This window comes from Phascolarctos cinereus, unplaced genomic scaffold, assembly GCF_003287225.1.
Source record: "Phascolarctos cinereus isolate Bilbo 61053 unplaced genomic scaffold, phaCin_HiC Scaffold_726;HRSCAF=1367, whole genome shotgun sequence".
Taxonomy (NCBI): Eukaryota; Metazoa; Chordata; class Mammalia; order Diprotodontia; family Phascolarctidae; genus Phascolarctos; species Phascolarctos cinereus.
This window is the reverse complement of record NW_027556098.1, coordinates 212,027,079-212,171,257: the sequence shown is the minus strand read 5'-3', so window position 1 is coordinate 212,171,257 and position 144,179 is coordinate 212,027,079. Positions and strand designations below refer to the sequence as shown.

Sequence of the window (144,179 nt, the reverse complement as noted above, 5' to 3'; positions counted from 1 at the left end):
TCTCACAGTGTGGCTGATAAATACTCCCAACATTTTTCTTGCATTCTGTGTTTGAAACACATGAACTCATCTTTCACAGAATAGCTCCTCTCTTCTATATATCGCTCTAAATTTCTCTGCTCACCCTCCTTTATCCGGGGACTATTCATTACCTCTAGACCTATGGGATAATCATTTATGAGACTTGTTGATACATTTCAAGGCAAAATGTTTCTTGGTCAAATTATTTTGAGAAACTTTGGTCTAATAGGGCTTTAACTGGGAAGGAAGTTGAGAAGAAAGGAAGACTACTTAACACACAGGATAGAAGGATGAGACAGAATGTCATACTACTCTTCCCAGGAAGGTTTGAAAACACTGTACCGTTATAATCATCCACTTCCTTATTTCTCTAAAGAAATAATAAACAAACCATTCCATTTCCTTTTCAGTCTCACTTCAAGCAGTGAATGTCATTGACCTGAAAATGAAGCTAGAAACAAGCACTCTTAAATAATTCGAAACCTGGGAATCATAGCACATCTTTCACATAGCATAATGTAATTGCTAGCCTTGATGCTTTATAAGACACAAGGAGAACTGTCAGGCCTCCACTGGTCCCTGGGTCTGGCTTTGCATTCTTGGCACAGATCCTGAACTAAATATAGCAAGTCTTGCTCCTTGAACCAGAGTAATTTCTAATCCCTAGGTTGAATGAACAAGCCATTCCAGACAAGATTTAACTCACAAATGCATTTAGGTAGACATTAGGTATATCTAACAGTGAACTATCAAGTGAAAACATGCCATTAGCATTAGCTCAGCTAACTGAGAAGAAGACTGCATTAGGCCAGCAATCTCACCACTGGATGGCTACTGCTGGGGATTGAGTAAACATAATTGTTAATCGAAAATTTTAAAAATAGAGTATTAGAAGTATATTCTCCCACTGATACTTGCATATAATTCCCCTAAGTGTTAATGGAAGCTCAGTGAGTGCATCAGAAGGAGAACATACATTTTAGCTTTTTTCAAATGTCAGTCTTTTATTTCATAGAAAAGGGAACAAAAAAAAACAGAAAAAAGGAAAACCCCACAAATATTTCAATACTTTTTACTTCTGGGGAGACAGCCTACATACTTATATATCCCAATTCACTAGACCACAGCCTCAGTTTTGAGATAAATGTATTCTCTGGAAACACAGGGCTAATTCCACTCTTTATCTTTCTAAAGTAGATTAATGGGGCTTCATGCAGTTTACTACCTGAAGGACAAGCTTTAAAAACTAGGAGCCTCTGCTTTCCATGAATCTTAAAAGAGTTTGCTATGCATTTGTTGTGGCCAAAATATCTTGGGATCTTCGGCTAGGGGGAAAACTGAGAGCTGACTTTATTCTTATAAAGGCATTCACATATTAATTAGTCACCTGGAAAATGTCAGTGTCTTGGTTTTAATTTATTTTTTATTTACCTAAATTTCAACAAAGAAACTTGCATTTTCCAATTTCTTGATTCAGCATGTCAGCTTATAGAGTGGCTGAAAGCTACTACCAGCGCAATAGGAAAAGCCAATGGGAAATTTAACATAACTGTTTCTACAACCACTTTTACTACTAATGGTTGGACGAGGCCGCTTTAGCAGGAGACCCCTAAGAGAGACCCAGAAATTCATACATTTCTTTCAACTCTCCGACTTTAACCATTTAATGCAGCTGAGACTAAATAAACTACAGTTAAACAATTTATTTGGTTTGTGGCTGAATAAGACCTTTCCATGTTTCCATTATTATTTAAAAAAGAAAGAAAGAAAAAGACAACCAAGGCAGACAAATGGCTCTTTTTCAAGAGTTCTGGTTTTAAAAAAAAGATCTCAGCTGGAGAGGGGATGTGTCCTTTGGCTTAGAGAGTTAGAGCAGGCTTTTTGAACTGCAGACTGCCAAAAGAGCCAGCTGCAAAATCAGCCACATTGAGACAGAGTTAGGCTTTCCAGATACCGGGCAATTACACAAACCATCTGGGCAGAGCTCTGAGACTCCAGGGGCACACTCATCTTACAAGGTTTAAACCACCTCATGTTTCAAGCAGTAAATAGGACTTAGTAGTAAGTAATGCCTCCCTAATAGGTGGGGGTAGAGGCAGTTCAAATAAGTAGCTCTATTCAAACACATACATACAGAGAGAGAGAGAGAGAGAGAGAGAGAAACTACTTGACCTGAAATGAAATGAATGGAGCTAAGTGGGTCACTTATTTTCTCCAGGGATAAATTTCAGTTCTTTGAGCTAGATGTAGAGACACTAAATGCTTCTAGATTCCGAGTAGGAAATTTATGGCAGTGAGTGACCCTGAATGGCACCTGAGGCAGTTAGTTATAGGATCAAAGGATATAATACAGAGCTAGTCCTAAGAGATCATTTAGTCCATTCCTCCCTTCCCCCGCCTCCCATTTTATAGATGAGTCCCTGAGAAGGTAGGAGACTTGCCCAAGGTCACCTAGGTAGGAGGTAGCAGTGTAGTTGGTGACAAATTGCTAGTCCTCCCTAATCATCTTTTTCACTTCTCCTTTCTTTTCTTTTTTTCTCCTCCAATTCTCACTTCTCACTTTCTTATTCCCTCTCTTTTCCACTCTCCCTCTCTCCCCTCCCCCCGCCCCATGCCTTAGGCCTTTCAAAAATATCCAATCCATTTGGCACCGTCAAATGGTTCAACATCAGCAAGTGATATGATTTTACCAGTGGAAATGACATTAAAGAAACATTACCATCTGCTTTGCTGCTGCATCCTAACGACCATGGGACCTTGCCATCTGACTTGAACTTGACACTTTCCAAATGTGTTGTCTCCCCCATTAGAATGTTAGAATAAGGACTGTCTTTATTTGTAACCCCAGTGCTTAGCATTCATTCATTCATTCATTCTTCATTTAGTCAGTCAGTCTGGCACACAAAGATATTACACCCAGAAGGTGAAAAGTCATATTGAGACAAAGGGCCTCCCAGATCTGGAACAATTACAGTTTTTACAGCAAAATCCTATGTGTAGGTGACGAGAACTAACTTAATAGTTACAAAATGTTCTTTATTTCCTCTTCCTATCTACTGTTCTTTATCTCCCCTTCCTTCGGTGGCTCTACCCCCCCCCCCACCCCATTGATATAAAGGGTTTTCCAAAGCTCAAAGATTCAAAGACATTTTGATCAAGGACTAAAGTCACAATAGTGTATTTGATTATTCATGCAGAGCAAGGATCTATTTTGGGAATGGGAAATTCTTCAATTCCTGAATTACCACAAAAAAGGGTCTATAGGAAACCAGAGGCCCAAGGTGCCCTATCCCTGTCAAGGTGGGGTAAAGAAGAATTTAGAGAGTCAAAGCTATACCTAACAGAGAGTACAGGAGCCCCGTGGGCCACCACCGTGCTAGCTATCAGAAATATTTCCCAAGAACCCAAGTAGTGCTTCATCTGCATTATCCTTGCCTCAACACATAGCTTAGCCTTTCTGTCGATAATTGGTACCAGGACATTGATAATTCCTATGGGGAAGAATTGATTCCATGATCTGACCTCTTGCTGGAGGTCAGGTGAAGATAAGCAACTTGCTGGAGAAAAAAAAGATCTTTTAGATTATGTGTCTTTTAAACCTTTTAAATGAAAGTGTTGCAATGGATCATTCCATAACCAACACTACCAGCAACTTAGTGGTTGTCCCTCATATGTGAGATTTCCCTACAAAAGCTTCTGTTGCCTATAATGAGACGTTGGGCTAACAGAAATGTGTGGTCTGGAGTTTAGTGATGTAGCATAGCAATGGTTTGAAAAGTATTTAATTAGAAACCAAGCTAGAATTGAGAAATCTTGAACTTAGCAGAAATATACCTGAATTTTCTGCTGCAACAATCATTAATAATATGATGGTGACTTGTGTGCAGGTATTCTCTTATAGGAAGGCATGGACAAGTGTTACACAAGATGGGCAGGAATAGATGGGTTTGTTGAAGGAGGTGTCCGCATGGATATGATCATAGATCCATTGCCTGGGATTTGCTGCCTGCTAAGTTTGTACCTCTGAAGTCCTGGAGCATACTTTAAAACTAGAGGGAAATTAATTGTTGTATCTCACTTAAACCTATGAATTCAAATATGAAGGATATGGCTATAATGATAACAATAAAAGTAGAATGACTTTCCCTGATTTCTCTCCTCCCCTAGGTAGTGCTCTCTCTATGTCTGTCTTTTTCTCTCTCTCTGTTTCTGTCTCTTTCTTTGTCTGTCTTTCTCCTCTTTTTATTTACTATTGATGCACATGTTGTATTCTTTATTCCCTCTTTCATCTGATAGAATTTAAGCTCATTCAGGATTGGAGATATTTCCTTCTATCACAAGAACAACTCATATTTGTATAGTGTTTTCCTCACATCAACTCTGCAAGGTATGTAGTACAGATATTACTGTTCCCATTTTATAGAAACTGAGGTTCAAAGTTAAGTGACTTTCCCATGTTCACACAGCTAGTAAGTTTCTGAGGTGGGATTTGAACCTAGATACTCCGCTAGATGGTGCACTGTTTAGAGTGCTAGTCCTGGAGTTAGGAAGACCTGAGCTTAAATCTGGTCTCAGATACTTACTAGCTGTGTGATCCTGGGCAAGTCACTTAACCCTGTCTGCCACAGTTTCCTCATCTGTAAAATAAGCTGGAGAAGGAAATGGCAAACTATTCCAGTATATCTTTGTCAAGATAACCCCAAAAAAGGTCATGAAGTCAGACACCACTGAAAAATGCCTGTACAACCACAAAAGGAAGAACCTAGCTCTTCCAACCTCCAAGTCTAGCCCTCTGTCTACTGTGCTGCACTGCTTTCTAACTAAATTGGCGTCTAACCAAGTTACAGACATAAAAGAATGTTTGCTGAATTCTCCAACAGAGCATCTGCATCCTGCTTCTTAGAAAGAAGGGATTCATTTCTACACCAGGGGAGGTTGGTCAGAGTTGAACAGGAGTTGGCAAACCTCACACATATCCCACTCCAAGAGAGTTAGCTTGGCTGCTTGCCCAGAAAATGTTTATAATTTTTGATGATCATTGGTGAAATGTGTTTCATTCAAACCCTTTTTTAAAAAAATGACTTCAGTATCTCTAGGTATACGTGTTTTTACAAAGCTGGCCCAGCTTGTTCCAATGAGCCAGAATCAATTAGTACAAATGGGAGCCCTCAACCTATCAAGAGAAGAGATTCACAAAAAGAATCAAACTACGTGAGGCCTTCTTTATTTTTGAACTAAAGTACCTTTGAAAACAGTATTCTCCAGTCAATTTATCTCACAATCAGGCTTTAAAGAAATCAAGGAGTGTTTAAAGGGAAAAGTTTTATCTTGTACTTCAGTTTCCTTGTTTTTTATGATAAATTGTGTTTATAAGTAAATTTTGAGTTTGGTTGAAGATTGTGTTCTCTCAACTTGTTATGGTAAAGGATATATGCAACTAAGGAGGACAGCATTAGTAAGTGGCCACAATGACAGTAGATTTAGGGAATATTATCTGCAAGGTTTTCTTTGCTTTTACTTTCTGCCTATGCTGTTGAAACAGGCATTTTCCCTGGCTGTCTCTCACGCTTGGAATGCTCCTTCTCCTCATCTCCACCTCCTGGCTTCCTTCAAGTCCCAATTAAAAATCCACCTTCTACAGGAAGCTTTCCACAATCCCTCTTAAGTCTAGTTCCTTCCCTCTGTTGATTATTTTGTATTTCTCCAGTATATAGCTTGTTGCTACATAGTTTTTTGCAAATTGTCTTCCCCATTAGATCACGAACTTCTTTAGGTCAGGAACTATATTTTCTTTCTTTGTATTCCCAGAGTGACTGGCACATAGTAGGTGCTTAATAAATCTTTATTGATTGACTGAAAAGCCACTTTCTGCCTCAATTTCCTTATCTTTTAAATGAGGATACTAACAGGATCTACCTCCCAGCATTGTTGGGAAGATAAAAATGAGATAATATTTGTAAAGTGCTTTGCAAACCTTAAAGCAACATATAAATGCAAGCTATTTTTATTTTTATGACAATAGTGATCATTTGATCAATCTGCTCCCTTATAACCTTGATTTTCTACTTACCATTTCATCTAGCATGCGGCAAACAATCCTTAGCCCCATGGCAAAAACATTGGTTGGGTTGGGGACTTTGAACCCTGGGAGATCATGTTTCCACACTTCCTCTGTCAAGGAGATCATCTTGTTCAAGAAACTGAAAGGAGGTGATATGCCCTGAGTCAAGAGCTAGTTAAGTGTCTGAAGCTGGGTTTGAACCCGGGTCTTCCTGACTCCAGGCTCAAAGATTTATCTAGAGCTAATTAGACAGTCTTCTTGACTGTCAACAAACTTTTTTCTCTCTTCCTGCCTCCTTTACAGCTTCTTCTGAGGAGATGATCTCCTAATGAGAAAATTGAAATTGTCTGCCGTAAGCTACCTCATATCCACTCCTACAAACCTCCACATCTTCATCAAAGTCTTAACTAGGAATTGTGGTTCATACATTTCATGTATAGTTGAGGTAGGCTGGTGACAGACATCATGAGTACTGAGGAGATTGAGAAGTTAGGAGGACAAGATACTTATAATGAGCAGAGTTGAGGGAGAAAAATTGAGAGTCTATCTGGATATTTGTAGCCACTTAGGTGGTAGCATAGCAGTGGTAACAGTTACTTATTGGTGAGGCGGAAGAGGGCTCCAAATGTCCGTGGATGACAGATATAAGGACATGGACAGGATGGAGTGAACTTTAAAATTCCTTAGTAGTGATGACAGGACCAGGGAATGAAAGTTGCAGTGGAAAAAAAAGGGATATGTTAATTCCTCCTCCTGGCCTCATGTGTCAAGGAATGAGAGAGGGAACATCTAGGTTTGGAAAGAGTGCCAAAAGATGTGGTGTCTCTAGGAGGAGTTTGATAAAAACTAATTGATGGTGACAGGAAGAAATCTAGAGTAAAGGTAGCAACAAAACGTTAGATTGTAATGGGGGGAGGGAGGAATGAATTAATAATGCTGGTACTTGGGTCAGAACTCTCTGTTATTCCATGACAGTTCTAGTGCTGATCTTAATCCATTTTTTTCTCCTTTGTGCCAGGATCAGACAGTGAGGTGACCATCCATTCCTGTCTCCCTCAAGAGTTTGCTCCATTGATCATTGCTCCCTCCATCCCTCCCTGCCTCTCTTTCTCCATCCCTCCCACCCTCTCCTTCCTCTCTCTTTCTCTTTCCCTCCCTCCATTCCCCCTTCTCATATGCATTTTTAATCTCTCTCTACTGGCCTGGCTCCTTTCCTGCTACATGCTCAGCTCTCTAGCATTAAAGCCTTTCCCCTTCAGCCTGCCAACCTCTTAAGCTATCACACTATATTCCTCCTCCTTTTTCATTGCTCAGCTCCTGGAAAGAGTAGTCTACACTCACTACATATACTTCTATCTATTCATATCTCAACCCTTTGCAATTTGGTTTGTATGACCACCAACTGTACTGAAACTGCTCTCTCAAAGATCACCAGTGATCTATTGTCAAATCTGATGACCTTTTCCCAGTTCTCATTCTCCTTGGCTTCTTTATAGCATTTGACACTATTAATTAGTCATTCTTTCTTGATACATTCTCCACCCTTGGCTTCTATGACACCAATGTCCCTCCTACTTATTCTCTCACCTATCTGGCCACCTTTTTCTTTCTCTCCTGATTTTTCTCCGGGATGTTTTGTTTTGTTTTGTTTTTGCTGTTTAAGTGGGAGTGTCCCTCAAATTTGCTTATCCTTCTCTACTGTCAAAACACTTTCTATCTTGGCCAGATTATTCCGTAATCACTTCTGTGCAGATGAATGAATGAATGCATGCATGAATGAATGAATCTACAAGCAATTATTCCATACCTACTTGAATATGCCAGGCAGTATCCTATGTTGGACGTAAAAAGACGAAAATAAAACAGTTTCTGCTCTCAAAAAGCTCACATGTACACTCTTAAATCTATGTATCCAACCTCATCTCTCTTCTAACCTCCAATTCCATATTACAACCTCTTATCAAACACCTGCATCTGCTTGTCCTGTGGGATCTTAAGTTTAATATATCCTAAACTGAACCCATCATTTTCTTCCTAAAACCTGCAAATACCCTTCCCACTGTCCTTGAATCTTCTCCCAGGTAATTCTACCTGTATAGTATCTCTAGTACGTGCCCTTTCCTTTCCATTCACACCTCAACCACACTATTTCTCACCTTTGTCACCTCTTTCTAGACTATTGTCATTGCCTCCTAACTGGTCTTCCTGTTCTCAGTTTGTTTTCTTTCCAATCCATCATTCTCACAGTTGCCAAATTAATCTTTGTGATATACAAGTCTGACCACATCACTGCCCTGCTCACAGACCATCAGTGACTCTTCCTTTGCTGGTATGTTAGTTAGATAGCTATGTGCCACAGTGCTTAGAAGACTAGACCTGGGGTCAGGATAGACCTCAGTTCAAATCCTGCTGCAGGCACTTATTAGCAGTAGCATGACACTAGGAAAGTCACTTAACCTTTGTCTGTCTCATCTGTGAAATGAAAATAATAATAGTACTTACCTCTCAGAGTTGTTACAAGGATAAAATGTAATGATGTTTGTAAAGTGCTTTGCAAACCTTAAAGGTCTATATAAATGTTAGCTGTTTTTGTTATTATATCTTGAAAGTGTGCATTAGGAAACACTGGTATAAACCACTGTGGGGAAGAAAGCAGTTTGAAGATCCAGACTGGAAGTACTAGAACTTGCTTAGCTCTTTCTGGGTCTCTCAAGAGACCTAAAGCACTAGAAACATTTGTGAGCATTGCCTTCATGATGCCTAATCATCCCAGCACTTTTTGGTGCGGCTTTCATTCATTCTCAAGATATACTTGTCTTAGATTTGTGGTAAATTGTGAGCATGACCTTATCATCCAGCTCCTTTAAAAACATTATAGTGCTACTTAGAAGTTGAATTGTGGGAACTGGCAGGAGAGCTAGAAATGAAAGCCAAACTACCATAGCACTTAGCGGGAGATGCTTTAGATAAATCAAGAGCTTTGGCCAAAAAAAAAGTACAAAGAAAGAAGGAAAAAGCAGAAACATTAATATCTGCAGCTGTTATAATGTTTAAAGCCTATTATTACAAGGGAAGAATTCACTGGAGCAGTGTACTTTTACTCCTTGAAGGAATCTGTTACACCAGAGCTAGCTGTTACGGAAAGGCTAGAGGAAAGAGATTGTGTGTGTGTGTGTGTGTGTGTGTGTGTGTGTGTGTGTGTCTGTGTATATATATGCATATATACATATACATGTAATCAGATTTTTGTTCTGTGAGCATTCCTCTGTCCCTCTTTTAGAAGGCTTCTTAGGAGACCATACCTCTTTTGGAAGTAGAAACAATTCAGAGAGTTGCATGTCATGAGCTGCTATATTATTAAAAACCATATTCACCCTTAAAAAAGGAATTATGAAGCATCACAAATAATTACTAAATAAGTTGCTCATTCTTCTCCCCCTATACCTCTTTCCTTCTACCACCTCTGGTAATCATCTAGACTGGAACTGTTTTGGAAATTCAGCAGCCTAGGACCTATTCACCGAGAGAGGACCCCATTTATCTATGCATGTGTATATACATCTATGTATTTTTGATACATAGATTATATATATATATATGTTTATGTATAAGTATATACACATGTATACAAGTATAGTACTCTATAAGTATATGTATGTCTGTGTACATACATATAATATACAGATACATAATTTGATATTTATATTACAATATAATATAATATATAACATAATACATTATATATAGAGATATATTATCCCTTCCATACCACAGGGGTTAGGGGTGTGGAGCTCCCATGATCTGGAAAATCCGTGTAAATTTTTGTGACCCTCTCTTTGTACCAGAGAAGGATTTTCTTTTTCTTTTGTAGGGTGTTTATAGTACCTTATTGTAAAATTGGTTTAAGTGTTTGGTCAGAGGCTCTGTGCTGTCTGCTGGCCTCCGAGTGTCATCTGTGGCTTCTGCAAAACTCCCAAAAAATCTCCTTTAATTTCTTATGCTGACCTCTCTATATATTGAAACTGCAATGGAGAAAGGCTTGATGTAGAAGTGATAATTGTATAGATATAACATATATTCCCTCAGGAGGAACAAAATGGTTAGTCTTTGTGAGCCTTTTCACATTCTCAATCCTTCAAGTTGTTCAGTTAGTAGAGCAGAGGATTGAGTCTTCCGAGGAATTGTCACCTTGGCAGAGGCTGTTGTGTAGGGTTGGGCTTCAAGTCAGTAAACTTTAGATTCAAATCCTGCCTTTGCCATTTACTGAAAGCTATGTGACTCTGGGCAAGTTAACTAAGCTCTTTCTGCTTCAGGCAACTCGGATCAAAAAAGGGGGCTTACAGGTCATCTAATCCAATCTTCCTATTTTACAGATGGAGACACTCCTACTCACAGGTTAAGGGAGTAGGACTTCAGTGATCTAAGTGAGAGGAGCCTGGGATTTCCATCTGTGGATGGAGGGAGTTCCCTACCTACAATGTAGTGAACTCCCAACTCTTAAAGTGGTTTTCCACAAAGTAATCCACTTCAGTGTACTTCACCTGATTTCAGAGGTAAGGGTAAACTGTGTGGCATAGTCATAAGGGGACTGATGCACTAAATAAAAATGCACACAACAAATTAGCAGTATAGCAGAACCAAAATAAAGCAAATCAGTTTTATAATTTTAATTTATTGTACTTTACATTCTCAGTCTTCAAAACAGCAGTTCTAAATCTTTTTGATTGTCATGGTCCCCTCCGGCAGTCTGGTGAAGCCCATGGACTCCCTATCCTAATTATGTTTCTAAAGGCGTAAAATAAACTAGAAAGGATTACAAAGGAAATCAAAGGTTAGAAAAAATAAAGATGTTCTTTTTCCCCAATCCAAGTTCATAGACCCCTCCCCCCCAACTACAGACTCTTTGGGTTAAGAACCCTTGCTTTGGAGGAAAATCCACTACCCTATTGGTTTGGATATCTCTCTGTGGAAGACAATCCTGAGATTTCAAATGAATCGCCATGGTTACTGCATGATTCTGGGCAAGTGTGATGGATCTGTACATGAATTAAGCAATTAAAAGATGATGCTCCTAAAGCAGACACACCTTTAACAGGTGCTGGTGGTAACTTTACATGCAAAACTGACAGCACAGGAAATTGTTAGTCAAAAAGAATAGTGCTAAATGAAGTTAACAGTCCCTCCCCATTCCACCCCTCTGAAAACCATATGTATTCACAGTGTAACTGATTACCATGTCCACTTACAGTGGTACTTCCTACTAGGCAGGCAATGGTGTTCAAAGCACTTTATGTGTGTGGGGCTGCCTGCCTTTTTAATGGAATCCAGCACTGTATGTGTATCTGTGGCTTGGAAGGACTGGTATAGAGCCTGTTAAGGAAGGTTTTGGAGAAAAGTTTTGGTTTGAAGAGCTCCATGAAAATAGCAAGGTTAACTATATCCGCCACAAGGTGATGTCAGGCTTTTATTCAAATATTAAAGCTTTATTCCATAGTACATGTGTGCAGGAACTAAGTGTAAAAATCTTTGATGTAGGGATACATTTAATTAAATGTCAACAGGATAATGATGGTGATAAGATGATGTGACTGTAGAAATGAAAATTTAAGTTACTTTTGCTTACTTTGTACTCATTGTTGTTCAGTTGTTTTAGTCATATCCAATTCTTTTCTTTTCTTTTTGGCTGGGCAATGGGGTTAAGTGACTTGCCCAGGGTCACACAGCTAGTAAGTGTTATGTGTCTGAGTCCACATTTGAACTCAGGTCCTCCTGAATCCAGGGCTGGTGCTCTGTCCACTGTACCACCCAGCTCCCCCAGTTGTGTCTAATTCTTAGTGACTCCATTTGGGGTTTTCTTGGCGAAGATACTAGAATGGTTTGTCATTTCCTTCTCCAGCTCATTTTACAGATGAGGAAACTGAGGTAATAAACAGGGTTAAGTGACTTGCCCAGGGTCACACAGCTAGTAAGTGTCAGAGGCCGGATTTAAACTCAGGAAGATGAATCTTCCTGATTCCAGGCCTGGTGCTCTATGTACCATGTGTTGTGGTAGAAACTACACTGGATTTGGTGTCAGAGGACCTGAGTTCAAATTCTGATTCTCTCACTTATCTGTGTCACCTTGGGCAAGTCACTTTATTTCTTTAGGCACCAGTATCTTCATCTATAACATGAAATGGTTGGACTAGATGATCTAGTAACACCTTTTACTGCTAAATCCTGTGATCTTAAAGTAATAATGCTGATAACTCGACAGGAAAAGAGGGCCTGAAGAACCTCTAGCTTTAACAAAAATAAATTATATTTAAACACAGGGAAATTAAAACCGATAATTTTTTTAGTCATCCATTAATCAACAAGCATGCTAATGCCTATTATGATCCAAGTACCACGCTATTGCTTGGAAGAAAATGGAAGAAAATAATCAATCAATAGGCATTGATTACATGTTGACTGTGTGCAAGTCACTACGCTATAGTTTAGGTGCTTTTTGTAATGGAGCCATAGGCACTGTTTTAAAGAGCTTGGTATTACAAATATCACATCTTGTTACTTTTAATACAAACATAATACAAATGTAACATCTTGTTACTTTTAATACAAGTACTGCGGCCTTCAGAAGCTATCTAGTCCTGCCTCGCCTTGTCACAGCTAAGGAAACAGGCGCTGAAAAGTTAAATGACTTTCCCAAGGTCACAGGTAGTCAGTGGCAAAAGTAGATTTCAACCTGAAGTCTTCTGACTCCACATCTAGCTTTCTTTCCATTGTGCCATGGTGCTTTCTCATGAACAAGAATGAATGAATTTTGAAAGAGCTCAGGCACCAGTCGAAATTCTTCCCTTCCTCTCTCTCTCCCTTCCTCTCTCCCTTTCCCTCCTCTTCTCTCTCTTTCTCTCTCTCCTCTCTCCCTTTTTCTCTCTCCTTTCTTCCTTTCCCTCTCTCTCTCCTTTCTTCCTTTCCCTCTCCCCCCTCTTTCTCTCTCTCCTTTCTTCCTTTCCCTCTCTTTCTTTCTCCTTTCTTCCTTTCCCTCTGTCCCCCCCTCTTTCTCTCTCTCTTTTCTTCCTCTCTCTCTTATATATATGTGTGTATTATATATACGTACACACACACACACACACACACATACACATATAAATATATATGTAAAACAGTTGTTACAGCTAAAACAATTATTTGATTCTTTGTCAATGGAGTTCTTATGAGCAGCAGAGACAGGACTGAATTTGAGCCAGCTGCTACTAAATAATATTTCTACATCTGGCTGCTTGGGTCAGAGGAATTGAAATTCCAACTCTAAAAGACAGCATTTTTTTTTCAAGAGTTTTTTTTGTTGTTGTTGCAAATCTGAACCGGTTCTTCTCCCAGTGCGTCTCACTCCCTGCAGTAATAATGCATTCACTAAAACAATGCCCTCCTTTCCTAAAAGAGTTACATGCCTAACAAAATGTGCTTCAGCTGCTTCCTGGTGGTGACTTAGGTGCCTGGGGAAAATAGAGTTCTCTGAGTGCATGAAAAACCTGGGGAACTTCTACGCATTGCTAAGGTTTCTTTCCTACCACTTTTAGGCTCCGTTGGTTTTCGTCCATAGCATCAAGGTGGTTATTATCAGTAGCAGCTAAAGGCAAGCATATGATAATGATTCATAACACAGCAGGTGTTAGTATTTAGTCCCCTGCACATCTGCAATAGCTCTAGGCCGAGAGAAATGTACAGCCAAATCCAGAACTGGGAATCCCCAAGCATTTGTAAAGAAGTGATCAAGGGCAACACATTCGCTAGACAACCGTCCCTCAGTTTGAATAACCAGAAGCTGCAAATGGTAATGAAACAAAGAAAATCTAATCTAGACAATCCTAAACAGCCTGTTGATCAGCGAATATGTCGTCATTATTCTTTTTGCTTCTTTTGTTTGCCAACTTTGCCCATTGCTAAAGTAAAGATTCCTTTTCTTTAGTCCAACTTCAGCTGCAAGGGTAAACTAAATGGCTTCAGAATGAAAGACATATCCCGTCTGCTGGAGGGTTTACTTTGTAGATAATGAACATGTAATTTGAGTAATGGTCATCTCATATACTTGCCTCATATTTAGAAATAACATTACTAATTGAAGGAAATAAAATAAAATGGCTATTTATGGACTAGCCAATTTCTGTTATAGAAATGTGGCATTTAAAGAACAGGACCAAGAGGAGTCTTGAAATTCTATGGCTAGTTGAAAAAGTAAATGAAAGAAAATAATAGGATTATTTTATATATACATATATATGGAAAGCTTCTTAAAGTTCATCTAGTCCAACCTCCTAACTTTACAGATGAGGAAACTGAAGTCCCAAGAAGAGTCAATTATCTTCCAATCCAATCCAATATAATTCAATTCAGTGGAAAAAGCATTCAAATCTGGCCTCAGAGATTTACTAGCCATGTGACCCTGGGCGAATTACTTAATCCTCATTGCCTAAAAAAAAAAAGGCACTGTATTTGGAATCAGAAGACTTGGGTTTGAATCTGCTTCTGCTACTTATAACCTGTGTGACCTCAAGCAAGTCACCGCAGCCCTCAGGGATTCAGTTTTCTCTAGTACAGTGGATAGAATGTTGGCTCTGAAATCAAAAGACAAATCTAACTTTAGAAGATACTTACAAATTGATCACTGTAGACCTCAGCTGGAAGCTATGTGTCACAGAGGAGAAAGTGCTAAATTGGGAATTAGAGAACCTGGGTTGGAATAACAGGTCTGACGCTTAGTCACTGTGTGATCTGGGGCAAGTCACTTTATTTGAGAGTGGGGGGCTTAGTTTCTTTCTCTGTGAAATGAGGAAGTTGGACTAAATCTGTGATTTTGTGAAATCTATGATCTCTTGAATTAAATATTTGTTTTTGATATACTTCGAGAAGGATACAAAGACAAATAAAACACATACATAGAGCCAAAGGATCATAGTTGTCAGGACTAGAAGGGAACTTGGAGACCATCTAGTCTAATCTAACCCATAGAGATCTTCTCAACAGCATCCACATTAATAGTCATCATTCTTTGCTTGAAGACCTTGAGTGTGAGGGAACCTCTCTGCCTTTGGAGGCAGCCCATTCCTTGTTTGAATAGGCTACTGTTTTCAACTGGGAAACAAAAGGCACTTGCCCACACTTGGGGGTGGGGCTGCAGTGAAAAGAGTAGCTCTGAATGTGGATTTCTCCAGAACCAGAGTTAATAAGGAGTGTAAGTAAATATTTTTCTGTATAGAAAATAATCTATAAAACAGGTCTTGACCTCAAGGGGTTGGGAAGCAAGGGGGAGAGAAGACAATGCATAAATAACCAGAGCAAGGTAGGATATGATCGGGGTCATCAAAGCAGTACAACGTGCTATGGGAGTTTGAAGGAAGGATCGCTCATATTTGGTTGGTGGGATCAGCATAGGATCTATGGAAGACGCAGCCTTGAACAGGGCTTTGCATGGTTGTATAGTCAAGGGATGAGTAAGAACTTATTAAAATGAGTTTTATAGATAACAAGCTTTACTTTAAATTGCTGAAAACTACAATTTTCATCAAAACAAAAATGGATGGCAGAGAAAAATAATAATCAACCCCTACTTTCAAAAGTTTAATCTGTTATGGAAAATTGTTGCACATTTCTCTGTGTCATAGCCTTTTAACCATAATTCAGCCATATGATAGAGAAATAGGTGATCATACTAACCTTGTTTTTTCCTTCATTACACTAAAACTTTGCATTATTAGTAGTACCTCAGGAAAATCTATCCAATCAATGTCAATTTGAAGGGGCTAAAGAAACAATGATAAATAAGCCATCAATTCATTTTCATTTTAACATATCTAGCCACACTTTCAAAGGATCAATAAAAACATATATAAATAACTATTTTAGTAATTATATGGGAAGTTGTGTATGACAAAAAGGCTGTGATTAAATACGCGCAATGAATATAAGATTGTGGTTTCAAAATAGAGTAGCATTAGTTACATTCACTAATACTTAAACTATCATAACAATAAGATGCCAAGTCAGACCACCTAGTTTTCCAATAGTAGTTCCCTCCAAAGTAATTGCAAAAAGCACACCTGAATATTCTCATGTTTACCATGAAACACACATTTCCCCCTATCACAGAGGCTCTCCCCCTCCCCCCATGTGCAAATTGCTTTAACCTATCTCAGTCTCAGTTTACTAATCTGTAAAGTGGGGTGATGATATACTACTAACCACACAAGCTTTCTGTGCAAAGTTCTTTGTAAAATGTAAAGCATGATAGAAAAGTGAGCTACAGGCTTACAGGCCAATGGTGTATGTATATATCTGTTTACTCTCATCTTTGGAAAGCATTCTTTCATTTTCTGAGCTGGCCCAGACTACTGCCTGAGAAATCTATGGGTTGTTAATGGTGTCGATGGTCTCCAGAGGAAAACTCTCTCCTCAAAGGAAAGAATTATTACAAGGCAAGACAGGACTTGCAGGTATCCATGATCTATTCATACACTGTTTAGAAATGGTATATTTTCACATTTTTATATTATCTATTTCTTCGAGATCATGAATACCAAGTTTTCTTAAAAATCACTTTTTTATTTGACATTCAATTATCTTCCAAGATAAACATTCACTATAGACCCAGTCTATGATAGAAGAAATCTGGTTTTCCTAGAAATCTGACCATTCATTCTTTTTTTTTTAAGGCAATTGGGGTTAAGTGACTCGCCCAGGGTCACACAGCTATTACTAGTGTGTCAAGTGTTTGGTCTGAGGCCAGATTTGAACTCAGGTACTCCGGACTTCAGGGCCGGTGCTCTATCGACTGCGCCACCTAGCTGCCCCCATGACCATTCATTCTTACTCTTTCTTTGCTTAAGTAATGGGGTTAGGCTCATCACCCCCATTCTTCAGCACCTTCACACTTTTACTGACTTTATGATGTGATTAAAGGATTGTACCACCTCAGCAGGAGTTCGAGTCATACCAGAATTCTTTATTTTCTTTAATTTGTCTCCATTGACTATTTTCTTCTTACATTATCTTTCTTTGCTGCATTCTGCTCATGACGGCTGAGCAGATTTACAGCTATTTCTCTTTTTTCAATGGCTCATGGCATACTGTGACAAGTAAGGACTAGGGTATTCTTTGGAGAATTTTTGAAAACTTCAGCTACAATTGGTGTTTGCTATTTTTCATGACATTTACTCATAGATGTACTGCTCAAAAGATTAAGCAAGATATCTTACTTGCCCAGTGGCTTTATAATGGAAGAAAAATTGACAGATGACATACCAAAATATAGGAAGAGGATGGACAATTCAAGGTGTAGAGCCACAGACAGTCAGAATAGTATTCTCTTCACACATAAAGACGTGTTGCTCAAATCTTATGTATCCAGGCTCTTTTATTTTAGTGTTTTTCTAGTTTTGTTTTTTCTAATCTGAAATTGTATTTGAAAGTAAAATAGTGCCCTCCATTTTTAACACTTTATATTTTTTCAAATACATTCACTTGGGGCAGCTAGATTGCGCAGTTGATAGAGTACTGGCCTCGAGTCAGGAAGACCTGAGTTCAAATGCGGCCTCAGACACATAACACTTACTAGCTGTGTGACCCTGGGCAAGTCACTTAACCCCATTGCCTAGCCCCACCAAAAAAAATAAATACATTCACTCACTTGATCTTCACAACAAACCTGTGAGATAGGTATGGCAGGTATTTTTTTTTAATCCCCATTTAACGGATGAGAAAATTGAGATGCATGAAGACAACTTTAAAGATTGCACAGTTTATCAGTGGCAGAGCAAGAACAATCCTGTGTTCAAAGATTGGGCTCATTCACTAGCCTGTACCAAAGAAGACATTAAAGGACAAAGACATCTGTTGACACTGCAGAGCTGGAAGCTCTCCTTGAATTCTGTTAGACATCCCACTATGCGATGCTATGTCAAGTGACCAATAATAGATAGCTTTTCCTTGAGGGGAGAGCAGATTAGCAATGTTATGTCAATATAACATCAAATTCTAGCACAAACTGAAAAGTGTTAAACTGTAATGTTTCCAATTTTCAATACTATTTAAGACCTGGACCCACAACAAACATCCTATGTTGCATATTGAACATCAATATCACCAAGTTCTAATGAATATTGGTCAATCATTGAAATGAATATTTATTTACTGAAGGCCTATTACATGCTCAACTCTGTGTTAGAATCCATAAAAATGTACAAGATGTATTAGATATAGTCCCTGCCTTTTATGCCTTTACAACTGAGTTAGTAAAATAATACTGAGATATATGGAACAATAAGAGGACAATAGAAGACTATATGTGATTAAGTGCTAAATTGTGTGATGCATATGCAATAAAGAGTTTAGAGGATCAAGTAAGGCTGTAATAGTTAGGAAACTTGGTCATTGGACTAAGGTCACACATTAAAAATATCTAATTAATTTTTGTAGACAAAGAAAAATGGTGTTCTTATTATTATTTTCCCCTTATTTTTTACCCTCTAACACTGTAAGTGCAGACATGGAAGTGGGGCACACAGGAATGATGGCCATTTTAAAATTTGTTGTTAATTTTGTATATTTTTTCTATGGCCACAGTTTTTTTTTTAAATCTATTTACCAATGCTCTGGTTATGAGACTTGTGTGCATAGACTGGCCTTTGGACAACAAATACCTTTCCAGTTTGGTGAAACCTGCCAGAATTCATTCTGTCATTATAATCTTGGAGAACCCAGGATAGAGATATAAAAGAAACTGGCTCAAATATATAAGAATAAGACATTCCTTGATAGATAATAGTCAAAAGACATAAACAAGAAGTTCTCAAAAGAAGAAATCCAAGTGGTCAATAGCCATATGAAAAAAAGTTCTAAATAACTAATAATTACAGAAATGCAAATTAATGCAACTTGAAGCTCTACCTCACCCTTATCAAGTTGGCAAAGATAACAAAAAGAAAAGGAAAGAAAAGAAAAATGACAACTGTTGAAGGGGCTGGAGGAAGACAAATATATTGGTGTACTGTTGATAGAGCTGTGAAATGGTCCAACCATTCTGGAAAGGCCTTGGAACTTTGCCTACAGTCACTGAATTGTATATCTCCAGCAAAACCGCTACCAAGTTTATTCACTCAAAGGGATAAAAGAAAGAGAGAAAAGACCCATACGTACGAACGTGTTTGTTTTTAGCAAAGAATTGGAAACAAAGGACTGGCCATCAATTGGGGAATGGTCAATCAAATGATGGTATATGAATGTAATGGAATGCTATTGTGCCCATAAGACATGCTAAAAAGGACAATTTCAGAAGAACCATGGGAAGGAAAGAAAGTAAAATGTAGGAAAAAAGAGAAGATGCAGTTCCATTGTCATAAATAAAGTGCAGAGATGGATAGTTCCAAAGTCAATGCAGTTGGGCTAACAGGAATCCCCTTGTTCTAAGTGGACAAAGACAACTGAGAATCAAGTGCAGAAATTAATCTCAGGGGTAGCCGAGCTACAGTGTGAACTGTATCAGCAACCTCAAAAAGTACACAAGGGAGAGTTATCTCTTCTGGAAAGCTTGAGCCAAATTCAGAGATAATATCCTTCCCCATTTCCTATCTCCTAGGAGGATTAAGGGAAAAGGGGAGAAAGTTTTAAGACCTGATTTGAATCCATAAAAGTTAGCAAATGAATACATTTCCAAGCTTAAATCTGTCTGTATCTATGAGTGTGAGTAGGTGCTGAACATATGTAAAGTTTTTCATTGGTTCATTAATCTGTTTATACATCCTCTATCTTTGTCTCTCTATTCCTAGCTGTCTCTCTGTGTCTTTCTCTGTCTCTGTCTCTGTCACACACACACACACACACACACACACACACACACACACACACACACAGAGTCAGGATAAAAAGCCCTGTTAGAGATCATTTATCCTCTGACTTTCTGTGAGTGTGTGGCAATAAGAGTCCAGAGGGAAAAGGGGAGTTTCCATGATAGAATGCTCCCAAACCAGTATGATTAGCTTTGGAGTTAGAACTTCTTTTGAATTCAACATGAAATTTATGAAATCTCTTATCAGAAACCCTTCTCAGACATCACTTCAAAGCTGACCTGCTTGAGAAGAGCAGCTTCAGTATAAGCTTACTTGGCAGGAAATCTCCCTCCAGGGAACCAAGATGCTTAAAAGTGATACTTCAGAAAGAATTTCCTCTACAACACACTGACAAGTGGTCATTCAGCCACTTCTGCTTTAGTCTTCCAGTGAGGAGGGCTCATCACCTTTAAAGGCAACCCATTCCACTTTGGACTAGCTCTAATGGTTGGGATATGTGTTCTTACAGCAAGTCTAAATTTTCCCCTTTTCAATTTCTACTCATTGCTTCTGTAATCTCCGTGGATAAGCAGAACCAATCTTACCTTTCCCACATGGTAGTCCTTGAAATACTTGGAAATAGCTGTTCCATTTCCCCCAAATCTCTACTTTTTTGCTAAACATTCCAAGTTCCTACAACTGATCTTTTTACATGGTTCTAAGATGGTCTCCAACATACTGTAGAACATCAATGTACTTTTTTCAATCAAGCCAAGCACTTATTAGATGCCTACTATGTGCTAGGTACCACACTAAGTTGATCATACATTGAAAGGAAAAAAAAACAGTTCGGGCACTTCTCTAATCAAGAGCCTTTTTATTAAGTGTCTATTTCATTCCAAGGCACTGAATGAGGCATTCAGTTACAAAGACACAGACAAAAGGGGATACAAAACCAAAGATAAAACAGTGCTTGCCTTCAAGGAGTTATATTCTATTGGGGGAGATTAACATGTATGTATAATTATATACAAAATTTTGACAGCACAAATACAAGAAATTTTTGCTGTTGTTGTTGTTGTAGGAAGGCACTCTCAGCTGGAGGGACCAGAAAAAACTTTGTGTAGAGGGTGGCATTTGAGCTGAATTTCAAAAGAAATAAAGGATTCTGAGAAGCAGAAGTAAAGATGGAATGAATTCTAGGCATAGAGGACAGACAGTACAAAGATATGGGGGGAGCGGCTAGGTGGTGCAGTGGCTAGAGCACTGGCCCTGCAGTCAGAAGGACCTGAGTTCAAGTGGACTTCAGACACTTACTAGTTAGCTGTGTGACTCTGGGTACTTTATTTAACCCCAACAGCAATTGCTTCAGCAAAAAAAAAAAAAAGATATAGGACAAGAGGTGTTGTGTGGTATGTGAGAACAAAAGAAAGTTAGGCTATAGTGTAGGGAACAAGAAGGGGAGGACTGTATAATAAGGTTGAGAAGATAGGTTAGGGTCAAGTTATGAAAGACTTTAAGAACAAAACACAAGAGTTTACATTTGTTCCTAAACACAATGGGGAACCATTGAAATTTATTAGGTGTGTGTAGGGGTAATTAGGGGTTCGAGGTAAATCACATGGTCAGATATGCATTTTAAGAAAATTACTTTCTCAGCTGTGTGGAGAATGGAAAGGAATGGGGAGAGACTTGAGGCAAGGAGACCGATTAGGAGGCAATTGTAATAGTTCAAGTGAGTGGTGATGAGGTTCTGAACTAGAATGCTGGTAGTAAGACTAGAGAGAAGGAGACAGACATAAGAGATGTTGTGAAAGGAGAAACAATGAGATTTGTCAACTGACTGGCTATGCGGAGTGAAGGAGAGGCTTTAGAATGCATCACACAAAATAGAACAACACACTCCAGATTGTGGTTGACCAAGGCAGTGTACAGAAGGACTATCACCTTCCCTATTCTAGGTGTATCCTTCAGTTTAATACAGCCTAAAATTGCATTAGGCTTTTTGGTGTCCCTGTCACACTGTTGACTCATATTGAACTTATAGTTCCCTAACACCAAATTTTTTGCCCATAGTTGTCTAACCATGACTTTCTCATCTGAAAAGCTATTTTTTTAAGCAAAAAAAAAATTTTTAGCACATTTTAATTCACACAAGGGAAGGTTAAAGGAAACACCCCAAGGTGAAAGCAAGAGTCACAAGGTAAAGACACAACCAGAGCCATAATGGCTCTTGAGTTCAATGTCTTTGAACCATAGCAGCAGGAGAAAAGGGATTCAGTGCTGTTCCATCATGAAGCTTCTCTTCAACTATGAGCCTCTGAACTTTAGCTCTCTGATTATTCCTTTTAATCAGTGTAGCACCCCAGCCTCCCACCCTGGACCTGGTAGCTGCCACCTCTAAAACTGGATTAATGGACTAATACCATACTTGTTGCAGGATAGCATATCAGCATGGGATCTCAATCACCAGAGCAGCTTCATCTTGTTCTTGTGAAATTAATTTTTTGCATCCAAGTTTGGGACTTTACATTTACACCTATCAAATTTCATCTGAATCTTTAGTGATTGACTCTTCTTAGGTATTTGTTGGTTGTAAATGTATTTTTCAATAAATCTTGTTAGGAGAATAAGGTCAATTGGTTTTAGGACATGGGGAAAATAATACTTATGGCTATAGTCTGAGAGGGAGAGAGCGGAGGCTGAGTAGTGGCTTGTGATAACAAGATAATGCTATTGTTTGGCCAGCGTGGAGTTCAAATGGCAAACAAAACAGTTGAGGACATTGAGCAACAATAAGGTCAAGGGGTTCAATGTGTTTAAATCTGAAAATAATGTTTGGAGATGGGATGAAGAGTAAGCCAAAATAATCTTTGAAAGAGGAAATGAGTTCTAGAAGGTGGTAGGCAATAAGGAGATGATCTAGAAATTATGGTACTGACAGATGGCAAAGACATCAAATGGAGTAAACAGGGATTCAACAATCCAAACTATCGTTGGGGAAGAGAGGGCAAACACCTCTTTCTCTTTCATTGAACCAGGAAGAGTGGCAAAAGGTGAAGTCTCTGTGGAAGAGAACATCAAGGGACAAAACTATTCTTTTAGTATAGAGGAAAATGTCTTTAACAAAGGACTTAGCTTTCCCCCATTGTTTAAACTAATACATAAATGAAATTTTATTTTTCATATAATTGATTCAGTTCTGCTATTTTTATGTCTACAAGGAGCAGATCAACATTCTGAAAAATTTCATAATGTTAATGTGTGTATATACGTGTAAAGTCATGAGCTAATTAATCAATAAGCCTTTAATTGTGTGCATACCATGTGCCAAATACTGAGGAAATGAAGACAACAATGAGACATTTCTTTCCCTCAAGGAGCTTACATTCTATTCAAGAGAGTAACTTATAATATGCATATACACATATATAGTTTAAAAATGGGGGAGGGAAGTATTTGCAACTGAAGAGTTTAGGAAATCATGCAGAAGGTGGTGTATAAGCTGAGTTTTGAAGGAAATTAGGGATAATAAATGGTGGAGGCTAGAAGGTAATAGTCTGTACAAAGACTTGGAGATGAGAGATAAGTACTGTGTAAAAGAAAAAGCATGAAGACCACTTTGGTTGGACTTGACTTAGTGAAGGGGAATGATGTGTGATAAGGCTGGAAAACATAGGTTTGGGTCAGTTTGTGAAATCCATTAAATGTCTTATACAGGAATTAGTATTTGGGCCTATAGATAATAGTTTATTGAGTAAGGAAGTGAGTGGCATGATTAGACTTGCACTCTAAGAAGGCTACTTTGGCTATTATGTGGACGATGGATTAGAGAAGGGGAAAACTTGAGGCGGGGGGCCAATGAAGAGGCCACCATAACAATCTAGATGAGACATAATGGCGGTGGTTTTAAACGACTATTTGGAAATGGACAGTTTGAGAGATACTGTGGATGTAGAATCAACAAAGCTCAGCAAATGTTCGGATATTTGGGGTGAAAATTATCCATCAGTTGTGAATTTGTATGACTGGAAGGATGGTAGTGCCCTTGAGAGAAAAGATGAGTTCCCTTCTCTGAGCACCCTTTTTATGATTTTCAATCCCAGGCACAGGCATGGACAGAAAAGTAGGTATGGCAGAATAGCATCATAAAAGTCACTGCTCACAGAAACAATACATAGTACAATAGGAATTAGGTACAGATTCTTAGTGACAATTTATAAAATGCCAAGGATCAGCTTGAACTTAGCCTTGTTCCCTCCAAAACATGTTTTGGAAACTGGATATATGCCTCCTATTGTATAGAAAACTTCAAAAGAGTAAACTGGACCACTGCAGAAACCTCAGAGTAATGTCTTGAGAATACTTCAAATATTTCCAAAACACATCCGTATATATAAAACATCTGCACTAGAAATTAAGGATGCCAATTGTGTTGCCAGTAAAGGCAAAGTTTAATACTCCCAGATGTTATTGTATAATATCTATGATACATCATCTAAGTAGTGTATGCACACTTTAACATCATGGTATTTTTCAAAATGTGAATTTACTCCCTGTAGATATAAAAACAGCAGAACTGAATCAATAATCTGAAAAGTAAAATTCATTTCCCATTACATTTTAGCTTAAACAATGAGAGAAAAAAGCTAATTCTTTTATTAAAGACATTTTCACTTATTAAGTAATCTTTTTTTAAATGTACCTAACGTTCTTATAATAAACTTTGGACTTGGTATTCCACCATAACTAAACCTATGTTAGTGTGTACCCTAATTTAAATACCCTTAAGCACTATATGTTTTGAAATATTCTGTTGTTTCATAACAGCATCCTACTTGTTTTTGTCACTAATTTAATTCCATATAATAAATATACATTTTTATCCAGAATGTTTGAAAAAATGGATGAGAGTCATCACTGATTTCCCAGCATCAGAGATGCTATGTTTACATGACAGAAATGCTTTGGAGGGCCCAGGAACTCTGCAGAGAATTTAATTTCATTTTAATTGCTTTTGAAACAGTTCAAAGCAAGCCATGGAAATCAGTTTCAGTCTTGATGATTTCTCTCACTTTGCTGCATTTAGAGGTAGGGTACTTCAGAAATAATAACAAGGGGAACTTTTACACAAATAATTGTAGCTAAACCTAAAAATAGTTGTAATTGGTTCAGTTACTGAGTCAATTCTGAACTTTATCATTATGAACATAAATGGATAGATGTCCAGTAAGGATTTCATAGGATCATAGATCTAGAAGGGACTTCAGAGACCAAAGAAGAATCTATTAAGCACCTACTATTTTTTTTTAATGAGGCAATTTGGGTTAAGTGACTTGCCCAGAGTCAGACAGCTAGGAAGTAATATGTGTATAAGGTCAAATTTAAACTCAGGTCCTCCTGACTCCAGGGTCACTGCACCACCTAGCTGCCCCAGCACCTACTATTTTCCACACACTCTGCTAAGCTCTGGGAATGCAAAGAAAGGCAAAAGAGACATCCTACCCCAGAGAAACTCACAAACGAATGGGAAAGACAACAAGCAAACAAATATATACAAACCAGCTATATACAGAAAAAATTGGAAAAACAATTAACAGGGAAAAGGGAAAGCACTAGAATGAGGAGGGATTGGGAAAGGCTTCCTATAGAAGGTGGGATTTTAGCTGGGACTTGCAAGAAGTTGACTAGTCTAACTTCATTCTACCTGTGAGGAAACTGAGGCTCAGGGAGATTATTTAACTTGGTCAAGGTCACATAGGTAGTGTCAGAGGTGGGAATTAAACCCAGGTCCTTTTATTTCAGAACCAGGGATCTTCCATTATTATATTTTCCATTTGTTGTTGTTGTTGAGTTATTTTAATCACGTCCAACTCTAGTGATCCTATTTGGGGTTTTCTTGACAAAGATACTGGAGTAGTTTGACATTTCCTTCTCCAGCTCATTTTACCGATGAAGAAGTGAGGCAAACAGGGTGAAGTGACTTGCCCAGGGTCACATAGCTGGGAAGTGTCTGAGTCAGATTTGAACTCATGAAGTTGAGTCTTCCTGACTCTGGGCCAGGCACTTTATCTACTTTGCCACCTAGCTGTCTGTATTTCCTATACAGCCTTTACAAATAATATAACTGAAGTATCAATAAATCAATAATGATTTATTGAGTATCTATTATGTCATCCTCATCTTTTTCTCTTCTTCCTCTTTATTATTTGTTCTAGGTCATGGGGGAAACCAAAAGTTATAAGACACAGTCCCTACTCTCAAAGGGCTTATAGTTAAGTTGTAGAAACAAGGGGTGTGTGTGTGTGTGTGTGTGTGTGTGTGTGTGTGTGTGTATGTATATATAATGTGCATATATGTATATATATGCACACACACTATATATATGTGTGTGTGTGCATATATTATATATATATATATGTTGTAAAACAAGGTAGCATATACTAACTGCCAAATGAATGTTGTTAAAGGAACATGTGATTGCTATAGGAGTTCAGAAGTTCACTGAGGGCTAGGGTAGATGAAGAAGATTTGATAGAGGAAGCAGGACTTACTACAGCTAATTTTTTTAAGAGATGAGGAAGGTATTTATGACTTAGTTAATGATGGAAATGGTATGATCAAAGGTGAGAAGGCAAAAATATTCAAGATGTGTTTGAGATAGAGTCAGTTTGGTTGAAGCAAATCAATAAGAAGGTATTAATTAGTATTAAACAAGCATTATTGCCAAAATGTATTTAGCAGAGTTATTTTTGTGTAATAGGGGCCTGTCTGGTACATGTCCAGACCATCTGAGATGGCAACTTTCCATGTGGAGGATAGTAGGGAGCTACTTCTGGAAGAATCTTGATGACATGTGAAGGAAGTATCCTTGGAGAGACTGGAGCATGCACAATAGCTGGTTCTGGTTGGCTGACCCACATGGTGAAAGGGAAATTCTTTGATCAGCTTTGGAGAAACTCAAAGGCCTTTCAGCTTTGGTGACTTCCTTTCTGCCTCTTCTTTGCCTTATTGCCTTCAGCTTTGCTCTAATTTTGTGATGGTTTGAAGAAAACAGTCATGGGAATGTCCTCCTCTGAGGTCACATGGCCTCCCAAGAAATGAAGGACTTTCTTGGTTTTTTTTCATTCTTTTCTTTTTTCTTTTCTAGGTGCAGGAGTAGAGTCTATGGCCTTCAGAATTTCAAAGGCCGGGAGGGTGAGCCTCAGGAACTCAGGCTGGGTTTTCAGCAAGTTTTCATCAATCCCTCAAGGATTAAGGAATGATCTTTGGAAGTAACCTTTGGAATTCCAACCCACAAGAAAGATGATTTGTTGCTCTATCTTTGAAGTAAATATCCCTTTGTAAAAGCCATCAGTGTTAAATGGTTAAGTGGAACTGGGGTGCTAGTTACTATTCCCTCTAAAAATGATGAGAATAAAGCTTGTGGGGCTCAAGTTGATTAGAATAATGAAAGATATCCATAAATCCTTAAGACAACCTAGAACTCTGAGTGGTGATTTAGTGGCTAGACCCTGAGAGAATGGGGCCAGAGCATTCATGTTACATTAGTTAATACACTGTGCGGTTTTATTTCTTAGTCTATCTGTGGCACATCACTCCAGTCAACAGTTAACAATTTTTTTAATTCATTCTAGGTACAAGCTTAATAGCTAGTATATATCATAATCCAACTTTGACAGTGTTATCGATCAATCTTTGAATATTTATAGTGCCTACCATGTGCAAGGTGCTGGGCTAAGTACTGTAGGTGATATAAAGAAGTATAAGATGTGTTATGTTCCCTCAAGATAGGTATTTTAATATGATGGAAAATATTGCACATGGAATCAGGAGACTTGAGTTGGAATATTGGCTCTGCCATTTTCTGAGTGATCTTAGGTAAAACATTTAATCTCTGGGAATTTCAGTTTTTTTTCATACATACAAGGAGGGACTGCAACTACCCAGGTTACTACTCCACTATGTTATAATATAGCTACACTATTTTTATGGGCTAATTTAGGAATCTAAGTACTATTTACAAAATTGTTTCTATGGAAAAATTTGTTCTGAGTTATATCTTATAAATATTCTTTAGTATAGGGTGGCTTGAAGCCTGGCAGGTTTATAACTAGTCACATATACATAATGCAGGCAGGAATATTTTGGGGAAAGGGTGACAATGCCTTACCCTGGACTCAGCTGACATTTTTCATTCTTTTTTCCTCCTCTTTAATTATGGGAGACCTGTGGTGCTGTGGAAAATTGTGGGGTCTTAGATACAGATAGCACTTGGCAAGTTGTTAAAAAGACAACCCTGAAATGACTTTTAAGAGTTGCCAGTAGGCAATCAGGAAACAACAGAAGCTAAAGGGGAATTCTTACCCTAAGTTACAAAGAGGCTTGGGACAGAGACATGATACTTGTGGTGAACAGGAGGAAATGCCTTCTGAGCATACAGACTGCAGTGATATGCATATTATCTGAAACAAAGTAAAATAATTAAATATATTAACTTATACAATTAACCGTATAACTTTTTACACATTTAAAGAACATTTTATAAGCAATATGTCCTCCTTTTCCTACAACCACTTTTTTACATGATTTAGCATTGAGTTTATAAGATTTTAACACATATTTCATTTTCTTCAAAAAGCCATCCTTATCATATTGCAAGTGTATATTTGATGAAGAGTTTATTTTTCCAAGTATAGCCTTGATTCTGGTCCATAAGTATTCAATGGAACTTAAATCAAGTGAGTTTACAAGCTATAGAAGTAGGTTTATTTTCATCTCCTAGATAAATTTCTTAACCTTTCATTATGTGTGGCATGATGCATGGTTTTGTTGTAGCAGTCCACCTCCATTTGGGAATTTCTGTTCTTCTCTCAGTCTTCTCAGTATGTCAATATATTTATCAAAGTTCATTATTCTTTCAATAGGGATAAGACTTCCAGGCCCACTAGAAATAAAAATATTTGAGGGGTAGAGATGGGTAAGGAGGGTGTTTAATAGTCTGCCAAGATTTTACAGGTTCACCTGGTCTTTTTCTGACAATGATTTTGGTATATAGCCTTGAATGAAAATGTGAATTTCAGAAGTGAAATTGACCTTTTATCAATATTGCTATGCCAGTGTTTGTATTTTCTTGCCTGTGACAGTTTTTCCTTCATAGCAATCGTTAGAAGTTGCTTTTCTATTGGTCTCCTCTCCATTCTTCCAATGTCAAGAAGCCAAGTATCATTAGAAACCCACACATAGCTACTGCTTTCCTTAAATGAAACTTTATCAAAATGGTTTGTTGCCTAAATAATTCACATTCTTCTTTAAATGCCCATGGACTCTACATAGGTGGCCAGTTCTGCTTCCAAAAACTATTCTCACTGATGGTGTACCCAGATCTATGAAAGAAATAGTCTAGTGCTAATTTTCTTAGTCTGCTGTTTCATTGAATAACTTTGTTTTGAATTAATTATGTTTTCTGAGTGACTAGCAAAAGTAAATATATTAGTGAGACTTCCTGAAATATGGTTTAGAGTAGGCACAGGATACCTTGAATATAAGGCAAATTTTGGGAGGAAGTTTCACTGGTCAGTCAAAGTGTCTCAAGGTAATGCATTAGGAATATAACTTGTTTGTAAATTAGGTCCTAACTACCCATAATATATAGATAGTAAGTATCAAATGAATGTGATGGTAATACAGTATTATGGGAGTTCAGAGGAGGGAGAGATAACTTCTTGCTAAAGTTATAAGGGAATGCTGTAGGAGATAGAATTTGAGCTGGGTTTTAAATGATTAGTATGATTGGAATAGATAAAAGACAGTATGGTTAGAAGGAGGACATTTGACACGGGAGGAATGGTGTGAGCAGTGATAGGACCAGATGCATTTGGAGGATAATTTAACAAGATTTGTACTGAGGAATGCTCAAAATATCGGGGGGGGGGAGCTGGAGAATCCTGGGAAATGAGGATATTGTATATGATGGAAACAGTAATATGAAATATAGTAAGGACTTAATTAGTACTGTTGACTGACTGACTGATGTCCTACTGTGATGTCTCATAAAGGTACAGAGGTGACCTTGGTATTTTAGTATCTTAAAGGCTTTGCTCAGGAATGGTAAGTTCTGGCAGGCCCTACCAAGTTGGAGAAATTTTGAGTATGGGCTTTATAATGCTCTGTATGTTTCTTGTACGGTCCTAGCTAAGTCCACCACCATCATCAGATGGTTGGCTGCCAAATGATGACTGTTTTGTCCATGGCAATTCATGAAGACTATCTAGTAAGGCTTAGAGAGGGGCTGTGGACTGTATCAGTGTCGGGAGTGACAGTCTTTTGTTTTCTTTTCCTTTCCTTTCTCTGGATGGGGGTATTGCAGCTAGGGAGTGGGGGCAACAGCAGGGCAAATGGCAAGATATTTGGAGTGGATGAATTTTTAAAAAATAAAGTGGTAATAAAGGAAGCACCTTTCAAGCAGTGATTTTTTTCTCTTTAAGTATTTGTCTTTTAAAATTTTCAGATGGTGACTTGTTGTAACAAATTTTTTATCTAAGTGGAAATAAATCTTATGGCACAATTGTATCTACCAGCATCAGTTCATCTCATCACTTGTGAGATCTCAGTTTAATTTATAAATTTAATTTACGATTTGGAGTAGGGCTAGGATGCTAAGGAAATGTTATTGGCTGTGATTTCCTCTTGTTAAGCGTTAAGCCCTTAGTGAATCAGCTGAGTAAACCCACTCCTTACATTTCCTCACTATCCAAATACTCCTGTATAACCTTTGGCAATCTGGCTTCCATCTTTATCATTCTGTGACAACTGTCCTCTTGAGTGACTTCCTTCCTAAATCACCCAGTCCAAAAGCTTCTTCTTAGTTCTCCTCCTCTGCAACATTTGACAAAGTTAACTATGGGGTTTTTGAAAATTTCTCTGACCTTCTCTGACATTCTCATGTCATGGCTGACTGACTTTTCTGACTATTATAACTATGCCTTTGTCTCTTAAGTGTGAATGTTCCTGAAAGACTGTACCCTTGGCCATCTCCTCTTCTTTTCCTGCACTTTCTTTTTGAAATCTTATCTACTCTCACGGCTTCAATACTTGTCTCTGTGCGAAAGATTCCCAAATCTATAGTTCTATTCCTGACAGCTTTACTGAGTTCAAGTTTTAAATTCCCCATTCCTACTAGGCATTTCCTCTTGTCTACATCCTCCTATACTATCCAATTCAATGTGTCAACCTCCTCAACGCTTGCCTACTTCCAAAACCATAACTGCCTCCTAACGTCTCATTTTATATTGGTAGGCCTTTACCATCCCAGACTTGAAACAAAGTTGTACTTGACTCTTGTCTTTTATATTCAGTCAATCACTAAACTCTATGATTCTTTTTTCATAATATCTCTTGTTGCCATCCTTTCCATTTCCACTGCTCTCACTTATTTAGATTCCTCACATCTGGCCTATTCCGAGACTGGTTAATTCAATAAGCATTCATGAAGCATCTACTCTATGTAAAGTATTGTGCTAGGTGCTAAAGACAGAAAAAACCCCATATAGTTTCTACTGTCAAGGAGATTATATACTAACTGAAAGTGGATATCTAACAAGTTGATAGATAAGTAAATCAAGGTAATTTGAGGAGAAAGTACTAATCATAAGAGACACAGAATTGTATTGTCTATATGGAAATAATTTAGAACATATACATAATGTAAATGTAAGGACAGGATGGAATTCTTTACTACAGACTAAACATCCCTCTAAAATGGCACTTTTTTGCTTATTAGTAAAAACCCTCTGTATCATTGACAGAATTCTGAAATTTTGAGCTTTATTATCATAGGTACAGGTGGACACTCAGGAGAAAAAGACCTATTGGCCCAGGTTTATATAATATACTTCAGATGCTCATTGGAGCGGGGCACTAAGAAGGGAATAACAAAAGTAATAGTGTTTCTTTTTACTGTAAAGGATCTCAACTATTAGCATTTATTTTCAAAATATAGGACATTGCACATAATGTAGCTCATAGACAATAAGCTAAGAGAAGTTACTGGACAGATGGCACTACTTTACCTTTGAATTTTGTATTTTTAGGTCCATTGTACTACATTTTAATGCAGCCTGTGCTTTCCTTGAACAAGACACTCTCTCTCACCATAAGACCTGACAGTGTTGCTAAGCTTAAAATATTTTCCATAATGCTCTTTCTTTTCTGAACACCTTATGTTTGATGATTAAAATCAATATGAGGGGTATTAAAGAAAGTTTTAAGAATATATTTGTAGCTTCTCATAGGAATAATTAAAAAGCTACCACATTATCTTTGAAATGTTATTATATATCAATACACTTTTCTCTAAAATTCTATTTATGAATAGTATCTAGTATTATGAGGAGCAGTGTTGTATGGTAGACAGAGACAGCCTCTTAATCAGGAAGACCAGAATGGGTTCAAGTACCACTTCTGACATATAAATATGGTGTGATGGTAGGTAAGTCACTTAAACTTTAACTCTCTAAGGCACTAAGCTGCAGAAGAATTGCTGATCTGCTTTGGTAGAGGATATTTTTCACAGTGAGTTCCCTATACCAATTAAATCTTAGGTCCAGACTAAACAATAAATGAAGAAATCCCTATTATTATAACTTTTTAATCTCATTTCAAGAAATTGGCAACAGGATTTCATTTCAAATTATTTATACTTTAAAAACTTTATTTCAGTAACATAGGGTAAAATAACAAATCCTTTGAAAACACACACAAAAGGAAATTTTTGTTACTTAGTTGCTCTAAGTTTCAATTGTCTCATCTGTAAAATGAGAATAATGATGTCTGTCTTGTTTTTACTTCATTGAATTGTTGTGAGGATGAAATGTAATAATGTATAGAAAAGTACTCTGAACATTGCACAGTTCCATGCAATTGTGAGAATTCATTATATGTCTCCCTCTTTCCTCCGTCCCTGCACTGTCCCTTCCACTCCAGCCCAGGAGATTTTATGTGCAGGAGCTGAATTCCCTCATCTCTGATAAATCTGTTGAGGGCCTTTTTATATTAGTTTGCACTATTTCAACTTTTGATAAAGATGGGATAGAAAACTGGACCTGATTTTTTAAAATCAAATTTTGTTAATATGAATTTAATAATTTGTACATCTTGATAATTAATTAATGGAAAAGTATACTAGCAATATTACAAATACAACTTTAAGGAGAAGTTAATGCTCTTCTTTAAAATTTAACATTCTGGGATAGGTCCCTTTACTGAAAACACAGCTAAATGAGAGTTCCTGGCCACATCTGTTAGCCAAACCACTGGACTGGAGATTTAGTCTTTCAAAAATTATCTAAGAGGGGAAAAGTCAGAACCTTTTGTTATTCAAGAAGTTTTGTTTTTTTAGAAGAAAAGGATATGATCTGCTGGTGGTACCTTTTATTCCCACCCTTTCTTCAGAGATTCAGGCAAGTGGAATCATCAGGGCCATATGGATTCACTTTGTTTCCCTGGCTGACAGTTCTTTTGCTTCCCACAGAGGCAAATTTAGGCTGGAAAGAATATATAATGTGGGAGGTCTTTAATACTAAAAATTAAGTAAAATAAAATGCAGATGTCCAGAGAATGCCTACAAACAAGCTGTCTCTGTAATAAATAGCCAACCAGAATAAATATATTTGTGCATCTGTATGAGACTAGCTGGCAGATTTAAAACTGAAGATCTGTTTAAGATCACCATAATTAAGAAAAACACAAGAAAACAAACCACTGGAAATTTTAAAAGTAAAGTTCTCAATAAGAAGTGCTGGGAATCTATAAGGTACAAATATGATAGACAAGAAAGACAGTCACAAAATTGCATTTCAAGGAAAGTACTAATGTAACAAATACATAACAATTCATCTGGCGTTAGTAACTTTACAGTTGTAACAAAATCTGTTGCCAACTGATGCTACCCATTTTCTGTGCAAAACTGTTTTTACACACAAGCATTTTCATACCTTCAATTTAGATTTTGTATTGTTATATTCATTGACTGGAAAAACACAACTATCATGATAAATATTTTATTAAATAAAATATAGGATAGGATATGATTATAGAGTTTAGAATATTAAAAGTATTTTAGGTTGTAGCTGCATGGCATTTTCTGTAAACCTGAAGATCATTTCAAAGAATTATATTTTATTTTTTAAAATTTCTATAAGAGATAATCTTTGGAGAGGATATTAAGGGTTTGTTAATATGACAAAATTAATTATTTTATGGCCAATTAAGGGTTTTTTTTGATGAGTATAAATCATAGGTTTGGAACTGTAAGGGACCTTAGACATCATTTAGTCCAGTGGTGTCAAACTCAAATAGAAATGATCCCTGAGAGCCGCATATTGACTTGGAAAACCACAAGTTAACATTATCTATGTTGTTATATTTTCATTTATTTTGTTAAACATTTCCTGATTATATTTTAATGTTTCTGGCTGCACCCAGGAGTTTTGCAGGCTAAACGGGGCCTCTGAGTAGTCTAGCCTCTTCATTTTACAGATGAAAATAATGGCACTTGAGGTTGAGTAACCTTGCCCAAGGTCACATAAATAATAAGCTACAATACCCAGATAGTAACCCTTGTTCTCTGACTTCAAACCCAATGAATTTTTCTACTCCTTCACACTGCCTCCTAATGGATCTAATATCTCATTGATGTGGGCATTTCCTTCATCTGTGCAGATCAAAACTGATCTCCAGCTTCTCATTTTGTTTTGCCCGGCTGGCATGTTTAGTGGTGCTTACTACATGCACCAAAATTTAAAGGTTCATCTCCCCCAAACCTGTTCTTCCAAACATCCCTATTTCTGCTTCACCAGCATCCTTCCAATCACTCAAATGAATAATGTGAGGGTCATGCATTTCACTCTTCTTCACTGAGTATATCCAGCCAGCTGTTAAGTCTTTTCTATTCTGCCTTCTACCAATATAGCATTCCTGCAACTGTACCACTCTATCCACTCAAATGGCCTCGACATGGTTCAGGACCTCATCACCTCTCACATGGACTATTGTAATATCATCCTAATTGGCCTCTCTGTTTCTAGGTTTTTTCCCCCCTCTCCTATCCATAAATTCAGTGCAACTCAGAAAACATTTATTAAGAATTCACTATGTGCAAAGAATTGTTCTAGGTGCAGAGGATAGAAAGACCACTGTGAAAGTCCCTAGCATCAAGGATCTTATATTCTATTGGGATTAGAAGGATACAAAATATACACAGATTAGTATAAATAGAAAAGAATGTCAGGAGCCAAAGTGTGTTAACATCGATGGGGGTGGGGGAGTTGGTCCAGCAAAATCTTTGTGTAGGAGGTGTACCAGAAAGAATAGGTCTGACCATGTCATTGCCTTGTTTAAGAATATTTAGTGGCTGCCCATTGCTTGTAGGATAAAATACAAATTCTTTTTTTTTTTTTTGGTGAGGCAATTGGGGTTAAGTGACTTGGCCAGTCACACAGCTAGAGAGTGTTATGTGTCTGAGGCCGGATTTGAACTCAAGTCCTCCAAACTGCAGGGCCAGTGCTCTCTTCACTTACTTGTCTCTACAAATTCTTCTAGTGGGCATTTAAAGTCCCTCACCAAGTGGTCACAGCCTTCTTTTTCAGATAGTTCACAGTACTCCCCTTCACAAGTTCAAAGTTCCAGCCAAATAGAACTCTGCTGAATTCTGCAGTGGGCCTTCCATGTGGGGTCTCTTGGGACTCCTTCACTGCTAAGCTCAGGTGCCACTTCCTGTAGGAAGCCTTCTGTGATTTCCCCAAGTTGTTATCAGTTCATTCTGTTTATAAGCTGAATCTCCTAAGAGAAGGAAGGAAGGAAGTGAGAAAAGAAGGAAGGAGAAAAGTGAAAAGGAAGTGAAGAAGGAAGGAAAGAAGCAAGGAAGGAAGGAGAGAAGTGAGGAAGAAAGGAAGGGAGGAAGGGAGGGAGGAAGGAAATAAGAAAGGTAGGAAGGGAGGGAGGAAGGAAAGAATAAGCATTTATTAAATGTTTACTTTGCGCTGGTGTTGGGGATATAAATACAAGCAAAAAGGAAAACAGTTCCTGCCTTCAAGGAGCTAACATTTTAATGGATAAAGGGGGAAGGTCAATTTACCTGGCAGAAAAGGGCATGATTTTGAAGTCCAAAAGGGCAGAAACAGGGTTAGGAGGGTTATGAAGACTGCCTGGACTGGGCTCCTTCACAAAATGGAGTATCCTGGAGGAACTCACCAATGGGAAAAAGAAAGTTGGCTCTTGCAGAAGAATATTTCATGGTGAGTTGGCTTAAGGGATAGCAGCATGATCTAGGGAGAGAGGGCTCTAGGTGCTAAGGGAAGTTCCAGTATAAGGCATCAGTACAGGCATGATTTTGAGATTTAGAGGTCAAGAACAGGGTCAGGAGGAGAATATAACAGAACGTACATCCTTGAGGGTAGGGATTGTTATTTGCTTTTTTGACTTTGTATCCCTAGAACCTAGCACAGTTTCCTGTATGTGGCAGGCATTTAAATATTTGTTGACTTGACTTGAATTTTACCCAATAGGCATATCTCTCTGTTTTGGTCATATTGAGGATTAATTTTGCCATAATATATTGTTTCAACTATAAATTGATTTAAATTGGCTATTGATAGCCAAAAATACTGAATCTACTATTTCCTCTACAAGTAAGACTAGAAATACCACAAACACTCTAAGGTTTGATGCTTATTTAAAATAGTTTAGAAAAATGTATAGAAGTTTTATAAATAGCCATTTTTTCATTTACTTTATATCATATTACTAAATTCTTCCCTTCTCAGAGGTAGTCTCAGAGACTGGCAAACTTTATTATGCATAGTTAGCACTCAATATATCATTGTTGAATTGAATTCTTAGATCCCAGTGACTGGGGAGAGAGCCTTTTAACTACATTTGAGATACCATTAATAGTAGATGTTGTTCAGTCATTTCAGTTGTGTCTGACTCGTGCTGACCCCCATTTAGAGTTTTCTTGGCAAAGATACTGGAGTGGTTTGCCATTTCCTTCTGCAGCTCATTTTACAGATGGGGAAACTGAGGCAAACAGGGTTAAGTGACTTGCCCAGGGTCACATAGCTAGTAAGTGTCTGAGGCCAGATTTGAACTCAGGTCAGGTCCAGCACTCTATCCACTGTGCCACCTAGCAGCCCCATTAGTAGATAGCTATTGTATGTATGACTGATACAGAAACTTCCACTGAATTCCCCTTCTGATGTCTCATTATGACATGGTGGTAATTCTGGATTCTCAGAGGCTATGCCAGTTGATGTCACCACTAGCTTGTCAGGCCAAGCTGGAAAGGCTTTGCATAAAACCTGGTGATGCCCTGTATAGCTGCTGTATGAAGACCAGTCTAGTTTGTAGGGGCTCATCATATGAAATTTAGCCAAAGAATGGTGGATTTTTCTTTTTTGAGGAACAGCAACTTTTGAAACTTTCTTCTAAGGAAAGTTTGCATAGAAAGTTGATGATCTGAATCAGTGGAGGAGCAACCACACTGATGAAATTGTGGATCCTTAGAGGATTGAATAAGTATAGAAACCATATTATTTACAGGAATTGGAATCTAATCTGAATCTAGTATAGCTGGCTTTATTATTTCATTCCTCTAATGCCTCCCTATTTCCAAAAATGGGATTAACCAAAAAATGGGTCAGCCTTACCTTATATAGTCTTATCTTGCACCAGTGTTGCTAGGAATGGTAATCATGAAGTACAACAGAACTATAAATGGTGTATTTCTATTTAATAATTATAGATCAATCCTCTATCTGTGGACTCCTCTTTTCCTTTTCTTATTAAGATGATGGTTCTATTTTGTACTGGGAGAAAAATATATAAAGCCTAGACATAAAAAATTAACTGTTCTGTATGTCCTTTCACTTAAATTGGCAGCCTTCCTGTCTCGGAACAAATTGTTCTCATCTGCCCATTCTAACAGGGGAAGTCTTCACATGTTTGGAGTAGACATCTCCCTAACTCACTGATGGGTTTGAGGCCTGGGGGTTACCCTTAACCTGGTTTGGCCAGTTTGCTGAGACAGTTTTACTCACATGTGGTCTCTTCACATGCTGTTTGTCTTTTTTTTTTTTTTTGAGGAAGACCAATGACATATCTTGTGATGACTGTGATGTCTTGGATTTCTTATCAATTGGATTTAAGTGAGGCAGAGATTCTCAAAGTCAATAGCCTCACTCTTCCAATGGCAAGACAAAGTTGGATGTGGTTTGCTAAGGGATTCATCTATTGTTCTTATTCTTACATCAATTTTATTAAGAGTAACATTTTACCATGCTTTCATTTAACTGTTGATAATAATCAACTAATTTCTTTCAATAGAATCAACCCCTAAGTTACCAAAAAAAAAAGAAAAAAGAAAAAATGGTGAGTTGGGTGACAGGTGGACACAACAGGTAGATGAGCAGCCCTGAAAAGAGCTTGGCCAGCCCATCTCAAAGGGAAGGCACTAGCATTAGTACACCAGAGGTGCTAGTTCTCCTTGGGTGCCCCATATACCCATTTTTGAATGAATGAATCTCCTTGAGAAACTTCAGCTCTTCTAGCTCTGAGATTATGACTTTATCTAAGTAATTTATGAAGCACTAAGTGGATATCTGATTAATAGGGGCAAGACAAATAGTTTGTTGTTTTGTTTTAAAGTTAATGCAATTGGGCAAGAAAGTCCACCAGGGAGAACCAATGGGGACCTAGTCCCACCTGTGAAAAGTGTGAACTTGTCAGGATGAGTAGCTGTCCCATTCCTCAAATTCACCCTAATGGGTTGTGTGTGTGGTTTGTCCTTTGTTCTTAAAGAGGACGGTGACATCAGGGAGATGATGATGTGACTTGCAATTAACTTTGATTTGAGTGAGGCAGGGCTGTGCAAAGTCACCAGCCTCACTTTCTCCTCTGGAGCCATCTGGGTGCAGTGGCCAGATATTGATCAGGATGACTGGAGTTGGCTTAGGATACAGTGGGAGACCTTGGCCCTTTTAAGCTAAGGTCTTTTCAGGTTCTCATTTTGAGTGAGGCAACGCCCATTCAGTGAATAGGCCTCTTTCAGAAGTGAGTCAAGGGATGGTCCCTTTAATTAAAATAAATAAATAAATACATCAAACTGGGAGGGGGAAGATTCTCTGGGTTGCTGGCCAAAAGAGAAACAGTTACTATTTACATTCACTCAGGGCCAGGAGGGTCCAAAAAGTAACCATTAAGTGGGACCTATTGTTGTCCAATCCATGAGATCCAGAGTGAATTGGGTTTAAGGCTTGGTCTTTGAGAAAGAAATCTAGCCAGTAAACCCCAAGTTAATTAGTGGGCTTTTGGCCATCAAAATTTAACTTCCTTTGGGCAGAATACCCTCAAGTAAAGGGAGAGGAGCGGAGAGAGGATAGGAGGAGGGGAGGGGATAGTAGGGGACAGACTGAGTTGCCCAACTGGAACTGGCCAGCTGGCCCATTAAGGCAGCTCGAACTACTCACATGTTGCTTCTGCTATATTTCATTAGAAGTACTAAAACAAACCTCCCCCCTCTTTGGGGGAGGGGAAAAGAGGCAGTGGGGAGAAGAGGCAGTAAGTATTCCTGTTTTGCAAATGGTCTATCCAAGTCAGAAAAATACTTTTGCAAAGTTGACACAGTATTATCAGCTCAGACTCCTCTAATTCTGTTAGATTTATCAAGCATTCCCCTCCCTCCATGTTCCAAAATGTTACTTTTCATTCAATACCTTGAATACATTGCCCTTCTATCAGGAGGTGGGAAGCTTCTTTCATTACCATCCTTTGGGGTCATGGTCCATCAGTGACAGCGTTGCTTAAAATTCTCAAGTCTTTTAAAGTTGTTTTTCTTTACAATGTTGTTCAGCAAGTATTTATTCCATGCCTACTATGTGCTGGGGACAAAAAGACAAAATGGAAATAATCCCTGAACTCAAGGAACTGACATTCTACTGGGGAGGTGGAAGGAAAACAAGACATGCCTAGATTAAAACATTTAAAACATGTAATACAAAGCGACTGGGGCTGGAGAGGGCCAATTGCTGGAGGAATCACAAAAGGATTGTTGTAGGAGGTGGGGCTTCAGACAAGCTCTGAAGGAAACAAAGGATTGCAATAGGCAGAGGTAAGAAGGTACTAAAGGAAGATCAATGAACCCTCAACCTACTAAGTGCCAGAACTGTGCTAAGGTTACAGAGTCAAAAATAAAAGAATCCCTGCCTTCAAGGCCAAATGAAGTCAAGAAGCATTTATTAAGCACTTATATGCCAGGCACTATGCTCTGGGGATAGAAAGACAGTTCCAACTCTTAAGGAGCTCATAATCTAACGGGAGAGACAACATAAAAAAATGTACAAATGTACAACATGTACAAATAACACATACACAGAATGAATTGGAAATAATTTCAGAGGGAAAGTGTTAGTATTAAGGGGGATTGGGAAAGGCCTTTTACAGAAGCCAAGAAAATCAGTAGGCAGAGATGGGGGGAGGGGTGTAGAATTCCAGCGGAACAACTAATGAAAATGCATGGAATGCAGAGACTGAGTGTCTTATCCAAGGAATAGCAAGGAGGCCAGGGTCACTGGATTAGAGAGTATGTAAAGGAGTAAAATGTAAGACTACTGGAAGGATAGGAAGGGGCCAGGTTATTAAGCGTTTTAAAAGCCACAGGATTTTATATTTGAACCTGGAAGTAACAGGGAGACACTAGAGTACGTTTATTTATTTAAAATAGTATTTTATTTATTCCAATTATATATAAAGACAATTTTTAACATTCATCTTTACAAAATTTTGAATTCCAAATTTCTCTCTCCACTCCATTTTTCCTAAAATGATAAGCAATTTTATATGTTATCTGTGTGCATTCATGTAAAACATATTTCCATATCAGTAATATTGTGAAAGAAATGGACCAAAAGGAAAAAACCCTCCAAAATAAAGTGAAAATAGCATGCTTTGATCTGCATTCAGAGTCCATCAGTTCTTTCTCTGAATGTGGATAGCATTTTCCATCATGAGTCCTTTGGAATTGTTTTGGATCATTGTATTGTTGAGAAGAGCTAAGTCATTCATAGTTGATCATCATATAATGTTGCTGTTACTGTATACAATGTTCTCCTGGCTCTGCTCATCTCACTTCCTATCAGTTCATGCAAGTGTTTCCAGATTTTCCTGTCTGCTCATCATTTCTTATTGCACAATAGTATTCCATTACATTCATATACCACAGCTTGTTCAGCCATTCCCCAACTGATGGGTTTCTCCTCAGTTTCCAATATTTTGACCCCATAAAAAGAGCTGCTATAGGTATTTTTGTACACATGACCTTTTTGGGATACAGACCTAGTAGTGGCATTGCTGGATGAAATGGTATGCACAGTTTGGTTGCCCTTTGGGCATAGTTCCAGATTGCTCTCCAGAATAGTTGCATCAGTTTACAACTCCACCAGCAATGCATTGTGTCCCAATTTTCCTGCCTTTCCAATGTTTATCATTTTCCTTTTTGTCATATTAGCCAATCCTACAGGTGTGAGGTGGTACCTCAGAGTTGTTTTAATTTGAATTTTTCTAATCCAACATGATTTAGAACATGTCATCATATGCTTATAGCTAGCTTTGATTTCTTCATCTGAAAACTGCCTATTCATATCCTTTGACCATTTATCAGTTGGGGAATGGCTTGTATTCTTATAAATTTGACTGAGTTCTCCACATATTTGAGAAATGAGGCCTCTATCAGAGACACTTGCTGTGAAGATAGCTTCCCAGCTTTCTGCCTTCCTTTTAATTTTGGTTGTATTGGTTTTGTTTGTGCAAGACCCTTTTAATTTAATACAATCAAAATTATTTTACATTTCATAATGCTTTCTGTCTCTTGTTTGGCCATAAATTCTTCCCCTATCCATAGATGTGACAGATAAACTATTCTTTGCTCTCCCAATTTGCTTATAGTATCACCCTTTATGTCTAAATCATGTACCCATTTTGATACTATCTTGGTATACAATAAGATGCTTCCCTAGAATTAGTTTTTCTGCCATACTATTTTCCAGTTTTCCCAGTAGTTTGAATCAAACAGGGAGTTCTTATCCCAGAGGCTAGTTTACTATGGTCAGCCACTGGAGTTTATTGAGTGTGTGGGTGCATGTGACATCATCAGACCTGGGCTTTAGAAGATTCATTTGACATTGAGTGGAGGACAGATGGGAGAGGGGAGGGACTTGAACCTAGGAGAGCAACCAGAATGAGAAAGGGTGGGGAGGGTGAAAGGGAAGAGAACAAGCATTTTATATAGTGCCAATTCTGTGCCAGGCACTGTGCTAAACTTGCAAATATCATCTCATTCGAGTCTCACAACAACCCTTTGATGTAGGGGCTGTTACCTCCCATTTCACAGATGAGGAGACTGAGGCAGACAGGTGAAGTGACTTGCCCAGAGTGACAAAGCCTCTCTGGTCAGAATTTGAACTCAGATCTTCCAGACTTCGGGCCCAGCGCTGTAGCCATTGTGCTCACTCCTTGGGCAGCAGGTGATTAATCTGCACCAGGGTTGGTTGTAGTGTCAGAACAAAGAAGAGGATGTATAGGAGAGATGGTCTGATGTTAAGCCAGTCATCACTTATTAGGCGCCTACTTTTTACCAGGCATTGCTAAGCACTGGGGATACAAAGAAAGGCAAACAACCAAACCAGTCTTAAGGGGCTGCAATCTACCGGGCCGGCACCGAACGCCAAGCACAGGGGTTCGCGTTTCACAAGGTGGAAGGCAGAAAAGGCCCGCGGAGGTCACGTGGGCCAACCGGCTCCTTTTGCAGATGGGGAAACTGAGGGGCCTGGGAGGCTCGGCGGCGGCGCGGGAGGAGGAGGAGGAAGAGGAGCGGGCGCGCGCGGCGTGGCTCTCGCTGCGCAGGAAGTTCCTGTTGGGGCTCGGGCTGTAACCTTGGGCCACTTCCCCAGCCTGTCCGGAGCGGAGGGAGGGGACAACGCGCGTGCGGAAGCGCCGTGCTGCGCTCCCCCAGCCCCGGGAGCAGGCGCAGGCGGCGGCGGCGGCGGCGGCGGCGGCGCAGGAGGACGAGCGGCGGCGGCGGGGCGAGGCGAGGCCTACGCGGGCCGCACCGCCGGCATGTCCCTGGTGGCCGAAGCCTTGGTCTCCCAGGTCGCAGGTAGCGCGCGCTCTTCCGTGCCGGGGCCGCGGGGGTGGGGTGGGGGGGCGGAGCCGGGGCGGGCTGCGGCACCCCGCGGGGCCGGGGAGGTGACCGGGGGAGCTGCTGCCTGGCTTGGGAGGGAGACCTGCAAGGCCCGGCCTCCTCCGCGGGCCAGGAGGCTTAAGAGTGCAGGAGGGACTGTGGGCATCGCTCTGCCCCGGCCACGTTAGATGGGACCGGGGGGGGGCTGGGCGTCCCTGTGCCCCTGCCCTTTGACCCCGGCTTGGAACGTGCGGCTGCGGGAGCCCCCCCCGGGGGGCGGGGCTTGGGGCTGGACCGAACCCGGGCCCCGGCCGTGGGGTGGTGCGTGGGGGAGGGAGGGGCTCGTCTAGCGAAAGTCCTCATTGGGATACTGGCCAATACACCGATCCGTGGAGGATCCGAAGCGTGGACCCCGGAAAGAGCCGTAGAGGTCATCAGAGGTCATCCAGCTCAACTTACTCCGATGTGGCAAGAGATGAGGGAAACTTCCTTCTGCAGAGGCTGGGATAAGTAGGCCGGTTTTGAACTTGGGTTCTCAGGTTCCTAAACCGTCTCCAAATAAGTCTTTTCACCGAACCCCGATGACTTTGTTCACAAATTAAGCAGCCCTTTGTAGATATCGATGATCGGAATCTGAAATAGCCGTTTACAGGCCAAAGATAATTGAAATTAAAACGAAAAAGCTTTGAAAATATCAAATGCCTAAAATTGAAATAGGGAATGGGGAAAATCTAAATGAGTTTCTTGAGGGCAGAGGCCTTTTCTATGTGTTTTTTAAAAATCTTTTCTATACCTAGCACCCCACACAATGCTTTTGCACATAGTTCAAGCTATATAAGTGTTTGTGGAATTGATATGAGTAATTACGAGAACTTGGAGAGATTGTTAACAAGTATGTTTGCAAAAAAAAAATGAAGTGCTTTGACTCCATAAGTAGGTATTCATTTTTAAAATTTTTTAATGTTCTTTTTTGAGTTCCAAACTCTCCCTCCCTCCAGCTCCTCTCCCACCCATTGAGAAGGCGAGCAATATGGTACCCATTATACAGGTGAAGTCACAAAAATTGTATTTACATAGTAGGTGTGTGGCAGAAAAAAGCGAGAAAAGTAAAGTGAAAGAAAATATGCTTTAATGACCCTCAGAGTGTGGTTAGCATGTTTCATCGTGAGTCCTTTGGAATTATCAAGGATAATTGTATTGACCAGAGTAGCTAAGCCTTTTCAGTTGGTCATTATTACAGTATTGCTGTTCCTGTATACAATATGTGCCTGGTTCTACTCACTTCACTTTGCATCAGCTTATATAAGTTTTCAAATGGGTGTTCGTTTTAAAATCAGAAGGTTAAGTTCAAAGTCCCAGTGTAGGTACTATAATATTCTCCAAAGTGTTTTTCAATCTGTTCTATACATGTGACTACTGTTATTTTAACTTTGGCCTTAAATTTTTTTGTTTTGCTGTGATAGGTATTTTTCTCTTTGTATTTACAGGAAACAAAAAACAATTGGGTAATTTTTAAACAAAGCAGGGATTCATCAGCATTTCGTCCTTTACACAAACATCAAATTATAATTTTTCCGTTCTGGAAGTCACTTTTTAGATTTTCAGAATCTACTTGCTGTGTTCCAAGAGACCGGAAAGATAGCTACTGTTAACTCCCACTGTTGCTCATATATTGTATACCAACCAGGGTAGAGTGGCAGTCAGATCTAGTAGGTAGAAAAATTTTGGTTCAGAGACTCCTTTTGATACATACCACATTAAGACCATAGACAAGTCACTTAACTGTTTGGCACCCTAGGCAACTCTTTAGTTTACAGAAGTGCTTTGACCAACTACCACCATTAAAAAAAAAACCAAAACAGCCCACCATAGCATATATCCCAAAGTATGATTTAAAAAAAAAATGTGATCCAGTGTTTTAGGAGTTTCCTCTCATACTAATTTTCATAATTTATAGAAGTTGGCCCCTTTTAACCTACAGTTCTTTATTTGCCTATTTATGTTGTCTCTTTCATTGTAGTTGAAGGTACTTCAAAAAATGAAATTTTTCAATAAAAATAGTGGTGAAAGTAATAAAAATAGGTCTCCAACTCAGGGTGGCTAATGGACCTATACATGTGTTATTACTGTAGACTAAGGGGCCAAAGAGTAACATCCATAGTCTAAACAAAAGAAATTAATTGGAGATGTGGTTAAACCACTCCATGATGTCACCATCTGAAGCTTAGGTCTACCTTCTCAAATGTTTCCACTATTCCTTAATAATAAATCTCTCATTTTTCCAGACTGGAGAGTAAAAAAGTTTGAAGTGTATTCAATGCTTTGCTAACTACTTTTCTTCTCTGGCAATTAGCTTGATGCATTTTTCTTTATTTGTTCATCAGTCAACTGAGTGATGAGTTCTTCAATCAGCAAGTATTTATGAGGTATCCATTATGTGCCAAGCTCTGTATTAGCCATTGGGGATATGATGACAAAAATAAAACTACCCTCAACAAGCTTACATTCTGTGATCTGGAAAGTAACATTTACACACATAACATATTATATGTACATATAGACCTACATAATATATGTGTTAATACTAGTGAAATAGCATTTGCAGAGGGGAATTAGGAAAATCCTCATGTGGGAGGTGGCATTTGAACTGAGCTTTGAAAGAAACTAGAAATCCTGAAAGGTAGAGGTGAAGGAGGTGAAGGCATTGAGGACAGCCTGTGTAAAGGTACAGAAGTGCAAAGTGAATTGTGCTCTGAGGAACAAGAACAGTTTGTCTGGACTGTAGACTGAAGAGGAGTGATATATTATGAGGCAGGAAAGGTAATTTGGAGCCAGGTTGTGCAGGGCCTTAAATGCCAAACAGATATTGCAGGTGAAGAGTTGTATGCAGGGAACCAAAAGAGCTTGGAGAACATGAAAGGGAATAATATATATAAAGCTAGCAATGTGGTTATAGAAAGATTCTGGACAGGATGGTTCAAATGTGTTCATTTACTGATGAGGAAACTGCAACACAAAAGGTTACATAGGAATTAAGTAGCAGGATTAGAAGAACCCAGGTCATCCTTTAAAAGCACTGCGCAGCTCCTCATTCTCCCTCAGCTGCCGTAACCAAGTCCTGTGGATTCTGCCTTCACATCTCAGCCCCAGGCCCTTCTCTCTGAGTCAAATAAGGACCATCCTCAAAGGCTGTCATCACCTCTTGCCGTTAGTATTGCAAATAATCTCCTAATTGATCTTATTACCCTCAGCTCTCCCTTCCCCAAGCCGGGCTCCAAAATGACCAGAGTAACTTTCCTAAAGCATATAGATGTGCAGGGAAGTCTGGAGGAGCAGTTGGTTTGGGGGGAAGAGATGATGAGTTTTGTTTTCAATTTGTCGAGTTTGAGATACTTATGGGACATCCTGTTCTTAAGTGCTTTATTCAGTAGTTGGTTGGTGCTGTAAAACTAGAGCTCAGGAGAGAAACTAAGGCTGAACATTTAATTCAGTGTTGGTAAGAGGTATCAGGCTTTGAGCCAAGAACGCCTGTTCTACAAGTTTAAATTCAATGGTTCCTGTGTTTTTAGTGATATCTAGGTGAAAAATACTTTAAAAAATATAGGTTGTTAGAGTAATACTTAATATTCAGGTGTCAGTATTTTAATCATTAGAAGTTCAGAATGCTGCATATGGCCATTTGATGCATTAATTAATTGAGGAAAAAAATTTCAGTATCAGACTTTTTGAGTCGTAGGGAAACTTAGAAATAATCTAGTTCGGCCCTATTTTACAGCCCCTTGAGGAGCTTGTCCAAGTAACTTCAAGAACTTTCTTGTCCAAAGTTAAACAGCAAATAGGTGTCAGAGCCAGAATTAGAATTTGGTGTCCAGATTTCTAATTTGGTCCTCTTTCCACCATTTTATATTGCTTTTCACATTGAGGCAAAGTACCAGAGTGGCTCCATTCAGCCGATGAAGTGATTTTCCTAATTCTGACCAGGTCACCACTCCCCACTCAATAATAATAATGCTCTCTGGCATTCAGAGCCTTTCATAACTTAGCCCCCTCCTACATTTCCACTCTTCTTCCACATGCACTCTTAGGTCCATTATGACTTGTTCTCATGTTGTCTCTGTTGTTAGATTGAGCTTCTTGAGGGCAGGGGCTGTCTTTTGCTTCTTTTTGTATCCTCTATCTCTTAGCACAGTGCCTAGCACATAGTAGGCACTTAATGTTTGTTGATTGATTGATATATAAATTTAAGAAATGCACTTAAGGCAGGAATTCTTATCCCAGGGTCCATAGTAATGGAATATTTTTTGTGGGGAATATGAACTTGGATGGGAAGAGAATTTAGCTCTATTTCAATATAATTGGTTTCCTTTGTAACTGTATGAATGTATTAAAATTTTATTCTGAAAAGGCAGGAGGGGAATAAGCATTTATTAAGTTACTACTATGTGCCAGGCACTGAGCTAAATGCTTTGCAAATATCTCATTTGAGGAGTGTAAAGACCAGACACTTAAGGGATTCATGACACAAAACAAGGTCAAGAACCTCTGAATTAAGAGACTTGAAGATGACTGTATGAACTCTTAATTTGTGGTTCCTTTACATAATTAAAGACCCATATTTCAATATGAAATGGGGTGGGGGTGGGGGAGGGTGGGTAGTATACTTTCCAAATGTATTCATTACCTTCCTGGCCAAACAGTTCAAATAGCTGTGGAATTCCCTTTAGATGGTGAGATCCTACTCTTTGTAGATAACATGTGCTGATTGCAGTTAAGTCCTTCTCATTGTGATCTGTGACCTAATAATCACACAGAGTAAATCAAGTGGTTAAAGGATGGTTATTGTCCAGATTATATGAGGTTGAGTGGTAGCCCTTTGAGTTATGAACATGAGTTCATAAACAGGCACTTTGTGAGTTAGCTCATCATGGACAGGCACTATTGTATAGGTAGTGAGCTGGGCCTAGAACTGAAGAGAGACAGAGAGCACTGTAGATTGCATTTGGGTAATTGTGTAGTGCTTTTAATGGATGACCTAGGTTCTAATCCTGCTACTTAATTCCTATATAACCTTTTGTGTTGCAGTTTCCTCGTCAGTAAATTAACACATTTGGATCATCCTGTCCAGAATCTTTCTATAACCACATTTCTAGCTTTATATATTCCCTTTCATGTTCTCCAAGCTCAACCAAACTAACCTTTTGGTTCCTTGCATACAACTCTTCATCTGTGTGCCTTTCACAGGCTCTCTTCCCATGTCTGGCATACACTTCCTTCTTAGAATTGCATCTTAGAATTTTTAGTTTATTTACAATCTCTGCTTAGAGCTTGGTCAGACATTGCAGATGTCAAGGTCATCCACTGTATCCTGGGCCATTGCCAGTTACCTTGATTTTTGTCCTGCCACTGGACTTTAATGACTCAGGAAGAGAGAGTGATAGGATTTTAGAACTGGCAGACCCTAGAGGTAGATTTTAGACGTTTGATATCTAGTCCTACCCTCTCATTTTACAAATGGGTAAACTCAATTTGAGGGTAGCACAGTCTGAATTTGCTGCTTTTCATTTTAGGAAATTCATTTTTTTGTAACAGTCTGTGAAATGATGTACAAGTCATCAAACACTGCCTGCTACATTTAAAGTGTTGTATTAGGCACTGAGTATTAAAAGCTGAATGGAACAGATCCTGCTGATTATTGTATTTTTCTGCCTGTCTAAGACAGGTTCCCAAGTAAGGGATTGAATTTTTTTTTTATGGTCATTTGACTAAGTGGCAACAGTCAGTAAACATTTATTATGCATATACTTATGTGCCAAGCCAGTGCTAAGCCCTGGGGATAAAAAGAAAGGCAATAGATAATCTCTGCTCTCAAGGAACTCATAATCTCTTCTTTTGACTTGGTTTTATTGTTTCTTGGTATCTTATGGAGTCATTTGCTTCCCGGGCAAATTCTAATTTTTAAGGAATTATTTTTTTTCAGTGAGCTTTTGTACCTCTTTTTCCATTTGTCCAGTTCTGTTTTTTAAGGTGTTATTTTCTTCAGTATTTTTTTGTATCTCTTTTACCAAGCTATTGTCTTTTCATAATTTTCTTACCTTGCTTTCATTTCTTTACCTAATTTTTCATCTATCAATCTTGTTTGATCTTGAAAATCATTTTTGAGCTCTTCTAAGAATTCCTGTTGGGCTTGTGTCCAATTCACATTTTTCTTTGAGGCTTTGCTTGTAGCTGTTTTGACATCATTTTCTTCTGAATTTGTGTCTTGATTTTATATAGTACTTACTATGTGTTGGGCACTGTGCTAAGTGTTTTGCAATTATTATTTGATCCCACAGCAACCGTGGGAGGTAAGTTATTATCCCCATTTTATAGATGAAGAAACTGATACAAACCAAGGGTTAAGCGACTTGCTTAGAATCACACAGCTAGGAAGTGTCTGAGGCTGTATCTGAACCCAGGTCTTTCCGATTACAAGTCTGGTGTTATATATACTGCACCTCCTAGTGCTGCTCTAGGTTGTCCCTCTAGGCTAACACCTTTTGCTCCATTTTGTGTACTGCATTCTCCTAGCAGTTTATTACTTTCATCTGATTCTGCCCCTAATAGTGAATTTAACAAGATTTAAAAACTGTTCTGAGTTAATTTGAGTGTTTTGTCTATGCATGGTAACTGAAATTATGTAAATGAAGTTTATAATGTGGTATTCTATGTTACTTATTTTAAATAAGAATGTGTACTTTGATAAATTCTGTCTGTAAAAGAGAATGAGTTGGGGGCAGATCGTAGGTGTCCTCCAGGTGTTTTTCATTGGAGATGTATATGATAAAATGGATGCCAGGCAGGAATGAGTCTGGCTCTTGAAGCCTTTCCCCAACCCTCTTTGGGTTTCTGCTTTCTGTCTGCTGACCTACGGGGCTGTTGGGTGGCAGGTTCTTCGATGTCGTTCCACCTTTGCCACTAGTTCTTGGCCAGTGTCACGAGCCGACAGCCCTCTTATTCCAGAGTTGATTTCCTTCCTTCTCAGTTTGTTTATTCGTAGTTTGCAAGCAAGTCCTGTCCAACATTGCCAGTCTTGAAAACTACACTGGTAAGTAGGTGCATGCCAGAATTTAGGCTGCCAGTAAGCCTCAGGATCACTTTTTACTCATTTTGGCAAGCAGGTGCTGGAGGATGTAATTAATTAAGCCTTTTTGATTCGTAGGTTAGTTGGAGTTTCAATCATTTTCTCTTTAAAAATGTTGTTTAAACTTGATCATTAAAAGCAAAAATATTAAAACCTTGCAGAACTAAAAACCATTGTACATAAAATTGTAAACTAAATAGTTTGCTTTAAGTATATATTAACTTTAACAAAATTAAGAGCCCTGAAGTCAGGAGGACTTGAATTCAAATGAGCCTCAGACACTTGACACTTACTAGCTATGTGACCCTGGGCAAGTCACTTAACCTCAATTGCCTCATAAAAAAAGCCCCAAACAAGATAAAAACATTATATTTGCTTCCCTGTGCCCTTTTAATTTCTATCTTTTTTTGGGGGGGGGCTGGACACTGTATTTTATATAGAGTCTGCTAGGTGGCACAGTAGCTAGAATGCTGTGCTTGAAACCAGGAAGACCTGAGTTCAAATTCTGCCTTAGACACTAGCTGTGTGACCGTGGGCAAGTCACTTAACCTCTGTTTGTCTTAATCCAAATGGCAAACCACTCCAGTGTCTTTGCCAGGAAAACTCCATGGACAGTATGGTTCTTGGGGTCACGAAGAGTATGATGTGACCGGACAGCAGAACACTTCACATAGATGTAATCAGTTTCTTTGTCTTTACAAATTTGTTTTATTATTCATATTTGCCTTTCCTATGGCGTAATAATTTTTATCATGTCAGTAAATCATAAGTTCTTTGGCCATTCCCCAGTCATTTGACTTGTTGATTATATATTTTTTCTATTAAGAATAAAGCTGCTATGATTATTTTTGGTTCAGCTAGGTCCCTTTCCCCCTTCATCGTTCAGTGAAAGTGCTTTCTCCAGAGTTACCAGTGTACTCTTAGTTGTCCAGTCCAATGTCCTTTTCTCTGTCCTCATCCTTCTTGACCCCATTTATTACCCTCTTCTCCTTGATACTCTCTTCTTTCTAGGTTTCTGTGACACTACTCTCCTGGTTCTCTTCTTTCTATCTGACCATTCCTCCTTGGTCTCCTTTGCTGGACACCTCCTAACCATAGATGGATGTCCTGAGGACTCTGTCCTGGTCCCTCCCACTTCCTCTTTCTACTGCTTCACTTTGTGACTTTTTCAGCTCCTATAGATTCAGTCTATGCTAATGACTCTCAGATCTACTGAGAGAAAAAAAGAGGGGGGAGCAGCTAAGTGTTGCAGTGGATAGAGCACCAGCCCTGGAGTCAGGAGGACCTGAGTTCACATCTGGCCTCAGACCAAACACTTGACACTTACTAGCTGTGTGACCCTGGGCAAGTCACTTAACCCTAATTGCCTAAAAAAATAAGATCTCTAGCTGCTTATTAGGCATCTTGAGCTGGACGTCCAGTAGATATCTTAAACTTAGCATTTCCAAACCTAAACTCATTATCTTTCCTCCCAAATACTCCTCACTTCCAAACTTTCCTGTTACTGTTGAGGGTACCACCATTTTCCCAGTCCTCCTGGGCTCACAGCCTAGTCATCCTTGACCCCTCACTATCTTTTGTCCACTCCATACCTAATCTGTTGCCAAGGCCTGTCTGTTTTACCTTTGTAACATTTCTCAAATGTTGCCTCTTTTCCCTTCAGACAGTCAGTCACCACCCTGGTACAGGTTGCCTCCTGGTGGGTCTGCCTACCACCAATCTCTTCCCTACATTGGTCAATACTCCATTCACTTTGTTCAAAGTGATTTTCCTAAAGTGCAGGTCTGGCCATGTCACCTGTTGTAAGGCCCCGAATTCCCCACCCAGGGAATCTTGCATTGCCCTCCCAAACAGTGGGACGAGTTCAATACCAAAGGAAGAGGCCAAGGAGCTCCAGATTGATTGTAGGTAGTAGTTTAATCATCTGGGTTATTTACATTGGGAGTCAGTATGGTGGATCTCTGCCAAGAGTTCAGATAATCGGCGTTCTGGAGTGGGGACCAGACTAATGGTAGATCTGTTTGGAGACCCCCCCCCAAAAATCCCCATGGTAATTATAGAAATCAGACAAAGAGAAGAGGAGCTATAGGGTGCTTTATTGAGAATTAATAGATGTTTTGGTTTTTTTCTGCTTAGTTAATGTTTTGGCTACTATTTTAGTTTATGCTTAGTATTGAACCTGGTTCCCAGACATCAAGGTGTTTACCCAGCCCTGTTGGGTAGATGCCCAGGCACTCAAGGTAGATTACTGCTCATGTACCGGTCACAGTATCTAAGTAAGTTACGATTTTTTTAACAGGTCTGGGCTTCCACCTTTCACACAGTTAGGGTTAGGGTTAGTCCTGCCTTTCCAGTCTTTTTACACCTTCCTCCACCCCACCTCATACTGTTCTGTCCAGTGACACTGGCCTCCAGGCTGTTCCACAGATAAGACTCCATCTCGACTCTGGGCATTTTCTCTGGCTGTCTGTTCCCCCATTCCTGGATTAATCTCATTCCTCATCTGTGCCTCATCTCTGCCTCCTGGTTTTTCTGGCTTCCTTCAAATCCCAGCTAAAATTCTCCCTTATACAGGAAGCCTTTCCCAATCATTTATAATTCTAGTGCCTTTTCTCTTTTGATTGTTTTTATTTATCAGACATATATCTTGCTTGTACATATTTGTTTGCTTGTTTTGTCTCCATTAGATTGTGAGCTACTTGAGGGTAGGGATTGTTTTTGTCTTTCTTTGGCCCAGTGTTTAGCTCAGTGCCTGGCACACAGTAAACACTTGAATAAGTGCTTATTGGCTGACTGACCTTTCACTATTATGTTATATTATTATATTACTTTATATATCATCATGTCATATTAATATTATATTCCTAGCAATGGGGTTACTTGGGACAAAAGGTACGGACAGCTTTGTAACTCTTACACTGTATTTCTGTTTTGTTTTTTGAAATTATTGTACCAATTCACTGTTGTCATACATATAACTGATATAACTGTTCCTTCCTTCATCACCATTTAATTTTTAATTTAAAACTACATTTGTCAATTTAATAGAAATAAGTTGACATTCAGCTTGTTTTTATTTGAATTTCTCTTAGAGAATTTGAATAATATTCAAGTGTATATTAATAATTTGTATTTCTTTGAGAAATGTCTGCTCGTAGATTTCGACCATTTATCCACGGCACCATTCACTTCTTTACTACCACCGCTGAATTATATTTCTTGTTATTTTACCAGGACTTGCTGCATTTTGATCATAATATTTAATCTTGTTATGCCACAGTTTCTTCATTTTAATAATTTGGGTAAGAGTTGCAAACATACAAAACAAAATTATATATCATGTTAGAGCTTGAGGAGACCTTAGAGATCGTTTAGTCCAACCTTGTTTTAAGATAAAAGTAAAGGCTGAAACAAATTAGATGACCTACACAAAGTATACTTATCAGGTTGATGTTAGAGCCAGGATTAGAACCTCTGGATCTTTTAATTCCTAGTCCAGCATTTTTCCTACTGTATACACAGTTGTTTCCCTTAACAGATTGGAATGAGAAGGTATGGGAGTTTTCCTGTGTTCTTTATGGTACCTTGAACATGTAGGTGATTAGCATTCCATTTCTAGCTTTGGGTACTTGCTTTTGTAGTGCAATTTCAGAAAGTGGTTTTGAAATTGTGTTCCATAGAGCCATAAAATCTTGTGAAAGAAAATGTAATCAAAGGAAGCGTGATATTTTTGTTGATTTCTCCTAGTATAGTTAGGTCCCACCCTAGTAATTTCATTAGTGATTGAAGAATTGAATGTGAAAAATATATTAGAAGGTCTGTTAGGCTCAAAAACCTGGGAAAGTATTGATCTAAGATGAAAATTTGGTGAGGGTAGTGAGACTTAAATTCACAGAGGTCTTTGAGGAATAATGAATATAATTGTAAAGGACGTTGCAACTATATAACACCACCTGAATACTTAAATCACAGTAATCTTTTCACCAGAATATTGGAAAGAATGCTTAGAAACTTGTAAGATTCAGCTTACTCTTAAAAACAATGTTCTTTACATTTTTTTCCCGTTATTCTTCTGAGAGTTCTCTAGAGTTAGGGAAAGTATTCTTGTCAGAGTTAGTGAACCAGAAGCTAGAAATCAGAATCTTTATTTGGTACATTCATGTATAATACTCATTGTAGTAGTTAGTTATGGGCCCTATCTGCTGGGGGACAAAGGATGTATGTGGTGGGTGGTGAGAGGTTTGCATATAGTGATAAAGGGAAAAGAACAAGTCATGACAAATTAAAAAGATGTGTTAATGTTATTTTAGGCCCTTGTTTTTTTGTTTTTGCTTTTTGCTGTAAGTACTTTGACAGCAGTGAAAACCAATTTGGTTGCTTTTTAGTACTTAAAAGAACTTTTTCCACCTTTAGATTTTGAAAGAGTTTGCTGCATTTTACAAAATGTTGATGAGTTGCTAGCTCATAAGTCACTTGTAAAGACAAGATATCTGGTCTTGAAATAGTCAATAGTTAAGCCGGTGTTAATTTTTGATTGTGTAACTTTGATATTTCTTACTGTAGCAGTAGCTTTAAAAAAACAGCTTATTTCTTTGGCTTAGAATAAGCATGTCTGTTAATTAGTACACCATAAAAATTCTTTTTTCCTTCCATTTGAGGACTTGCTTTTCTGAGGCTTAGATGTTTGCTAAAATACTTAAATTAGTGCATATTATATATTATAATGAAAGCTGGAAAAAAAGAATACCACTGTATTCTTATACATTTAAACCATTTTGGGAACCTTTATATCTTGATAAGCAGTTGTCAGACAAACTAAGCATTTTGAAGAGACACTGGAAATTCAGACTCATTCATCACTGAAAGAAAAGGAATTATGTAATAAGCAACCAAATCCAAACAAGCACATTGATGTGTAGTGGAGAAGTATTTGCTCTGCCAGTAAAAGAGATGCATGCTTTAATTTTTTATCGCTTTTTAAATGAACCTCTACTCTAGTTTTGAACACTTTTCTTATTTTTGTGTGCTCTAGGAATGAATTGTGGTTTTGAACTTTTTAACATCAGTAATAAAAATGAAATTTGATTGGTTAGTAATAAAGCGGGCTCTTTTCATAAAAACAATCATTTTGTCATGGCAGTTTCCATTAACTGTAACTGCGTTAGCAAAATAGAAACCATAAAATGCATTTCATTGGGCTTGTACACTTAGCTATGTTTTTGTGCTGATTATATATTTTTGTTTTGAAGTATTTTTATGTAAGCTAAAGAAATTTCGTCATGAAGTCGTGACTCCAAACCTCTGTGTGGATTTTTATTTGCTTTTTTAGAAACAGACATCTTGTTTATGTATTTATCCAGATCTGTGAATTCTCCTCAGACTTTACAATTGGATTTTCCCACAGATGCCATATTTCAAGATTTGGTTCAGCTTAGAGCAACTGGCTTTAAGTACTTTACGCAAGTTGTTGTATAAGTGAATTATGTTAGTAATTAAACATTGAATGGACGACAGAACTTCAGTGGATTTCATCACTCTAAAATGGTATTGGCAGATGAGTTTTTAAAAATTTGACCCATAGCTGACTTTTTTCTTTTGAATATGCAGCAGAAAGAGAATATTTTTGGGCTCGGTAATTTTGCATGTGGTTTTCGTCTTTACAAATGTTATGAAATATATCACATAAATAAAACTTAATGTTAAAATAAAACTGATGTTTGTTTTTCTATTAGATTCTTAGAATAGTATTATTATTACAGTTTTTCTTATTACAGTGCTTCAGAACTGGAACTTCTGATTTTAGTTCTTGAGAGAGAACTGGGAACAAGCATTTGACATTAGCCCCTGTGTAAGCTGGTATTTGATCTTCAGCTATGATGAATCCATGCTATAGATTGTCCCAGACCAATTGTCCCAAGCTGGCTTCTCCTTGATCTAGGCCATGTGTCTGAGCTCGCTTCCTTTATCATCAATAAATATAGCTTCAAGGAATAAAAGTAATTTTAAAATTTAGCTTAAACAAAGAATATTTACAAAGGGAATCTTATAGCCAAAGAAACCTGCATTCCTTAGATAAGTAGAAATTTTTCCCTCCTTATTTGTGGTTTTAGATTATCTCAATTCAATTCAACAAATGTTTTTTTGAAACTCCTATTTTATGCTGGGTACTGTACTCTTGTACTGAAGTTAAACAGATAAATAGTCTTCTGCCTTGGAGGAGCTTACTTTATGGATCGAGGACTTGGGGGAGGAATACTTACACAAGTGAGTACAGAGTATAGGCAAAGTAGTAAGGGAATTAGGACAGGAAGTGGTCAATTGTGGAAATTGAGTGAACCACACTGACTCCATCTTTTGACAATTCTGGAGCTAGTTCAGTTCCCTTTCTATTCAGTTATGGGTCTGGTCCAAATTCTGTTTTGTGAGAAAACTTTATTCAGTTGTGGGAATTGGGAGAAAACCTTATTGTATTGTTTGTACCTGGCTTTGCATGGCTGGGAAACTGGACCACCTCTCCTTGCTGTTTAGAGACCCTTAACAAAAGACCTAGGTTATGCTGACCAGAAACCCAGTCAGACCCAAAGACTCACATAAGGAGTTTTCTCACAATTGTACATCTCAAGCAGTTCATATGTCTTATCTGAAAACTGACCTCGTACTGATAGTCATTTACTGTTTTCATGTTCCTTTGGTTGTTCACAGACACTTGGAGGGAGTGGGTCACAGAATTTCACTGGTTCACTCTGCCCCACACACCTTGGAAAGTCCCTAATCTTTCATCCAGTTAGGAATCAGATTACCTAATGTTATGTCCTGGTTAATTGTTTTCTTTTAATTATTTGGTCTTATTTGTTTTTAATGTATAAAAAGTCTTTCTTCTCTTGTGTTTGGGGTCTAGTGCCAAAGCTGAGGGAGGCTGCTGGACTTGATTTGTTGGGCATTTGGCATGCATTTCTTAATAAATCCATATGCTTAGAAGCTTGAATCTTTGTTTCCTTAGTCATTTCATCTTTCACCCTCCACAGTATCTTGGAGGGAGAAAATGTTAATGACTGTAGGTGAGACCAGATCTAGTTTGAGTGGGCTATTGTTGGAGGTGATTGTACCTGTGCTTTGAAGGAAGCTAGGGATTCTTAGAGATGTTGTGTTGTGAAGTGAAATGTCGTGTTGTGAAAGTGTTGTGAAGTGGGAAAGAACACTGTATTGAAAAATCGATTCAAGTCCCCGTGGTGACACTTAATCCTCAAGTTTCCTTTTCTGTAAATTGAGAGGGTTGGACCAGAGGGCTACCAGCCCCTTACAGTTAGAAGTCTGTGATCCTGTGACATAAGAGGGGAATGTCGAACCTGCTGGATCCTCTGTGCAGAGACACAGGGAAAGGAGGTGGGATCTGCAGGAAACAGCTGACTAGATCAGCTTGACCGGAATGGGAATATGAAAAGGGAGAGTAATAAGAAACGAGATTGAAAGGATAGGTGGGAGCCAGATTGTGGAGGACTTCGAATGCCAGGTAGAGGAACTTATAGTTTATTCCAGAGCCAAAAGGGAGACATTTCAGTTTTTGAGTAGAAGATGACATGTTGAGATCTATGTCTTAGTAATAGCAATTTGGAATTAGTGAGGATGGATTGGAGATGGGAAGTCCTAGAGTCCAGGAAGGGCCAGTGAAGATGCTGTTGCAGCATCTTCTCTGTGGTAATCGGTCCTGAAATAGGGCGGAGAATGTGCTAGTGGAGAGGAGATGGATTTGAGATGTATTGTGGAAGTAAAATTGATAAAACTTAGTAAGTGATTGATTATAGGGTTTGAGGGAAAGGAAAGAGTCAAAAATGACTCTGAGGTTGTGAACCTTGGTGATCGGAAAGATTGTGATGCCATCAGCAGAAATTAAGGGGCATGGACAAGGTTGAGTGGAAATACAACTAGTCCTTTTTTGGAGATTTTGGATTTGAAAAGCCTATGGGACATTCAGGTGGAGATATCCAGCAGGCAGCTGTTTAATAATGGTTTGGAATTCAGGCCATTAGGGCTAGTTAGGCATCAGGGTGTCTATGTGGATAGAGCAGTGGGCCTGGAGTCAGAAAGACCTGAGTTCAAATCCAGCTTTAGACACTAGCTGTGTGACCTTGGCTAAGTCAGTTTCTTCAGCTGTTAAAATGGGGATGATAACAGTACTTAATCTGAAGTGTTGTTGTGAGGGTCAAATAAAGTAATATTTGTAAAGCATTTAGCATAATACCTGGCCCGTAGTTGGTGCTATATAAATGCTTATTTCCTTCCTGGATCGACTAGATTGGGAGCCATATGCATAGAAATGATAATAGAATTCTTCAGATCTGGTCAGATTACTACTCCAGAGGGAGTGTAGAAGAGAAGGGGGCCCAGGACAGATCCTTGGGGGCTAGTTAACTTAGTTGGTGGGAGGGGAATGATGATTCTGCAAGGGAGACTTGAGGCATGGCAGATAGGAGGAAAACCAAAAGGAAATCAGGCCTCTGAAACCAGGGGAGGAGAAACTGTTTAGGATGACGAGGGGGTGAGGACTCAAAAGCTTCGAAGAGGTGAAATATAAAATGGAGGCTGAGATAAGAACATTGAATTAAGTAGCTAATAGATTATTGGTTACCTTGGTGGAGAGCACTTTCATTTGAATGATGGGATCAGAAACCAGGTTATAAGGGATTAAGAAGTGAATGGTAAGAAAGGAAATGGAGGCAGTAGTTACAGGCAACCTTTTCTAGGGCGTTCACTAATTTTTTTTTAATGATGCTTTGTTATTATAACTCTCCTGGTCAATAGCTGCACATCTTGAAAAATAAAATCTAGTTTCCATAGCAACCATCAGATCTGTCTGATACAGACTTCCATCTTTTAAAGAAACTACCCCTTTTCCACTGCAACTGCTTAAAAATACTCTATTTTATGGGCAATTTAAGGGATTTTCAAGGATAAATTTTAAATGTACCTGATTTTTTACCTTAATCACTGCTTTAGAACCTCATCCAGTGAAAGGAGACTCTACTATAGTTATTTTCTGGAAACAACCTGTTAATAAGTATTTATGAAATGCCCACTATTAGGTGCCAGGAGCTTGGCTGGAACTCTGTATACAGAGACAAAGAAAGAAAAAAATTTTGAGGGAAATTTCCTTCATACCTCTTGAGAAAAATGTTGTATATGTGCTCAGCTGTACAAGGGTAAAAATATTTTAATCAAAGTAAAGTACAAGACTGAGAAGACTATACTAGAAGAAAGATAAGCCAGTAGTTCTAATCCTACCTCTCCCCTCACTGTTTTCTGTGATAGAACCATAAGCCCTAAACTATTTTAAAATGATGGCTTGGGAGTACTACTACCATTATATGTTTAGCTTTGTTCTTTTTAATTTGACGTTTATTTTGAATGTTCCATATAAGTTGTGAATGATTTTTACCTTTAGATGCATTTGTCATTTTGCCAATATTAAAGCCATCATCCTAGGATTTTTTTCTTTCCCTTATTTTTCCCTCCATGTTCATTAATTTTCTCAGCTTGTTCCTTAGTGCTTAATTTACTAGAATGCTATTTCTGTGACAAGTAGGAGTCTACTTTTCTCAAATTATTGAATACTGCTTCTGAGAAGAAAAGTTGAAAATTCATGCCTAATGATGCTGAGCAAATTATTAACTGATTCTTCCTTCTCTCTCTCTCCCCTCTTTCCCCAGGCTCTATGTATAAAAAAGATGAGAATTATGTGAGTGACAGGAGTGACCTTTTTGACCACATCCTGAAGTCAGTACCTTTAAAGCCCTTGGTTCAAAGAATGCCTGCTCTGGGGGATCTGTGCCAATTTTTCGAGGGTGCTCTGGCCCTCTGTGCACCATGGGATGCTTTCAGCCCTAAGCTGCATTTAGTTGTAATGAAAAGACTTCTCTAATGCTTTCCTATGCTGAAGTATAGAAGGTGGTCAAGATTTCAAGTACCTTCATAATGGAACATGATATTTCGTTCATGTACCTTGGCAAAGCTAACTGTTTACCCATTGGGGAGGAATAATCACTGGTTTCCTGAGGCATGAAGATGTGCTTTGGAATATTTGGGGACTGGGAGAGAGGAGGGCCCTGCATCATATCCTTGATTTAAGAGACAGTACATGTCAGTTAGTCAATAAACATTTATTAGGTTCCTGTTGTGTGTCAGGCACAGTGCTAGTTTCTGGGGATACAGATAAGAAAAAGACCAGTCTCAGCCCTCAAGGAGTTTACAATCTAATGGAGGGAAGGTGGAAGAGAAGGTAAAGGAGTACAGCAGGTAGGAAGTGAAGAAATGGTCTTTTGGTAGCCCTCTTTAAATGGATACTTTGGGAGAAGTTCCTTGCTCTGCTGTGCCCTCCATCCCTCCAATCAGAGGGGCACAGGATATTGAGGATTTTGATATTTGAGTACCAAGGCTTATGTAATCTTGAAGGACGGTGAGTTTTCTTGATGATGAGGTTCCTATCTTCCATCTCTTCCATCTCTTCCTTTTCTCCTAGGATAAAGGGATATGGAACTGTTTGGGTATCATACTCCTAGAGTCATCCCACTTAGTAGGAGGATCTAGTTGTGGTTGTGGTTATTTTGGGTCTGTGACTCAGTAAGATAGAGTATTGTGCAAAAACCATTGTTGGAATCTGTTACCTGTGGAGCCTGGCTAGCTAGCTTCTCTCTATTCCATGGCCAGAGATTATTATTTGAACTTAAGTCAGGTGTTCTACAAATGCCTGCTTTTGGCTTCAAGGAAAACCAGCTGAGAAAATCTCCCAGACTGGTACAAATTTGTGCCTACCACTGATAAAACACCTTAAAACATGGAAAGGCATTACAGAATAGTGAAAAGAGCACCTGTCAGAAGCCCTGTTTGTGCATGCTCGTTTTGATGCTCACTAACTATGTGACAATAGGCAAATTACTTACCCTCTCTGTTTTCTTACCTGTAAAATGGAAATAGCACAAGGTTGTGAAAAGGAAGATGGCTTTGTCAATCGTAGCATTATTTTTATTCTATTCTTCACATATGAAAGACAGCACTTTTCCTTTAAGATCTTTGATTTTGTCTGTAGGTATGTCTACTGCCATAACAATGCCTACACACTTTAGTAGTGGGTCTTACTATGAGTTGCTCTGCCACCACTAAAATTAATTGCCTAGTGGCAGGCTGATTTCTGGTGATAAACCTTTGCATATTTATTAGGTTGGTTTTCTGACAGCACGTTCATGGTTTGTTTTTGGGCATTTACTTGACGTCTTTTCTGGTTGGAAAGACATAGTATAATACTTTGAAAATTAATTTACTTCCATGCCACAATGAAGTGTCAGTATAGGGCTTTAGTAGAAATAGAATAGTAAATACATACTTTAAACAACTGGGGGTTATAGCCATGGTGGGGCCTATCTTCTTTCTACTAATTCTGAGTAATCCTCTACTACTATCTTCTGTTTTTTCGGGAAAATTGATTTTAAAAAATGATAAATCACTTTCGTAACAATGTAGTACACAGGCTAAATAAAACATTTTGAGGAAATGACAGTCATACCATGAGTAAACTGAAAGCTCTCTCTTTAATTGGTAGTTATTCTATTCTGAATCATTGAATTGTTGACACTGAGAATTTGTTTTCTTGACCCTTGTTAACCTATAGAACCTGGTCAGTTTTATCTAATTGATTTCTGAGTACCATTTTAAAATTGATCTCTGTTTTCACATGGTATGTTGAATTGGTTGGTGTTCAGGCCTCATAATTACCAACTTAATTATACTTTCCTTATTGATTACTTCTAAAGGAAAAACTATCTTTTAACTACTTTAGTTCCAAAATAAATGCAGTTTCGGCTCATTAATCGAAGCTTATTTTTGAATAACATAAAATCGCAACATAATATTAATCTCTAAGAATATTTTAAAACATGGCGTTAGGTCCTGTCCATAACCACCAAGTAGAGCAAATCTTCCTGACAGATTAACTTGTAGGTAACCTCTTCTCCACCTAGCTTGTCCACATTTCCAAATTCTTCAGAGGGTATCGGATGAAAGATAAGTGAAAAAGCTTAGATATTTCTCGCTATGAATGGCATTTGTGTCTCTTTTCTGTTATCAGTTGCTGTCTTTAGCTTTGATGACTTCCCAGAAAATGTTTTGTACTCTCTCGAAGATAATCTAGGTAGTAGCCTTTTTTTGACCCTGCTGTCCCCTCAGGCTGCCATCTTATTTATCTCTTTCCTTTTTCACTTCCAGATTCCTAGAAAAGATCATCTGCAATTGCTTCTTCCACTTCCTCACCTACTGCCTTTTTTTTAAAAACAAATATCTTACGACTTTCATCTCTTTTTAAACATCACTGTCACTTCCCAGTGACACTCCCCCAGTAGAACTGTCCCTTAACAAATAAATACAGTTAAGCCAAAGAAGTTAGCACTTTCACCAGGTTTGAAAATATGTGCCTTATTGAACACCTATAGTTCATTACTTTTCTACCAAGAAGCAGGAAGTCCTGTCAATCAGGTATCAGCCCTTTGAAATCTTGAATTGTTATATTCATCAGTTCTGAAGGCCTCTTTCTTTTTATTGGAGAAATCATATAAATTGTTCTCCTGGTTTTGCTTACTTTGCTTTGCATCAGTTCACACAAGTCTTCCTGTTTCTTTGTGTTCTTTATATTTTTCAGTCCCAGTGCTATTTAATTATATTTGTATACCACAGTTTCTTTAACCATTCCCTAATTAATGAACACCCACCTTCCTTTAGTTTGCTACTAAGAAAATGTTGTTCTAAGTATTTTTGTACACGTAGGACCTTTCCCTCTTATCTTGGACTTCTTTAAAGGTATATGCCTAGTGGTGGTATTGTTAGGTTACACAGAACTTGAGAGTTGGATGACACCTCAGTGGTTATTCAGTCCAATCCATAGACAAAAGGAACCCCCACTATAATGTCCCTTACAGGGAATCCTCAAGCCTCTGCTTTAAAGTCTCCAAGAATAATACCACTTAGAGATCAAAGAAACAGGAAAAAGACCCATATGTACAAAAATATTTATAGCACCTCTTTGTGGTAGCAAAGCATTTGAACTTGAGGGGATGCCCAGTGATTGGGGAATGGCTGAATAAGTTGTGGGCTATGAATGATGGAATGCTGTTGTGCTATAAGAAATGATCAGTGGGATGATTACACAGAAATCTGGGAAGACCTGAATTGATACAAAGTGAACAGAACCTGGAGAACAGAGTAACTGCAGAGTAGCAATTCCAAAGGACTCATGATGCTGCCCACTTCCACATGGAGAACTGATAGACTTAGAGTGCAGGTTGAAGTATGGTGGTGTTTTTTTCTTTTTTCTTGCCAAATACCAAAGTGGGGTTACGACAAAGGATGAAATTTGCTGCTTGCTGCAGTTTGTCCTTCGTTCTCGAAGATGACCATGACAGCAAGGAGATGATGCCATCACATGCAAGTGAATTGGATTTAAGTGAGGGAGGGCTTTGCAGATTTACTAGACTCACTTTCTTCTTCAGAGCCATCTGGGCCCCAGTGGCCAGATATGGATCAGGACAACTGGAGATGGCCCAGGATGCAGTGGGGGAACCTTGACCTTTTCAAGCTTTAACAGGTCTCAGTTTGATTGAGGCATTGCCAATTCAGTGATTAAGGCTTAAAAAATGGGGCAAAGAGGGGCAGCTAGGTGGTGCAGTAGATAGATCACTGGCTCTGAAGTCAGGAGGACCTGAGTTCAAATCCGACCTCGGACTAAACACTTGACACTTACCAGCTGTGTGACCCTGGGCAAGTCATTTAACCCCAATTGCCAAAAAAAAAATGAGGCAAAGAATGGCCTCTTTAAAGAAAAAAAAGATCTGGGAGGGGAAGACCCTCAGGGTTTCTGGCCAAAACAGAAACAATTGTTATTTTACATTCATTCTGATCCAGTCGCGCCCCAAACAGTGACCAAGTTGGGCTTGGTCGGGGACCAGAGCCATGTGGGGTTAAGGCTGGTCTTTAAGAGGGAAAAAAACCCCAAAATACAACAAAAAAAGACGTTTAAAGGGAGTGATACCTTATGTGGGGGGTGGGGGGGAGGAGAGAGGGAGAGATAGAGATTGCTGTTTGTTGTGACATGCCAGGACCTTACATTCTAATGGAGGAGATAAATACACATATATAAGTATATACAGAATAAATATAAGGAGAATAAATACAAATAAGTACAAGGTAATTATACATAAAGTAGGGAGGGCATTAGCCACTGGGATCTGGAAGGGCTTCTTGAAGAAAGGTGCTTGATCTACATTTTGAAGGAAGAGAGAATGAGGCAGAGCTGAAGAATGAATTCATTTCCACACATGGCATGGAGATTGAATGTATGTGAATGTATGTATTGATTGTGAAGAGCAGAGAGAAGGCCAGTTTGGCAAAATCAAAGAGTGCAGGAGGGAGGAGGGGTGGACGTTGAACCATAGGTTGGGACTTGCTTGTGAAGGACTTTAAAAACTATCCTGGAGGCAATAAGAGCCACTGGGGTTTATTATAAATTATTTATAAATGCTGGTTATTTATTGATTATGAACAACATGGTTAAATCTCTTCTAAGAAAATCATTTTGGGACAATTTGTAGGATGCTAGTAGAAGTAGAGACTTGAGACAGGGACATTAATTTGGAGGATACTGCAGTAGACTGGGCAGGAGTGATGAAGATGAACAGAGGTGTGACTGAATAGAGCAAAGGGGCTAGATGTCTTGAAGGTAAACAGCAAGACTAGGGAACTGATTGGATCTGTGCAGTGACAGAGGGAAGATTCCAGGATAATACGAGGTTTTTGAACTTTAGTGACTGAAAGAATGGTGCTTTTTGAAAGAAATAGGGAGTCTGGAAGATCAGCCGGGTTTGAGGGGAAAGATAGTAACTTTTGAGTTGGACGGGAAATACTGAGGTTGAGTAGTCAAATAGGCTGTTGGTAACGCAAGGTTAAAGCTAAAGGGAGAGTCTGGCCCTGGATATATAGGTCTGTGAATATTTGTCTTAGAGATGATATTTTAATTCATGAATACTGATGGGTTCACCAAAAAAGAGCCAGTAGAAAGAGGACCAGGAAAAGTGTCTTGGGCAGCATTCATGTCAAGTCAAGAAGCATTTATTAAGTGCCTGCTATGTACCAGGCCCTGTACTAAGCTCTGAAGATACAAAGAAAGGCAAAAACCGTCCCTACCTTTATGGAACGTAAAATCTAATGGAAGAGACAACATACAAAGAATTGTGTGCAAACGAGATGTATACAGCATAAATTGGAGATTATTTCAGTGCAGAAGGTGGAATTTTAGTTGAGGATTTTGGGGAAGCCAGGAGTCAGAGATAAGGAGAGAGTGAATACCAGGCATGGGGGATAGAGAGTATCTTGTGTAAGGAGCAGCAAGGAAGCCAGTGTCCCCGAACCAGAGTATGTGGAAGAGATTAAGGTGTAAGAAAATTAGAAAATTAGGAAGGAATTTGAATACCAAATAGAGACTTGGGGCAGGGAGGCCATCTAGCAGGCTGCTGGAAGAGCCCAGGTGTGAGGTGAGGAGAGCCTGCACCAGCAGGGCAGAGAAGAGAAGGGGTTGTATAAGATAGATATTTTTAAAGTAACATAGAGAGAAGATTTGGTAAAAGATTGGAAATGAGAGTGAGGAGTATGGGCATGATATAAATGATGAGCCAGTAAGAGATTTAAAACCTGATCAGGCAAGTAGGAGGAGAACTAGAAGAGAATAGTTGTCATGAAAACTTAGAGAGGAGAAAGTGTCCAAAAGGAGAGAGGTAGTCAACTGTGTCAGATGCAGCAGATAGATTGAGAAGGATGAGGACGAGAGAAGACCATCTGATTTGGTAATTGAGGTGGCTGGTAACTTTGGAGAGAGCAGTTTCAGTTGAGTGGTGCTCAGAAGCCAGATTGTAAAGGGTTGAGAAGGTGCCATCTATTGGATTTCTTTGCCTTTGCCTGTTCCTGCCTCATTGGCAGAAGAGAAGTGCCATTCTATCGTGGTATCCTGGCTGGCCTTCTCCTTTTCTGCCTTCAAGTGAAGGAAAGAAATGCAATTCTATATGGTCACCTCTACAGGTACCCCTCTTCTGAGCTGCTAAAGGTCCTAAGAGGAGCACCCTGAGGCCAGACCCCTAGGGATATTGATAACCTATGTGAACTCATTCCTCAATGATTAACAAACTCCCACTTGGTCATAACTTTCCCATCTCAATGATTTTGAACCACTGGTTGTCATCATTCAGATCCCATTCTTTGTTTTCCATTGACTAATTCCTTATTCCTGTTCCTCTCAATCTTCTCCATACTTCCCCTGCCATATCCCTTTCTTAAATCAATCCACCCCTTCTACTGTGCTCCCTGGAAAACAATAATAGGTAATAAACCTGGTTTCATTTAAAATCATTTCTGTTCCCATTTCTACCATCTTCTGGAAGAAACAGTCTCTCACTGAGACCTGGCTCCCTCTTGATGACAGCTTTCCTGACCACCCTTTGTAGCCCTGGCTGCACTTTCACTCATTCCCCTGACTTAGTGGTTGAGGTAGCAGAGTTGGAATACTCTGCTCTCCATTACCATTCCCAAGTTCTTCCTCTTTCACCATCACTCAGTAACTTCTCCTTCTTTGAAGTTTCCTCAGTACATATGTGCACCCAATAAAATTCTGGTTGCTGTTGTCTTCTAACTTCCAGCGCATTTCATTCTTTCCTCAATAAGTTCAGTGCCTGGCTTGTGGTTTTTCTTTCCTAACTCATGCTTTCGTATTAGAGGACTTCAACATACATACATCAAACATCACCCTAAACTACCAATTCTTCAACTTAGTCATTTTACGTGACTCCCCTCCCCCTTTCCACCTCTGCAACATAACAGAGATCATCATGCCCGTGATCTTAGCATCACCCATGAATGCACTACTTCCATGTTCGTGAATTCTGACATTTCTTTATGTGGTCATAATCTACTGTCATTCTGCCTTTCCCACTGCCTTGCAACCCTAAACCCTGTTCCTTGTCCTCACCTTACCCTCCAGTCCCTCTCCTTCTCAGTTCTTTACCAGGCTGTCACCCCTACACTAGCTACGCTCTTCTCCCTTCCTTATGTTGACTCTTTGGTGAACCGCTTCAACTTTACATTGCCCTCTTCTCTAAGATCCCTTGACCCCATATCCTATGGCTGATTTTGCCCTGCCAGTCTCAGCCTTAGATTACTCCCCTTTGCTCTCAACACTCAGGTGCTGTTGAACTAAGTGAAGAAAGTCCACACTTGAGTTCACACCAAATTTATGTTGCCTGATCTCAACCAGACCCTCATTGTGGCAAGGCAGTCCTTTTACACCTCCCTAACTGAGCCACTGTCTTACTCACCATGGTGGTTTTATCCTTCTTCAAACGTTGCATAGCTTCCCATCTCCCCACTGGCTCAGCTAAGAACCTTGCCTCATATTAAACTGAAAAATGGAGGCCATTTACTGAGAACTTCTCCTCTCCTCATCTGCTATCACTTAGATGCCTTCTGTGTCTATCTTCTTTACTCATTTCATATGAAGAGGTGGCCCTTCCAAAGGCCAGTCCCTCTACCTGTGCAAGTGATCCCATTCCATTCTGTTTTCTTCAGTAGATTGCCTCCTCCATCACCCCACTTAACCTTTAGTCTCTCCTCATCTTCTCTGCTGTCTTACAGACAGGTCTATGGCTCCACCATCCTCAGAAAAATCCTCACTTGATTCATCCATCCCCACTCGCTATGGCTTCATGCGTTTCCCTTTTGTGCCTTACTGTGTGTTTGTGGATGATGCCCGTAGATTATTGTTATATTCTCCTAATCCTAACTGACCTTATCCTTCCCACACCCCTTCCCCACCCACCAACTTTTCTCTTAACAATCCAGTCTCCACACAATTGTTAAATTGGTATTCCTAAAACATCTGGCTGTTGCCTCATTCATATCATGCCCCAATTGACTCTTTGTTCTCATTTCCAGTCTTTTACTAAGTCTTGATGATTGTACTTTAAAAACATCTATCTTATGTATAGATTACCTTCTCCCACCTACCCCTTCATAGATCTTCAGTGATGCCCTCTTACCTCTTGGATAAAATAAAAGTTCTTCAGCCCAGCACTGGTTTCCATCTTCCTTTTTTTCTTTCATATGATTCCCTTTCATACTCACTCTTTTTCAGTCAAACTGACCTGTCAGCTTTTTTGTTTATATTCTAGCTCTTCCTTCTGTGCCTTTTCACATGTTTCCCCTTATTTCTTTACCTCCACCTTGTAGAGTCCTCAGCTTCCTTCCCTCCCTCCCTCCTTCCTTCCTTCCTTCCTCAGCTTTCTTCAGAGCACAGTTTCAGGGGCCACCTTTTGCAGGAAGACTTTCCTGATTCTTCTCATTATTAGCCCTATCTTTTTCTCGCTCTTGCTTTGTAACTACTTGTCATTGTCTACACTTGGATGTCTCTTTTGTAGAAAGTAAGTTCTTTGAGGGCAGGTACAGTTTTGTTTCTTTCTTTGTATTCCCGGAAGTAGTATTGTACCTTATATGAAATAGACACTTAACAAAATGTTTTTTGAATTGTTTGGCTCAACACTTTGATAATGATTGACCAGGAACGGAATAGAGGAATTTATTCCTCTAGCGTCTTAGGAGCTAAACGCTTCTCTATACAGTAGCACTATTAGAAAAAGAGTTTAGTGGATGTTTCTCACAACATGGCCCCAACAGAACTCCCCAAACCTTCCTTTCTTCCCAACTTCCCAGTTATTATCAAGGGCATTACCATCTTCTCAATCACACAGGCTTGTCAACCTAGACTTCTCACACCCACATCACATATCCAAACTGTTGCTGAGGCTTGTTTCTGCCTCCACATCTCTTGTACATGCCCTCTTCTCTCCACTCACATCTCTTGTATATGCCCCTTCTCACCATTCACATCTCCTGTATATACCCCTTCTCTCCATTCACATCTCTTGTATACGCCCCCTTCTCTCCATCCGCATCTCATGTATACACCCCTTTACATCTCTTGTATATGCCCTGTCTTTCCATATACACAGCTGCCACCTTAGTGCAGGCTTTCATCCGCTCACATCTGGTCTATTTCAGTAGTGTTCAGGTTGGTTTTCCTGGTTGAAGTTTCTTCCCACAACAGTCTGTCCTCCATTGCCAAAGTAATTTTTCTCAAGGGCAGGTCTGATGAATCCCTACCTCTCTACTTAGTAAACTCCAGTTATTCCCTGTTTCCTCTAGGATCAACTATAGGATCCTCTTTTTGGCATACAAAGCCCCTCGACACCTGACCCCTTCCTACCTTTCCAGTCTAATTATGTTTTATTCTGTTCCACTATTTATTCCATTCCACAAACTCTGTGATCCAGCTTCACTGGCCTATGTTCTTCTATCATGACAGTCCATCTTCTATCTCAGTGTCTTTTCACTGGCTGTCCTCTATGCCTGAGTGCTTTCCATCTCTGACAGTCAGCCTTCTTTCCTTCAGGACCTCAGCTTAGAACACATCGTCTGTAAGAGCTCCGTTTGGGGTCTCTCCACTACTAGTCCTGTCCTTCTAAGATAGCATATATTTTGTCATGTACAAAGTTACTTGCATGTTGTCTGCTCTATTAGAATGTGAGCTTCTTGAGGGAAGGAATTATTTTTGCTTTTCTATCTCCAGCACTTAACACAGCAGCTGGCACATAATAGGTGCCTAATAAAATGCTTGTTCATTGATTGTGGTGGGTGAAAGATGAAATGATTGAGGAAACAAAGGTACAAGCTTCCAAGCATATCAATTTATTAAACAGTGCACACCAATTGCTGAACAAATAAGGACTGGTAGCCTTCCTCAGCTTAGGGTTGGACCCTGAATGCAGGGGTTTTATACATTAAAAACAATTCATCAGAATGAAAAAGAAACAGTACAACATTAACCTGATTTCTAATTGATCGAAAGATTAGGGACTTTTTAAGTTGGGAGGGGGAGAGTGAACAGGTGCAGATCCCTGAAATCAGAAAAGGAGACGTTCCACTCCCCAAAGTGTCTGTAAACAGTCAAATGAATATGGAAATAATATCTGATTGATCAGTATGAGGCCAGTTTTCAGATAAGACATATGAATTGCTTGAGATGTACAGTTGTGAGAAAACTCCCTGTATCAATCTTTGGGTCTGACTGAGTTTCTGGTCACCATAACCTAGGTCCTTAGTTAAGGGTCTCTAAACAGCAGGGAGAGATGGTCCAGTTTCCCAGCCATGCAGGGCTAGGTTCAAGCAATATGGTAAGATTTTCTCTCAATTCCCACAGTTGAATAAAGTTTTTTCACAAGGCAAAATTTGAACTAGACCCATAATTGAATAGAAAGGGAGCTGAACTGTCTCCAGAATTGTCAAAAGATGGAGTCAGTGTGGTTCCCTCATTCCCACAATTAACCACTTGCTGTCCTAATTCCCAAAGCTGTCTCAAATGACAAATAGAAGAAATTGGTCAAAAATGATCTTTGGCACTTCATATATTGTCTTCAGGGGTGGGGAACCTGTGGCCCTCTAGGTCCTCAAGTTTGGCCCTTTGATTGAACCCAAACTTCACAAAACAAATCCCCTTAATAAAAAGTTTGTTCTGTAAAACATAGGACTCTCAGTCAAAAGGCCACATCCAAGGACCTAGAAGGCCACATGTGGCCTCAAGGCTGCAGGTTCCCCACCCTTGGCTAGTATTTCTAGGCACCTCTTTGGTTCTTTGGTTGAAGGGTTGCAACCATTGACAGAATACCTCTGCTTCTCAGAGTCAGGAATTGAAGCTTCTGTGACTACTGTGACCACTTAACCCTTTCAGCTGGGTCAGGTTCCCATTGCCTAGGAACTTGGGGGTGGGGTAGAGTAGGGTCCTTCATTCATTCTCCTCATCTGCTTATGACTTTGCCAGAAATAACTGGCTGGAGATGTTGGTAAATTGTAAGTAGAAAATCATGGAGCTGTTTGTCATGGGTCTATGAGCTTGGCATTGGCATCCTAGAAGAAAGTGCATCCTGTTGGTTATCTCATTTGTAACCTTTACTGGCCTTTCTTCATAATTGTTTTTGTTTCTGAAGTATGATTGCTAGATAGTGATAATATAAGACTTTAAAAATTCACAGAATTTATTTTTAGGGAAAAAAATAGCCTTTTAATCAAGAGTACTCATTACAAATTTTAGAACTTCTTTGTTTAGCATTGTTATACATAGTTTGTATCTTTGAAGCATACCAGATTTGGTATTTTTGTATTAAGTACTTAAGTACTCAAAAATGCTAGCTGTGATTAAGTCTCTTTAATCTCAGTTTTAAAAGTCTGGAAATTTTAGAACCTGTACTAAAGGTTAATTTCATGCCCTATTTTAGAGCTACATAGCTTGTGTGTCCACTTTCTTTTACTTACAACTTCCACTTAAGGTCAGGTTATTTCTTTCCTGAAGTCTTGTCTTCGTTTAAGGAGTTGCCAGAAATTCCTTTAATACTGTGGGTATTTTTATTCTTTTATGATAATATTTGAGTTTATTGGCAGAGTGTTTAGAAATTAAGAAAGCAGCTACACAGATTTCTTATCCTTTTTAGCTTGAACTCTCCAAGTAGGCTTGGTAAGCTGATGGAGATGACATCTCTGGGCCTTTGGAATCTAGTTGCCCAAGGATAAACTGGGTTTGACTTCATTAGTGCACAAATGATAGGTTTGTATAGAGTTATTATAACATTAATCAATTTGATGGATTAGAACTATGACAGAACTGAAGCAGCGTGTAATATTAGTGCCTATTATTCTACAAATTATGTCTTCACCTACATTCATATGCCAGAAGAGTCATGTTATATATTAAAAATGTTGTGCTTAAAAAAAAAACTTTTTATGAAGGGCGTCTTTCCATTGCCCTTTCCCTTGCCCTGTTAGATTAGATAGTCAAAATAAGACCTTTGGAATTGTGACTTGTTTATGAGGTCATAGACGTTCAGAGTTGTTTGTTCCAGAATTGAATGGGATAAAGCATCTGTCATAGGAATGACTTATTACTGAACTTGATTTGGAAGTGTCTTCTCTAGGCATGTAGGAGTACTTAAGGAACCCTAAGTGACCCATCAATATATACCTATACACCTATGTCAAACTAGCAGATTGCTACTAGCCCAGATGTTTGGAGGTAGAAACATTTTATAGTGAATTAGTAGTAAGGACAATTGATTTTTTATAAGCAACACTGATTGAAAAAAGGGGAAAATGGGAAATCATTTTGTATTGCTCTTCAGGACTTGGGGGATGTTTGTGTGTTTATTCATATAACATATATCTATTGATGTTCTTTTACCACAAGTATTATCTACTAACTCACTGTTTTAACGTGCAAAAGCCATTTTTCCATTGAGTCTCAGTTTTGTCATTTGTAAAATCGGGGAGGGGAGATTAGAGGATTCTGAAGGTCCCTTTTAGCTCAAGAATTATGGCCAAAGTCTGCAACTGGCCACGTCAACATTGCATTGTGAGAATGGATGGTTAAGGACTGGAAATATTTTACTTTTCTTACTGCAGTGGAAATTTTTTTCTTAACACAGATTAAGTAGCTGACTGAGGGCATAGATGCAACTTTGGGTATTAAAAGAGATAAATTCTGTGCTAATGGGGCAGTATGTGTGTGTGACTTGTGTGTGAATTATCAATTATCTACTGTTTCAATATTTACAGCTATGCTTCCCTTATTATATAGATAATAATGTATTTTCATCTTTGCAAGATGTAAAGCATCTTTGTAAAAATCCACTTTCTACCATCACTGTACATTTTGAATCAAAGTAAATCATTTTATAAACTGGATTATCCATTAGTGTATATTTTTCACACCTGACCTTCACAAATCCAGGTTTGGATTTTCACTTTCTTCACTCACTACTGCTCACTCCAAGCATTTGTGTTCACAGCACTTTTTCATTTTGGAGTGAGGTTCTTGTCAAATTTGACTCATATTCTAAATCATCTAAACATCTTCCTGGTGTCAAATTCATAAATGTTAAATTGTGTTAAATTCATGACTTTACAAGACATTACAAGTTTAATCCTGAGGATAAAATCAACTTATTAATGAAGGCTGCTAGTGAAGAAAACCAAGGCCAAACCTGGCAAAATTGGAAGTAGGTGAAGTTTCTTTTAGGTAATTTGTAACATGTTTTGCTCTGCTTCTCTTTCCTCTCCCCAGCTCCAACCAAGCACCCTGGTGTTTTGCCCCATGCAGTCTTTCAGCACAGGGTCACTTTCTATTCTCTCTTGTACCATAATAAATATGGTAAGTGGTGGCTTCATTCTGTGGCAGTGGTAGGTTGTCATTAGAAAGCATAGAAATGCCAAATTTTAAAGTTGGAAGAGACCTCAGAGGCCATTTAGTCCTGCCAGAAAGGAATTCCTACCATAATATCCTTTATAAGTGGTCATTAGTACAATGACAATAGGGCTAGTACTACTTTCTATATCTCTCCACACCCCACCCCCAGTCCTCCCTAAATTAAGGGCCTAATATTTGTGAAATACCTTTAAATAGATTAAATTTATAATCATACACATACACAGTTATGTATGTAATTTAAAGACAATGATCATGTGTTAGAGTGTTCAGTGACTACCACCTTGATGTTGTCTGACATTCCTTATTTACTCTCCAGGTTTAATGTCTTTATATTTGTAATATAGGAATTTACTTGCCTTTAAAGGTGACAGGAATCTGATGTATCTCTTAGTAATATGTAGGAAGCAAATTCTTCACCTTTTTAGAGGTAATTTATCTCAGGCTACTATACTATTCCTATACGTAAGATGATTTCTTTGGTATGCAAATAATATTTTGCTAGTGATATCTTCTCTCTTGAAGGCTTGTTGCCAAGGTATCTCGTTGCCTGGAGTTTTAAAAGAAAGTTTGTGAAACAGTTCATTTCTGACCCAGAATTTTGAGATAGTTATTTCTGAGTTTTGAGTGCGATAAGCTATAGTATATTGGGGAGATCTGGAGACCATAAATGTTTGATTATGGTATAAGTAAAATATATTATCACAGAAAAAAGATGAAAATTTGACTCATCATAAACCAGGGTGATCTAAAGAGATGATCCAGAGTCTGAACCCAAAAAGAGATTGAAAGAGGTAAAAACACAGATTTCACAACTACATCATCTCAATCATAATTGATCAAGCTTAACCAATCATTTATTAAGCATTTATCATTTTAAATTATTTAATAAACATTATTAAGCACCTACTAAGTTTGAAACTATAAGTAGAGGAACTGATTTGAAGAGAATTAGAGAAGTCACTCAGCGAGTCAGATAGTTTTCATTGTTTTGATATTTACAGCTGTGCTTCCCTTATTATGTATATAATTTATTTTCATTATTAGCTGAGATGTGTTGTCTAGGGAGGTGTTAGTTAAGCATAACATGGATCAATTACCTTGAAGTGGAGGCTTATATTTAACACAGAACTTACTTTTACCAGGGAACTTTTTATGGACAGTTTCTAAGACAGAAGAAACCGGTTTAGAGTTTTCAAATATTATTTATGCATTTGTTTTAATATGAGTATCTATGATATTATTTGCCAGTTGTTAAGTAAATGGTTATTTTTAAGATCATAAGGTGTCAGCGTTGTGAATACTTGATTATATAAATAGAAATGCATTGGCGGGGGCTTAAGAGCCAGAGTATTGAGTAGAGCTGAAGGAACTGGCAGTGTTTAGCCTGGAGAAGAGAAAGCTAGGGTGAAGGGATTCTGTGATAATTGACTTCATATGATATTGAAAGGACTGTCTCTTGTGGCAGATGATTAGACTTGTTTTGTTTGGTCCCAGAATATGATTTGTAAAAGCTGAAAGAGGCAAATTTAGTCTTGCTGTATGGAAAAACTTAGAGCCGTTCATGAAATATGAGCTCCCTGTCACATGAGTTCTTCAGACAAAGGCTGGATGGCTTACTTGTCCAATCATGTCCAGTTGTGTTGTTGAGATAATTCTTGTTAAGGTGTAGCTTGGATGAAATGGCCCTAGGTTCCTTCCAAATCTGTAGTTCTGTACTTGGTCCTCTGGCTCTGCTAATGGTACTACTGACAAATCACTTAAATTAGTCTATACTTTTTATGCAATGTAGATAGTTTGTTGGCGTTCAGTCCTTGAATATCTCTTTATCTGGTGGTCTTTAACTGCTGATCTAGAATGCCCAGTCAGGATTTATTGTCATGTAGGTTGTGTTCTGTGTTTGAATCTTTCTAGCTGAAACTCTTTGTTGTAATTGGTACAGAACTGGAAAACCTGCATTCAAAATCAACCTCTGATATAGACTGTGTATAGTCTGTATGACTCCAGACAAATCACCTAACTTATTAATATATTCAGAGGCTAGAAGTTAGAGAATAGTTGCTGATCTGTATTGATAGAGGAAATTTCCTCAATAGGAATTCTCCATACTAATGGAATTAAAGGTCCTGTCCACTTCTTTCCTCTTCCACGCCTCCCAAATAAAAAACAAACTACTTGTGGTACCTAGCATTTTATGCCTTGCACATAGTAGGTGGTTAAGAAGTGCTTCTTGAGTTGCATTGAATCTAGGATAGTTTCCCAGGCAGCACAGGAAGAAAAGAAAGAAGGTGGGCTTGGGGGCTCAAACACTTTTTGAGGCCAAACAGAACAAGTCTAATACTTCTATTTCCCAAAAGCCCTGAAAATCCTTACAGAAGACAGTTGTGTTCACCATGAATCTTCTTTTCACGAGGCTAAACACCTCTGGTTCCTTCAGCTGTTCCTTATTGACTTAAAAGCTCTTCACCCTCTTGTTTGCCTTCTTTTGTATGCTTTCCAATTTATTAATCTCCCTCTTATGATACCCACAACTAAACACAGTATTCCACATGTAGTCTGAGGATTATTATCCCCTTATTCCTGAATGTAGCTTAAATAGTAGCTTTTTTGGTTACCCTGTCATCTTGTTGATTCATATTAATCTTTCAGTTTACTAAAAGCCCTGGGTCTTTTTCAGACAAACTGTTGCCTTTCAGTTCCTACTCTTTCCTTGACCTTATGCAGTTGATTCATTGAACCTAAGTAAAAGACTTTTCATTTATCTTTGTTGAATTTCATCTTATTGGTTTCAACCCAGTGGTCTAGTCTGTCAACATCTGTTTTCCCCCTCCAGTTTCTATTGATAGTTTTTGTTTTTGTATCACTTATATTTCTCAGCATATTCCAGACAGACATCCGTCTCTTAAAACAAGCAGTAAAAAAAGAGAGAACAAAAAGTTTAATAAAACTAACCAACACATCAGCCAAGCCTGCCCTCCTATGTAGTCTTTTATACCCGTTGTCTCTCATGTCTCTTCTTTGGGGCTCAGCTTTGTCCTCATAATTTTATAACATTCAGCTTTTTCAGCTTCAGTTCCTTCTTGTTGTTGTTTTTAAATTTGTATAGTTATTGTCTAGAGTTTTCCCAGTTCTTCTTGCTTTAGTTTGTATCTATTCATATAAATCTTCCTATGTTTCTCTGTATTCATCATTTTCATAATTTTTTACAGTACAGTGACATTACACTACATGCATGTAGCATAGTTTATCCATTCCTAACTTGATGGACATTTACTTTGTTTTTAGTTCTTTGCCTGTAAAGATCTTTTTTTTTTTAAATCCTGTTGTCTACTATGTTAGTTATTCTCAGCTTTGTGTCCTCTGTAGATTCGATGAAAGTACTTTCTAGGCCATTATCTACATCATTGATAAATGTGGTGAACAGCACAGAATCGAGCACAAATCCCAGAGATCCGTGAATCCGCGGGAGGCTTCTTAAAGTTCACATTGAATAATTAAGAACTCTGATTCAAGTCTGAACATTTAGGCAGTTTCAAATTCATCTGATTGTACTATCATCTTGCCCATGTTTCTCCATCTTTTCCATAAGAGTCACATGAAATACTTTCTCAAATACTTTGCTGAAATCTAGGTAAAGCTATTTTCAGATTTTGCTTGGGTCTACTAGTTAAGGAATCCTGTCAAAAAAGGAAATAAGGTTATTAGTATGGCAGGAACTATTTTGAGGAAACCATGCTGGCTCTTTGTAATGATCATTTCTTTTCTAGATCATTTTCACTGTCTCTCTAATGGGCAGTTGCAGGATATTCTTATAACTTTCAAACTCACTGGCATATAGTTTTGTCTCTTGGTTTGTCCCCGGTTGGAGACTGCTACTGGAACGAGCCACTTTTTAGCACCTTCTGGGAGACTGTGGATTCAGTGACTGAACAGCAAGATTGACTCTCTTTTAGTCTGGGATTCTTGCCCTTGTTACTCCACTGCAGGCTTCAGCTTGGGCTTGAGTCTAAAACTGAGGACCTACTCTGCCTCTGGAATCAGAGCCACATGGCTACTGTTTGCTCAGTATATAGCTAGAGTCTGTGATTGCTGTTGCTTCTCTCCTATACCCTTAGGTATGGGTCCCCTCCTCATTCTGCCCTGTGTCTGTCACCTGGAGCTGGGTAGTGGACAACAGAGCTGCCAGATGACACACTTTCTGGTACTGTGTGTTAATTCAGGGATTCGCTGGGATGCTTCTTTCCCTGATGGCTAGTGTCAGCTTTCTTTGTGTCTTGTGCTTCTCTCGCAGCATGTTTCTGACCAGACCTCATCCATAACGTCTGCAGGCTTCTCTGTTTCCTCAAACCAATCTGGGCTAGTAAAATGACTCACTGTGTTACTTTTATTTTGAATTTCCTGATCAGAATTTGGTGTGTTAGGTTTCCTGAATCTTTGTGGAGAAGAAAAAGGGGATCTTGGCCATGATTCTTTTGGCTTTGTCCTGTTGACTCCACCTCTGCTTTCTCTCCATTGTCAGTTATCATCTGTCACCCCAACCAGTGATCCTGTCTCTTGGTTGATGCTCGCTTTTCTCCTACTGTAATTCTTTTTTTTTTTTTTTTTTTTTTTTTTAGTGAGGCAATTGGGATTAAGTGACTTGCCCAGCTAGTGAGTGTTATGTGTCAGAGGCTGGATTTGAACTCATGTCCTCCTGACTCCAGGGCCGGTGTGCTAGCCACTGCGCCACCTAGCTGCCCCTCTCCTACTGTAATTCTAAAATCCATTTGCCATCAGCCTCAGCTATTCTGAGATTTAGCACATCTGATATTACTTTTACAGAACTGTATTATTCCTTTATATTCATCATCTGTTACTTGCCCTCCATCTTCTTTACAAAACTTCTACAAAATCCAAGTTGCATGGTGAGTTCCTTGTGCATCCACGTTAGTCTCTTCAGAAAACTCCAGTTCTTCTTTTTCATTGGCATCGTTTCCCTTTGTGTCGTCAGATTTCACTCCTGGGAATTTTCCATTCTTCCTGGGTTGTCTTTCTATGTCGATCTTTAGGCCATGAAATCCTACTTAGCTTCCTCTGAATCCTTTACAGTTTGCTTTCACAAAATCTAGAACACTTGCCAAACTGTGCCCAGCTTTCGTTTGGGAAATTATGCTCTGACACTTTGGAAATAGTGGTTGCTTTCTCCCAGAGTTCCTCTGTTTCTGGCCCAGCAATGAATTCCTTCCAGTAATTAAGAATCAGTTCTAGAATAAGACTTAAAAAATTTTTTTTTAATCTAACAATCATCAACAAACTTTAGTATTTAACTAAATGAAAAAACAAAGTATTACATATAAAACTGAACTGTGAGGATTCTTTTAAAAAGTTTAACAATAAAAAATTTCCTCTGTTAGTATATTCTCCTAAGCTTTTATGTTTTCTTCTTATACTGAAAAATTATTGATTTTCTTGAACAAATTTTTCCTTTTTAACTTTTTCTATCTTTTGGAGGATTTGAAGACGAATAATACTAATGAAGGATGAGGACATTTGTTTTTGTGAATGTTTTGAGATGCAATTTTTGAGTGAAAACTTTTGTAATGAAAATATCCATGCGGGTATATAATAATTGGACTGACCGTGTCACTCTCCTGTTCACAGACCTTCAGTGGCTTTCTGTCTTCTATGGAACAAAATTCCAACTCTTTAGCCTAGAATTTAAAACTCTTCAGCATTTTCTTTTCAGCCTTATCACCCATGACTCTACTTCGCCAGCTGTATCTTTCAGTTAAAATGGACTGCTAGCTGTTCCCTGAAGTTTACTGCCTTTGTGAAGTGATCCCCTATGCCATCCCCCAGCCCTGGCCTTCAAGGCTAAGGTCAGAGGCCTCCAGCTTAGGAAATTGATCTACTGGTTATTAGCTTTCTCTTCTCAGTTTACCTTGTGTATTCTCTCCATGCCATTATACTTATTTTTTGATGATAAAAGATTGCATTTATATGAAGCATTTTACTACAAATAGAGTATTTTAATATATATTATCTTGTTGAGATTAGCTTGGTGGGATTCATAGGACAGCCCTGGAATTATAACTATCTGTGTTCAGGTTCTGCCTCTGACTCATGTTAGATATATGACTGTACAAATCACCACTTGAACTTTTAGTGTCCCAGTAAAAAGCTGTTTAAGACTCGAGCTTTTACAACAGGTACTGAGCTACACTGGTAAAAGGAATTTCCTCACTGGCAGCTCCTTGTACCAATGAAATCACAGGTCCAGGATGCATTTTATGAATAACAAGACTGAGTTTCAGCAGAGTTAAATGACTTGTGCTTGGTCACACAGCTGGAATTTTTGTGGAGCTGGGATTCTGACTCAAAGCCCAGGGCCATAGACTTAAACCAAAGCTAAGTTGGAAGTGTGTTCCCAGAGGCCTCATTGGTGGTGAAGTGCTTGTATAAATGTAATCCAAAAATTGTTCTGTCCCTAGATACCTTGTAGCCACTGCTGAGCACTGCATCCTCTCCATCTTTACTAAGGGACATCTGTCTGTTCTGTACCCACACAGGTGCATCCTGGGTTCAGTCCAGGGGTTGCTTGGTCCTGGTAATGAGGCTCTTTTTTCTGCTCTTTGGTTTTTTTATACCCCATCCTCACGTCCCAACTCTGGGGCCTTTGAGAAAATTAAGTTTAGGCTTATATCAAATATTCTCCCCCAAAAAGGGAAATACAAAGGTAATAATGTACAATCCAGTATAAGTTAGCTATTTATTTCCTCTATGCAAGAGAGATGCTAAACATGAAGGCTCTCTGATAGGCACCCAGTTAATGGAGACTTAAAACAGAAACAGTATCTGTTCCCAGGAGATTTAAACTTCAGAATGTGAAGCTGTCTGTGGGACTGCTAAGTAGGCATTTTATATTTCTGTACCTAGGACAATCAACAACCACCATTTCAGTGCCACACTGTCCAAATAACATGCTCCAGGTCCATGTCTTCTGCCAAGTCAGCTATCAGTGGCTGTGTTGTCTGATGGAGATGCTCCCCTTACCACCAGGCAGCTTCAGTGAGGGAGGGACTCAGGACCTGTGATCTCTCATACTCACAAGATTGCATCTCACAGTGGACACATCTGTTTCAGCCCTCATGTTTGGACAGCACTAATCAAGAGAGAAAAAAAGCAGAAGCAGGTATGCAGGGGCCATAAGATCAGGCTCAGACTTGCATAAGCCTACACATATGCATTAGCTGTCATGTGCTCCCAGTTTGTCATTTCTCCCAACTTTGAAGGGGAAGGCACCCGTTCTCTCTCCTTCCATCTTGAATAATTTTGACGCAGTCCTCACACGAGGACATGTTGTATCTCTCTCCACAGATAAAAATTCCTTGAGAATGGGGCTGTTATTTTTTTGAAGGGATTATCTATCACCTGGCATCTGCCTTGTACAGAATAGATGATTAATGTATATTAGTTGAACTGAATCAATCAGCAAGCATTTGTTAAGCACCTTCTATGTTCTAGGCAAAATGTGGAGTACTTGGGCCATAAAGACATAAGCTGAAATGAGCCCATGTCTTCAGAGAACATTCTTATAGGTTTTAGCATGTACATAAAATAGGTGTATAGAAGAAACACACAAAGCAGGCGCAGAATTATCTTGGAGGGAAGGCACAAGCAGCTGGGTGGGTGGGTTGGGGGGAGGGCCAAGAAAGGCTTTCTGGAGCAGGTGGCACTTGAGCTGAGTATTGAGGAAGTCCAGGAATTCTGAAATGTTGGAGATGAGGATGGAGAGCATTCCAGGTGGGGAGATTAGCCAGGGCAGAGGCATGGAGCGGCAGAGGCACTTGTGTACGCAATAGCAGGTGTGCTGGGAACCCAGCAGATAGAGTGCAGTAATGTGTTGAGGTCACTGGAAAAGGTAGAAAGGGGGCAGGTGGTGAAGTGTTCAATGCCAAACAGGAGTTTGTATTTGATCCTTGATGTGATGGTGAGCTGGGGGAGTTTACTGAGCAGTAGAGGTGGCAGTTAGGCCATAGCTTAAAAACAGAGCTCAGAAAACAAGTCAGAATTATTGCATTCTGGTTAATTGAGGTTTTAGTGATTTAAAACATTTATGATGGACCTGAAAACATATAATTTTTAGTATCTTATCTTCAGAGTTTTTACATAGGAATTTTTATGAGTAGGTTGTAAAATGAGTATCATCTTTAAAAATTACCCTTATTTATAATGTGTTTGAATGTCTCAGTATATGAAGTGAAATAGCAGTTGCTATAAATATATTTTGATAACATTTAGATAATAAGTATACTTATTTAGGCTAATAACCTATGCATATAAGTAGGAGAAGCAGCATGGTGGTGTGGACAGAGATCTGGCCTCAGTCCTTCAGGAACTCAAGAGCTTTGGTCCAGCATCTGTCCCATGCTGGCTCTGTGATACCTGTGACCTCGGGCAGTTGCCTCGCTTCTCCCTCAGTGCTCCCTGTCACTCCCTAAGACTGAATTGAAGAGCAGGTGCCCACCTGCTTTAGTAGAAAGAATTTTTTTACTGGGAATTTCCTGTACTAGTGAAATCAACAGGTTTGGATCCTACTTGCCGCCGCCCCTCCCCCCCCCAAAACCAAACCCACATACAACCAACCAAGCCACCAAACTCCTATGCAGAACTGTATGTTACAGTTATTTGAGTTTATTTTATACTTGACCTAGAGTTAGTTATTTTCAAAATTAAGTCCAAAAGCCCCGTAACAACGCAGTAATGTTATAACATTTCCCCATAAGTTTTTTAAAGAATTCGGAAACCTTGTCCAACTAAATCTAATATGTGATTTTTTTTTTAAGCTAAAGGTGTTTACTTTTGTCATAAATCTTGATCGGGCTTTTATGAATGACTCCTATGGACATAATATTTCCCAAGACAGATCAATGCAAATTGAATAACAAAAATCAGAATTTGGTGGTATGTTGTCAAGACTAGCACACAAGTAACAAGGAATTGCTCGTTAATATTCATTTGAAGTATTATAGCCTTAGAGAATGGTCATTTAACTTCTCTTTTGCTAGCCGTGGTTATTTTTGCTATATAAAAATCTGTTAGTGTCTTATCAGCAATATCAACAAATAATTTATCTACTTCACTGCATCGTCATGGATGTGCCCAGTGTTCTGGATTCAGTTTGATTTTAATGCTGTTGTGATTTGGCTACAGCAAGTTATCAGAAAAGAGGTTAAAGAAATAAGACTAAGGTTAAATTCAGGCTTAAAAGTATATTTTACTAGCTGTGTTTTACTTTGTGATTACATGTTGCTTCATCATACTGCTTTGCTTGTCTTAGCTTGTTTTCATGATCTGGGAGGGTGATGGAATGTTCTAGAATATTATAAAAGGCTTCTTTATTTCATTATAATACTGTCTAGGGACAGTGGGAAAAATATGTAATGTGATAAGATGCATTGTATCTCTTATGTGGATCTGATTATGTTAGAAAGAAGTAACAATGGTTTTATGAGTATGATAGACCTTATAGACCTTATAAAGGTCTATGTAGACCTTATAAAATTTTGCATTAATTTTTGAGGACAAGATAAAACCTTTCTTTTCCTCCATTCATCCCATCTTACATTCTTATGCATCCCACCTTATCATCTGGAATGCAACGTATAATGGAAGTTTGCCATATTTAAGGTAACCTTGACAGCTGCCTCTTTTATAGGCAAATACCCATTTGTTAATTTGGTTTGGGATCTATTTTTCCCCTGTGCGTGTAATTCCAACTTTTTTCTTCTACAGCTACAGAACCTTGGCCTGAAGACGCTACACTTTATCAGCAGCTGAAAGGTGGGTGCTTTATTTCTGCAATTTGTAATGACTTCCTGTTAAAATGTGTTTAAAAGAAACCTCATTCAGTACAATTAACAGCAAAGAGAAACAGAACATTGAGAGGGGACTCCCTTCTATTTGTCTTAAGAGTAACTTTTAGCTCAACTTGCATTTGCCAATATAAACCAAGTATTCATGGCCTATAAGGTCCTTGGTTTATTATTGACTCATTATATTGGCTGCTGTAGGCAGTGTAAAATGATGTGGTTGCAGGCATCGTTGGCAGATTTACTGCACCAATAGCTGAGGCAGCAGATTTTTGAAGTCTTGTGGTAAAGTGGGCTCTCAGTAAAAAGGAACTGTTAAAATGTATAGGCTAGGATGGTTCAGGCTCCCTTTAGCAGCTCTTCATATATCATCAGATCACATTATGGACCCCATTTGGGGCTCAGCAGCCTGCTACAGTTGTCAGAAGACTGCAAAGTAATGAAGACTAATAGGCAGTGGCCCTAGTCTTCTAAGCATGGAATTTTTATTGCAGCGAACTTGTCATCTTTCTTTTGTGTGACAGACCTAGACACACTGTGCAATATTAACTGCAAGCTGGTTTTATAGGATTCTGAATGCTTTTACTTTTAACTAGAGGAGTTGTGAGCAGATACTATTTTACTTAATTTTGATTGAGTACAAAGGAATTATCCTAGAAAATTTAAAACAAATGTTATTTTGAAGGAGGGATTTTTAAAATTACATATATATTATGTACATATATATCTGATAAGATGAGATAAATGATAAAGCAATTCTGGAGGAAAGATCTTGTTACATTTTACATTCATACATAGGTAATATAGCTGAAAACCATCATCATATAATAGCACTGCTGTAATTACACAATGACATTGGTGTGTAATTTTTTTCTTACAAAAGAAGGCTAAAATTAATTTTTATTAAAAATGACTGTATTTTACCAGTTTAGAAACCACATTTTTGAATGGATATCCTTTCATTTTCTTCCTACAGGGGAACAAATTTTGCTTTCTGATAATGCTGCTTCTCTTGCTGTTCAGGTAAATAAATATTTATTTTAAATGGAGATGTTACATTTCTCTTGAAGATTTACTTCATTTTAAGTTGGAATGAATTTTTTTCTTTTCAAGGTACTCTAGCACTATATATTTAAAAATTTCTAATATGATTTGATGTAGTTATATAATACTGCCTTATTGGTGCAGTTGTATTAAATTGAATTTTAAATTTTAATATTTTTTATTTAGCAAATGTTTGTCAACTTAAAATTTCAACCTTCATGATCTTTTTTAAGTACCTATTTAATAAAGTACAGCTTTTCTGTCTAGATTGGTAGATGACAGTAATGAAGGAGAGTACACAGTATATTCATGTTTTTTTAATAGTAATATTTATAAAGATTAAAGTGTGTGGATGGTAGTTTAGACATCTTTAGTTTTAGGCATCTTCCTGTTCATTCTGTCTTTAATCCAGCTTGAAATATCTTGAAGAAACTTTATTCATTTATAATTGTTCGTTATGTACACATTGTTCACAGATTGATGACTGTCAGAATTATATTGGAAAAGATCCCTGATTGTGTAATCCTCAGACTGTACTTTTGAAAAAAGTAGTGGTGTATTTGGAAATTGTGTACTTTTACAAAAAACTCTTTAGGGAGGAATTAGTTTCATAATATAGGTTAATATAAATTACAGTATTTTATTTTTAGGTTTGGTCCCATTTATTTGGATTAAGTAATTTAAAATGATCAAGGAAAAATATTTTCAAAAAGTAAAGATGACTAACAAGCTAATAGGAAAATATGAGAAAGTTAAGAAGGAAGTATTCTTTAGAGAATGAAAAGTAAAAAGGTATTGTGCATATACATATGAGTATGAAAAGTTATGCAATAATTCTTTAATTAAAAAATATTACATTCTTTTAAGAACTCAAAGTATACTTTTAAATAAGTTTTTATTGTTTTATGTGGTGATATGCCAATTAATGTGTTTCTTTTGTGTGTAATTTTTTGCATGAGTGGAATTTCTCAATTGGCTGTTTATGTATTCTCATTTAAAATCAGTACTTTATATTCCGTCATCTTAACTAACAAGATTTCAGTTGTAATATAGAGAATCTTCACAAAGTCTACATGTGCTTTTATTGAGACTGTTTTAACTTTGTTTTTATTGCTCTTGTAACCTACATTGGCTTATACCTGACATCAGAAAGTTTTTGAGTAGTATAACATTATACTTTCCACTTTTCATCTTTAAAAAGAATGAATAGTTTAGCTAAAGAGTAACATCTTGGGAAATACTGTAGTACATTTTATCACAAAGGTATTTTATGTTGAGATAAATGAGTAAGTTTGTTTATTTAGAAAAGTCCCAAGATGGCAGTGTCCACCCATATTGTTATGTTTTAAATAATCCTTTGAAATGGAGAGAAATAAGCATTTTTGCTGAATGGTTGTTCATTTGATCTTCATGTTGACTTTATCCAACCATTCATATCCTTCTGTGTCTCATTCATTTGAGCACTGGGCCTGCTGCTTTAAAAATAAAAAATCAGTTCAGTTCTGATTTTAAAACCAAACAAAAAAAAAGGTTACTTTTTAAATGTAGAATCTTACTTAACCATTTTACCATTTTAATTTTGTTATCCTACACGTGTCACTTAGATGATAAATTAACTAGAATATATTAAAAATTCTTGTTTTTCTTCAATATTCTTTGGGTTGACAGCTGATAGTAGCCATGACTATAAATGTGACTTTTGCAGATATCTGATTTAAACTTGATGGAGTAATTTTCTTCTGTAGAATAGAGCAGGATTGATTTAGAAGAATGAGTAAAGTGACTCACTTGTGATGTGCAAAACTGATCAAAACAGTACGACAGGTATCCATAAAATGCCTGATTATTTTCTAAAAGATAACAAACTATCAAGCACCAAATATTTTAATAGTCTGCCAGTTTAACATCAGGAAATTTAAATTCAGTTGCCACATAGCTTGATGTTTATTCTGCCTGTAAAGTTGAAGTGGTCAGATCTTTAATGATTAAAGTAATTTTTGTGATTCCAGTTTAAAAGGAGCTTAGTAACTTCCCTGGCGTGTTCTTCCCACGAAATGCTTCCCCTGTGCTTTCGTGGCACTGGTGTGACTAAGAAATAATCCTTGTATATTGATTCCAATAGCTGTGTATTTAGTACGTTAGAGTTTGTTGGTTCCTTTGGTCAATGGAAGGGAGTAGGAGGGAGAGAAAGAAGGAGAGGAGCGAGAAAGAGGGAAAATGGGAAGGCGAGAGACAGAGACACACACACTAGATCCATTTACAGTACATTGCTGCCATTTTTTTCCTCTGGCTTCCAGCTCACTTTCGAGAAAATATTTTTGTTAATGAAAATGAAGTGTAGACCCTTTTTGCTTAGCACTGGACTTACTGCCAAAAGGCTTGATTTTCAGTCACATCTCAGAACTTATTAGCCATGTGACTGTGGGCAAGTGATTTCTCCTCTCTGGACTTCAGTTTGTAAAATTCTAATGATAAAACTGATATTATCTGCCTCACAAGATTGTCATGAAGAAAACATTTTGAAAACTTTAAAGAACAGTTTAAATGCGTGGTGTTATTATCAGTTTAAAAAAAATCATCTTTTGTTAACCTAAGCCTGTTGATTTAGAAAGATGGATAAATAATAGCTTTTAAAGGTTTACTTCAGTAAAACTAAATTCTTTAAGGTGTCTGCTCTCTAGACTCAAGAGGCTTTTTTTTTTTAAGTAATAAGTTGTGAAAATGCCAGAAGCTCTTTTGGTTGAAAAATGGATATAACTGAGTTACCATGTTTGTTCCTTGTTCTTCTCATGGTTTTGTGGAAGTATGTAGTAAGATAGCCGAAAGGTAGCAGTCTTTCCAGCCTCCTATTTATTTATTCGTATATATTCGCAAACGTGAAAATGGATGCTACACTAATTTTTCTTAGGCCTTTGGATAGTTGTCCAACAGATAGTGAACATTAATTTTTGACTTTCTAGAAAATGCTGTTACTGTTTTATGTTTATTTGTAGCACTGAAAAGTATTTAATATTATATCTTTCATTTTCCTCATCTGTCAAGTAGGCGTAATACTGACTACCTGACTCAAAGGACTGTTACGAAGCTCAGATTAAATCATAGGTAGCAGAGCTCTTTGAAAGTATGGAAAGTACTTAAAAAATGAAAGTAGTGGTGTTTAGGTTTTGAATAAATAACTTTCATTGAACAGAAAAAAATTGTATGTGTGCCTTACAGATTATGGTGGAATGAAAAAATAATGTTTTAAGATAATTTTTTATTCTGTTATTAATTTTTTTAAAACTCAAAATTCATTTAAACGAATCCTGAAGAGTAATACTCAAAAGGATCTGAACATAGTTATATATGGGGATTGTTCAGAACGCCTGACTTTTAAAACATCCAACGATATAGTAAAGATCTTTTAAAAATTTGTAATGCTCATTACTGGAGTACTGCATGGAGGGAAAAACTTTTCCTTTGGTGAGTTTTTAAGTTTAGAAAGGAAAAAAGCTAATGTTCCCCTTAGTTTCCTTTTCCTTTAACTTTCTGAAAAAAATATCCTTTCTCCTAAAAGGAAAAGGAGATGTCAACAAGAACTAACTCTTTACCTTGTATTAGTCAATTGAATCGTGTAAAAAAAAAAGTCAGCATTTTTATAGGCCCTATTAATGCAGGGCCATGAACATGAACATGTCAGACCTGCCGATAAAGAAATAGCTGAGTCTTGCTTTTTTTTCCTTTCAGCAAAATGTGCCTTTTTGTTGACACATTAATTGGTGGTGAAATGGTTGTATTCTAATGGTTCACCCTTATTGGCTGCTTTTATTTTAGTCACTGGTCATTTCTTAACTGATAGTCAGTGGCTAGATTGACAGTTCTTAGGCAAGCCAAACAAACTGTCATAATCACTTCCAGCTAGAATTGTCCTGATTCCTATCATTGCACGTGTATATGAGGGGAAAAAACAACATTTTAGAAAAGGGGCTTATAGGAATCAACAAGAACCTTTACAGAAATGATTTATAACATGTATTTGTCAGTCCCATAAACTAATGTCATGACATTCAGGAGACAACTGAAAAGTTCCTGAGGGAATATTTTCAGATTTCCTGACATACATTAGTCAGGTACTTTTCTACTTTAAATAAGACTTTTCACAGGAATTGTAGGGGTATGTATGCATAACAACTAAATATAGAAGTTGGGCTGATGTCACACGTTAATGTAAATTAATATGTTTAAAAGTAGGAGCTAGTAACATAACATTACCTTAAAATGTTAATAAAATTTGACATAACTTTGTGAAAGTAAAAAGAAACCACTTGTCTTTGGGGTGAAATTAATTTTTCCTCCTGAGTTAACCATTACTTCCCTCACTCCTGTCTTCTTCAGTCTCTTCCCACAAACTCCCTAATTACCTCTTAAAGAGAAGAAACTAAGTCAAGCACCTTAAATCTTTAAATATATTCATCCTCTTATTGGTAGTATGTTGGAGAAGGGATAGGAATAGTAGACCTAAAGAAGCTTCAGGGAAAATTTGAATAGGGTAGGGGGTTTTACATCCTTTCAGTTTCAGTGTTATGTAAGAGCCCCCAAATGAATGCTTTCTATTTGCTTTCACTTAATTCAAATTCCTGAGGTGAAGTAGTGTTTATTATGTCATCTCTGCATACCTGATAAAACAAAACATTTTGTGGTTTAGCTTTGGGCTGGTTTATACGTATAAAATATGAACTTTGTCAAAAATAACTGAGCCTTTGTGCTTACGGTTGGTTATGTGTAGAATCTAATTTAACAGATATTTCTCTTTTCCTTTTGAAAGTTACCGTGTATGAACAAAGTAACTTAAAATTTACATATCACATCCTATGGTGTCACTGAAATTTAAAACTAAAGACTTTACCCAAAGACTTCATAATACAGATATATGATTATTTCTGTGGTAAATAGATTCTCTTGGTCAAGAATTCTTAGAGACTTGTAAGTTAGTATTACCAGCTGTATACTTTTTGTTTATAAAGTAAACAGCAAGCCAAATTTTAATTTGTTGTTGTAAAAAGAACAATAAAGACACAGTAGTGAAATGAAAAAATGACAGCCCATTTTTTAAACAGAAAAAGGCTAGAATTCTTCATTATTAGATATACAGTATCAACATAATCGATCTAGCAGCATTACATTTGAGCCGAAAATACACTTAAATTCCAGGCCATACAGCTACCACATGTGAGTGAAACATCTTTCATATAGTTCTAAGATGAAATTACCCCTGAATGAATAGCATCTTCATTTATCTTCAAAACCTCCTCTGTGCTACCAGCGAATCTACTCCTTCAACATTCTACAACAAGAATTACATTATACCATTATAACAGGGTTCTTCTGCGGTGGGAAATAGATTGGCTTGGAAAATGAACCTGGCTTTGCTATAAATTACATTCACAGGTACAAAGGAATTTGTTATTTTGTTTAAAATAGCCACAAATATAATTAAGGTCTTAATTTATGTTAAACTACAAATGTGGCCATTACCATAACTGGATTAGGAACTTAATCTGTCACTTCAAGAATGATACCTAACACTTTTCATTTGTAACCTTAGACACATTATTTCAATTACAAGGTCTGCAGCTGTTTGATATAAAAAATGAATTATTTTGTAGATAGATTTGTTCATGGTTTTTAATTTTAAAGCATGTCTCTTCAATAAGGTGGAGAATAATTCTTTAGTTGTCTTCACAGATTTTCCTTTGTGTCCTGGTGAAACGGAATATGAATGAAAACACAAAACCATTTTTACTTTGTGCTTCCACGGTGGCATTTTTTATGCTTTAATATATTCCATAGTGAGTTATTACACAAGATATTTTAGAGTTAATTATGAAATGAATAGGATGTCTGTCCTGAAGAAGGAAATTTGAGGCCTGCTGTCTAAGGATGATTTTTATGTAGTTATAGTTAGAATTGTGGGTAATTTTTATAATCGGAAGTTTAAATTCATTTGAAAACTGTGATAAGCCCCTAAAATTTAAAGCTATAAATCATTAGAACTATCTGCCATTAAGATGAAATATGACATTAGTCTTTTAAAAATTAGAATTGTTTCACATTATATTTGCAAGTAATACTGATAGTTTCCATGTTAAAAAAAAAGAATATTGTCATATAACTTTTTTAGAACAAATAATGTTGCATGGAGAATTGGAAAGAGGGAAAGAGAAAGTAGAACTATTTATTAAATTGTTCCATTTTAAGAGCTACTCTTACTTTAGCAAAACTAAACATGGAAAAAGACCTAGTGTATTTTCACTTTAAGTGACAGTATGTTTAGCTGTAAGTTTTTAAGTTAATGACATTTATCCAGTTTTGCACAATAATGACTAGACTAGTTTTGGTTAAATAGTTTTCACACTTACATAGTAACCCCTGAGTAACAAGACTTAATGTGTTTTATATATAACTGTGTTGGGAGATCTGTGAAAAACAGTAGTGGTATGTAATTTTCAGTCTTTTGTCTTTACATTCACACATTTTGGAACTCTTATGTTCCATTTTAGAAACTATAACTTAGTTCTATCTATGACTTTTGTGGGAAGCCTATATTAATTCCCTTATTCACTGATTGCTCTTGTTGGTGTGCTCTTGACTTGAAACATACTTGCAAGTTGAATTGTACCCACAGCTAATAAAATTGAACCTTGCCTTTCAGATGTAATTTCCAGGTGAAAGTTGTGTTAAGGAAGGGAATCCTGCTCTCTGATAGGGTGGCTCTTTGTGGCCCCTAGCAAGATTTTGTCTGTAGATTTTCTCTTTTAAAGATTTCTCCTACCTTTTGAATTGCCTTTCCTGTTTATTTCTCCTCAGCAGTTGTTTTCATTTCTCTAAGTTTAATCGTTATTTCTTTTTAATAATGTACATTGTTCCAGTTACATGATTTTTAACCCCTGTGATGCTTTGGTACCTCCGAATTATAGCAGGTGCTGTGGTTTTAGCATAACATCCATAAACCAGTTAAGTACTAATCTTTATGATGGCCTGCCTTCTCTTCGCCCACCTAGATACATTTGCTTTTATCTTTAGTCTTTATGTACAATTAATTAGTTCCTTTGTGTTCATCTGTGGGTTAAAAAAAATTTTATTTGAAGTAAAATGCAAAGCCCCAATTGTTTTTATTATTCTTTAAAAGCAACAAATTATTTTTCTAGCTTGGTTTATGGGAAAATAGATTTATTCACTTTTTACTTGTCTATTATTTTCCAGATGGTTTTTTACTTTTAGTACATTCTTTTTTATTAGGTATAGGGAGTGTTTAGAATAACTTGTAAGACAGATATAAGAAACTTAAGCATATACTATGTTAATCTATTTCTTTCAAGGAGATATCAAGGTAGCAAAATAAATATAATTCGGTTTCTTTATAGTCATCTCAGCTTAAATTGTTTTCTTTCTAGGTTGGTAAAGAAGTGGCTCATTTTAAGGCTAATGCAGAGGGCTGGACTTCTCAGCTATGTACATATATAGCAAATGTAGGAGCCTTACTCTCATTGTTATAATGAGCTATGCAAGGACACTGAACTTTGTGGTTGAGGGGTTAAAGTTATTCATGATGGTACATGTACAGTGTGAAAACGTGGCATGAGATATGCTAATAATACCATTGTTACAGTTTGCAAAGTGCTTTACATATATCTCCTGAGCCCCACAACAATTCTGTGAGGTTGTCTCTGTATGAGCAGTGCTATCCCCACCTTATGGATGCAGATATCAAGGCTCTGAGAAGTTGAGTTGCTCCTGGTTACACAGGTTGTGTCAACATTCTGTTGAACTCAGCTTCTTGTTCCACGAATCATTCTACTGTGGCAAAGCTACAAATGTAGGATGTCCCTGATATTGTCTAGGCCCCTATGCTTCAGTTAAATCTAACAAAGGCAAACTTAGGCTACTACCAGTAGCTTCCTTCTCTGTCAGCAGCTAGGTAGCCTAAGCCTCTTCCCTTCAGCCAGGGTTCTGCCCTTCTAACATTTTGAGAATTTTAATTTTATTTATTATTACTTTTGAGCCTTGATGAAGCCACAATAGATGCTTGATATTTGAATTATTCCTCAGAGGTAAAATTTTTATTGCTGTCGTGGACCTTATTCCCTCACTCCTGTCAGAAACCTGCTTGCTTATTGATTCTTTTTTGTTAAAGACGTGACTAGGCAGTTGTTTTTATTTCACTAGTTTTCTCTAAAATGTATTTGTTGAGTGCTGCCAGCTTATTTGTTTTCCCTGGAAACTGAATAGCTCTTGCTTGCCAGACTTGCTTAATATTTGTGATCATTTTTAGTCTCATTTTGCTATGTAGTCAGTGCCTTTTTAATGTTGCTGCAATTCACATTCTCCCCCTACCAATCCCTTATCCTATCTACCTTCCCCTCTTTTATTCTTCTTCTCCCTCTTATGCATTTATTAAATCTGAATACGTATTTCATTCATGCTACAAACATCTAAATAGCTTTGATGCCAAGGAATCATGGCCACTGTTTTAGAGAACACCACCAGTTAGCCATTGGCTACCTTTTTTCACTAATGCCTTTTCTTTAAATATTCTTTTATGGTAGGATCCTTCTCATTGATTGTAGCTGGGATGCCATGAGAAAAAAAATTGCATTAATTTTTAGGTTCTCCCTGAACTCCTTGAAACTCAGGAGGCTCAGGAAGTCCAAAGGAAAGGACACTCTTTGAGTGTCTTTTTGTTCTGAAGTCTTAATACTCCCTTTTTTACACACACACACACACACACACACACACACACACACACACACACACACACACCCCTCTATGCCTTAAAGTATCTGTTGTAATCTTCCATTTCCTAGCAACTGGCAGCTCAGGAGGGCCTAGCAAGTTCGGTGACAGCAGCAATAAAGCACTCTTAATGCTCCCTTTCCTTGATTAGTCCCTTTTCAGTAAATGAGACCGTAGTAATGTCCATAGAGAGAGATATCTAAAATTCTGAAACAATTGAAGCCAAGGTGAACTTTTTGTTTTGTTTTTAAAATGAAGTTTTGGTGGGGAGAGGAAAAGGAAATGTATGAAATATATATTTTGAATACCCATTACAGATTTAAAGCCACATGTTGCTCAGATGTAGGAGTTTGGACCGAATGGCCTCTGAGGTCCTTTCTAATTATAAATTTATGATCCTGTGAAAAATTCTTGTGCAACTTAATTTGCCCATAAAATTTACCCTGATTTATATCTTAAAATGGCAAACATAATTTGTACATACTACTGAGCTTTAAATAACATGGCATCCCTCAATTTTGCTAGTTTCTGAGAAATTTAAATAGAAGAAATCATCTTCTCATTGGCTAATTTTGTTCTTGTTGCAAATCTCTTCTTGGATCTAAGATTAAAAGGCAGAAATGTGTGTGAGAAAACTAGTACGTTTAATTAGACATACTTGGGACTTGATTTTGGAAAGCTATTATCAACTGTTGTACAGTATGGTTCAGTTTTAGATGGTTGATGCAGTAATGGAGTCTGGGATTCCCCCGAGTAAATCCTACAGTAAGGTGTCAAGGCCTTTGTATTCTCAGCTGCTTCAGAATTTTCAATCTTTGGCAGCATATGAAAAATTGGTAGATGTTTGGGAATAGTTTCCCCAAATTATGAAATAAACCAAAGTGAAAGACTCTTGAGATACTTGTCTCAATCCTTCTAAACCTTTTAGTCCCATCCCCATTCTTCTCTTCTTAGAGCTTGCCATATTGATCACTCCTCTCATCTTAAATTTTCCCTCTCTAATGAATGATTCCTTGCTTCCTACAATCGTTCCTGCTCTTCTCCCTCCTTAAAAAACCTTCACTTGACTCTGCCATCACCTCAGGCTTCTCTCTGCCTCTGTCTCTCTTTCTCCACCCCCTTCCTCGTTTTTTCATCTATCTCACTATAGGTGTCAGTAAGGATATTGACTGGACTCTGCCAACTTTTTTTTCTTTAAACTGTCTCCTGTGGTCATCTCATTAACTTCTACAGGCTAAATTTTCCTCTCTCTTGAGATTCAACAATTCTATAAGCATTTATTGAGTATCTACTACATGCCTCCACTGTGCTAGGTCCTGGGGATACAAATGTAAAAATGAAACAGTTGCTGCTTACAAGTGGCTCATATTCTATTGGGAAGAAACAACTTCTATATAGACAGATATATAAAAGTACTTAGAAATTAAGTACATAGTAGTTCCTCCCACACTAATAAGTGGGAGGAATCAGGAAAGTGTCTTGTAGGAAGTAGAACCAGAGCTGTGCTTTGAAGGGCTCTAGGTATTCAGCAGTCAGAGGAGATGTGAGGAGAGCATTCCTGGCATGGAGGACAGCCTGTGCACAGAAAGGCACTGGCTTAGCAGAGCCACTCTAGTGTACTGGGAATAGTGAATAGGTCAGTTGGCCAAAATGTAACATGGGCAAGTGAGTAATTTGATATTGGTCTGGAAATACATTGGAGCAAGACTGTAAATGGTAGAGGAGTTTTGTGTTTTGTTTCCAGTATCCATACCTACCCCTTGTATCTTTTAAACTTCAATCCTTCATCGTAATCTGTAATTTTTAGAAATTAGAAAATACTGAACATCTATCTATCTGAATATACCTCCATAGGTATCTCCAACTCAGTATGTCTAAAATGGAATTCTTCATCTTTCTCCCTAGGGTCTTACCTCTGTTAATTTCTTGGGGGAATCTCAGACTCCATTACTGGAACAACCAGCCTTCAGTTTGCCACCAGGTTCTCATTGTGCCTTAGTGAGGATGTATAAATTACTTTTCAAGGGGTCAAGTCTGACACAATAGCCATAAGTTAGAGTAGGAAGATAAAAGTTAGTGATCACTTGCAAAAAGAACAGATTTTGATGTCTCTAAATACTGATATTTGAGTCAAATTTGCCAAAATTATATATTTAAAAAAAATAAGCATTGTTAGAAGATTGAATTAGAAGAAAATGTCTGAGAACCCTAAATTGTTACCCAAACCATTTATAAATTAAAAACATTTAAATATTGATCTCCCAAACACTCCTGTATAGGTCACTAGCACTATCTTTATTTTTTTCCTAGATAACTAATGATCAATTTATTAGGCTAGCTGATAATTAATAAATCAATAGTCAGTGGTTTCAGTAACCAAAGACATGGAGATTATGGAGATCACTGAATGCTTAAATACCTTTGGAAAAGGAGGTGCCCCTGACAGATGAAAATCAACCCTGATTGGTGAACAGTGAGTGGACTTTCAAACTAGCACTATCTTAAGAGAAAAGTAGTGAAATAAATGACATGTTAATAATTGGAGGATGTCTGAACTGTTGTGAATTCATGTAATGAAATATGGTTACTAAAAATAATCATAACTAACATTTACATAGCACTTTAACATTTGCAAAGTACTTAAGTATCTTTCCTCATTGATCCTCATTATTAACCCTTGAAGTAAGTGCTGTTATTGTCCTCATTTCACAGTTGAGGAGATGCTGTGCCTGAACCTTGTGAATAAGTCCAGTGTGCTATCTATTACCGTATGAAGTAGTTTATATACTTTATATAAAAAAAGCATGAAATATAGAAAGACTGATATGAAATGATGCCTGAGTGAAAAATAATAGATCCCAAAGAAGAGCATCCATGTTGATTTCCACTATTAAATGAAATTTCAAACAAGAACAATTCACAAATTAAGTACTCTTTGTATACCATGTTTGCATAATGTATATTAAAACATTGTTTCTTTTATCAGCTGGCAAGTAAAAAAGAAGAGTATAGTGATACGGCATTCACAGTTACTTTATTTTGCTTAATGATAGGGTTTGGATTTTTGTTTGCTTTGTTTTAGTTTATGATTGGTCATGCTTGGTAAAAGCACTTAAATAAATTGGGTGAACATGAAGATTCAGAAAATGATTGAATATATGCCCATGTTCATAAAGGAACAAGAAATGGAATCATTCTCCCATAAGAAATGACAAAAGAGTTATGAACAGAGTTCTCAAAAAAATTAAAACTATTAATAACCATATGAAAGATTGTTCTAAATTACTACTAATAAGAACTGCAAACTTAAACATTTCTGAGGCTTTGTTTCATGAGTAAATTGACCAAGACATCATCATTTCCATAGGTAAAGTTTAACAGATTTAGATCAGTTATTATAACAAGGAAACTAGAAAAACTTAGGAACTACCTCAGTATTTGCTTTATCTGTTTGCCACCTGGAAACAGTAGTCAAAAATAGCACCAGTTTAGAATATACATGTTTTTAAATTCTTAGGGAAGGAGAATGGTGGAAGAGTATGAATAGTGTTTTCTCATAAAACAGACATGTGAATATGACAGTTTACAAAGAAGTAAATTTGTGGTTTACTTAAAAGTCAATAGATAGGCACATGATGGGCATTAGTAGGGTGCAGCATATTAACAACAAAGAATTGTGCTTGAAGAGTACACAGTAAATGATATCGTCAAAGAGGTATATGACCATAAAATGAGATGGTCGGGTCACATAATGAGGGATGAGCAGTATGTACTTTGAGTAACCAAGCAATGTCAAGAGATGGAGAGGAAGGCCCCCAATGTGATGAATAGAAGATAATGACAGGAATTATACAGGATGAGATGGAGATGAATATTGATCTGTTCCATTGAAGAAAGTACATTGATGAGAGCACATATGTGTTGGAGCAGTGAATTTCTTCCTTAGGTTTAACAAATACTACACCACCATAGGTATTTTGTTCTAAACCTTGACTATCTAATGTTACATTAATCCATTTTTTTAAATCTAGTACCAGATAGTTTTGATCATGATTACGTTTCAGTTTAACCTCCTTATTACAGCAACATCTATGTATCTGTGAAGGAAGAGGGAATGGCCCCATTAGTTTGGATTGGCAGACCTCTAGATGATAGATAGATAGATAGATAGATAGATAGATACATACATACATACATACATACATACATAGCTACATATACATATATATCAAGTAACATGTGTTACTTGGTAATTTTGACCCATTGCTTTCCCTATAAATTTTATTATTTTTATCTACTTCTACCTTTAATTTTAAAAGTTTCCTCTTTTCCTGTGATTGTTTTGTTTTGCATTGATTATTTTGTTCATTTAAAAAATGTTTTTCATTTTTCTTTCCTTCATTAAAATGAGCGTTCAGTAATGTTTGCTTCTGGTTACTGCTTTAGCTGCATGCCATAGTATGTTGTATTTCTCTTGTCATTATCTTCAATAAAGTTTTTGATTGTCTCTCATTTATTCTTTAATATACTGTTTTATTCATCTACTGCAGTTTGGTGAACCATCATTCCAATGGATAAACACTTAGACTATTGTTCGGGTTTTTTTTTGTTGTTGTTGTTGTTTTGCCAACATGACCTGTTTATTTAGAAAATCAGTCTCCATTTAGGTCATCCTCTTTTGCTCATCTTTGCTTTATTAGTTACTATTATTTTGTATTAATGTCTACAAAAATAGTTAAGATTACTGCCTTTCTGTGTTTAATTAATGAACTTTGCACAGCCCTCTGTCACTAACATCCAGTTCACTTGCATGTCGTGGCATCGCCTCCCTGACGTCATGGTTCTCTTCGAGAATGAAGGACAAACCATAACAACAATGATCTTTAGCCATAGAACATGATCAGCTTCTGTATATTCCCTGTGTGTATTTGAGAAGTAAGCTATTTAATATTTCCATTCACTACTTTGCATATTCAATTCAACAAAGTTTGCAAAGAACTCTCCTAAGCAGTTCCAGCTTTCTTTTGTTCAAGGCCTTAATTCTTTTGTTTATCCTTTTGTTAAATTTGTCCAGTTCTGATAGAGGAGAGTTAAAATCTGTTTAGATTTTAATAATTTAATAAGCTGTAGACTTATTACCTACATCCTTTTTCATTTCTATTTTCTTTTTCTTTACTTAGAGGATATTCCATTTGATGCATATATAGGCAGTCCTCCACTTTCATGGGGATAATTATGTTCTTAGAAAACAGTGCAAAAGTAAAAAATGAAAATATTGATACATTGAACCTGTGGGAAATAGGGGGTTAGGCTCCCATGGCCATGAAAAACTGTTCAGCATGTAATTCTTTATAACAAAATATTAATTCCGATAATATCCTTTTTTCCTAACACAGTAACCATGAAATAACCCATAAAATAGAGTACACAAAATACAATTGGTAACCTGCAAAATATTTTCTCGTTAGTAATTCCCTAGACTTCTGTGATCTCTTGTGCTAACATCTCAATAAAAAATAAATATTGATTTCAGGCAATATTCAGTTTTTATAACACATGAAATCTACAGTACCATAAATACAGCAAATAAGATTCATAAAACAAAAACATTTTTTAACCTGAATCTTACCTTCCAGTGTGTCAGGTGGTGGTGTGAGTGTGTTGTACTGTATACCATGTTACCCTCTCTACTTTTGGCTGCCTTCTGAAAACCAAGAGAGAGCTTGGTGGGACTTCAGTTACTTCTGTCAGAAGACATGTAGACTGGTGAGGTCTTGACATCATCTCTAATACTCTGTCCTTATGAAGGCTGGTGGATGGTGTTGGAGATCATGGAGAACGTACGAGCTTGAAATAATCTGTCAGCAACGTCTGTTTCATGACCATTTGAGATCCTTGGGTCTTGAAGTATGAGAGCATAGCAGAGGTGAATTGACGTTTAATCATGAGGCTGTAATGGATGATGGGATCAGCGATCCTGATGGCTCTAGCCAGCCGGTCAGTTATGTCAAACCACCCTTCAAGCTTGGAAACCGAGTGGCACAATCTTGGGAGCTTGTTTGTTGTCATCCTCTGCACTGTCCTCAAAGCCTTTCTAAGTCATCAAATCCAACTCCTCATTCCTCAGCCACTTCCCAAACTTGCTCACATCACCTCTCATTTTTTTCTGTACCGTGCATATCTACAAATGTGTGCAGCTGCCAATATGCAAGTAAAAATGGGGTTATTCACAAAATCATGTGAATGTTTGAAGACTCAAAAATTAAATGTGTGAATGTTGAGGATTAGACTCTGTGTATATGTGTGTGTGTTTTATAATGATGCTGTTTAATTATCTCTAGTGACTTTAAGCGTGATAACAGTTTCCTGGTTTAATATGTTTTGTATTTTTACTTCCACTTTGTCTGAAATCATGATTGTCACAGTTAACTGAGGCATAATTTTCTTCCAGCCTCTCATTTTGAATCTGTATGTAGCTTTATGTTTTATATGTTTTCTATAAGTAGAATATTATTGAATCTCCCTATTCCATCACCAACCAAGTGAGTTCAGCCATTTTTATAAGCCATTTATATTTTGGAATATAATTGTTAAACTTGGGTTTTCCTCCACTATATTATATTACATAACTTGGCACATTCATTATTTTACCAGCATTCTATTTAATCCCTCTTATTTCACTGGCATCACAACACAGTTAGACTTTGTATGATTACGTGCTTTCTCCCTCTTTCTTCTTCTTCTCTTCTTACACTCTTCTTTCTTTTACCCCCTCCATTGCTAAATATATATCCCAGTTTTAACTTATGATAAACTTTTCAAGGACTTTGTTCTCCTCTCTTCTTTCAGATAGATGTGTGTGATTTAAAGATCACTTATTCTGCCCTCTTACCTCTTCATTGGACAGATCTATGACATCTGGGACAGCTAGGTGGTAACAGTAGATAGAGTGCTGGGCCAGGAGTCAGGAAGATTCGTGTTCCTCAGTTCAAATGTGGCCTCAGACATTTCTTAGCTGTGTGAACCTGGGCAAGTCACTTAACTCTGTTTGCCTGAGCTTCTCATCTATAAAATGAGCCAGAGAAGGAAATGGCAGACTACTCCACTATCTTTGCCAAGAAAACCCTAAATGGGGTTACAAAGAGTTGGATGTGACTGTTCTTTTAAAAAAATCATGTATGTAAGGAAAATTCCGTTTCGTATATAAACAAAGAAGTCTTGACCTAGCCAAAGTAGTGAAAGATTCTTCCGTTCATTTTCCTTCATTTATTTTTATATGATTTGTATCAGATGAGTATCCATTTATTATGGTATGTGATGTCAAATGCTGGTCCAAAGCTGTTATTTTGTTTTGTTTTGTTTTTTACCAAACTGCTTTCTAGTTTTTTGCAGTAGTTCTTGGCAGATATGAAATCTTTCCTTGAATAGTTGTTATGGGGTTTATTGAACAGTGGGTTATTGACTTTTATTGCTTCTGCTTGTTTCTTATCTTCTGTGTTTCATTGATCTTTTCTATTTTAAAATAAGTACCAAATAATTTTAATGATTACTGCATTTTAATAAAAATTGAGATGTGGAGTGTTATTTTTATCCCCCTTTTTTGCTACCTTTTAAATTTATTTCCCTTGAGATTTTAAATCTTAGTTCCGCTAGATCATTGGCTCTTTGTGTCACGGACCCTTTTGCCAATACAGTGAAGCCTATAGACTCCTCAGAATAATATTTGTTGCTTACATTCATAATCGAAGGATATGATAAATTTCAGTTGCAGGGTATTGAAAATAAAAATGTATTCTTTTCCCCTCATACAAATTCACAGACCTCCTGAACTCTTATCTCTAGATCCCTTGGGATTCTATGGATCCCAGTTTTAGAACCCTTTTTGAAATGAATTTCATTTTTATTTTGTCTAACTACATAGTATCTTCCTTGGTAGGTTTGATTGGTACAACATTGACTATAAATTAATTTAGGTGATATTGCCATTTTTTACTTATACTAGCTTTAGTGTAGATGTTCTTAAATTTTTTTTTTGTCATAAACTCTTCTGTTAGTCTCAAACCTCTTCTCAGAATATTTTTAAATGTATAAAATAGAATAAATAGGTTTACAAAGGAAATCAATTATATTGCAATAATCTTGTCTGTACACACACACACACACACACACACACACACACACACACACACACACACATGTATTTTTTTAAAAGGACCAAGTTCATGGTCCCAACCTCTTTGTGGTTGGGCCCCACCTTCTAATATCCCCACCCCAATGTCTCTTCTCCCTTGATTTTATCTTGTTTGCCCACTGCCCTTACTCTTTTTGAGACAAAGAAATTGCTTTCCTTTCTCTGGTGAGTTTGCACCTGTAGCTTATTTCTCTTTTAACTACTTTGCCATCCTCATGACTCCCTGTTTTATTGTTTTCCCTCCCATATCTGATATTGAATCATTTATAGGAAAGCATATGATTGTCTATAGAATATTAAGATTTCCTTCTTTGCTTTCTCATGATTCTTTTAAGATTTTTCTTTAGCTCTTTTAGGACCTTTTTGTCCTTTGATTGTTTATATAACTCTTGACCCAATTTATTTCTGTTACTTTTTAAAAAAAGTATAAATGTGAGATAATTTAGTTCATTATTTAGACTTTTCCTGATAATTTTTACTTATTTACCCTTTTTTGTTTCTTTTGTTTGGAGTATAATCTGGTCACTTTTTTGTTCTTGTTGAAGAACGTTTCAGTTGTCTTTCTCTTGTTTTAGGCCCATATTTTTCACTGAGATTAGGCTTACCTTTGAAGATTATCATTTTGGGTTGCATCTTAAATTGCTTGCCTTTTTTAAATATCCTTGACATTTTTTTCTATGATTTTTCATGACCGTGAAGTAATCCTGAATTATTAAAATTGGTATTCATTCATAAATTTAGATCTCCTGGCTGCTTGTAAAATTTAGTTGGTTAATTACAGTTGTGAAATTTAATGCAGACTTGATCAATTATCACTTCATTTTCTGTGTTCAAAAGTTCTGGGTAGTTTTCTTGTATTATTTACTATGGTATATTATTCAGTGGGGTTTTTTTGTTTGTTTCATCACATTCTCCTTGGAGACCTATTATCCTTAAGTTATTTCTTTGCATTCTTTCTTAAAGGTCGGAAGAGAATTCGTGTGTTCTCCTAAAGTTATTGCTTTTTGCTTTTCTGGGAAACTTAAAGTTAACAAACATTTATTTTCTTTCTCATCTCCCATTGTCTCCTCCGCTGGAAAAAAAGAAAAAGAAACCCTTTAGCTTATATACATAGTGAAGCAAAACAAATTTCCACATTGTCTGTGTCCAGAAATGTATGACTCATTCTGTATCTTGAAATTATCCTCTCTCTATCAGGAGATGGGTAGTATGTTTCCTCACTGATCCTCATTAGATACTGCTTTCAGTCATCTCATTCAGACATAATGGTCTTTATTTCTATTCAAGGGTTTTTGGAGCATAAACTCGTTAAAGATGTTTTGCTACCCATTTATTCTCTCTGAAATTTTCTGATGTGAAGTCTTTCAAGATAAGAAACTACAGTAATCCTTTGAGATTTTAAGTTCTTAGCGTTCAGGATCATGTCTTAGATACCTTTTCATGATTCCTACCTATGGAACACAATGGGTACTCAAGTATATTGAATAGATATTTATAGAGCACAATTGTTTTACTTAATTCTTCTGCCTTATCTGACCTATCATGTCCTCACATAAATATGTTGACTGAACAGTTCAAGTAATGATACTGTCATTTAAAAAATATTCATTATAATTTTCCTTTATTCATATTTCTAGTTAGTTATGCTCATTCTTTTTTAATCCTTCTGTAATTCACCTTGAGATCTGTCATTGTTAAACATGATAAACAGATCCATTCAGTATCCAGCATTGACAGTCTTGTGTTTGCTGTTTATAGTTTTATGTGAACAACTAGACCATGAGTTTATCCTACCTAGTTTTTGCCCCCGTTGTGATCCCACAAGATCCTCCTTAAGATGCAGAACATCGATCTCTCGGTCATCACACTTGTTTGTGTGATCTGCCCAGCATTTTATCGTACGATAAATTGCCTCTAGTACCGCTGCCATCTTTAATTTTTGTGGAGCTCGTAATTTGTCAGTTGATCATGCAGGAAGATTCTGCACATTGTTCTGTCTGTTGTCCAGTGATTGCCCAAGAAATAGGTTTCTGCCTGTCACTGTGGACTAACATTTCAATGCATAGATTGTCATGGGCAACCCTGAAGGGTAGAACGTTTCTGTCTTGATCTTCATGAACACCTGGTAGGTCAGTGTGGTATAGATGTGAGTGAAGTTGATTCAGGACGTTTTATATCTTCTTTCTTTAAAAAAAGGTATTTTTAAAATGTATTTTGTTTTTTACAGCACTTTAGTTTTCCCCGGTATCCCTCCTCCTTCCCATCCCAGAGAGCCATCCTGTGTCAGCATAGCTGATTAATACGTTAAAAAAGTCTGAAAATACATTCAGTGTGCAACACTTGTGGACCTCCCAACTCTACAAAAGGGTTTCAGAATGAAAGTGTCTCTTATGTCTCTTCTTTCAAGCCAAGCTTGTTTATGATTTTACAGCGTTCACCTTTGATTTCGTGGGGGGGGGAGGGTTCTTTCCATTTTCATTGTTGTTGCCATTGTTGTATACAGTTATCCCTTCTGCATTGCCACTTTCTACATCATGATTCTCCCCATTGCAGTTTCGATATATTGTGGGCTGGCAAGAAATTGAATGGGAATTTGGGGGGAGTTTTGCTGAAGCCATAAATGACACAGAGGCCAGCAGATGACTTAGAAAAAGTTTAGAAACTCAGAAGTGCATAAAATATGTGTATAGTATTATATAACATCAACATATTTTATCTTTTAATACCATAATAATTCAGACTTCTGGTACAAAGGGAGGGCCAAAAATTTTAACATGGATTTTCCAGATTGTGGAGGTGCTACATACCTAATCCCTGTGATGTGGAAGGGATAACCATATTGCTTTCTCGACTCTATTTTACTTCACTCTGCATTAATTCATGTAGAGAGTTCCTTTTCTGTCCAAGCTGTTACCTTGCACAAATTGGTGATTGAGATAGAACTTACTTAGATACTTCCTTGATCCCTGAGCCCTGTATTTTTATTATGCCTTGTGTAAGCATTCACAGTAACAATAGTCTAATTTTTTTTATGCTGGCAATTATACAGTAGATGAAAGAAGACTCAGATTAGTTGCTATTCATCCCATTTTGAATTAGAAGCATTATAGTCTTTCATATAATCATCAGATGTTGATTGAGCACCCACAGGATGCCATAGTACCTACTCTATTAATGCAAGTTGTTTTCATTCTATTTAGCTTAATCACTTTCAGATGTCAGCTTTTTCTTTGAGGAAGTCTGATTTTAGCAGTGATTGACATTGGTATTGAACATTCAGGTAGGGTGTGCCAAATCCTTGATCACAATTATTTCATCTTGTCAGTCATTTAGTTTGCATTAAAGTGCCCATCCAAAGTATGGAACAAGTTGAGTGATCTTGATTATCATAATTAAAATGTATGTTGGCCCATTTTGGGTTCAGGTACATATGAAAAATAAATGACTATTTCTATGGTCAGAGTTGGAAAAATATCCTTATAATTGGTATACCATTCATGTGTTACATTGAAAAGCTGATAATCTTGATGATGGTGCTGCTTATTAGATTACACTTGTTTCTTTCTAAATGTCATAAAAGTGTTGTTTGGAAGGACTGTTCAGTATTCAGAACTATAGATTCATTTTTATTTGAGAACTTTATTTTTGTACACTTAAAAAAACCTATCATGAAGTTTATAGTGATAAATGGGAAGCTTTCCCCAAGAATTCAGTGGAAGCAACTCTTAGTTTTAGAATGTATTTTGTTCTCACCCAAGCCTGATAACCTTGACCCTGTTTACTACTACTAAACTACTACTGATAACTAACATTTAATATAATGCTTGCTGTGTGCCAGGCACTGTGCTAATAAATAAACACTTTACAATTATTATCTCATTTGATCCTCACAACAGCATTGGGTTAAGCATTGGGGTAAGAGCACGTACCTAGATGCTGTCATCCCCATTTTACAGATGAGTAAACTGAGACAAATAGAGGTTTGAGTGACTTGCCTGGGGTCACATAGCTACCGAGTGTCTGAGATTGGATTTGAACTCAATCTTCTTGATTTCAGACTTAGACTCTATCCACTGTGCCACCTGTAGCTGCTCCTGTCATTTAATTCGTAGTAAAATCCTACTTTTATGTGTCTTTTTCCCTTACTCCCTTTATTTAAGCCCTACTCATGTCTTGCAGTGGTTTTATGTGAACCCTGTTTTTGAATATAATGCCAGGCCCTGCCAAGCTGGAAAGGCCCAGTTTGCAGAGGTGCATCGCCAAAAGGTTTAAACATCACAGGGCTCCCCCCCCTCCCCGCCCCAGCCACTTGCATGCTTGCGCACACACACAGACACAGTTGTCTTTTGTTTTTTTTTTTTGTTTTTTAGCTACAGCAGCCCATAGAATGCTCTACTAAACTATAGAGGGGTTGTGATCTGTATTGGTGATGGGTACATGAACATAGTTAAAACCAGGGATCCTTAGTAACTTACAGTAATGGTGTACAAGCATATCTTGGAAATATTACAGATTTGTTTCCAGACCACTGCAATAAAGAGAATTTCACAGTAAATCAAATTACATGAATTTTTGGTTTCCTAGTGCATATAAAAGTTATGTTTACACTACACTCTAGTCCATTAAGTGTGCAGCAGTATTATGTCTCAAAAAACTACTTTATTGCTAAAAAATAAAGTGCCAACCATCATCTGAGCCTTCAGCAGTCCTAATCTTTGTGCTGGTGAAGGGTCTTGCCTCAGTGTTGATAGCTGCTGACTGATGAGGGTGATGGTTGCTGAAGGTTGGGGTGGCTGTGGCAATTTCTTAAAATAAGATAAGAGTGAAGTTTGCCCCATCAATTGACTCTTCCTTTCACTCCAACTCTTAGAGGCCGTTGCGGGATAATTAATTGGCCTAATTTCAATATTGTGTCTCAGGGAATAGGGAGGCCCAAGGAGAGGGAGAGAGACAGGGAACAGCCACTCAGTGGAGCAGTTAGAACACACATATTTGTTGATTGAATTCTGAAACAATTACAATAGTTACATCAAAGATCACTGATCACAAGTCACCGTAACAGATATATTAATAATGAAAAAGTTTAAAATATTGTAAGAATTACCAAAATGTGACACAGAGACGTGATGTGAGCACATGCTGTTAGAAAAATGTCACCAATAAAAAAAATGGCACCAGTAGACTTGCTCAAATCAGGGTTGCCACAAACCTTCAGTTTGTTTTTTAAAAAAAATGCAGTATTTGTGAAGCGCAATAAAATGAAGCTCAGTACAACAAGAAATGCCTGTACTCTGAGAAGGTCATAGAAAGCTATGTTTGTGATACTGCCGTTATTATAAAAAAAATGCTGATAAATTTGTTTAGTCTTTTGAATTCTATAAATCAGAAATGCTCTTCTGAATCAAAAGATGAGGAAGACATAACACAGCATAAATTTAACTCATCCTAACTAAAATGATACAGTTTATGGTGTCCTCCTATAAGAAGAATTGCAGGCTTTTTTAATTGGACAAAATTAAACAACAATTGCTTTTTTAAAAAAGGAAAGAAAACTAGGGATTAAGTGTCCTAGACTTATTTTGTAATCAGGTTCAGCATTTACTTGTGAAATATAGCATTTCTGATTATCTGTTGGTTCACTGCCACTATACATAGTAGTATCAGCAAGGAGATACTCGGTTTACAGTTTTACAAACTATAGAACTTATTAACTAATGGGCAACTGAAATATCACAGTGACCTTTGAAGAATATTTTTAAAATTATACTAAACTTGGTAACCATAAACAAAACCATCACCTTTGTAACTGTCAACATTTTGTTAAAAATAAAAAGGATTGCATATAAAATTATAAATTCTGAATTATTTATGCTCAGTTTAAAAAATGTCTCATCAACTTGAACAGATAATTTTTAAAAACTGATTTGATCTCATGTTTCTGTTCTTTTCTGTCTGCATAAATATTTATTGCTGTTATTTATTTTAGTCATTGTCACTATATATATTATTCTGATTCTGCTCTTTTCAATCTGCTTTATGTCATTGGTCTTTCAGAATGAAGGACAAACAACAAATCTTTGCATGTTTGGATGTTCACATTTAACATTTCTTATGACATGAGAATAATAGCATTATATTAATTTAGCACAATTTATTCAACTATTGCTTAGTTGTTGGATATATGGGCTATTTCCAGTTTGGGGGGGTTGAGTTTTCTTTTAAATTCTTTGCTATTATAGATAAAATGGCTATGGATATATTTGTACAGGCACATGGTACTATGAAAAAAATTAGTCCATTAGTCAGTAAACATTTTTTAAGTACCTGTTATATGCCAGGCACTGTACTAAACACTGGGGATACAAAAAGAGGTAAAAGACGGCTCCTGCCCTCAAGGAGCTCACAATCTACTGGTGGAGACTATAAGCAGACAAGTATTTACAAAGAAACTATATGCAAGATAAATAGGAAATAATTAAGAGAAAGAAGGCACTTGAATTAAGAAGAGTTAGGAAAACTTTCCTTTAGAAGATGGGATTTTGGTTGAGACTTGAAGGAAGTCAGGGGAGGCAGTTGATAGAGATGAAGAGGGAGGGCATTCCAAGTGTGGGGGACAGCCAAAGAACATACTCAGAGCTGAAAGATGGCATATTGCTTGTGGAGTAGCCAGGAAGCCAGTGTCACTGGATCGAAAAGTATGTGGCAAGAGAGTAAGGTGTAAGAAGACTGGAAAGGTAGAAGGGGGACAAAGTTATGAGGGGCTTTGAATGCCAAATAGAAAATTTTGTATTTGATCCTGGAGATAATAGGGAACCACTGGAGTTTATTGAGTGGGGAAAGGCTGTGAGGGGAGGGGAGGAGAAGTGACCTGAGCTTTAAGAAAATCACTTTGGTGGCTGAAGAGAGAAAGATGACAGGATTTGCGAGTCCCAGAGCACTTGGGTTTGAATTCCAGATCTGTTACTTAATAACTTCGTGACCTTGGGCAAATCATTTAACCTCAATGGGACTCAGTTTTCTAAACTGTAAAGTGAAGGGATTGAAATGGATAACTTCTGAGGTCCCTTCCAACTCTGAATCTGACACATATTTTTTTGTTTTCAAAAAATAGTGTATAGTCAGGATTGGAATCACTTTATGAGAGAATTTTTGTAATGATGAGCATTTTTGTAACTTTTGCTATATGCTGCCATATTACATTACAAAGTTTGTACTGTTTCACAGTTCTACTAGCAGTGCAATCATGCTTCTTTCTCCACTGCCTTACCAGCACTGAATTTTATAGCATTAAATTTTCTTTGCCAATTGGACGTATTGTGGCATGTCAGAATTCTTAAAATCTGGATTTCTCTGTTTAAGAGAATTTGAAAAAATGTTTTGATGGTTACTGATTATTTGTGTTACATCTTTCAGAACAAACTGTTCATATTCTTTGACCATTTACCCATTGGGGAATAGACCTTACATTTATAAATTTGGGTTAATTGCTTATTGATTTTTAATGTCAATTTTTATCATATATTTATACTTCCATTAAACTCCTATTCTTATGCCTCATTGTGGTATGGAGGTGATCCTGGATTCTTGAAGGTTATGCCAACAGAGTACAAACTCTTATAGGTCATACCAAATTGGAAAAGCTTTGAGTAGGACACAGTAATCGTCTGTTTTTGTCTAAGAATCAACCTTAAGTGCAGAGAGACTCATCACCAGGTTATCTGTGGGGGGTGATGAATTTTTCAGGCATAGTGTTCACAAAGACCATCTTCCACAAAGACATAGATAATTAGGCACATCAGGGCCAGCACTGATAGGAGGCCTTAAGCCTAGGATCAAAAGTTTTAATTTGATTGAGAGTTAAGAGGCATTATTAAAGTTAACTGACTTTAATAATTAAAACATTTATTTGAATTCAAGCCTGTGGTATATGGTAGGTGATGGTAGCATACTCCAAAAGAATTAGAGGAAATGATCCTTGACATTCCTCCAGCATTTCCTGTCAGACCTTTTCTTTCTATTCTTGACTTTGGGCAGGTCACTTAACTTCTGCCTGCCTCAGCTACCTCATCTGTAAAATGGGGATAATAATAACACCTACTTCCCAAGGGTATTGTAAAGATAAAAGAAGATATAAATCACTTTGTAAAATCTCTGTGAATAAATGGGTAGCATGCTTCATCATCAGTCCTTTAAAACTGTAGTTGGGTCATTGCATTGATCAGCATTCTCAAGCCTTTCAAAATTGTTTTTCTTTATAATATTGTGTAAATTGTTCTCTCAGCTCTATTCACTTTAGTATGCATCACTTTATACAAGTCTTCCAAGGTTTCTCTGAAACCTCCATTATGTTTGTAGACCGTAATTTGTTTAACCATTTCCCAGTGTATGGACACCTGCATAGTTTCCAGTTCTTTATTCCTACAAAAACAGCTCTCTAAGTAATTTTGTACGTTTGGGACCTTGTTTCTTTTCTTTGATTTTCTTGGGATAGTTCCCATTTAGTGACTTTTTGAGCATAGCCCCAGATTGCTTTCCAGAATAGCAAAATCATTGCATAGTAACACAAACAGTGCATTAGTGTGCCTGTTCTCCCTCAACCCCCCCAACAGTTATTGTTTTTCTTTTTCTTTTCTTTTTTTTTTAATTATCCTTGCCACTCTGCTTCGTGTAAGACCCTCAGAGTTGCTTTAATTTGCATTTCTCTAATTATTGGTAATTTGGAGAGTTTTTTTCATATATTTGTTAATAGCTTGGATTTCTTTCTTTTAAAAATGCTCAAGAAACTCCAAGACCTTGCATTTCAGAACAGTTACTTATGTGCATTAGTAGAGGAAGATTCCTCATGGAGAGGGTCCTAAACCAATGAAGTGACAGGTTGGGACCAAAAGAAGCAATAAATTAGAGTATTATTTTACCTTAGTTTACATTTTTATTATTTTTCTTCAGCCTGGAGAGTTTAGTTTTTAAATTCTAGGTAGCAATTGAAAATATGGAAGCATGAGCTTCACCAAAAAAAGTGTTTTAAAGGAAGAAAAGAAGAGGGACTTTTGTATTTGATAAGTGAAGGGAAGTCATGTATTGTACCAGGGACAGACAAAAACATTAGGAAAGAGAACTGAATAGAATTGCCCTGAACAAGGAGGCCAGATAGATAAGTGAGGGGTGTGAAAAGATATGAAAGAAGGACCTTGGCCTCAGTAAGGAAGATGTTATTGACCTTCAACATTTTTGAGTGAACTAGTAGGTAAAGAAACCAGATTTTAAAGGATTAAATTAGAGGAGTTGAAGCAGCAGAAATCATCAGCATTTTGGGAAGATCATTAAGAGTGGATGTGGAGGAGCAAGAGAAAATGAGTTATCAATCACAACTCAAGGGGAGAAGGAGTAAAGCAATGGCTTTTCATGGTTTTCAGACTTGAGAAGTAGAATGAGCTAAAGAAGAGAGAATTAAACACGAACAATTAAAATGACAAAAATTGATTAAAAAAATAGATTTGTACAGTTTTACATTTACATCCTGAAGGATGTGCAAATGCTTTATCTTATCTCTTGGAATCTGACTAGCAATATTGATTTTTAATAGTAACCTGGCATTTTGCTCGTATTTGGAAAATAGGTGTTTCACAACTGAGTTGTGTTAAGCTGGATCTTTTCATATCGTTTTGACAATACTCACATAAATTGTAGTTTTTTTTAAAATAAAACAATGCATATTTTATTTTCTTGCCATAAAAAAGATATTATAATGTGCTACTTGTTTGAACTGTGACTGCTCTTCCAGAAGTTTGTTTTAGGAAATCTTAATGAATGACAATTCTCATTGGTTTACTCTGCTTCTGCTGGTTTCCAGGCCTTTTTGCAAATGTGCGAGCTCCCCATCAAAGTGGTTTGTAGAGCAAATGCCGAATACATGTCTCCATCTGGTAAGTGATATGCTTTTTTAGTTGTACTAAATAAATCACTAAAGTGTTAGTGAATCCAGACAAAAAAACAATATCCTTTTAATGCCCTTGTAATTTTTGGACTATCCTATAGTTCACTATTATTTGGAGTTATAAAATCAACTTTATTTAAACTCAAGAATCTTATTTAGGATGGTAATACCTGCTCATTTAAATTAAGACCGTTTTTAGAATGCTGTATAAATTGCAACAAAAAATTAGGTGTTAAGGGAGTGTGTAACCTAGTAATTAGGTGCCTAAATTCTTCAAATTTTTCTTGTCATCTTACATTTAGCCCTTACACAGAGCTCTTTTATCTTCAGAACATTTTGTAAATATTAATCTATTCAAGACTTCTGTTCAGTTCTACTGTTTTACAGATGGAAGAACATCAGTAAGTAGGATAACTAAAATGACTTGCCATAGATCTTACATTAAATTACCAATTGAAAACTCATGGCTTCTAGCCCCATCTTTCTTATTTCTTTGAATGCTGAAAGTGCTTTTTTAGATGGTAGCTCTTAGGATGCTATTATATTAACATTGCTGCTTTTCTGATGTTTTCATGTCTGTTGTTGTTTCTGAGATATAAAATGACAAATATAGAAATAATATTTATCGTTTAAAATGCTATTACACAGCATGGGCTAAGTCATTTTACTTTATTTAATTAAAAAGTACAGTCTAGTTTAGTACTGTGTGCTATCCAAAATAAATGAATTCCAAATGCAGCTGACATGATTATTATAATGCTTGTTTTGCTGTGGTAATAGTTACGCCTAGGTAGAAGTATCTCTCATGAATGCATCAGTTGGTAGTAACCAACTGATGCAAATATGTTGCAGTGCTTTTTGGGAAAAACAGTATCCTGTCATTGTAGAGACAACCGAATGGAGTATAGTGTTAAATATTATTTCTGTCCCAAGTGTAGCAATAAAATAAATAAGATGAGAATGAGAACCTTCTTCCCACTTCCCACTTCAACATTCCATTTGAATGCCATCTATATTTGTAGACTTAAAAGTTGTCTACTTGTAAGATTCCCACATTTAAAGTGTAGCTTCCGTGTTTTTATTTCCTGAACTACTCATGCATTGACAGTAATTTTTGTCATTAAATCTCACAGATATCTTTAAGCAGACATTTTATCGAGCACTTGCATAACAACAACAATAATAAATACTTGCATACTTGTGGTGGTATAAGGTTTACAAAACAGTGTCCTCACTATCTTACAAAGTTGATAGGGCAATATTATTTCCATTTTACAAATGAGGAAACTGAACCTTTGAGAGAATAAGTGACCACCTTCCCATGGTCATACAGCAAGGATGTTCTTGAGGCAGGATTTGAATCCAGATTTCCTGACTTTCAGGTCCAACATTCAAGTTAATAACTTCTCATGCATTTTTATTATTTTTTTCCATTATGCAAGGCATTGCAGTATGGGTGAGGCGGAAAGGATCGTGTGGGTGACTCTTATGTGTAAATGATCCTTTGAGCACAAATTCCAGTTGACCTTTCCAGGACAGCTAACATTTTAAAGATGATAACATAGGTTCTAATGTAAGAGACTATTATACCGGTACCTAAAATTAAAATCTTAAATAGGAAAAAATCTTGAGAAGCCATCTAGTTCATTCCCCTGTTCCTAAAGAAGGCTACACTTTATCTTGAACATCTGTCTTTTTTTAAGACAATTTTTAACATTCATTTAAAAATTTTTTTGAGTTCCAAGGTTTTCCCCCTCCTTAAAATGGGAAGCAATTTGATATAGGTTATATATGTGCAATCAGAACGTGTGTCCTTTTAAAGATCTTTAATAGAGATGATTCCTCAAACTTCTTGGTGTCTTGATCTTGTTAACTTTGTACAAAAATGGAGGGAACACTTTAAATAGAAACCAAGGCGAGACCAGCTCTTATTTTACATCCTATGAAAAGCATGAAACCCAGAGTTTTCTTTTGTGAAGAGAATAATTCAGACAGTGTCACATGATTGGTGTCAGACAACGACAGCCTCAGTGTGCAGATGTCAGATACCTGCAAAATAATCAGGCAATAGCTTTGTTTCTAATTCTAAACAAAGCTGGTGGTGTAAAAAGCAATGTATTTCATCTTCCCCACATATCCTTGGTCATAATTATTGACCCAAATTATTTTTGGGGTAGGGATAAAAAAATTAAATTTTATTTTAAAATTAAGCACACTAGGAAATTACTTTCAGTTTAGCCTGTTCATAGAACCTTTTCATTCATAAATTATTTTCATTCATAAAAGTCAGAGAAGGATGTGGGATATTTATAGCTTAAATTGGTATAGGAATTTTCAAGTGAGACATAAGTTTTGGTGTTGAGTAGAAACAAGAATTTTTTTTTGCTAATAAGATTTATAAAATGAGGAGCAGGAACACCAAACCGCTTCCTTGTACTGGCCACAGTGGAAGTATGTTCCAAATAAATCTATTGAGTTGTAGTTCAAAAAGCCCTGCATTTCTTTTGTAATGCATTTTATGCTATGGATGCAGATGAGGCTTTTGTTGGTGCTGTGCACCTCATCCATTACCCTTAGGCTGACTGTGAGCCAGAGAGGAGCAAATCTATTGAAAAGGGAGCATGAAGGAGCCTGCTGTTACTGTGAACTCTGTTTGAACTAGCTCTGACAGCATGTTTCATCCACTGGCCTTTGAGGCAGACTGTTTTTTTCATTTTTGGTAAATATTTTGCTCATGTAAATTCTAATACCATTACCTAGGTTTGATATGCTTTGAAATAAAGTACTAAATGTTTGATGTGGTGGTCAGTTTCTTAAAATCCATAACAATTCCTTGTCTTCCCCTCACCCCCTACCCCACCCCCACATTGGCAGAATATGTTGTATTATTCAATTCACAGATTAATAGACTTTGAAAAAGTGACTATGAGACATAATAATAGAGTATTAAAAATAAATGATTCTAAATATCCTTGGTACATGTTTCAGTGATTTAGAATCAGTAGGAATTTTAAAATGGAAGGTTTTTAAAATGTCCTTTAAATCATATCATAAAGAATACTATCAGAACATGCCTGTATTCTGAGAGGATTTATTGCCAATACAGTATATTATCTTTTTCCTTCTTCTTTTTTTCTTTTTGAGCTTGCCTAGTATTTTTGAATACATGCCTTCCCTAGTGATTTGAAGTAGTCTCAATTTCTTGGATTATAATAATCTGCCAGATTGCCTAGGAAAAGGAAGAGAAGATGATGATTACAATAACAACAACAACAACTAACATTTACATAGTGTTTTAAGACTTGCAAAGCACTCTACATGTGGTATTTCTTTTGATCCTTACCAACAGCACTGGGAGACAATGTGGATGTCAAACTTCAGACTCAGGCAATTTGTTCTTTTTCTTTCAAAACTATAGGCTTTATCAAAAATTGATAAATCAATATAAATTTTTATAGAATTCAGAATACACCATTTTAACAAAATTTTATGTTAATGCATTAATTTTTTTCATATAAACTTTAATTTACCCCAAAATAATCTTTTTTTTCCTGAACAGGTAAAGTACCTTTTATTCATGTGGGAAATCAAGTGGTATCAGAACTTGGTCCAATAGTCCAATTTGTAAAAGCCAAGGTAATAAAAAAGATATTAAATGCATTTGATCACACTTACTGTTAAATAAGTCATTCATCATTCTTTAGCATGTCTTAACATTTACATTGATTTTAACCTAGGTTTATGAAATGTCAATATAAACTGGTGGGGAAATTTTTCTAAAATATTAATTTTTTTCCTACTATAAATTATTAATAAATGGTAGTTTTGTAAATATTTTTCTAACTTACCATAGCTTATAAGAGCTTCAGTCATAAAAAGTATTGAAATATTACAAAATGTCAAATTTGCTAACTAGGAAGGTTAATCTATCCTAGTTATTTCACTTTAATTTACCCAATTTGGAGTATAAGCTGTATGCATGTTTGCTGTTGGTTGGTTCCCAATTCCATTAAGAATATGGCTGTAACACATCTTTGTATCATACTTTTATTTCTTGGCAACAGGTATGGTACTTTTAGGAAAGATGCATTGTATGCTTAAGCCTTAAAATTGTAGCTAATAAAAGCCTTTGCTTCTTGCATTCTTCTCCTTGTAAAAGCATCATTTGTGCATTAAGCAGTATGTATTTATATTTAGTGCTTTGACTTCCATTTGTAAATAAACTGAGCTGCCTTATAGGTGAAATCACCTTTTAACAAAGTTTGCTTTCTTTATTTCACTTGCTAAATCCCTTTGGATGGCAAGCCAAGCGAGACCTACTTAGAGTGAATTGTAGCCTATAATGAAGAGTATTATTAGCAAGTTTCCCAAGTGTTAATCTAAGGATTCAATAACCATTATGGTTTTGTTTTGTTGAGGGGGGAGGGGTATAAGTAAATGAATAACCAAAAATTGCATTGTGGATAGATTTTGACATTTTGGCAAATGTAAGCTACTGTAGTATTTAAGTGACTTTGTTATTCAGTTAAAAGGTACATAGATTCCTATGACAGGAAAATATCTGAAACTAATCTGCATGGTTGTGCATCAGTGAGTATAAGGTTTTATCCATAGTAAAGATTTCATATACTTTATAATTGTAACTATGTTAAAACATGGTGCTATATAAGCAAGTAGGAAAATAACTGGATGCTTTAAAAATTTTTTTTAATTCCCTTTAGGGCCATTCTCTTAGTGATGGGTTGGATGAAGTCCAAAAAGCAGAAATGAAAGCCTACATGGAATTAGTCAATAATATGCTGTTGACAGCAGAGGTATAATAAGTAATAACTTTGTATGGTTTTGTGTAAGAAGGTAACTGAAAATATCCTTATTTTCCTGTTTAAAAAAAGTAATATCTATTTTGTTTTATTTTAAATTAAGTGATGAAAACAGGTCAGGTTTTGAAAAATTAGGTCATTTAAAAATGCTTGTAAGCTTGTTATTATTACTACTAATGGCAGTAGTAATAATGGCTCACATTTATGTAGCTCCATAAAATTTGCAAAGGGTTTGGCTCATAAAAAGTCTTTAAGTTCCTTTTGTGAAACCTTCCTTAAAAAGTAGATGAATGTGTTTTTGCAAGTGTGCTATAACAATAATAACAATAATGGCATTTATACAGTCCTTTACAAATATGATGTCACTTTATCCTAATGCCACCCATGGCAGAGAGGTGCTCTTGTTATCACCATTTTACAGATGAGGAAACTGAGGCAAACAGAGGTTCCAGGGTCACACAGTAAGTGTCTGAATCCAGATTTGAATTCAGATTTTACTGACTACAGGGATGGTATTCTATCACTACTTTAGCCAGTTGATATCTAGAGGTCTACATTAGACTCTAGGGTACAGTCTGTAGGCAAGACACTTGAGTTCTCTCCACTTCCACAAATACCTTGCTGCTTGACTTTATTTGAATTTCTCTATTTTTAAAGAAATAAGGTTATTCAGTTTGCTATTACAAATACAGTTGCTATGAAAATTTTTTTGTGTAGGGCAGCATGGCACTGTTGAAAGATTACTGGATATAGTCAGAGGAGTTGGGTTCAAATTCTGACCTGTGTCACCTTGGGCATGTTATTTAACTTCTCATCAGTAAGATGAGGGAGTTTTAATAGGTGACCTCTGAAGCCCCTTCCATGTTGAGCCTCTCTGTTATGTTAAATCTACTTACAGTTTTACAGAGATTCTTTGAGGTTTTCGTAAATAATATCTGTGAAGCACTTTTAACTCCTTAGAGATATGCTTTGTGAATAAGAAATAGTTTTTATAAAGTATCACCATCATGCAGTAGTCATATAATGACTATTTAGAAGTGTTAGCCCAGAGGAAAAGCCCCACAGATGTAGCTTATAAAAAGTAAAATTGTAAGAAATCATTTTATTCATTTAGTTTTTTCTTTGGTGTTGCAAAGTTTTAGTGAATGTTCTTTTGTTCCTAGTTGTATCTTCAGTGGTGTGATGAAGCTACAGTAGGGGAGGTGAGTGGTTCTGCAACATTTATCTTAATTAAAATTTAATGAGAAAACACTTTTGCTCACAATTGCAAGTCCCTGCTCATAAATGAAACATTGTGGCTTATACCATTAGTGATATAGTTTTTCACTTACTTTAATTTTGCTTGCATATACATTTTAAGGAAGCTATGTGTCATTGTTTGATGTAACTAGTTGTAAAGTACATAGAAGTTTATATATTTTTAAAGAGAATGGTTTAAAATTTTAATTTTTTTGAAACATGGCAGTATTTGTTGTTTTCCCATGCCCAACAAAATGTTCAATATATACAAATAGAATCAGCTTTCAAAATACACAGTATTCCCAGAATTTTCTTTTTGAAAAAAGCTTTTATTTCTAGAAGTAAAATGTTATTTCCCTTTAAAAATTATTTCTGACTTAGATCACTCACTCTCGATATGGATTTCCTTATCCCTGGCCTCTGAACCACATCTTGGCTTATCAAAAACAATGGGAAGTCAAACGCAAGATGAAAGCCATTGGATGGGGTAACAAAACTCTGGATCAGGTCAGTCCAGTAAATATATACAATTTTCATGTATTTTAAAAAGTCCTCAATGACATCATGATTCTTTTTTGTATTCAAAATACTAAAACATTGTAAAACCAAGAAATCATTTCTTGTATTTCTTTACTCCTTAATACAGGGTGTCCCAAAAGTCTTAGTGTAGTTTTAAGCTATTTTGGGACACTTAGATGTTAACCTTTAATAACTTAAATCTGCACTAAGATTTTTGGGACACCCTGTATGTATTTTGATTTAGTCATACAACTTTGAACATATCTTCCCCTTCCCTTTGACTTAATTGACAGAAGAATTAGTAGTTTTTTTAAATACTCCAAGACAATATAATATTTTCAGTCCTTGTATTGGCAGATGAGCTTTGTCCTTACTCATGGTTACCTTTAACCTTGTCCAGCAGCATCAGAAATAGCTGTTTGTTACAGGAGTGAGAATGGAGCAAAGAAAATTTATCAAAACATTAGTGGGAAAATGACTCAGACATGTTCAACCGATGGTATACTATAAATGTTATATGAGAAAAGGTGTCAAGATTGTACACAGAGTAATATGAGTATATTGGTCTGTGAATACATATTCCTCCTGTTGCTTAATCTGATGTGCAAGTATTTGGAAAAAATAGCGTTTACCTGGAGATAATATTTCTAAATTTTTGGATTTCAGTGTATGGCATTTAAAGGCAGCCATTTCTCAGCTGTTCTCTCAGGGCACTCCATATTATTAAACTACTATTTTTTGTTAGGGATATGGATGGACTGGACTTTAGTGCCTTAACAGAGCTGTGATTTCATTAGTGTGGATGCCTCCCCCGCTCTGACATAAATTATAACTTCTCTATACTTTAGTAGTTGGATTCACTTAGTTGATTTGTCCAAAAGGTTGACATCCTGATTTCAAACTCTTTGGAGATAAGCCTCTTCTGACTTAGCCAGGGTAGTCTTGGTCTATGCTTGACCTATATTTAAAAGTCTCTGCAGCTTGGTTGGACCAGCCAAAGTTTACAGAGCCTTTGAGAAACTCGAATCACCTCCATTCCATAGGAGGATTTAGAATATAGTTTGGCTTAAATTTTATATATAGATATGTACATATATGTATGTGTGCATAAAATATTTTCCTATAAATATATGTTTTCTATTTATGTTTACATTTATGTTGCTCCTCATTCAGAATTCCATTATAGAATGTAATGTGAAAGAATTTTTACAGATAACATGTCATTGCTTTGGTAATTAAAACATTATTTTTCTGGTTGTTTTTATTTTAATATGCTAGGTCTTAGAAGATGTAGACCAGTGCTGTCAAGCTCTTTCTCAAAGACTAGGAACACAACCTTATTTCTTCAATAAGCAGTAAGTAATTTTATTTCATGTGACTATGCTTAAAGTGTAGTGTGTTGCAAAAAGTTGTCATGATTAATAGAAATGTTATAATGTCATCTATATGTTTGGTACATATAGAATAAAATTCTCTAATTTCTTTAAAAATAAGCTACAAATGTAGGACAATTATAGGTGGATACAACAAATATATTAATTTGAAGTTTATTATAATGCAGTAGCACTTTTGTTTAGTACAGAGTTTAAAGTATTCAGGTGAATTTTTCTAGAAGGAATAACAGTAGTGGCAACGACAAATGCTTTGGAGAGAGCCTAGAGTGGGGCATTTGGGATGATGAAAGGCCTTGAAATCGTATCAAGTGAAGACTGGTTGAAGGAACTGGAGACATTTAGCATGGAGAAGAAAATACTTGGGGAGGAAGGGGATAGAAGATCAGATCCCTTATATGATGCTTATTGCTTGTATGACCTTGGGCCAGTCACTTGAAGTAGAACTTCTGAACAATTAATGATATCCAAAAATGGAACAGCCCCGCCAGAGAGGTCTCCAAGCCAAGGCTAAAATGACTGTTTGTTTGATAGATTGTAGAGGGAATTCTTGGTCAGTCATGTTGGACTTGGTGGTCTCTGGGGTCCTTTCTGACATTGAGATTCTGTGAATGAGCAGAATATGTAACTCTTTGCTGGTATGTAACTCTTTGCTGTCTTTAATTTAACAGCTTCAATGTTGTTAGGCAACAAATAATAGAAAATGCAATATCTATGAAAAATGTCATAGCTTAGAAATTTTTAAAGAATTGTTGATTATAAGTAAAATTAAAATGTTCTGATATAACATGTTAACATTTTTCCTTGATATAAAAGATATCTTTGATCAGTTAGCTGAGTAAGATATATTGCAAAGCTGAAATAAATAAGCTTTCTTGAAAAAATGTACCTCTGAGAAGAAATTGCTATATGCTTTTCTCCCACCTTCTGGTAAAGCACAATGATGCTTTTCTATATAGTGAGGTAACGCAAGGCTAAACACACACACACACACACACACACACACACACACACACACACACTCTCTCTCTCTCTCTCTCTCTCTCTCTCTCTCTCTCTCTCTCTCTCATCTAAATTGGGAACAACATTATTTATTGCCATCAAAGTTTTTTAAAGTTAATGAAAGTGTGTATACAACAAAGAAGTGAGGATAAAGGACTACAGACTTACAAATACAAATGTTATAAATTTGATGTTTTACTGTAAAAGGATTTTTATATATGCTTTTTTTTCAAAGAATCACTTTCTAATATAGATATAGAATATAATTTTCTCTTTTCCCCTCCTGAATTACAGTTTTAAAATATGTCATATCGTGGAGAATTCCGCCACCTGGTTTTATGATCAAGTTTGTCTAAATTGAGTTAGTATTCATAAACCCAGGGGTTTGTTTTAAAATTCTAATTCACTGAATTTTCTTACTCTTATTTTTCACAGCTTTACTCTTTGATTATTAATGACATTTTTTGTAAGTTGCATTTTCATATATATATCAGACATTTATTTGGGAGACTCTATTAGTCTATGTGACTTTGTGGCCAGCTTTTAAATATTTAAAATATATAACCTGAAGCACAAGCAAAACAAGATATATGTTAGAAATATTAAAATGCAATTTAGGGCCTATTGATCCCTGAAGCAGAAAGGTCACAGAGTTCAAATTAAGAAAGCCTGATAGGTACAACCTACAGTTGTGCATGTGGTTCTAGGGAAGAAATCACTGTTCTTTGATTTTTGCTATGCATTTCTTTCGATTAGCTTAGTTCCCAACACAAAAGAAATGTATCCAAATGTTGCTACTCTGTAGTTCCTTTTCTTACTAATTTAGGAATTCTTAAAGAGTTGAAAGACCCAGAAGGGGTGTATTTTACTGTTTGAAGTGCATCATTCCTCTGAAGGGTTGTTTTTGTTATTCACAGCATCCTGGTGGGAGGTATAGAGAACCATCCCAAGCAGTTTGATCCTTAGATCTCAAAGGCAAATAGGTTGATGATCAGAGATCAGTCGGCAGTTGATTTAAGAGAAATATCAAAATATCTATTTCATCATAGTGGGGTACAATTATAATTAAATTCTTAATGATAGCTTTGGATTCAGACTTCAGAACAGGTATAAAAAAAGGAAGACCTGTTTTTAAAGAGTTGAAGGACTTTTGATTGATGTGAAAGTGATTTACTCTCAGGAGCACTAGAGTATTTTTATTTTCGGCCAGGTTTAGACAAGCATATATCCTCTTGCCATCTATTATAAATTGTGGTTAAAATCTGGTAAAGAAAGTAAGAATTGTACACAGCATATTTAAATTGCTTAATAATCATACTGTGTAGATGAACTTGATTAAAAAGTAAGTGGTTTTATCTTTTCACTTTACTAAACTAGAATTTCTCTTAAAGCATTAGTTCCTGTTGTGGAAGACATGATAGTTTAGTGGCTAGATTACCAGGCCAAGTTTGAGTTGTCCATGTATTCTGAATTATAATCCTACTTCTGCCATTGACTTTGGACCATAGGTAGATGACTATTTTTATGTATTACTTTTTTTCCTCCATAAAATGAAGATAAATTTTCCCCTCATGTTAGTACTGTGAGTATTGAGTAAAAGCCAATGAAGCAAGGTTATTGGGGCTGACCCAGTTTCACTTCTGTATCATCTTTTATCACCTCTTTCATTCCCTTATTTAATCTTATCACCTCAAATGCTAGGATAATCGAGGAGTAGGTGTAGCTGTTTCCTCAATAATTGCCAAAATTTCAACATATCTCTCAATCAGTTAAGCTCAGAGCTCCCATCCCGACCAGTCAAATTTTTTTATGTAATGAACTAGAGAAAACTTATTTCCCAGTATTTTTATTCATATCTTTTTATGTATTAAATCCCTTAATCTCATGATTAAATAAACACTAAGGTTACTGAATGTACAGTAAAGACACAGGTAGTTATTTACAATATATTAGTTGTGAGATCACAGCTAGAGTCACCCCAGTCCCCCATTACAACAACAAGTGACTCCTTCTGACATCCTAGGCCTGTACTATTTTGTTCATTCAGGCTCATGAAGTCTCTTCACAAGGTACAAGTTATAATAGTTTCAGAAAGAAAGAAACTATTTCCATGTTTTTCTGTCTTTTTCAGTTTATTTCCAACCAAAACTGGAAAAGCATCTCATTAGTTTCTTTCCCACTCTCATTCATGTTGTCTTTCTCTCCTTAGTCCTCATAAATTTTCTTTGTAATGTTTCTTCATAAAATAACAGGTAAGATAGTTCAAGCAACAAAACCAATGTAGCCAAAATTAGAAGGAAAGCAGGACACTGGAGCGGGGGGTTTTTACAGCGAGTATTTCTGATAAAATCGTCATTTGTGAAATATATAGGAAACTGAGCCAGATTTATAACAATAAAGAGTTATTCCCCAATTGATAGATAAATGGTCAGAGGATATGAACAAGCAGTTTTCAGAAGAACAAATCAAAGCTATCAATAGTCATGTGAAAAAAAAGTGCTTAAATCACTAATAATTAGAGAAATGCAAATTAAAACAACTGTGAAGTTACACCCCACACTTGTCTGATTGGCTGACATAACAGAAAAAGAAAATGATGGCTCTTGGAGGGAATGTGGGAAAATTGGGACACTAATGCCTTATTGGTAGAGTTGTGAACTGGGCTAGCCATTCTGGAGAACAATTTGGAACTGTGCCCAAAGGGCTATAAAACTGCATTAAATAGGGGCAGCTGGGTGGCACAGTGGGTAGAGTTCTGGCCTTGGAGTCCAGAGGATGTGAGTTCAAGTCCAGTCTCAGACGCATGACACTCACTAGCTGTGTGACCCTGGGCAAGTCACTTAACCCCAATTACCTCAAAAAAAAATTATGAAAGGGATGGTTTTAGAAAAACCTAGGAAGACTTATATGAACTAATGCAAAGTGAAGAGAGCAGAACTAGGAGAATGTTGTATATGGTAACAGCAATATTGTAGTGATGATCAACTATGAAAGACTTAGCTAACCTGATCAATTCAATGATCCATAAGAGTTTCAAAAGGACTCATGATGAAAAATGCTATCCGTCTCTAGAGAGAAAACTGATGGACACTGAATAGAGATTGAAGTATATTTTTCTTAATGTGGCTATTGTTGAATGTTTTGCATCAATTCACATGTATAATGAATATCATTTTTCTTTCTTTTTCTTTTTTTGGCTAGGCAATGGGGTTAAGTGACTTACCCAGGGTGACACAGCTAGTAAGGGTCAAGCGTCCAAGGCTAGATTTGAACTTAAGTCTTCCCGACTCCAGGGCTGGTGCTCTATCCACTGCGCCACCTAGCTGCCCCCCATAATGAATATCATTTCTTGCCTTCTAAATGTGTAGGGGAGGGAGTGGAAGGAGGGAAAGAATTTGGAACTGTAAATAAAAAAAATTTGAAAGATAGTTCTAACAAGAAATACGTTTCCCTTCATCTTCTTTCTTTATTACTTTTGCATGGATTAAAGTTAAATTCACATTATCTCTCCCTGATTCCATAGGGTACTTATGGAATAACAGTTAAAGCTAATTACCCTCTTAACTTTTTTTCTTCTCAAAGAAACCAATAGTTTTATAGCCTTTATCGGAAAGACTTTTGAAACAGGTGTTAAACAAGTAACTTTAACCAATTTAGAAAAGGAAAGAAATGGCTAAAGGAGGTCTTGCTACCGCAGTAGCTAGGAAAGAGAGGAGAGGGAAGCAGAACAATGGTAAAGGAAAGAAAAGAGAAAGAATGAATTTCAGCAGTTCTTTTGATCACTGGGTAAGGACATTTTTTGGCCATAGCCACTCATGAAAAGTAGCTCCTAAGCTATCAAGTGGTTTGCACCCTTTGTTGAGGAGGAAGGAAGGATGCAGTGTACCAGACATACCCCAGGGAACACCAGCTGTGGAAAGGACCTAGTGAGTCAGAAGAACTTGTGTTGTAAAATACTGGAGCAATAGAAGGTGTAGCAATACTAAAGAACATCCAGTGGATTGTAAAAGTGTATAAGAAAATATTCAGGGCTTATGTGGGATCAGGATACTGGGAATTAAGCATTTGGGCATGGTGATGAGGTGTTGGTGAAGCAAACCCACACAATAGATATACTGTTAGGATAAGGGGGAAAAAGGGGAATCAGGGAAGTTCAGGAAAGAGACATTTTGACCAAAAGAAAGGGAGAAGAAAGTTGAATACTGTACTTGAGAAATTTTAAAAGGAGGCTACCCTTTAACATTGTATTTTAAATTTTGGTATTTAAAGCTGCCAATTAGAACAGATGATATAAGATAAGGGAGAGATAAGATACATACCAACAGCTGTAATATAAATAAAAAATTAAGTGTTGTGAGAATTCAGGGTTTGGAGAGATCATGTGTTTGGGTGATCAGAAAAAAACATCATGGAAGAGATAGCGTTTGAACCCAGCTTTGAATGATGTTAGATTTCAGCTAGTAGAAATGGGGAAGATAAGGCATCCTATCCTTGGAGAATGTGTGCAAAAGCATGAAAGCAAGGATGTTGTAGAATTTATTTGGGAAATAGCTAATAGTCGGTGGAGCGGTGGATAGGGTATGTGAAAATGAGTACTTAAAGATAAGGCTGGAAAGGTAGCTTGGAACAAATATGTTTGTGTGTCATTTCAAAATCTTTTTGGTAAATTTTCTAAATATAAATGAGATATATTTGAAAGGTTTAAAAATTCTTAGAAAGTGATTGCTTTATGCATCCAAGTTTTAGTCAACAAATGTTCTTTGGCAAGCAGAAGAGTTTTCTTGTGTTTTCCTTTAACTTTGTGTGGTGTAGAAAAGATAGAAGATAATGAGAAAGGGCAACAGCAGTGTATTGAGTTGATTAAATGGTGAAAGACAAAATTTGCCTGGAAATGCAGATTTCATGAAAGAAGAAAACTGGAGTACATTGTGTGTATAGAGCACTTTCTGAAATGAAATACTTGCAGAAATTTCTTTGATGTTTTGGGGTAGGATGTGATCCACAATAATGGCATACAAATGCGAATAAAGTTGGCTTTAGTTTGTTTCAGTAAGCTCTGTTCTTCCTATGTAAATGTTCTAAAGTAACTTTCCACAAAGTTGCACAAAATATGTAGCATCAGATCAATTTTTGTATGTCATGTTCATACATAACTCAGCACCTTTGCGGTTATATAGATAAATCTTTCCAGCAAATAATATTTTGTGCATTTCAAATACATTTCCAGATCTCTCTAATTTGAAAACAATTCATATTCTTCACTGATCTCATAGGGTACTCTGTGTTCGAGGTCATTCCTAAAAGGGCTGCAGGAAGTTGAGTTCAGCTTCCCTTGGGTTTGAATCTATAAACCAAAATGCTATAGTACTATTTGGGGGAAATAGGAAAATCAGTGTTTGAGATACTTCCCTCCACTTTCCCAGTCTTTTCTTCTATGCTTTTGTTCCCCATGTAGTTTTGGTTCTTTTCAGGAGTTAATCCTTTGTTGCCACTTCACCTTTCTGTCTCTCTTTGTAGCCCACAGATTTAAATCATTGCCTTAATTAGGATAGGACAGGAATTGGACCTTTGATTTCATTGTTGTAGGGAACTCCTAGGTGAGGAAACGCTCTCTACCGATGTGCCTTTTCTGCTACTGGTATCTTTGAGCATTGCCTAGAACATTGAGATTAAATGATTTGCCCAAAGTTGCACAGTCAGGGTGTGTGAAAGGCAGGACTTTGATCCAGGTCTTCCTGGCTCTGAGACCAGTTTTCCATGTACCGGGGCTTGCTTCCTAACTAAATTAAAGAGACCACTTGGAAATACCTCATGGTCCCAGCTTTCCTCTTAAGCAAGCCTACATATTTGATTCTTTTCATTGCCAAATGAAGGTGGCACAGATGGAATATCGGGAAGACGTATGAATATATGGGTGTCTGTACCTTACTGATGTTGGTTCAGCAAGGTTCATCCTTGCACACGAGGGACAACACATCTCTTTGCTATTCAGAATTAGTCGGGAGCTTCTGTATTAAACACCAGTTATGCAAAGGATATAGCATACAAAATAAATTAGGAACAGTCTCTAAGAATTTTATATTCTATGAGGGGAGAATAAGACATCAGCTGATAGCTATAATATACAATACTATACTACATAAATGCATTAGAGAATTATAAAACCAAGTACTTTATAAAGTCTGAGGGGAAAACTCATTACCAAGCAAGAAAATGAGGGAAAATGTTTGGGGTGAGGTGGTGTTTGAACTAATAGTGAAAGACGTTTTGATATTAGGTTATCGAGTTGATTAAACAATGAAAGGACAACTATTTGAGGAAGATGTACATGTTAAGTGTGAGGAAGATATCTCTAAAAGAAATGATACTGAAAGTGCTGAGGAAAGAAAGTTGGAATAAAGTCCTTAAAAGTGATAGAGCCAGCCAGAGTAATACAGGGCTTTTTTTTTTTTAATGTTATGTATTACACCTAGATTTTATGTATGTATATATGTAATTGTTGATGAACATTTAGCCTAAATGTATTTTCTTACTTCAGGATAGTACACAAAACAAATGAAACAACTGGTTAATCTTTTTAAAATATGCTACAAAGCAAAACGACATAAAATGCAATCCAATTTTGTTGTGACTTAATTTAAGACCTACTTACTCCTTTCTGTGACTATTTTTGAATTTGTAGATAATTTTATGTAAGAAACTTTTCAAAGCTAAATAAATGAATCTGCCATTTGTAACATGTTAGGATATGAAAAATAAATATTCTTACTTCTTTACGTTGTAGTTTAAATTTGATATTTAAAACAGCCAATGGAAATATGTTAAGACAGATGTTGCGAAGTAAGATAGGCTGCATTTTGTCAACACTTTTCCTTTTTTTTTTTTAGGCCAACTGAACTTGATGCCCTGGTGTTTGGCCATCTCTTCACAATCCTTACCACTCAGTTGACCAATGATGAACTCTCTGAAAAGGTGAAAAATTACAGCAACCTCCTTGCTTTCTGTAGAAGAATTGAACAGAACTACTTTGGAGAAAATGGGAAAGGACGCATCCCCCTCAGGTTGGCTTAGAGAGACTTGTTGGATTAGCTACTTCAATGAAAAGCCTAAGTCTTAAATTAGGTCCAGCTTCATGATTGTAATAGTATCAGAATTTTAAAAATGAACACAACTTTTAGAAACCACGAGCTGTATAACAGACCCTTTATGTGTATTTTGTAGCCAGTGTACACATTAAACAGTACTGAATTGCTGTATTGTATTCTAGATGATATTTGTTTCCTTGAACTGTATGCACACAAAAATAAAGCTTTTAACAATGATACAAGTTCCCCCCCCCCAATTGCTGTCAGCTTTATAAATGTGAATTGAAAAAGTGCTTTAAGTTCTTCTCAGGGCAAAAACAAAAGACTAGACACTGAAGGCGATCTTGCTAGTTAGATGACAAAATTGGCCATGGGAAAAAATGGTCATTTGAGGACTGAATAGATATACACTTAGAAAATTTGCCTATTTACAAGGTGTTTAGGTTATATACTAGTTTAACACTTTAAAAAGTAATTCTTGTCTGAAATCAGTTGGATGAAAAGAGAAACTTCAAGAAAGTGGGTAAAGTACATTTGATAAAGGGATAACTCTACTTTGTGACACTTAGATCAGAGGACCATCGATTTAGAGCTGGAAGGGACCTCATATTTTGTTAAGAATTGTTCTTAATGATTTTTTCCTCTTAAAATTACTAATCACAAAAGTAGTAGTGTGATTACAACAGGCCATTAAGTATATGCAACCTAGATAATAATCATGAAAGTGGTTGAAAGTTTTTATGTGGTCTTTTTTATTTTTCTGTTCTAGGTTTTTGCTTTATGTTTAAGCTTTTCTCCCCCAAATAAACAAAACACTGTAATGGATAAGTCAGCAGCAGTTTTCTTTCCCCTAATGGAAAACCTTCTTATTGATGGGAAATTTTATTATATAAATATTTTCAGAAAGCTCTGTTTTTACTGTGCACTCTAGAAACGTACATACTGTAACTCCCTCTTTGCTTTATTCTCATTTCCCCCAATCCTCCCAAAATCATATGCTTTGAAATATTTTTTTAGTCTCTAATGCCATTTTGTTCAGTCTTTTTGTCTTCTTTTTAAGCTTTCTTTATTTTTAAAAGTTTCTAATCCTCAGTTGCTTTGGTTTATGCTGACTTTTCTTTAAAACCTATTTTGTCCTAATTTTTTTTTTAACAAATCCTTATTCTTTAAGGATTTTCAAAATTTCACCATGTTATTAATTTGATAATCTTTTATCTTCTGTACTTTTGATATTCTTTCTGGATCATGTAGTACATGGAACCTAGGCTTTTTCTTGATGCTTTTTGGATGAAAGGGCACCAGTATTAGCACAAGATACATTTTTATAGTTATCATTACAGTTTGCTCTCTTTTTTTCTCCTAAGATAAAGAGCTTTTGGAGACAGTGGCTGTTTATTCTAAGCTGAGATTTCTGCTCTTATTTAAGACTTACTATCTATGGATCACTTTAGGTCTTGTTGCCGTCCTCTGTCACGGTGAATCAGCATCAAGGCAAAATGCATTAGAAAATGGAAACCTTGACATCCCATTATGGTGATTCAGTTTCCTGCCTTTACCTTTTAAATTGGAGCATTTAAAGCCAAGTCACAGTAGCTAAAAATTATCACTGAAAAGTCAGCGCTGCTGGTTCCCATTCTGCTTGCTGACCAAAAAAAACCTAGATGTGTGTTTGGTTGGGTTTTTTTTTTTCCTCCCTGCCAAATGTTTGAGGTTACTCTGAACACTAAAAGTAGCATACTGCCCTATTTTGTGAATCTTGTAATTTTACATAGGGGCTCATTAGGATACTGAGTAGAGCACTAAGGAAAAGAATTGTTGTAGTCAAGAGATACTATAGACACAATGTTAATGACTTTGGGTTTCTTATATGAATGAAATGGTATTTGTAAAGACCTTAGTACATAGTGCCTGGTACATAGTAGATGCTTAAAAATTCCAACTTAATAATTTCCTAACTTTTTAACTTCTTTCTTTCTTAAGTTCATTCCTCCCTCCCTCCCATTTGTTCTAATACAAGTTATTTCTGTGAAGCTTTTTTCCTTTAAAAGTCTTATCTGGTGGCCTTTTGATTGCTTTAAACTTTTGGACGAGCAGGTTTTTTTTTTTTAATATCATGGCTTTTGAGTTGAGCAGGACCTTAGGAGTCATCGACTCAATTCCATCATTTTGTAGTTGAGGAAACTGCAGCCCAGAGAGATTAGGTGACTTGTCTAAGATCATCTAGTAGTAATAAAAGCCAAATTATTAGTTAATGTTTCTTTAGATAACCTAAATTTGGGGAAAATAGATGGGAAATGTGCAAGTTCATTTGTGACTTTTTGTTCCTGGTAATGTTGATTGACTGATCATTAATGGAATATTTCTTAGCATGGTAAGCACCTACTGTTTGTTGAAAAATAGTTAATAAGTGGCTGGTTACTTGAGTTCTTCAAGTTTATTCAATACTAGAAGACACCTTATGATTAGAATATTAGCATTTTAAAATATTTCTAGTTACATAGTATTTTAAAAGTAACAGGTCAGTGCATGTTCAGTTGTTTTGTGTTTTGGCTTCTCTGACTTTTCATATACATATTTGCATATTATGGTTTGTAAATTAATAATATTTAGAATTATATGCACGATACATCCATCCTGTTTAAATTCCTGAGTGTTTGGATCATTCTTTATGTAGACTTTATGTTAAATTGACATTTGATCCTGTATACGCTTAGTCATTTAGTCTAGAGCCCTGTTCATATAATACTTTCTTGTCCTACTAAAGGTGGTAACTAGAGCTATAGTGTAATTGGATGAAAATCTCTATGTCTCTTAGTATAGGGTGTCTTGCTTTTGTATAATTTAACTTATTATTTTCCTTCTGAATGTGTTTTTTGCTGTAATTTTTCTTTTCTTTTCTATTCTTTTTAAAGCTTTGATTAACTAGCTACGGTGCCAAACAGAATCAAAAAGTCTATTCTGGTAATGGATAATCTCCCATAGAGCTGTGCGACTTGAGTTAATGTAATTTGCCTATGCCAAATCTCTGTATCTATAAAATATGGATAATATTTGTGACCGAATTATTTCCTAAGATTTTTTTTTGTTTGTTTTTTAAGAATGTATTTGGAAGTTACCATGACTTCCTTGGGGAGGATTGGTATCCTTAAAAGTCACATCAGTAGGAACATGAGCAAAAGTTTTTTCTGAGAGCATAATTATATTCACTACCCAGATCTTTATCATGCTTACCAAAAATGCAGATATCAATATTAAAAATCAAATAGCAGTGTGTGAACTTTTAAAAAAAATCTGTAATGAGCAAATGATATTGCTGAATACCTGCTTTTTATTTGGGCATTAACTGTCATTTTTGAGATAAAAGTAAGAAAGAATAAAGCGCCTTTTCCATGATTCCTGAGAAGGATTTTGTGTGTCATTCATGCAATAATTTAAAACCTTTTTGCCATCTGTTGGGTATAGTTACCATCATTTTATAGGAGAGGTTTGAGCCTCTTGTTACAGGTTAAGCCACAGGAATGTCTTGCTTAATGATTTTAGTTTTTACAGAAACCAGCTGCTGAGATAGATTGTTGCTGATACAAAGGGTTGCGCACATATTCCACCTGTTTTTTTATACTTTATGACGTCTACCAGTGGCATTCCTGATTTGTTACAGGGTTTTGTAATGCTCACTTTCACCAAAACCTCAAAATGATTTTGTAAATCTTGGACTGCCCAATAATGGGCATATCACTTCTGTTTCTTTTGGTGTGGCTTCTACTCTATACAGATAGGTTTGACATTTTATATGTTTAACATTCTCATAAGTAAACTTACACCTTTCTCTGAGTGGAAGACAATGTGCTTCACCGTGAAACCATATATAGGCTAATTTTTTTTTTATTTTACTTTGCCAAATAGTGTGTACAAGGTCACCGTAAAGCTTTAAAGCTTAAACCTGTGCAATGATTTTGGGATCTCTTTATAGGATGTATTGGTTGATTGAATATTCTGGCTAAATAACAAGTTATAATATAAATACATATGTACATATATACATATATTGTAACTTTTATATATCTATAATGTGTATGTATATATACACACATATGCATACCTGCTAGATGCAATGTGTGTGTGTGTGTGTGTGTGTATCCAATGATTGGCAGCGTCGTATAATGTTTAATTTGCTGCTTTTGGAGTCAGGAGGACCTAGGTTCATATTCAGCCTCTGACAATAAGTGTTTGTATAATCATGGACAAGTCACCCAAAGTGTTCCAAGCCTCGTTTTCCTCATCTGTGAAACGATGGAGTTTGCCTCTAAGGTCCTTCCAGCTTTAAATCTCTGATCCTGCAAGGGAATTGCTGAACAAATTGTAGTCTGTGAGTATTTTTGTACTGTAAGAAAAGACAAATAAGGAGAATTCAGAGAAGCAAACATTTGGCTGAGTTAATGCACAGTAATCAGAGGCAGGAGGATGGTATAGACAATGCCTTGCAATAATGTAATTGAAAGTAACACTGTAAGGTAGCTGAATTCTGGTTAAATACACTGGATCTTTATTCTACAGGACAAACAATGAAGCGCATGTTTCTCTGTTCTCTGTAGAGAGGTGGGAGATTTACAATGCAGAATGTGGTGTGTATGCAGACACAGTCAGTGATGGGTTTTTTCATTTGGGCTTTGCTTCACCTTTGTCTAATGGTGGATTTTATTGGGTGGCTGAGAAGATACATTGACAGAAAATTACAACACATGATAACAATATAAAGTGGTATTCTTAAATTTAAGCAAGAATTGTTCTACATATTAATTTAATAATAGCTATGCCCTATTTTGAAACATTTAACCAATTATAGCAAAAACTGTTGACTCCAGTTAGCAAAAAATAGAAAACTCATTTGCTTTCTTCCTTAATGAGACAAAGAAACTTTTTTTCTCAATAGAGAGTACTTGTTAAGTATTTTTTAAAAAACTTTTGATAAGCGTAGGAAATGATTACTTTATTAATTTAAACAGTGGGATATTTGTTCTGGTTATTAAGACTTAAAGACTCAGTGTTTGGTTTTGATGAGGCAGGCTTCTCATACAGTACAATAATATGGTCATTGCCATGACAAAACATTTAGATTATATGCTTATAATGTAATTATTTGAAATATGGTCTTCCAGATAGAATGTACATTTTAAAGCTAATTTAAAGCCAATTTTTAAAAAAAAGTACCAGTTTTATGTTATAACTTATTAGAGCTGGAAAAATTATACATTTTATGCAGATTTTTTGAATTTTAAATAAGCTTTAATAGTTTGAACTCGTGCTAAGATTTTTGGGACACCATTGTTTGCTTATTCTAGATTTTATATCTCTAAAATATTTTTTCCAGAATACAGTTTAATAGTTGTTATAATGATTCAATCTGTATTAAATGTAGTTCTCAATACAGCAAAATTGACTTTAATGAAATACAGCATAATATAGGTAGATAGATAGATAGAGCTGGCATTTCCATAAAACCAGAGAGAATTGAAAAGAGAAACAAATAAAATGTTAAGAATATTACTATTCAGCTTATTGTTGGTGTGTTAGTTAGAAATAAAAGATAATTTGTCTCATGAATTACCATCTGTGTATATCACTTAAATGCACATGATTTGAAACACTTGTTTTAGCCAATTTAAAAAATTGATAGTTTCCTTGATAGAGCAATCCAGTCTTTCCCTCGCTCATGAATAGCTTTGTAAATTTTTTTCCACAAAGGACAGAACAATCAGAAAGCCAGCTGAAAATAGTAGCCTTTGAACTGGACTCTTAAAATCCCAGACAAGGTCTGAAGAGACATTATATAGAGTCTGCAGTGGGGCTAATATATCAGCATACAAAGGCAAGTTGGATGATTACTGAGAGTGGAGATCCCTGTCCCTCCTATTTAAATTGGGAAAGGATCTATTTGTATCCTGGAACACTTATCTAGAGATCAGTCATGTTAAAGTAGAGTTGGTTGTCTAACATTTTGAAGTATTTTTGAAGGCAGGTTTCTCTTTTGTATGACCACATAACTGTTTTATTACCCAACAAAACTTTTTCTAGCTTAGTAGTTTGTTTTTTTTAAATGACATGGACCCCTTTGGGAGTCTGGTTTAATCTATGGACCCCTTCACAGAACAATATTTTTGAGGAATAAAATATATAACATTACAAAGGAAGCCAATTATGTTGAAATGAAGATATAATATTTTCCCATCCAAGTTCATGGACCTGCTTGGTACCTAGTACTTAGATTAAGAACCACTCTTCTAGTTCCATGATTAGAGAAATGCATCTAATATCGAGGTGTATCACCAACATGAAGTTTGGCTTCCATTTTCAGTTCCTTTAAAATTTCTTAGAGCCTAATTCTTTCAGGGTCCTTGGCTATGGAGTCAAAATGAAGGTAGAGCTAGAGTAATAATGAGAAAGGTTGATATTTTCCTACTAGCTCTGTTCCTTAGGTGGGATAAACACTGGTTTGGGTGATCTAGTTTTTATCCAACAAGTTCTGTGGAGTAGCCGTGATCCCTCCTGCCTATCCTGTTGCTCTACTTCTCTCCCCACCATCACCCAATCCGGATGTTCTATACCAGGAAATTTACAATACAGGAACTTCCAGTTTCCTGGATTATTGATGCCTTCTTACCTGTATTCTTAAAGGCAAGAAACCAGACTTTCCTGAACAGTACCCCAACACTAAACCCCTGTGCTAACCTGAAGCCCCTGAAGCATGGAGGGGAGATGAGTCTAGAAGTTACCAGCAAGAGCTTTGTATAACCACATGCCAAATCCTGGGAGCAATCTAAATGCACCATTGTGTGGACTCTTTTTCCTCATCCCTTGACTTGAATACTACTATCTTGTTGGAAACATCCTAGTTACATTCTTGGTTATATCCTTTCCATGACTTTTCCTATTTTGCTTTGGAGGATCCTGGCATGTATGGTAATTGGGCTGCCCCACTACTCTATAGCCATACACACACATGCTCCCTATACTGAGTTGGGCGTCACCAGTTAAGTTCCCTGGCCATCCCTTAAGTGCGCCAAATAAAAGTGCCTAATACTTTCAGTCAGATTGGCTCATCTCATTTCTCTGTGAAGTTCCTTTAGTGACAACAGTCATGCTCAATGTACGTGAATACCCAGAAATAACAAGGGTGTTAGGTAAAAAGCTTAACTTGTCATTTGTGGGACCTGGACATAGAACAAAAGAACTGAAGTTATGTTCTTGGACCAAGATTTCCTAATGAAAATTCATTCTGTAACATTCCTGTTGATGCCTGAATTATCTCTAGCAAGCTGTAGGGGAAGAAAATCATTTATATAAGTTGTAATATGGGTAAGAATGGCTCTTTTCTAGAGTTCTCAGTGTATTGGAATTGAACTGAGGCTCAGAGGGGCAATAATTTCTAGCATCATCTGTGGTGCCAGAATCGTCTGAAATACCCTAATACTCCTACTTCTGGCAACTGAATAATACTGAACAATGAATAAGATAGGGAACTATTGATTATTGTTGCTGTTTTTAGCTGGCAGCATGATGTAGTATGTGGTTCGGAGTTCCAGATTCAAGTACTGACTCTGTGCCCATAAGCAATTCACTTAGCTTCTCAGAGCCCCAGGTATTTTAAAAGAGTATTCTATTTTTACATCATTCATTTCTGAAGCAAAAGAAAAAGCAGTTCACAAAACCATGTCAATTGTGTCTGACAAATATTCCACACCAAATCCCCTGCCTCTGCCATGAAGGGAGGAAGCTGATTTTTCTCAATTCTTCTTCAGGGCCGAGCATGGTCATTATAATTACAATGTTTAGAGGGTTTTTTTTTTAATATAAACTTTTTTATTTTAAACTTGAATACAAAATGAGGGGAACATGAGAAGATTCAATATCAAGCAATAAATTTCCATTTCAAGAAAACCTATATAATAAAATCCTTCTCAAAGCTGCCAGCTTTTCTTTGTTTCCTTGTTGGTTTTCTTTTGTTCTGTGCTATGCACTTTTTACTTTATTCCCCCCCGCCACAACCACCCTAAAGAAGGCTACAATTAAGTGTAGGGATAATTTTTTGTGTCAATGTAGAGCTCTATAAACATGTAAGTATATACACGTTATATTCATACACATATTTGTAAGACTGTACTGTACTATACTTATTTCCACTTGTTGCCATCTGTTTCTCTGAGGGTGGATAGCATCTTCCTTCATAGGTCCCAAGTCTTTCCATGTTTTTCTAAATCAACCAGCTCATCACTTCCTACCACAGCAGTATTCCAACCTAGTCACATCCTATCTGAGAGATTGTCTATGAAATTATTTCCTCTAATTTTCTGCATTCCTCTATTCTTGTCTACATAGGTTTTATTTACACAAGAAAATTTTAATTTAAAATAATTGAAATTATCCTTTTTTATCCTCCAACAATGCTCTTCCTTTTAATATAGTTTAAGTTCTGATACTGCTGAATCTACTTCTTGACATCTTTTTTCCTGATTTCTTTGAAGTTCCTGACCTTATGCTCTTCCAAATAAATTTATTATTTTTCTAACTCAGTAAAATAATTTTTTAGTAATTTAATTGGGATGACATTGAATAAACAGATTAGTTAGGTAAAATTGTAATTTTAAAAATTATACTGGTTTTACCTAACCATGAACAATAAATATTACTTCAGTTATTTAGATCTGAGATTATTTGAATAAAAAGTTTTATATTTATGTCCATATAGTTCCCGTTTCTGTTTTGGCAAGTATATGTTCAGATATTGTATGCTGTCTAAGTATTTTAAATGGTCCAAAGCTATATTGAATAATATTGCTGATACAGTGTCATTTCTCCATTTTTCACTTTTGATTAAATCTATTTTAACTTTAACTTTGAGATCATCATTACTATTTCTGCTTTTTTTTACATAATATGTTCTACTCCTGCCCTTTATTTTATATTTGTGTGTGACTCTTCATTTTTATAATGTTTCCTGAAAGAAACATTGTTGAATTCAAAATTTTAATCTGCTGTCTATTTCTGTTTTATGAGTAAATTCATCCCATTCACATTCAAAGCTAGTTACTTGTTGGTGTATTTTCCTCCTTCCTATTTTTCCTCACTATCCTTCTCAGCCTGTTTACCCTGTCTTCAATCCCCTGCTTTACTTCTACCACTACCTTACTCTCTCCTATTCCTTAACCTGTCCACCTTCTAAAAGTCCCTCCGTTATCCTCTTCCCAGCCCTATCTCCTTGCTGTCTTATTTCTTTCTGAATTTAGAGGACTTGTACACACACACACAACACACACACACACACACACACACACACACACACACACACAGAGTTCCTTCTTTAATCCATTCCCATGAGAGTAAAGTTCCAGCACTACCTACCCTCCCCCTTTTAGCCTCTTCCAAGAACTCTTTCTGTGCTGGAGACCCTTCAACGTTTCTTATTGAAAAAGGAGTGAGGTTTTTTAGCTTCATTACCTTTCTCCGAATATGAGCCCAGATCTTCTCCATCCTAATAGTAACTATCTATAGTTGGGTTCTTTCTTCTTTGCTTACTCATTTTTACTTATTTTTGTTTTATTTTTAGCAGCTATTAGTATAATCAAGTTGTAGTCCCAAGATATGGGGAATGATGCCCCAAGCCATCTTAGTCCTTCTTACTTTACTTTTCTGAGATCTCGGGGCTCAATTTTAGGCTCTCCTCTTCATACATAAACCACAGCTAGGGCACCCGGCCACACTGTCCTGCCAATGGGTTCCCTTCGATGGTTGCAAACTACAGCTGTCCTCTCTGCCCTGGAACTGAAACCAGGGACTCTGCTGTGCCCACAGTCAGCAGGGTCCCCAACCCTCTGCTACTACAATCACCAGGTGTGTGGTAACTCCTTCTCCCCTCACAGCCACAGCCTGGGATGGGTCTGGTCAGCACAACTGTGCTGAATGTCCCTCAACAGTGGAAGGTCCTTCAGTCTACTACTAAGGCCTCACTCCCCACACTGCAAAACGAGTTTCTAAGGCTGAGAGGCTGCCGCTCCTACCCAGGTGCCCCCAGGGCTTATCGGCTGTTGATTCCGCAGAATCGGCCTGGGGGTGTTGCACTTCTTTTGGGCTGACCCTGTGCCCTTGGAGGTCAAGTTTTTCCTGCAGACTTCTCAAGTTGTCTCAGGAGAACTACTGCTTTACCAACCGAATTTATTTCTGCTATGCTGAGATGATGTCTTTTTTTGTGTGTGTGGAGGAAATTTAGAGAGCTGAAAGTTTTCTGACCTACTCCACCATCTTCCCAGAATCCTCTCCCCTAGTTTCTTTTTTATTGATGTTCTTTCTTGTGTTTTCCTAGTTTCCTACTACACTCTGTATCAGTTCTTAGAAGTCAGCCTTGCTTCACTGAATTCTTCATATTTGTTGTTTCTTTCTTTTTTTTGCTTTTTGGTGAGGCAGTCAGGGTTAAGTGACTTGCCCAGGGTCACACAGTGTCAAGTGTCTGGGGCCGGATTTGAGCTCAGGTCCTCCTGACTACCAAGGCCAGAGCTCTTTCCACTACACCCCCTTGCTGCCCCTTATTTGTTGTTTCTTATAGCACAGTAGAATTCCATTACATTTATGTAGCACAGTTTGTTTAGCATGTCCTTGCTGGTCCTTCCCACCACCGCTCTTCCTCAGCATCAGGGTGCCACACAAGACTTTGGGCCTTTGAATCATCCTCCAACGGCGTTGATCACTCTCTCTTCCTCGATACTCTTTTCTCTAGGTTTTTGGGTGGTTTTCTCACCCCGCCTTCTCTGTCTCCTTTGCTGGATCCTCTTCTGGATCATACCGTCTAACCATAGGTGCCTGTCAAGAGTTCTGTCCTGGGCCCTCTTCTCTTCTCCCTCTACACTGCTTCACTTGGTGATCTTGTCATCTCCCACAGATTTAATTACCATCTCTATGCTGATAATTCTCAAATCTACCTTTCGTGCCCCAACCTCTGCTGACCTCCAATGTCCCATCTCCAAAAGCCTTTTTTAGACATCTCTGGACTGGATGAACAGCAGACATTTTAAACTCAATATGGCCAAAATAGAATTTAGTTTCTTTCCCTGTAAACTTCCCCCCATCCCATCTTCCCTAATACTGTAGAAGGCAACACTATCCCCCCACTTCCTCACTCTCAAAACCTAGGAATCTTTCTGGATTACTATCTCTCATCCAATCTGTGCATAAGGGCTTTTTGATTTCACCTTCCTAATGTCACTCCAGTGCCTCATCTCTGACATTCCAACCCTTCATCATCTTGTTTACTGTGATAGTCTGCTGGTGAGTGCGTAGTCTGCCTGCCTCCCACTCCAATCCATTCTCCAGTCAGCCACCAAAGTGATTTTCTTAAAGTGCATATCCAATCATGTCATCCCACCCTCAGCCTCCCGCCCCCACTTCTCAGTAAACTCCAGTAGCTTTGTATTAATGCCTTCAGGATCAAATACGAAATGTTCTGTTTGGCATTCAAAACTCTTCATAACCTATTCTCTTTCCACCTTTCCAGTCTTCTTACTGACTCGTACTCTTCCATCCAATGACACTGGCCTTCTGGCTGTTTTATGAACAAGACATTATGTCTCTCAGCTCTGGGCATTTTTTCTGGCTGTGTCTCATGCTTGGAATGCTCTCCCTCTTCTTCTCTGAGCATTGACCTTCCTGGCTTCCTTTAAGCCCAAACTAAAATCCTGCCATCTGCAGGAAGCCTTCCCCAACCCCTCTTAGTTCCAGTGCCTTTCCTCTATTAATCATCTCCTGTTTATCCTGTAGATAGCTTGCTTCATATAATATTTGTTTGTTTTCTCCTCCATTATATTGTGCATTCCTTGAGGGCTGGGGCTGTCTTTTGCCTCTTTTTGTATCCCCAGAGTGTAGTACAGTGCCTGGCACATAGTAGACATGTAACAAATATTGATTGATTGATTGAGCTGCCTCCACACTTATTTTACTCTTGTTTTTTCTTGCTTTCCTCAATCCTTAGCATATAGTAAGTGCCTGGCACAAAATAAATGATTAATAAATACTTTTTGAGTTTGAGTTATCCATTGGACTCCGCTTGATTCATACTTTTACAAACCCTTCTCTCTATCCGATTGATGCTGAACCCTTGACAGGCAAAGAATACCCCACAACCCAACTCTAGCTGTCTATTCTCTCTTTCTCCTTCATCCATCATTGTCCCATTCACTTATTAGAAACTCTTAACATTTCTCTCTCTGAGCATAATTTCCTATCTTCCCACATGTCTCATTTCTCCTATACCTCTTGGCCCTCATCAAGACCTCCAGTCTGTCTGTCTGTCTGTCTCTCTCTCTCTCTTTATCTCTCTCTCTTTCTGTGTGTGTGTGTGCTCCCTCTCTTGTTTCGCCCTCCCTCTCAACTTCATTTTTTTCCCCTCTCAACTTCAGCCTGTCCCTATCACATGGTTCCTTCCCTACTTACTTCAAACATGCCTACAACTCACCCATCCCCAGCTGTCCTTAGACCCCACTATCCCTTCAAGCTGTCTTTCTTGTGTCTTCACTTCTTAGCCAAATTCCTTGAAAAAGCTATCCATAATCACTGCCTCTACTTCCTTTCTTCTGAAAACCCTTTGCAATCTTGCTTCCAACCTCATCACTTAACTGAAACTTCTTTCTGAAGTTACTAATGATCTCATAATTGCCAAATCTGATGGTCTTTTCAGTACTTATTTTATTCAACCTATCTGCTGCATTTAACTACCCTGTCCTCCTGATACCCACTTCTCTGTGGGTTTTCATGTTATTACTCTCTCCAAATTCTCCTACATGTCTCAGTTTCCTTTGATGGCTTATCACTCCAATTATGCCATTTAACTCATTCCTCAGGGTTCTGTCCTAGGCCTTCTTTTGTCTTTATACTCTCTCTTTATAAAGTCACCAACTCTTAATGGATTTAACTGTCATCCCTATAAAGATGAATCCCTAGATCTATATGTATAGGCCTGCCAGTTCTCTTCTCTGAGCTTCAGTCCTTCATCACCTATTAAACATTTAAAATTGGACATCTTGAAAACATCTCTCTTTTTTTTAAACATTTTTAAAATTTTGAGTTCCAAATTTTCTCCCTCTTTCTAGCCTTCCTGCCACCCATTGAGAAGGTAAGCTATAATATGATACCTACTATACATGTGAGGTCATGCAAAACATTTTTCCATATTAGCCATGTTGCAAAAAAATCAAGAAGAATTTAAAAATTGACAAAAAAAAATATGCTTTATTCTACACTAATTTCATCAATTCTCCCTTCAGAGGTGGCTAACGTTTTTCATTTTGAGTCCTTTGGAATTGTCGTGGATCATTGTCTGAACATATCTCAAATTCAGCATGTCCAAAACTGAACCCTGTTTCTCACTAAGGCATCCCATATTCCAAATTTTCCTTTGTCTGTTGAAGATACCACTATCCTTCCAGTCTCCCAGTTTCATAGCCTTGGCATTTTCTTTGACCCCTCAGTCTCCTTTACCCCACATAGCTAATCAGTTGTAAATCTTGCTGTTTCTGCCTTCAAAGCATCTTTCCCATCTGACTCTTTCATTCTCAGTCACCTCCTTAGTTCAGACCTCTTACCTAGAGTATTTTAATGCCTTCCTAATCGGTCTCCCTCCTTCAAGTCTCCACCTCAGTCCATCCCATATTGCTGCCAAGCTGATTTTCCTAAATCAGGATTACCTAAATCAGGATTTCCTAAATGAGAATGAACTCTTCTCTTTAACTTGTTAAGTTCTTCACAATCCAACCCAACTGCTTTCCAGACCCATTTGGACATTATTCCTCCTCCTGTACCCTATGATACAACCAAACTGTCCATTTCTTTCTTGGTCAGCCCACAGTGGGCTTCCACTGGCCCACTCCCATGCCTGGAATGTACTCTCTCCTTGCCTCTTGAAGACTCACAGAGTTTCTCTCTTCCTTTAAGATTCAGCTGAAGCACCATCTTTTGCATGCAGCCTTTTCTGATCTCCCCCAAATGCTAGTGCCCTCCCTCCCAAACTGCTTGTGTTTAAGTACTTTTTTCATACAAATACAATAAATAATTTTGTATTTATTCACATATTTATTCAGTATATGCTTATATGGATACTTATTATTTCCTACATTAGAATGTATACTCCTGATGAGCAGAGATTGTTTCATTCATTATGTTTGTATCCTCAGTGCCTTTCACAGTGCCAGGTACATAGTAGTTGCTTAATAAATTTTTGTTGGTTAATTTATTTCTTATGCCCCCTCCCTCTCTTTTTAATTTTCAGTCTCTTCCTATCTACTAGCCGTTTCCCTGCTGCCTGCAAACATTCCCGTCTCCATTGTTAAAACACAAACAAAAAAAAATCACTAGATCCTAACATTTATTTACTCTCACCTCATCTCCTCCCCTTCTCAGCTAAGCTGAAAAATCCATGTCTAGTCAATGTCTCCACTTCTCTCTCTTCAAAACCTTCTGCTATTTGGTTTATAACCTGAAGTTTTAGTTGGAGCTACCCTCTCAGTCGCCAAATCATATTCTGTTTATATTGTTTCAGATTACATTGTTGTAGTCATTATAGACATTATTTTCCTACTTCTTACTGCACTTTGCATCACTTTATAATGTTTTTCCATGCTTCTCTGTATTTATCATGTTCATTGCTTTTTTACAGCAGAGAAAGATCCCATTACATCTGGGTGCCACCATTTATTTAGCCATTCTCTAATCAGTGGACATCTATGTGTTGCCAGTTGGTGTGTGTGTGTGTGTGTGTGTGTGTGTGTGCATATGTAACCTTTCTTTTTTTGTCACTGACCTCCTTAGGGCATATGTCTAGTGGTAGACCTTTTGGGTTGAATGATAGACATTTTAATCACTTTCTTTGCATAATTCTTAATTTCTTTACACAATTCACATTTCCACTAGCAATGCATTTTTAATGTACCTGTCCTTCTACAACCTCTCCAACATTGACTATTCTATCTGTCATCATCTTGCTGGGATACTGGTATGAGTTGAAATCTCTAGGTTATTTTGATTTATATTTCTCTTATCCTTAATGACTTGGAACATTCTTTCTTATTTTGTCACTCATTTTTTTATTTTGATAATATCATTCCATTATATTCTTTCCGACTCCAAAAGTTGTTACTCCAAAATGTTCATCTTTCTAGAGGGGAAGGCCTAATATTCCTAACTTAGAAACATTTAAAGTACTGGCAAATACACTATTATCAACTCACTCTAATTTGCTTATTTTACACAAAAGTGGTTTTGAATCCCTCTGCAATACTCAGATTCAAAGAAGTTTCCTCCTTGGAGCTATGGAAATGGAAGCAATACCATAATTGCTGTGTACTTTGGGACCATTCAGCTTGTGGATCATTGATTTGACAGACTATAACTGGTCTTTCATGTAAATATATACTTGGGAGCCCATGAGTATGTAAGCTTTTGACATAGTTATTGGTGAAGTAGAACTTAGCTCTTTTAGAATTGCTGTATATTGTCGAGTTCGTTGCCCTTTCTTAATAGGTAAATTCTCAGTATAGCTTTAACACATCTTAAGTTTTCAAAATTGCAGTTTTACGTTTGGTATGAGAAATGACAATGAATGATTAATTTATTGGTTAGTTGATTACTTCAAAATAGAATTAACGTTCTTTAGATGTAAATTCCTATTCAGATATATGTAGCTTTATGTTAAGTGATATTATCTCAATAATTGGAAACACAAGGGATTGGAAAAAATAGACTTTGAATTAAGCAGGTCTATTTTTATTAAAGCACAATGAGGCATTTAGTTGGTGGGGGAAATAATTTTCTCAGAATTATGTGTTCTTTGAATAAAGTATAAGTGGCTTAAGAGGCTTGTACTGTATAAATTCTCTTATAAACATGTAATCAACTCTGTTGATTACTCATTCTGGCATTCCGTGCCTTCCTCAATATACCATCCCCCCATCATATCTTCCCTGCCTTATTTTCCACTACTCTCTTACATACAGTATCACTGTGTGTGCAGTACCTTTCTTTTCTGCTTCCCTGCTTTTGCTTAGGCTGTTCCCTCTCCCTGTGGTTCTCTGATGAGGAAATTATCTAAGGCTGTCTTTGCTGTATAGAGTGAACTGGACTCTGAGGTTGTGATGCCCAGCATGAGTTTCTTTCAGTTAAACTTTTAGCTCTTTTAGAACAGGGAGTCACCTCCTAATCCCCACCCTTGATACAATGCCTTGTCCATGGTATACATTTAATAAATGTTTATTGAATTAAATTGAAGTGACTGTAAATGAACAAAGTGAGTCCTCTGTACAAGCTCATAATCTAACACTGTAGTTTTTGGTTATTCTTTTGTTTTCTAAGGTCTGAGAAGAGGGAGGACAAAAAGGAAAAAAAAACAACTAGAGATTCCTCATGCTGCCTTCATAATAATGACAATTTAGGACTAGGTCATGGCTACCAGAATTACAGAGGAGTTCTTATTAAGGAGCCTGAATGTAGGGGTCAATGCAGATTATGCAGGGAAAAGGTAGAAACTAGGCAGCACATCACTGAAAGCTGTGAAAGTTTACTATCTGCTCAAAATATGACTTGATGCATTCTACATGGAAGCACATTGTCTTCCATGGATTGACAAGAGAACAAATCTCAATACTGCAAATATGGATCTCAAATAATCCCTTGAGAACTC

At 37.1% G+C, this 144,179-nt stretch overlaps 1 protein-coding gene across 2 annotated transcripts; it reads left to right on the top strand.

Moving 5' to 3' along the window:
• Nucleotides 1-42,605: 42,605 nt before the first annotated feature.
• On the top strand, nt 42,606-130,861 carry MTX2 (metaxin 2). Of its 2 annotated transcripts, none has more exons than XM_020991030.2 (10): nt 42,606-43,093; nt 83,395-83,442; nt 84,448-84,494; nt 111,329-111,401; nt 114,972-115,048; nt 116,134-116,226; nt 117,396-117,434; nt 117,853-117,978; nt 119,269-119,345; nt 127,271-130,861. In XM_020991030.2, the coding sequence occupies exons 1-10, from the start codon at nt 43,054-43,056 to the stop codon at nt 127,452-127,454; spliced, it is 804 nt and encodes a 267-aa protein (XP_020846689.1). In that variant the 5' UTR covers nt 42,606-43,053; the 3' UTR covers nt 127,455-130,861. The 2 variants fall into 2 exon arrangements, with proteins under 2 accessions (XP_020846689.1, XP_020846690.1); XM_020991031.1 differs by lacking the exon at nt 42,606-43,093 and adding an exon at nt 43,494-43,627.
• Nucleotides 130,862-144,179: the final 13,318 nt, after the last annotated feature.

What these genes read in the sequence shown, in the direction of transcription:
- MTX2 (XM_020991030.2), top strand. Translation starts at nt 43,054, where the DNA reads ATGTCCCTGGTGGCCGAAGCCTTGGTCTCCCAGGTCGCAG. An exon ending in CGAATACATGTCTCCATCTG is followed by an intron (nt 111,402 to 114,971) that starts GTAAGTGATATG and finishes TTTCCTGAACAG; the next exon opens with GTAAAGTACCTTTTATTCAT. An exon ending in CCTTATTTCTTCAATAAGCA is followed by an intron (nt 119,346 to 127,270) that starts GTAAGTAATTTT and finishes TTTTTTTTTTAG; the next exon opens with GCCAACTGAACTTGATGCCC.